The 109,198-nt window shown below is 36.6% G+C and overlaps 8 protein-coding genes, 2 long non-coding RNA genes and 1 pseudogene across 11 annotated transcripts in view; 4 read left to right on the top strand and 7 right to left on the bottom strand.

Moving 5' to 3' along the window:
• Positions 1–16,747: 16,747 nt before the first annotated feature.
• Positions 16,748–18,064, bottom strand: LOC137709129 (uncharacterized). The gene is made up of 2 exons (XM_068448254.1): positions 17,592–18,064; positions 16,748–17,039 (listed from the first exon to the last, which is right to left on the bottom strand). The coding sequence occupies exons 1-2, from the start codon at positions 18,062–18,064 to the stop codon at positions 16,748–16,750; spliced, it is 765 nt and encodes a 254-aa protein (XP_068304355.1).
• Positions 18,065–24,396: 6,332 nt separating this feature from the next.
• Positions 24,397–26,826, top strand: LOC137707553 (uncharacterized). The gene is made up of 3 exons (XR_011064715.1): positions 24,397–24,718; positions 24,800–24,896; positions 25,475–26,826. It is a non-coding gene; the product is annotated as an uncharacterized lncRNA (long non-coding RNA).
• Positions 26,827–29,006: 2,180 nt separating this feature from the next.
• LOC137709130 (probable E3 ubiquitin-protein ligase XBOS36) lies at positions 29,007–29,732 on the top strand. Its single transcript, XM_068448255.1, has one exon. It carries the CDS (start codon positions 29,007–29,009, stop codon positions 29,730–29,732), a length of 726 nt encoding a protein of 241 aa, XP_068304356.1.
• A 2,389-nt stretch (positions 29,733–32,121) lies between these two features.
• Positions 32,122–33,762, top strand: LOC137709131 (ankyrin repeat-containing protein NPR4-like). The gene is made up of 2 exons (XM_068448256.1): positions 32,122–32,571; positions 33,154–33,762. Exons 1-2 carry the CDS (start codon positions 32,122–32,124, stop codon positions 33,760–33,762), a joined length of 1,059 nt encoding a protein of 352 aa, XP_068304357.1.
• Positions 33,763–34,043: 281 nt separating this feature from the next.
• On the bottom strand, positions 34,044–74,298 carry LOC137707554 (uncharacterized). The gene is made up of 2 exons (XR_011064716.1): positions 73,944–74,298; positions 34,044–34,473 (listed from the first exon to the last, which is right to left on the bottom strand). It is a non-coding gene; the product is annotated as an uncharacterized lncRNA (long non-coding RNA).
• On the bottom strand, positions 34,482–36,255 carry LOC137707551 (uncharacterized). 2 transcript variants are annotated; one of them, XM_068446443.1, is made up of 4 exons: positions 36,030–36,252; positions 35,845–35,944; positions 34,775–35,158; positions 34,482–34,685 (listed from the first exon to the last, which is right to left on the bottom strand). In XM_068446443.1, the coding sequence occupies exons 1-4, from the start codon at positions 36,128–36,130 to the stop codon at positions 34,662–34,664; spliced, it is 609 nt and encodes a 202-aa protein (XP_068302544.1). In that variant the 5' UTR covers positions 36,131–36,252; the 3' UTR covers positions 34,482–34,661. The 2 variants fall into 2 exon arrangements, with proteins under 2 accessions (XP_068302544.1, XP_068302543.1); XM_068446442.1 differs by having other exon boundaries at positions 34,482–35,158; positions 36,030–36,255.
• Positions 46,792–56,899, bottom strand: LOC137707636 (glucose-1-phosphate adenylyltransferase small subunit, chloroplastic/amyloplastic-like; annotated as a pseudogene).
• A 4,374-nt stretch (positions 74,299–78,672) lies between the features above and the next one.
• LOC137709132 (uncharacterized) lies at positions 78,673–85,508 on the top strand. Its single transcript, XM_068448257.1, has 7 exons — positions 78,673–78,934; positions 82,284–82,763; positions 83,156–83,305; positions 83,387–83,488; positions 83,696–83,776; positions 83,887–84,314; positions 84,900–85,508. Exons 1-7 carry the CDS (start codon positions 78,673–78,675, stop codon positions 85,506–85,508), a joined length of 2,112 nt encoding a protein of 703 aa, XP_068304358.1.
• A 335-nt stretch (positions 85,509–85,843) lies between these two features.
• Positions 85,844–87,848, bottom strand: LOC137709373 (uncharacterized). The gene is made up of 4 exons (XM_068448465.1): positions 87,681–87,848; positions 87,496–87,595; positions 86,496–86,879; positions 85,844–86,197 (listed from the first exon to the last, which is right to left on the bottom strand). Exons 1-4 carry the CDS (start codon positions 87,779–87,781, stop codon positions 86,069–86,071), a joined length of 714 nt encoding a protein of 237 aa, XP_068304566.1. The 5' UTR covers positions 87,782–87,848; the 3' UTR covers positions 85,844–86,068.
• A 5,109-nt stretch (positions 87,849–92,957) lies between these two features.
• Positions 92,958–94,406, bottom strand: LOC137749248 (uncharacterized). Its single transcript, XM_068489351.1, has one exon. The coding sequence runs from the start codon at positions 94,234–94,236 to the stop codon at positions 93,181–93,183; it is 1,056 nt and encodes a 351-aa protein (XP_068345452.1). The 5' UTR covers positions 94,237–94,406; the 3' UTR covers positions 92,958–93,180.
• Positions 94,407–107,058: 12,652 nt separating this feature from the next.
• Positions 107,059–109,198, bottom strand: part of LOC137709133 (uncharacterized membrane protein At3g27390) — a 3,400-nt gene continuing 1,260 nt past the window's right edge. Inside the window, exons 5-10 of the mRNA XM_068448258.1 lie at positions 108,836–109,124; positions 108,599–108,705; positions 108,280–108,445; positions 107,993–108,188; positions 107,658–107,898; positions 107,059–107,480 (exon numbers count right to left, since the gene is read on the bottom strand). Of these exons, the coding sequence (XP_068304359.1) occupies positions 107,231–107,480; positions 107,658–107,898; positions 107,993–108,188; positions 108,280–108,445; positions 108,599–108,705; positions 108,836–109,124 (1,249 nt within the window). The 3' untranslated portion in view covers positions 107,059–107,230. The remainder of the gene's footprint in view (positions 107,481–107,657; positions 107,899–107,992; positions 108,189–108,279; positions 108,446–108,598; positions 108,706–108,835; positions 109,125–109,198) is intronic.

The raw sequence follows: 109,198 nt of genomic DNA on the forward strand, positions 1-109,198 counted from the left end.
TCAAATCTTGTTTCAAGTGGCAAATGAGTAGAACAGGCCAAATTCTCTGACAAATCAAGTGTAGAATTAATGGCACACCTCGTGATATATGCTTGATACTTGAATATTGGCTTGAGAAATTTTTTCCATATTTTCTTATTCCAAAAAATTAATGGCACACCACGTTTGAACTGATAAATATATTTTGGCCAACCTAGCTTCCTCCGTCCATTGGAGCCAACAAAGAGTACTTCGCTGTGGTGCGGTGATGAGATATGAAAGTACAGTGCTATTTAATACGTATTTTACGATCATACATACATATTTTTATTTTTTCATACAATTTCAAGGAGTAATTAAATTATACTTTTTTTTCCCCCAAAAAGCGAAAGAATTGTACACTTTTTCAAAGCAACATACAAACGTCACATATTATTTATTGATAAAATGAAAATAAGTTAGAATAGGAAATATTCAAATTTAATATAATGGCTGATGTTTTGACATAATCTCTTAAAAATTAAGACAGATGAGGTTTTGTTGAAATTGGAAGCAGCTTAGCTAGTCTGAATTCCAGGTGGTTTCAAAATTTGGATGAACTTTTTGCTAAAATTTCATATATGTAACCCTAATTTGCTAGAATCTCTTGACCATTGATCTTGTTGAACTTTTTCCACTTCAACAAATTTAACACCAGTGAATAAGAAAATCAAAAGTAATTTTACATGACTTTCCTTGGATTAATCTATCGAAACTAGTGTAAAATGAGTCAATTCATCCACCCTTTTTTCATGGTTTGGGCTACAATTAAATTCTGGAACATGTTTGTTCAATGTCGTAACTTTTGATACTTGAATATTGACTCAAAGCATTTTCTTTTCACTTTCTTATCCTGAAAAATTAACAGCAATATTGGTTCTTAAACCCTAGCCATATCCACATTATACCAACACCCCTCCAATTTTCCACACAGAGAAAATAAAAGTGGCAAGAATATAATAATCAATCCACTTGAAAAATTGCAAGAATAAGTAGGAGATCATGGAATAGCATTTCCAGACCTTAATTTTCTTAATTTCCTGCACATATAATCTGAATACAATTTTACATTATTATATATGCCTCCCACCATTCATCATCCTCCAAATACCTGCCCTACCAAAGGCTACCCAGTATAACAGCACTAAACGGGTGACACCAACAATTAAAAAAGTTCAATTTACAAATTATCAAATGAATATTAGAGTACCCTTATATATGAAGTAATGCTACGGCCATAATTTACAATTTTACTACCATTTTCTGTTTTTTTTTTTTTTTGTTCTTTTTTCTATAAGCTAGTTTCCCTTACTCAATCTTATATGCATGAAGAAACAGGCAGAAGTCAGAAGATGTTGAGTTACTAGTTTGAGTTGAATAATAAGGACTGCTATTATCACTGTCTATGCTGCCGTTGCCATCTCTGACGTGATCGCTCTCTGATTCTGGCGGTCCTGGCTTGAAAATAAGTAGTCCGTGCTAGGCCTAGGCACGGGACGGGCTGGGCCTAATTTTGAAGGAACAAGAGCTTAAACGAAACAGGCTGGGCCGGGCCGGGTCCATGGTTCCCTTTTTTTTTTCTTTTTTTTTTTTTGTTTGGGAAAAAACAATTATTGTTTTGTTTAATTTGCTCCAGCAAGTTGCTCATCATATTGTTTGCTTAATTTGCTGTTTATCATTTTGTTTGCTCTCTACCTATATCACTATCGACATATTTGGAAAAAAAGAGAGGTAGAGGATGTGCTGATTACTGATTTACTATAGCCGAATCTTAGTAATATATTAGATAAAGAAAAAGATATATCCACTTGGTGAATCTGGTAGAACACATTCTTGAATGGTTGAAATCATCATTCATTAGCCAAGCTAGGTTTGTGATGACATAAGCAATACGATCATACCATCTTAAAAAAATCTGTTAACACTAAACTATGATAGTAAGTTGAAACAATATTGCAACAATTGCACATTTGCACATATTGTAGCAATATTGTAGTAATTGCACAGATTCTATGATTCTACCACGGCACTACCAACGTCCAAAATAACAACATATCCAAATTCCGAGAGTCCAAAATAACAATATTACATGACATTGTCCAAAATAACAATATTACATGACATAACAAGCTTCGACCTCGCCTTGCAAGAGAGAGAAAGCCCTATACTATTTTGCGTATTAAAACACTGGATGAAACCCACACACTAAAATCTGACTATGAGCAAATAAAATCAACCAGGTTCACTATCCCACCTATGGCAAGCTTACTTGATTGGAATTGGGTTAGTGAAGAATAGAATGAATTTGGTTGTTTAGATATGGGATAAACTACCCCCAGGTCATATTTGGTTTTGATACACATTACACACAGAATATGTTACGCATTGGAATGATACACATTACACACACATAAGACACACTATATAGCAGAACATCTTCCTCAACCAATAACAGAACATCTTCCATATAATAGAACATCTTCCTCAACCAATTATATATACAAGTATCAAAGTATCCTTTCCTCAAGAAAAAGAGGACTGCAACAATATGAGTATGCAAAACTTCGCAAATCTACGGGTAAAATTTCAAAATAAGTGCTTGAAAATTAGAGAGACAGACAAAAACTCCATAACTCCACGAAATTTCCAAAAACAGGGGACAACCCTTTTGACAAAACTGAATTTTGGGGTTTTTCTTGTTCACCTCAGATATCAATACTTGAAAGAATAACCCTACTAACTATTAAGATGCGCATACAATTCAATCAAAACTCAAACCAATATATCATATATATCAAATATTTCCAAGTAATCAGCTAGATAATCAAACCCAAATAAAAAAAACTAAAAATATAGAGAATACTGAGAGGAAAAAAGAAATAGGAGAAAAAATATCACCTTTCTTGGCCAGCAGTGTCCCAAATCTGAGCCTTGATGAGCTTGGAATCAATGGTCAAAGTCTTGGTGGCAAACTCGACGCCGATGGTAGAATTGGACTCCAAATTAAACTCGTTCTTGGTGAACCTAGAAAACAGGTTCGACTTTCCCACCCCAGAAAGTCTTGGTTACGCAGATGGTAGCCTTGACGCCAATGGTAAACAGTAGTCATCGAGGGAGTAGAGGCTCGAGGGAGTGACGGTGGAGACTGGAGAGGTGGGGCGTGGGAGTGAGAGAGTGAGTAGCAGGGTGCGTGTGCTTGTCTGTGTTTGTGGCTGGCCAGAGTCGTGTTGGAGAAGGTGGATGGAGGAGTGGCGTCGCGGATTCGAGAAAGCTGAGAGGGTTGGGGACTGGGGAGTGTTGGAGAGATCGAGATTCGAGAGTTAATGAGATTGATTCACTGAAGTCTGAAACTGATTTGGATTTTGGAAACCTAGGTTACAAATTAACGGTTCAGATTGAATGATAGGTTATCATTCAATCTCCACCGTTGATTATAATTAGAAACGGTCCGGGGCCTCGTTTTTCTAAGGTTTAGGAACTTGCCCGCCCCGTTTGTTCCCAAAAAAAAAAAGGACCCGGTCCGTACTCGCCCCGTACCTACACTAGCCGCCCCTGCCCGCGATTCCTCTACTCGTTTGCCCACCCCTAGCCCGTGCCCTGTCCCAAAAGCCAATTGTGCCCATCCTAGAAAGCTTGCACCGGTTCCATGTTCTCCAGCACGATCTGATTCCCCGTGAATTTCCACTACTAATTCTTGACATGAATCAACATAATCCCATCTATGCTGATCCACATTTCGGGGTCTTTTGAGCTGGACGTTGAACTCTCCACGACAATGTCATGCTCTTTTCTATTCTCATCAAACATCACTCTTGTGGCAAACACTTTTTCTTTTTTCTAGTATAAAAGTGCCTCCACAAGGGCTAGTTTGGATTTTGTTCCCTTGTATACCTTTTTCTTTTCTTCCTTTGTCTTTTTCCGCCCCTTCTCTTTGCCTTTGGCATAAAAACTGTAAGAGCTTTCAATTATATCATCTAGTTTAGCATATGACTGAAGGGCTTGAATTACGTCTTCATGCTTCAGGACCTCCTTTTCAAACATTAGAGCTGTTCGAAAGTGCTTGAAAGACAAAGGTACAAACCTTAGTAAGACGATAGCCATATCATCATCTTTGTATGTTTCTTTGACCTTCTGAAGATTGGCTATACAATTCTGGAACCTGCAATATCACCTCCCTCTTCCAATCAAAGCCCAAATAGTTCATCCTTGAAAAATAGTTTATTGGACACGGTTTACCCATATAAATATTCTCCAACTTGTCACATGCTTCCTTAGTAGTCATCTTTTCTGTGATGTGGGACCTAACTAATCTTATGAGATGGATCTCGATGGAGGTCTTGGCCTTTTTAAGAACCTTGGTCCAAGCAATGGTCGTAGACTTCTCACCAATGAGTGCATCAACCAAATCATGCTCTATCAATACATTCTTCATCATCCTTTGCCAGTCCGTGAAGTCATCTTTGCCATCAAAAGGTTTTAGGTCCTAGGTACGCGGTCGCCTTTCATTTTGACATTACAAAACACGTTGAACCAAGCTCTCGAGTACCAATTGTCATAAATTTGACTCCCTCTGGATCTTGCTCTTTGATATATCCAACAATTGACTAAACTTAGCAAATTAAAGAATAACTAGAAACATACAAGATTTATACTAGTTCAGAAGAACTTTTGCATATGGCCAGCTGTGATTTTCCTGGGTAGAGAAATCACGACTTCTTTGATTAATAATAGAGTTACAATGCAAAACCCTAAAACTAATTCCTCTTTGTCTCTCTCGACTGTCTCTGGCTTTTCTCTTTTAATTCCCTAGCCTTGTCGCACCATGCCTATGTAAGGATTAAGTTTCCTATTCTATATGGAATAAGAAAGTAAACTTTCTTTCCTATTCCAATTAGGCTTTTAGGATTCCTAATCCATTTGTACGAGGAAACTTTGATTATTTCCTAGTTGTTGCAGGAGAAGAATCGGTCCACCCTTAATTTCCCTAATACAATCCTAAACAAAATATCTTTGACGAGCCAATTCCTAAAAAGATGCAAGTTTTTTTTGAAATTGAAGAGAACACGGGACTAGGATATGGCATCATATTGGAACAATTTAGCAAAATGCTGAATTTTTCCACAAAGAGCTTACCTTTATTACACATCCCTCAGACTATCTGTGATATCAACATCAAGCATTTTGGATGGAGGTAAATACCGAGGTTGGGTGTAGATTGGGGATGAACGATCATAAAAGCTACAGTATGAAGTTCGAAATTAGGCAGGAATATTAAATTGAGATCAAACTGGTAGCATAACATATCAATTGGCCTAACAAAACAGGAATACAAACAAGTTGAAGAATAAAAGGTACATGAAATCTGGGATTGGTTTTTTTTTTTTTTTTTTTTTTTGAAGAAAACTAACGAGAAATCCAAAAAAACTTTAATTTTAATGAAAAATGACAAATAAAGGTGTAGTGAATAGTACTAGGGAAAGGTAAAAATGTGGTTTTTTATTAAAAATGAACAGTACCAAGAATGTTTCGTTAAAACTCCATTTTTTTTGTTATCCCCAAGTTTGCATTGTAGAAAGCCTCAATGGTACCAAATATCAAAATTGCAATTCAACTCGTGAATGAAAATTAATCATCAATCTGAAATCCATGGATTGAACAATTATAAGACCAGAGTAATCATAATTAGGGCTTCCTCTTAGCCTTAGCTAAGAGTTTAGAACCCCATGAACAAAGAATTCATAGTATAAAATAAGACAGGAAAGGAAATTTGCAAAGGAAATTTGCAAATTTGCATAAAATAAAACAGGAAAAGAGAAACCAAATTGCTGATGCTCTCCCACTGCCCTGTACCATGCCAGAAGAAGTACTTCTCTGTTGCTCATATCTTCCCTTTAATATTTGTGCCTCCCGTCCAAGTTTGCTAAAAAATAGGAGTTCCAATCAAATCGATTTGAGATTCTTTCCTAAGATATCTCCACCGCCTCATGTAATCACCTTGTCCATTTTTTTTAATTCTTTCTTCTTTCCTTTCAATATCAATTGTACATTGCACTATCTCACTTAAAAGCCATTGACTGGAATTTGGTATTGGGCAAGTACATTTCTTGTCCATCATTTCTCAAATGGCTTAATTGGATTATTAGTCCGTTGTGACAACGTAGTTGGAAGATAGCCATTGTGGTTAAAAAAATTAGAATTTACGCCCCTGTGGTAAAGTCTGTTAGGATTTAGACCCAAAATTAAAAATTTCATCATCTCCGTTAATTGTTATCACATGAGTCTCACATATGAGACTAAAAAGATAAAGTTAGCCTCACTTGTAGCCCCACATGCTAACAATTAATGAAGAGTTCCGTTTTATCCTAATATGTGCAGCTCGCATGCTAATAATTAACAGATGGCCAAATTTTTTTCATGATCCCTGTGTTGACACGCCACTTTCGATGTGAACGTCATGGTGAAAAAGCTTTTAATTAAAACCTCGTGGTGGACCTTGTTAGCAATTAAGATCCAAATCCAAATTTCCGTTAGTCTTTTGTTAAATAAACATACGTGACTATCACATGAAGGGTCAAATTCGTCATTTCAATCCAAATTACATATTATTCAATGGACATCTAGTATAATTTAGGGTTTAACTAAAATTAGATTTTACAGAGAAATAAAAAAAAAAGAAACTTGAACGTGAAGACTGAAACTAAACCTGTAAAACAACGTCAATGGTTAAGAGAAGAGGTGAAGGTGAAGTCGCGCCTAATTTCTTAGGTATGATTTAATTTCGGTTAGAAATCCTAATACTTCTAATATACTGTATTTTTTTTTTCCAATGCCAACATGTCTTTGATCATGAGTTAGAGTCTTAGTCTTACTTGAATTTTCATTCTTGTATCAATTTGTACCAATTTGAATGAATACATGCCTTTCAATTTTGTCTTTAATTGGTAATGTGGTTTCATGCAGGCCCTGGTCGGCCAGTACACAACCTTTCAATTTTTTTCTTAATCTTCTTTGAATTTTAATTCTTTAACTTTCTTATGCTCTTGAAGTCAGATAATGTATACTCTCCCAGAAAAATAAGGACAAGGCCAGGTCAACCAGGTCCCATGCCAAATTTGTGAAGTAAAAAATAATCAAAAAAATTATAGAGGTGATACATGAATTTTTTGGCAAAAAATATAAAATTACCTTAGAGGCACAACAGGATTCCTACGCACATGCAACGGATAATAACGGCTCAATCAAGTAAGAATCAAAGGTGATCAAAATGATATTTATTCAAATCCCTACTCATCAAATCCTTATTCAAAAGGTAACTCCCAATTTCCTATTTAATTTAGGATTAATTGCCATGTTAATTGAAAGATATTATTTCACATAATATGTTGCAATTATTCACCCAATTACACCATATATGGCCGGTCACTATTCTCCACATAAGGTCGGCCACTCCCCTATAAATAGCTTTATTATCCCACAAAAAAGCGAATTCATTTGCTATCCACAAACTCCTATACACATTCTTTTTAGAATTCTAACTTTGGCATTAGAGATTCTTCGGCCAAAGCCCTCCTCCCTAGGCTTAAACCCAATTTGCGCAAGCCTAGCCCAACCGCAGTCAACATGGGTCAAGTTGACCCGGATCCGTGCTCGCACTCTCATGACTTAGATCCGTGACTCCTTGCACCCATACAAGCCTCTTTTTTGCTATTTCAAACCATTTTTTGACATTTCGGACCCGTTTCGGACCCATTGTTGGTGTTTTTTTTTTTTTTTTTTTTTTGTTTTTTTTGTTTTTATGCAGATTTGGCTCATTGAAGCTCAAAATTTTGCATCTAGATTCTACACCACTTAAAGAGACACACACAGTCCAAGCTCTTCCACCTCAAATGGCGAAAAACACTTGTCTCAACAAGTCAAAGAGTTAACAAGCGCCCTCACGCCGCAAACGACCTTGGTTAATCAGCCCTTGCAGCGTACCCCAGATGAGGTGTCCCGATGTAGGACAAGGGCAGACGACGAACCTTTCCAGCAGCATCCTGGTAAACAGCTCATCGACCAGCCACAAACTAAGCGCTCTGGCAGTGTATACTCCCCAACTGGACCCCCGAGATAGCGTATACTCTCCTCTTATCGTGTAGAGGAATGTGAGCTCTCGGTTAGTCCACAAACGAGCATACATTCATGGTTGGGGCCACACTCCGATAATTAACATGAGCAACCTTCCAGGTGAAGTGTTCATTCGCGACTAGGCCCGCAAGGAGCATCATCCACATCATATCGGAGTAGGCAACACGACAGACGAAGAGAAGCAGTCACTCAATCGACTCAAGTTCAACCGGCAGCCTGTGAATAACCCGCTTGCTTGCTAGGAACGTACCACATGCACCGCAATCGCAGCATAGACGAGCCAAGCACATAGAAAAGTAGTCTAGACCAGCATGTCACGACTGAGGGCAACTGAAAGCTCCGCTACCCCAACAAAGGCAAATTCAGGAAAAAGTAGAGAGGCTCCTGACAGAACGATTGAGCGACTTCGAGTGCAACGAAGCCACTGATGAGGCGCTTTGAAGAGACATGACCAACATAAATATGTCACCATTCACGGAAGGTATCGAAAACCCAAACAAGTAATAGCAACCCTTTAGCTTCCCTTTAGCACCATAATTAACATTGTTGTAATAAGCCCCATTAGATAGGGAACACTTACCTTGCACACCCATCCTGGGGAAACACCCACCTTACCGCAGCCATCAAAATTCGATGTCACCAAACATGATTGATTTCTTGGGAATGTCCTCAGCCTCTACATATCCCCATCTTCCTTTTTCACGCGACAAAAATCACCTATTTTGAACTAATCATGATTGCTACTTCCAAGTATCTCAAAACAGCAAACACTCAATTCACCCTCAAGCCCTAATTTCCTACTGCACGTGTAACTTAGCTCCAGTTAGAGGAAAGAAAAATTCAAGAAACCACCTAAATGCAATATTAATTGAAGTAATTGGGCAGAACCTTAACCCTAAAAAGTTTCCTTTTTCCCCCTTTTCCCCTTGCCGACTCTCATCATTTCTCGTTATTGTATTTTAACCGGAGGCCTAATGGCCATTGAAGTCCAACGATTGTCATATTTAATGGTATTCTGGAGTAGGATTGAGGCATGTTGGCAAAAAAAGTCAATTGTTGGTCAAAGTGGCACCTCTAGGATTATGAAACCCTTCTTGGTCTACAAACATTGGATTTCCATTGTGCAAGTTCCATTAAGTCGGTCGTACATCTCACGACAGGCACCATAAGTTTCACCAATATTTTTTCCATTGCAGTCGGAGGTTTAGTGGAAGGGCTTGTTTCTCAATCAAAACAAAAAACAAAAGGGCGGGCTTGTTTCGAAAATCGTTGAGATACTTGGTATGTTAGTAACAATTTCATTTATTGTAAATTTGAATTCAAATCAATTATTCCAAGGCAGTTTATGTCCTAAACATTGGGTTTTAAATGTCAACTTAGGAATCAAACGCATATATCAAATGACGATTGTCCATGTCCACTCACTTGCATTTCTAAAGCTCATGTGCGAAGAGGTAAATAAAAATTGGGATATGCAACAAATGAGTTTTTGCTCTGTGCGTTCGGCAATCTTCCTTGCTGTTAGGAAGGGGAATGTGGAGCTTATTACTCATATATGTAAAGAAAATCCTGAATTTATGTGGGCAACAAATGATATGACAAGGAGCATATTTGACTTTGCCATCGAATGTCGTCAAGAAAAGATTTATAACCTTATATATGGGATATCTACGAAAGATTTGATGGCAATTCTTGATTGCAATAATAATAAGAAGCTACATATGGCTGGGTTGTTGTCCCCATCTGCACAACTTAATCGTATTCCATGTGCAGCATTGCAGATGCAGCGTGAACTGCAATGGTACAAGGTTAGAATTTCTCACTCGACATAATTCTTCTGACAATATAAACTGAAAAAATCAAATTAAGTCTTCGGGAGGTTCTCGATTTGTTTTTCCTTTTTGAAATAATCATCCAAATCCAGTATATATCAACTATTAGTCTGCTAAATAGTTTTTTATTGTTTATTCAAACATTATTGGGGGAGGGAAGAATTGGACTCGGAACCTAGGGTGCATGCTCTACTAAGTTACAAGTCCCTTTGTCCACTTACCAGGTTTCAATCTTAGTTTGTTTTCCTAAAAAGTTTCTCGTATTATTGTAAGTAGATGGTCAACCTAACAGAAGTTGTAAAATTAACACAACCTTCAAGCCTTAATGCTTAAAATTTTAAAATTGAAGCATCGTGACCAATTTTGAATACCATGTCCAAATCATGGAATGTAAAATGTAGTTAATCCTAATATAATAAAGATTACAGAAAATTATATTTTATACTCTCATATGTCAGTACTTGTTTGTTCAATGCGAATGAGAATCCTGTTCGGATCCTCTTTGTGAGAATCCCGGGGATCCTCCAATCATGTCCGTTCATCGTACATCATGTTGTCAGAAATCATTGTAAATTTTTTAATTCAAAATTAAATATAAACAATATCTGACGAAAACTGGCCGGTGTACGATGAACATACGTGATTAAGGGATCCAGAGAGGATCCTCATTCGTTCAATGCAATGTAGGAAGTAGAGGCGATTGTACCTCCTAAGGCTGTTGAGAGTCTGAACAGGAGTGATCGTTTGACACCAAGGGAACTATTCACAAAGAATCATAGTGAATTGCTAAATGAGGGTGGAAAATGGATGAAAGAGACGGCAACTTCTTAGACAGTTGTAGGTGCCCTTATTATTACCATCATGTTTGGTTCAGTAATCATAGTTCTTGGGGGAAATGGAGATACCGGCTTTCCCGTATTCATCAATGAAAAATTGTTTATATTGTTTATAGTTTCAGATGTTATATCACTCTTTTCTTCAACAACAACAACGTTAACATTTCTCGGAATTCTCACATCACGTTATGCAGAAGACGATTTCTTGAAGTCCTTACCCACAAAGATGATAATTGGTCTTGCTACTCTTTTTTTGGCTATTGCAACCATGATGATTTTTGTTTTCTGCTGCCGTTCTAATTATAGTTCATAGACAGTCTTGGATTGTGATTTTGGTCATACTTCTATCAAGTGTTCCAGTCACTTTATTTGCTTGGATGCAATTCCCGCTCCTCGTTAGAATTATGGTTTCTAGTTACGGAAAAGGAATATATTAACAGGAATGTGGGACCTTGGTTGTAAATGTACTTCAGTATGTTATATTTCTTACTATATCTGTTTATGTGGGATCCTAAAATCAGTGTTTAAAAAATCGGCCTAAGTGACCACCTAGGTGATGGGCGGCAGAGCTTCGACCCGATTTAGACCAAAACGTTCAGTTAGGCGGGGAGGACTTAGGCGGCCGCCTAGGCGCTCGCTAGGCGCCTAAGGCTGGCTATGCATCAGTCTAGGCAATTTGAATCTCACTGCAAATCCCAAACTTGCTACAACTTTCGCAACAGATCTACAACTTCCGATCTCGTACATAGCAGCAGAGCCCCGACAAATTCTTGCAGCTCGTCTCTGTGAAGATGAGGGAAGAGAGAGTGCGAAGAGATAGAGAAAGAAAGATTACCGGTGAATTTCTGCAACTTGTCTCTGTGAAGATGAGGGAAGATAGAGTGCAAAAAGAGACTGAGAGAGAGACAATTAAACATTTCAATATATGGTCTGTTCTACAGCTCATCTGTGAAGATGAGGGAAGAGAGAGTGCGAAGAGAGAAAGAGAGAGACTGAAACATTTCAATATGTGATGGTGAGGACTGGGATCTCAAATCCAAGGAAAAGCTGATGGTTTTAATTATCAAAACCATGGACAGTGATGGTTTTAATTATGAAAACCACCCAAGGTGGTGGACGAGTGATGTGAAAAAGGTGAGGTGCTAATGGTTTTAATAATGAAGACCACCCACTACGTGGGTTTTTTATATTTTTAAAAGTTTGGGATATGTATTTTATATATATATATATATATATATATATATATATGTATGTATGTTATATAAATTATAAATTATTTAGATAATATTTTGTTTTTTTTTTTCCCAGGCAAGCATATTATATATGTACAAAAAACATTCACATATGTATGTTCTTCTATAAGAAATAAAATATTAGTTAATAATTATTTACATTTGATATAGTAAATTTAATTAATTCATAAAATATATAAGAAATTTACCTAAATCCGCCTAGGCACCCGCCTAGATCCCGCCTAGACGCTAGGTATCAGCCCGCCACCTGACTAGCGCCTAGCGTTTTTTAGAACCTTGCCTAAAATTCGACGTGTAATTGGTTCGATGGATTGTTATTGTAAAGGTACTACAATAATAGTTAATAATTATTTACATTTGATATAGTAAATTTAATTAATTCATAAAATATATAAGAAATTTACCTAAATCTGCCTAGGCACCCGCCTAGATCCCGCCTAGACGATAGGTATCAGCCCGCCACCTGACTAGCGCCTAGCGTTTTCTAGAACCTTGCCTAAAATTAGACGTGTAATTGGTTCGATGGATTGTTATTGCAAAGGTACTACATCATTATCTTTGAGTAACATGTTAATTTAATTATTTCGGTAAATCGTATATTTTGTGCATATGTAATTATTCCAAATGAAATATGGTTTAGGTTGAAGTCTTCAACTCCTTGCAAGGAATTCGTTTTAGTGTAGGTCTTTTCTTTAGGACTCGTTTGATAAAATACATCGAATAAGTAGTATTCATATTTGATTCATGAATATTCTAGACTATAAACTAGTCTCTTCTTTAGATTAACTTGGGGAAAGACCCCAATTTTTAGAGGCTTCTCTCGTGATATACGTTAAGAATTTAATCATTGGGAAATGAATAAAGATAAAAATAGAAAATAATCTGTGTAAATAGTTTGTCATTTAGTATTACGGTCAAGTGGTATTTTTGTTCACTTGTAAGTGAGATTTTAGGTTCAATTATCGGCAGAGTGAATTTGAACCACATTCTTGCGTATATAGGTAAAAGACAGCATGATCCAAGTATAATACCATTAGGATTGGTAAAAGCACAACCCATCAAGCAAGATGTCCATCGTGCAAAGATCCACTGTCGACTATAGTACTATTGACTCTAAAAACTATCTAGCCTACATGACATGCAGGCCGAGTAACTAATAAGCTAACTACGTCATTCGGTTGAATGCGAGGTGTGCCAACTAATCGGACAAGTTCAACCGAGGGAGTAAAAATGAATGTTGGTGTGGTGTTGGACGCAATACTGACTTCTGCATCTTGCGATTGTGGTCGAGGAAAGAACTTGTCTCGGCTTCTGGGTTCTAGAGCCTGAAGACAAGACTGTTAGTTCTACGAAGTTCACGAATCTTTGACGTCGGGTTCGGTCTCAGTAATTATATTTGTGCAAATAGAAGTACACCGAACCAGTATCAGACTGTATAGACACAAATACTCAAAAGAGATAAGTGTCTTGATTGTAAACGTGGTTCGGTCGTCTGAATGCCGAGCTCTAAAATGTACTAGCGAGTATCCAATCATAAAATAAACTTAGCTTTCTATGTGCCAAGCCTGGTAACACCTCACTTCGCCGAGAAGGCTGATGAGATAATCGCTTCCAACAAGGTCTCACAAATCCTTGTTAACCGAAACTTGGATAAATAACCAGTCGGTCTCGAAGCAGTGCTCTTTATCCAAACTAGGTGCTCCTCGGTCGGCTGATTCTACAGCTCCAATGCTATTTATTCAAACTGAAGATATCACCAGTTGCCTCCATAATGCTATTTATCCAAACTGAAGATGTGTTGGCAAAAAAAAAGAAAATAAAAATCTCAAGGTCTTTGAGATGTTGTTTGCCCGGGCAATTGTGTGTTGATTTTGGTGGGACCTTTCACATTGCGTGCCGCTTTGTATTTATAGAGCTAAGGTACTTGCTTGGCGCGGCCTGGATGACAAACAAAACATTTCAATTGCACCGGAATACTCTAGAATGGAATATTCTGAGAAATAAAATATGATAAATTACATTTTACCTTCTCAGATTTGAGTGCAATTGCAACCTTATACATCTTTAAAACATTTCAATTTCATACCTTAATTATCATTTAATTGCAATTTCATACATCCGTTAGCCAAATGTTGACGTGGAAAATATAAGGCCTACATGTTTTTTATGAGGTGGAAATTAAAAATAATTAAAATTTTAAAAATCAATTTAAAAATCAAACAAAATTAATACAAAATTAAAAATTGCAAATCTAACTGCCATTCTTGGCTCGGCTTCGATAACGTAATTCCGGGAGGAGTTGGTAGTTGGACACTGGATCACTTTGGACCTGGAGAACCTGTGATGTTGGGTCGGGGCTTGGTGAACCGACTGGGAACTACGAGATGGAAGGCGAAAAAGCAGTCTCAAGCAGGGAACTACGAGATGGAAGGCGAAAAAGGCTTGGCTTTGTTTCACAGAAAAAGGACTTGCAAAATGAATCTCTTTATCATAAAAAGATTTGTTGTTCTTAAACCTGTTTCAACTTAATTGTTATTTGAACAAGTAAAATTTATGTCTTGGTCCGAGTAGGGATAGTATTTCTCTATCTCATCTTCCATTTCAGTGGGCTACCCTCTCTCTCCTCACAGCGATCGCGATCTTCTCATCTTTTCTCGCTCTCTCTCCAAGGGGAGCGCGACTTCAATTCCACCATGTGCGCACATACGTAAGACGATGTCGATGGAAGGGTATATGAGTTTACAAAGACCATCGACAGAGAAGGTAGGGAATGAAGTTGCGGTGTGATCGACGAAAACCGAAGATCTGAGTTTTTTCGGAGAACCGTCAGTGTACAAACTAGGTGAATCGTGCAAGTGAAGAAGACGATGAATTTTTTTGTCAAGACTTCAAAAGATTCCAATTCCGAGAGCGAAGTGAAACCTGAAGAGACAACTCTACTGAGGTTAGAAGCAACGCGGACCCCGACAAGAGCACCGTCGCTCTCAACACTCTCACCACCATCAAGAATTTGATGAAAGTGAAGCATATAACTTTCCCCAAATTAAAATTCCTGTGAATTTCGTGGGCGGATGACGGGAATGGAGAACCCTTTACCCTGAAAATTCAGAGGGATCCAAGGCGATGAGACATGCCTAGTTGTTTCCAATCAGGGATTTGACCCCATTTCTTCATTTGGGTTCTGTTTAGAAGACTATTTTCTTATGTGTAGGCTATTCCTAAGCAAAGATAGAGAGAAAGAAAAGCTGTTTCAAACCTCTACGCATTGTCAAAGAGCAAGATTCAGACCCTATCCATGGAGCAGGTCATTCTGCAAGAGCAGGTCAAAGTGGGTGAATGTCATTGCCATCTCTCTCCGTGGAGAAAAAGGTGGTGGGCCCTTGTAATTTTTAATTTTGTTTTATTTTTAAATGGGTAAATTACATAATACCTTCTTAGGTTTGAGGTCTATTATAACCCCATACAACATCTTTAAAACATTTCACTTTCATACCTCATATACTACTTTATTTCAAAATAATACCTCCGTTAGATTTTCCATCTATTGGTCTGTTAAATGCTAACATGGCATTAGTGGACCTCGTTACACGTTAGCCTACTCCCTCCAAAACTTGCACACGTGTATATCCATTTGCCACGTCATGCCAACTCAGCAAAGAGTGCCACGTGGCCAAAATTTCAAATTTCAAAATTTTCCCCTCAATTTTCTTTATGGGTTTTGGACGCTAAATTATGAACATTTGCATCAGATGCAATCCAAAATGCAGAAATGCATATTCCCACATAATTGAACCTAGTAATCAATGAATAGGCAAAAATGTATTCCAATATCCAAATAGGCAACTAAAGTAGCAATATATTCACTTTCGGTAACCAAATAACAAGCATGTTCCATATATTGGCAACCAAAGCTAACATATAGGGGTTCAACTGGAAATAACAATAAAAAAACCCTAACAAGCTAGCATGTTCTCAAAAGGATATCCAGCCAATAGCAAAATAACAGTTCCTAATAAGCTACAAATCCAATTGGGAGCAAAATAACAGTTCCTAGCTAACCAAAAAAACGGTTCCTAGCTGCTGCCAACATTCACAAAAAATTCCAGCCATTAGCAAAAAATTCCAACATAAAAAAACCCAGTTTGTTTTTGTAAGGTAACACTTTTCACTTTCTTGGTTGCCTTGTCTTTCTCTTCTTCATTCCTCCATCTGTTTGAACCTCTGAATTACCTCATCCAACTGTGCTTTATGCCTACATCCAATGTTCAGTACAACAATATCCAAATCAACAATAATATAGGCCACAAGTTATCATTAAAGAATATCCACATCTAATGCATACAAAAGAATCCCTAAGTTATCACAATATAGGCCACAAATTCATTTACAAACCCTAACTAAATAAAACAAGTGAAACAGTGTTTACCTTAGGTTTCTTTCCCCTCGTCCTTAGTACACCACCTGGATTATTAGATGCTCCATGTGCAGAACTTGATGCCTAAAACAAATTAAAGATTTCAGGATTAATGAAGTGTTAAATCAACTTAGAAATCATTTACCTTTGTACAAGGTTATATGTCACCTCTTGTCTTATAGGAAGATGCCTGTGATGAGTCCTGGTATTGTGGCCCTCTTTGTTACATATTCCACATTTGATGGTCCCTTGGCCTTTTCTTGAGAGCTATTGTGGCTGTGGAATATCTCCACTTCTGTTAGTGGCCTCATTTTGTGAAGGATTAGCTTCTTTCTCATTTTCTGCAGCCTCTTTGTTTCTCTTCTTCTTAAGTCTTCCATGTTGTCTAGTATATAGAGGAGGTTGGATAAGTGGATTTTCAGTGACCTTCCACATTGACATCCCATTCATTGGCTGGATCAAGTGTCCATATGTTTCCAAGTATATGACATTGGAATAACAAACATCCACATAGTATTCTAGCTTATCCTTCTTGTAATTAATGACTGTAATGGCATGGCTGCATAGAAGACCAATGAGGTCAAATCCCCAACATGAACATGTACGTTCAGTCAAGTCAACAACAAATTAGTCACCTCCTTCAGCATCCACTTGTAATTTAGTCCCTCCAGACTATTGAGCAATGCATTGACCACTCTTTATTTTTGCAACCTCCAACTTCTTCTTAATCTTGGGGCACAAATCTCCAGGTTGTCTTAGCACAATGTCTCTTCTTATTTGAATCATTCTCATCAACATGGTATGAATGATTTGAAACATGGTTACAATTGGTTTCAACCTTGCCTTCACTATCACGACATTGAAACTTTCACACAAGTTGTTGAGCAACATTTCACACTTGGTATGCATTTGAAAATGAGACTTACTCTAGTGAATGGCATGTCTTTTCATGAGCCAATCATATGCATCTTCACTCAACAATCTAAGCTCCTTCATGGCTTTTCTAAAGTGTGGAATTGTAGTGGTTTTGGCAACAACCTATAAAGCATCCTTCAATGCCTTACCCTTAAACTGTTCTTTATAGTTTGTGTACAAATGCCGTAAATAAAACCTGTGGTGATAATCGGGAAGAATCGCCAAGAATGCAGGAATTAAACCCTTCTGCTTGTCACTAATGAATGTCCAACGATGTTGATTTATAATCCCAATATCCTCGACCAGAATCTCCAAGAACCAAATCCAGGAATTTTTGTTCTTCATCTCGACAACTGCATAAGCTATCACCCAAGTTTTATCATTGGGATCTATCCCCACAGCAACCAATAATTGACCCCCTTGCTGAGACTTCAAATGATAACTATCTAAACCAATCAAAGCTCTGCAGCCATGCTTGAAACCTTCCTTGCATGCACCCAAACACACATACATCATTTGAAACCTTAATTCATCCAACTTTATCTTCACAGTGCTCCCCGGATTTGTCTTTTTAATTTCCTCGACAAAATCCCACAATCTTGAGTATTGCTCAGCATGCTTACCCTCTATAATCTTCATAGCAGCAACTATAGCCCTATAAGCTTTCATCTTAGAGCAACCGTGTTTCCATTAAGCTTCAATGGTGTCCATAAAAGACTCAACAGGTTATGTTGGATTAAGTTGGATCTTTTCCAAGTACTACGCAGTAAGCCAAAACTGTTTCATATTCCTATTCATCCATAATCAACCACATGTGTGGTGATCTAAAAAATCTTCTTTATTTGAATGTTGTTTGAATTGCACATCTTCCCATACTTGACAAGCCACGAACAACCTTCTTTGCACGTTGCATCAACCTTGAACTTCTCATTTCGTGGAAAATATACATCCTCATACCCATTTATCATAGAGTGCATAACTACTGCGTTTTTGAACTGTGCGGCATCCCTAAATATCAACCCTAAGGACAAGTGTGGGTTCTTCATGTCAATTTTCTCATTAAACTCGGGATAGTGCTCATTGTTGCTTGGACCACTGTCTTCATCTTCATGCACACTGTGAAGGCCATCCGAATTGTAATCCGGCTCACCAATAAGATCTACATCAATCTCTTCTTCAAATTCTTCCTTTTGTTGCCAAGATCCCTTCCCAAATTGTAGGTTATTTTGTTCCCTAATGCTAGCCAACATTGCATCCTCCTGTGCATCCACATGATCATCTACAAACTTCATAAACTATAAGTGATCTTCATCAGCAAGAAATTCTTCTTCTATGAAGTCACTGTCATTATCATCTTCTTCTTCCGCTCATTCATCACCTACATCAGCCACTCTTTCATCCTCCACCCTTTCATTAGCCACTCATTCACCCACTACTCCATCACCAACTACTTTATCACCCTTTTCATCAAACACTTCTTCAATAACTTGAGTCACACATTGGGAAGACACACTACATTCACCACCAGGGCCACTAACTAGATATTCTATGACTAGCTTGGCCTTTCCTCTATTCACTTACACTGGCCTTTCCTCTATCAAATGGCACTGGTCATCCTTATCACCATCATGTTCTTCAATAATCACCTTACTCTGAGTAACCGATTCAAATGAATTCATAAACTTCATTTTTGAGAGACACATTCTTCAGGTGTTATCTTCTCAATATACATATCAATAAGAGTGTGGTTTGGCACAAATTTACACATGTTGAGAACATCCAAATCTGTCATCAAAGGCTTCAATCCATTTCGAATTTCCATCCCTGGATCCTATATTGGTAACTCATGAAGACATTCCCATATCCCAATTCCTCAACCATATTATCAACATTAAGCAATGACATGAAATCTTTGTCATAGTAGTCAAAGAAATCCACCTTCCCTCCAACATAGAAGTCTTCACTTAGTTGTCCACCGTGATACATTTAGATTGTGAATAGTTCATTGTTCCTTGAAATTACAGAATAAAAAACCCTATTATAAACTAATGAAACCCCAATTTCTGCATAAAAAATTCCTATTTTAAAGTGATGAAACCTAAAATTCAAGACCCAGGACCACAAAACAATTCACAGATAAAGACACACCACAAATGACAATGTGTTGTCCCAGATAAAGGCATAGCTAAAGGCATAGATAAAGTCATAAATAAAGCATCATACACACAAGGCACATATAAAGGTATAAACAAAACACTGCCAAACATACATAACCCACAAGCTTTTTTCCAACATGATTAAACAAAGACAAAAGTCCTCCATTAACCGACAACACCAAACAATTTTTAGTTCCCCACCATTTTCGAACAAAGCAATTTAAAATTAGGAAATATAGATCCAAAATTACAAAGTACATACAATTTTAGATCCCCAACATTTTCGAACACTTCAACCATTTTCGAACAATCCAAGCATTATCGAACAACACAAAATAAAGGAACCAAAAAGCACTAATTGTATGTTGGGAATGGATTTAACGGATCCTCCCTCATTTCCCAGGTCATTTTCAGCCTTCGACTTCGAATCCTTCACTTCGAAACACTTGCTTATCGTTGCAATCGGGAGTTGGTTTTAGGTTGTGGATTGTGGGTTGCGGGTCACGGGCTAAGGGTTGTTATGGGTAGTGGGTACAACGCCGATAGAAAATCGACAGGTAGAGAGTGATGAAAGTAGGGGTTTAGGACAGGGTTTCGCGACGGAAGTAGGGTTTCATTATCGGGGCTAGGGTTACCAGATCTTCATCCTTCTCGATTCTAGGTTTGGGAATGGTGGTGTGCTCGATGATAATGGGGTTGTGTTGGTTACTGGGATGGGAATAGTGGGTTAGAGATTCAAGAAACTTTTTAATTTTAAATTTTCCATGTTGTCAGTCCACGTGGCTCCAAGTGGACTATAAAATTCCACGTGTGCAAGTTTTGGAGGGAGTGGGCTAACGTGTAACGGGGTCCATTAATGCTACGTTAGCATTTAATGAACCAATGGATGGAAAATCTAACGGAGGTTTTATTTTGAAATAAAATGGTACGAGATGTATGAAGGTGAAATGTTTTAAAGATGTTGTATGAGGTTATAATAGACCTCAAACATGAGGGGGTATTATGTAATTTACCCTTTTTAAATTGATTTTTAAAAATTTAATTATTTTTGTTTTTCACGTCATCAAAACATGTATGCCTTAGTCATGTCATCATTTAATGGTTAAATTGACAGTTTGATTAACGGATGTATGAAATTGCAAAAAAATGATAATTGAAGTATGAAATTGAAATGTTTTAAAGATATTGTGTCTAAATTTGAGAGGATAAGATGTAATTTATCCAATAAAATGATAACCACATGTGAATCTGGACGACAAATGGGGACTCTGCATGCTAATCCCATTTTATTCCAACTTTGACTTATCATTTATCCCATTATTGAATTGGTTGGAATATCACACACGGTTCTATTCACTTCCCAAAACAATCACCTTGCCTTTCTCAATGCCCGTATGCCCTACACGTTGCAGATGCCTATCTAATTTGCTACTGGAGTTCATCCCCTTTGCAAGTTACCTATGCATGCATGAAGACCATGCATCCTAACAATTATGATTAACCCCCATGCTGCTCCAATCCAATGACAAGAATCCCAAGCCCATTTGAACCGCACCACTTGCTTGGAGATATAATTTGCATCCTATTATCACGTTTAAATCCTTTATCCAAAGGATAATAATGAATAATAAATAAAAGCATTCTGGCATGCGTGATCTTAGGCCTGGTTAGATCTTGGCATCACAAATGTGATTGCATTCGAACACCTCTTGATATTTTACTCATGTGATGATCTAGAACTCTGCTCATTCAAAGGTTTTGATTACTTGGGTCGATAGTGTACTTTTAGGTCCAAACAAATTACCAACTGTGATTCTTCTGTCCCACCAAACTACACACTAATTAAACTAATTAGCAAAGTAAAACCATCTTTAGTCTTTAATATCCAAAGCCCGAAAAATGTTGCCCTCCCTTTGTGAACCAAATACAGAAAGAATATAACCCATTTGCTATCAAAATTTTATACAAATATGTACCAACTAAACCAATTATCGAGAGAATTTAGCCGATGCTAGCATCCAATACTTGATTCACCAATCAATTTAGATGTTTTGCTCTCAATCCTAAAGCATCCGATATCATTGGAGCCCATCACCAATGATGCACATCACACCATAAACCAAAAGGGAGGCAAAGTAAATGACCAAAAAAATTAATTAAATTAAAATCCCACAAAACCAAAGGAAGAGGCGTGGAGCCTCTCCTCATCTAGAGACTGCAAAATCCAAATTCATCACATATATTTTGCTTCTCACGCATAATAGAATTCTGGCTCTTTGGAATATCTTCACACGAAGAATATGCAACAAATCTACTTAGTTTTAACTTCGAACTCACAGTTGAATTTAAAAGATATTGAATAGAAGGGCAATCAGAAGATCAGAGTAACATGTTGGATTCATCATTTTTGAGAAGAGATAAACCTTTCATTTAAGCTAACACATCAATTACACTTCACTGGATAAGGAGTACGTTATAAGAACAGACAGAAAGAAAACAAAAAGAAAGAACACAGAACAAATATAACTATTATACCAAAAAGCCCAAAATATGTTAATCAACAATTAAGTAATAATTCAATTATCAACAACCACATCAATTGGTTTGTAAATTTATTAAAAAAAAAAAATTTAATCTCCCTATTATTATAATTCCATCATTTTTCATGTACTTCTCACTTTTCCCTAAAAATTCCTGACAATTCCAAATCCAACCGAAAAATACCAGTAACTCCGTCCAAAAGATACCAAAATCATTGGAATGGAATCGGTTTCCATATCTCATTGATCGGTAAATCCCAGAAAGATACCGAAATCTTTATTTTCCTTTAGCAAAGAGCAAAGAGCAAAGAACAAAGAACCCACCAGCAAAAGGTGCCAAAAAATAAAGGAAAGGCAAGTCATATCTTGTTGGATAAAGCGAAAAGGGGAAAAAAATAATAATGAAAAACGATTTGAAACTTTGAATTTTAACAGTAGTGATGTCGTCATTTTGTGCCGGTGGTCAAACGAGTGTCTATATTTACACGTTTTTGGAAGTTACCTTTTGGTCCCTTATCCTAATCTAATCCGGACCCTTTATCTCGATTTCTCTTCTGCCTCACGCTGCTACGTGGCAAACACCAACTCCCATTCTCTATTTTCAAAAAACCCACTAGCAAAAGGCGCCAAAAAATAACGGAAAGGCAAGTCATATCTTGTCGGTTAAAGAGAAAATGGTAAAAAAATAATAATGAAAAACGATTTGAAACTTTGAATTTTAACAGTAGTGATGTCGTCATTTTGTGCTGGTGGTCAAACGAGTGTCTATATTTACACGTTTTTGGAAGTTACATTTTGGTTCCTTATCCTAATCTAATCCGGACCCTTTATCTCGATTTCTTTTCTGTCTCACACTACTACGTGGCAAACACCAACTCCCATTCTCTTTTTTCAAAGAACCCACTAGCAAAAGGCGCCAAAAAATAACGGAAAGGCAAGTCATATCTTGTCGGTTAAAGCGAAAATGGTAAAAAAATAATAATGAAAAACGATTTGAAACTTTGAATTTTAACAGTAGTGATGTCGTCATTTTGTGCTGGTAGTCAAACGAGTGTCTATATTTACACGTTTTTGGAAGTTACATTTTGGTTCCTTATCCTAATCTAATATGGACCCTTTATCTCGATTTCTCTTCTGCCTCATGCTGCTACGTGGCAAACACCAACTCCCATTCTCTCTTTTCCCGATCTCGCAATCTCTCTCACTCTCGCAGTCTCTCTGTCACTCTCTATCTTAAAGACACACATTATTCTCAGTCAACCCAACAGCCAACAGTGCTAGAGTCCAAGTCATCAATTGCTTAGTCTTTAAGGGGGCGTTTGTTTGCCCTCACTAACTTGGACTGGACTGGACTGGACTAGCTATTAGTCCAATACTGTGTTTGTTCCATGCTGGACTAACATTAATGAGACTAAAGGGGACTAGCATGGACAAAACCCTTCACTAAGAGGTCTTAGTGAGACTCCCCAATAACCATGGGACTAGCTAAGACTATCCTCTATTTCTCGCCCTTGTCATGCTCAACGACCACTCCTGACAGACTCCTCGTCATCGCTGATCACCTAGATCAATCATTAACTTCCCGACTCTCTTTCAGATCCATTTCACAACCAACTTTCATATAAAATATACCAAATTGAAGCTGTGAGTGACAAGATTACGATTTTACTTGAATCGAGGCCAAAATGTGGTCGAATGTGGCCGGAAAATAGCCTGGAAGTCTCAGCCTGTTTGGGCTTCTTCAAATCCATGACAAATTCGAGCATACAAAGCTAAGATCTCGGTCTAGGGATGGTGATGAATTTTTTGGCGGTGCTAACTTCATCCAATTTAATGAGGGTTGGCCAAAAAACACATCGGGAAACCTGCAACTCGTCGGGAAAATTGGAGCCGTGAGGTTCCGTTCAACGCATAGCTAGAGAGGGAGGGAGGACAGAGAAATAGAGACTGGAATCAATGAGGAGTTTGACCAGGAATGAGAAAGAGACATGAATTGAGAGGTCTGAGAGGAAAAAACGAGGGAGAGGGTGGGACGATGAGAGAAGAGGAAAAGAGTGGGACGGAAATGGTAGGAAAAGATGGAGAAAAAGATAAGATCATAATAAAATATTAATAATTTATATATTAAATAAAATAATATTAGAATTTGTTGTTATCCAGTTTCTTAGTCCAATACTGCACCAAACGCTTCACTAAGTTAGTCCAGTTTAGTCTAGTCTAAGCCAGTCCAGCTTAGTCCTTGAAGCTAATCCAGTCCGAGATAGTCCGGCGCAACAAACGCCCCCTAAGTTTTCTATTGTAACTAATCCAAAGATAGCTTAATTAGTTACATTAGTTGTTAACTAAATATTATTAGCTGCTGTGTATAAATACTCCAAATGTAACCAGTTTCATTTAATGAAAATACATTTCTTATATATCTCACCCTCCCTTAACTCTGTCCCTCTCATCCGTGCCCTCCCTCTCTGCAAACCCTCACCTCCCTCACCATCATACCACATAACAACAACTAAACACCATCACCCCTGCGAACTAAGATTCGAAGAAAGAACACCCCAAACCTTATCTTCCTTTCGCCGGTACTGTTCATCATCTTCTCCATCGAGTTTCGTGATTTTCCAACATTGGTAAGTTTCTAAAAACCCTTGGGATGTGTTTTAGGGTTAGATCGAAGCTTTTTTTAAGTTGTGTATACATTTCAATCGCAGAAAATAGCTCGGGGGAGCTTTTCCAAATTTTCCAGCTAGCACCGCCCCTTTCGAGGAATGTTCCGGTCAAACCATTGCGAGTTGGCCGGCGTATGAGGTATCAATCTCTTTGTCTCGTCGAGAACTACAACTTTCATTTTTGTTTCACTTGATTTCGTCGAGTAATGAATAAGTTATGAGCGTTTGAAAGTAGCCCAGAAACCAGCCAAAGAGTGGCCTGAAAACCACCCTCAACCCAGGCCTTTGGGCCGGGTTACCCAACCAATTAACCCCAAAACCCAGCAGCCCAACCAAGGCCTTTGGGCCGAGAAACTAGGGCCCTTAGCCCGCTAAACTCTTAACCCGACCAAAAAGGGCTTCGACCCATGAGCTTTAAACCCAACCCAAAACCCTTGGAATCTGAACCTTTTGAATTGAGACCTTTGGGCTGTTCACCTAGGGCCTTCGGCCCAATTCACCCAATACCCTTTAAACCCTAAAACCTATTGGACCCAAGCCCCTTAGGCCCAGACCCGTTGACTTTGACCCGATCAACTGTCAGCGTTGACTTTTTCGAGTTTCACCTGGAACCCCTCATAGGCTAATTTCGACGTCCTGAATCCGTTTTTGACATTCATTTTTCCAAATTAAATCATTTGAGTAGAGTTTTATTAATTGTATACTTTATGTGCTTAGGGGCAATTATCTGTGGCGTTTTCATCTTTACTAGTTTGCGTGTCTCTTCGGCATCAAAGTATCTGTGAGTAGACCCTTTCTAAAAATTCATGTTTTAACAGTAGTAATGCATACATGAAAAGCATGATTTACTGATTACGTTTTATGAGACAACATGCTTATTGAGGTTATTTTGAATTATTACTATTTTTCCTATAACTCGTGTTCTTTATAAAAGATTTGATGGATGACGATATAATATTTAGAACATGTTTTGAACACCTCTTTATAATATAGATGATGAACGACTTTATACTATGAAGTTGCTTTTCAAATATCTGTATGTTCAATGGTTTTGTTCTTACCTAGTAATTCCTTTCAATCTGTAAGTAGTAATTAGACTACTTTACTTTGATAGCTAATTTTTTATTTGTTTAAATAATTTATATATGAGATTTGCTACGGACACTCGCTCACAAGTCTCTACCGACTCGCTAGCCACGTAAGGATTGTCTTAGAATGTGTTGTGGTGTATGGGTCCGGAAAAAAATAACACAAGATCTGAAACTTGTGTACTTCAAGTGGAAATGGGAAATTAATGACAAAAAATTAGGAAGAAGAATTTGAGCAATTTGAACTCAAAATTTCTGTATTTTTCAATTCCAATTTCTACCTTAACCAGCATTTTCTAATTTTCCATCAAGCACGCAAAACAAATCATACTCAAAGACTATATTGAATCTTCATAGGCAGAGCACCCATATTTCTCCCGCTCCAAATGGGGTTTTGAGATGGGTTTGGCAGTGAAGCCTGCCGTAGATGATTTGGCGGTGAAACTGTGAAGAAGATGGAAGAGAGAGGTGTACGTGGCTAGAGAGTCCAGGGAGACTGGCTTTGTATACAAGAGTCAAAATAGGAACAAGAACCCATAGAATTCCATAAACCTAACCCCTCACGTGCGAAATTATAGAAGATTCCCTTTAAGATCAAACAATTCCATCGAATTGAGTATGATTGTATGTGTGATAGCATCTACTATACCAGAAATATCAATGAACCCGATTATTGAAATTGCTCAGGATACCCTTTTTTAGCTTCTAGAATCTATTTCTTAGTTCAAGATCCCTCTTACTAACTGGAATCAAAGAATTTGTAGATCTGTTCCACCCAAAATTGGAATGGGCTAGGGTTATGAACTTATAATCTATATATTAGAATTAAAAAGTAGTAATTTAATTGGTATAACCCACGGTTTCATTTTATACGTATTATAAAGTCTCACAAATTCTAGTCCTCCTACATATGTGTGTATATGTGATATGCTCCACCGGAATCACAGGTTGAACGTGGCACAAGGTGTGGGTGACCATGGCATCGGCAGGTGTGTCTCTGCTTGCCAAAACAATCATTTATTATTTCTTTATCTAATTAAATAATCGTCTATATCTTTTTAAGAAAATGTTATGATATATTTTTGGGACACTTTGGATGCGATTCTTAATTATCAATATTCTTTGACTGAAATCTTGTTGGTTTTCAATTTTTGATCAAAATCTCTAAAATTAATGTGATATCGTATTTCTATGTAGGTTACTATATTTTTTAAATTAAAAATTAAAATTTATAGTTTGTATTAATGAGATTTTAAATTAAAAAAACCCATAATTTGTGGATTAAAATTATTAAAATATAAATTATACTATCCAATAGATTGTGTGTGTGTGTGTGTGTGTGTGTATGTATGTATGTAAACATGGGTACATTCATCAAAAATTAACAAAAAAAAATTATTGTACCAAAATATGGGTACATTCTTCAAAACCACACCAAAAAAATAATAGATATTAGGCTGAATAACATTAGTAAATTTCTTTGATTAAAATTGACATGGATACATTCTCAAATCAAGAAAAAGAATGTACCCATATAAGTTTAAAAATGGATTAGAAAAAATTTGAACAGATTTTATATAAAAAAGGGTACATTTCACTACAACAAATTGGTATATTTAAGAATAGGTACATTTTAAGATTAAAAAATTGAAAAATTACATGAATGGGTACATATAAGATTAAAAAATTGGAAACCTTTTCATAAAAAATTAAGGGGTACAAACTTATTCTAATTTTTTATTTATTTTGGAAATGATTTGAATTGAAAATTAGTTAGAAGTTTAATAAATGTGTGAGTACTAAAATCCTAAATAAATTATTAATTTTTATTTTAAAAATTATGTAAATGATATGAAAATTCATTATTACATTAATGCTAGGGACCTCGATCAAAATCTGAAAACTAATAAGGTTTCAATCAAAGAACATTAGTAACTTAAGAACTGGATACTAATTTTTTCTATATTTTTATACCATAATTGTACAATTGTGTATGGTTTAAAATATCGATATACAAATTTATACAAATATCAATAAATATATCGATATCAGTATAAGTTACCTTAAACGAAGCTCAAAACGTGAAAATTTAAGATGGCACTTTATGGAATGTCATATCAAACTACAATACATATATTGATAAAAAAAAAAAATTAAATACTAATACTATATATCATTTCAATCTTTTGGGATATGTACAAAACATGCACACAATGTGCACAACAATATGACCAAAATAGGATTTTCTTAATACTTAAAATGACCAAATTCCCTCATATATAAATGGGTTATTTCGATCAATAGGTCTCTCTCTTGTTTCTCCCTCCGGCAGTGTTGGCGGTCCAATCGCCCCCAGCTTTACTTTTGCCACCGTGCTACCGTACGGTTTCCATCACCCCCTCACCTACCTCCAATCTTGTTTGCCCTCTTTGCGGTCGCGGCTTCCTGGAAGAGATGGAAACCCTTAATCCTAACCCTTAACCCCACCGCAATCCTTTCTTCTCTTTTCCCTCATCTGACGCTCTTTGCCTCCAGCAGATGTCCCCTCCTATTCTGTGCCTGCGCGCAAGAATCTCTCAGAATAATCCACTCTTATTTCATTTTTTTTCCTACTATTTTTGATTTGGGTAACCCTTGATTTTAATGGGTAGAGTTGAAGGCAGCTGGGAATAAATTAAGTTGATAAAATGTCATGATTAGTGAATAAGTGTTTGTTCACTTTGTTTGTTCATCAACTTCAAGCAGATTAATTAAGTCATAACCAATAAGTAATTTTCATTGCTGACACGACATGCACATGATATGATCACAAATCTGAGCTCAACCTCAAAAACCAGAGCTCACTGCCCTTTCTTAGAAATCAATAAAATGATGCTTATGCGCTCTGAGGTCATTTCATAGTTTGTCATTTTCTGTGCATGTTCTGTGCATAATGCAAGCATGGTACTAAGTATGTGCATATTATGTGCATGGTAAAAGATAAAACTTTCCTTAACTATACCTTTCATTAAAGATAACTAAGTCATTTTCTTAACTAAGTCATATAATTCCATATAACTTCATTAAAAAGTTAAATAATAAGGAACCCTTAACATTATCTTCCATCGTTTCTATGATTGAAGTTTAACTACAGAATAGTTCATGCATCAAACTAAACTAGTATGGGGAAATTAACAATAACAAACACGATAAATTTGACAGTATTTGAATATAGTCGGTGTAAACCTTTCTTTGAGGCTGTGCAAGCTGGCCGTTGGGAAACTGCAAAGGACTTTTACATCCAACATCCGGAGGCAGTAAGAGTAAGACATCCATCTTCTGGGAAGACAGCTCTTCACATTGCAGTTGAAGCTGGGCATGTGGATATTGTCAGAGAATTGGTGTCGTTGACAGGATTTGATTATAGTCGGTGTAAACCTTTCTTTGAGGCTGTGCAAGCTGGTCGTTGGGAAACTGCAAGGGACTTTCACATCCAACATCCGGAGGCAGTAAGAGTAAGACATCCATTCTCCGGGAAGACAGCTCTTCACATTGCAGTTGAGGCTGGGCATGTGGATATTGTCAGAGAATTGGTGTCGTTGATGGAAGAGGACGATTTGGAAATAAAATCAACAGGGGATGATTACACAGCTCTTGCTATTGCTGCAATTGAAGGGATTACCGAAATGGCTGAATGCATGGTAACAAGGAACAAAAAATTACTCAGCATTTCCGATGCTTTCAACGACATTCCACTTGTGCATGCTTGTGTGTACGGTCATTGGCATGTGGCTCGATATCTCTACTCCGTCACTCCACTTGAAGATTTAATGCCAGACAAAGGACCTCATGGCGCTACAATAATCTCCAATTGTTTTCTATCCAAAGAATTTGGTAAAAGTTATTAAATATGAGTACTAACATGCTGTTGAGGACTACAAAAATGAAAATTAAGGGTTATTTTAATAATGATTTCAGTTGTTTAGTAAACTACTTCCAAATTTCCAAAAAAAAAAAAAAAAATTGAAATTCGAAGTTTGAAAACCGAAAAAATAGCTTTCAGTTTTTTCTTTTTATTTTAATTTTTTTAATGAAACCTGAAAATTAAAAGTATTTATCAAACAAGTTTTTGGTTTTCAAATTAAAATCGTGATTACAAAACTAGCTACAGTTTACTCTTTTTCCCATAGCTACAAATTATTATAGCAAACTAATTATTTTTGAAAAATTCTTAATGTTTAAAATAAACAGATATCTCATGGGATTTAATTAACCGTTGCCCAAAATTGGCCTTTACTTCGAACGACGGAGGGGCGTCCCCCTTAGAAATTTTGGCTCGTATGGCTTCTTCATTCCGGAGTGGAGTGGAGCTCAATTTCTGGCAACAACGGATTTATGACAGTTAGTGTACAACATACTCCCTTCGCTTTCTATTAATTATTTGCTTTCACTTTTATGACATATTTTCTTGTCTTGATAGGCATAGACATACAACCTCCTCGTCGCATCAACCATATTTCTGTAACTGTTCAAAATGAAGAAAATTCCCAAGCTAATAACGGAAGGAGGTCAATTCGCTCAGGTTTGCCATCCCCTTCCTCTCCCATCATTAACAAGTTAGGAAGTGTTGCATAAAAGGTACGATCTAATTTGGGTTATCCACTTCGAATTCCTGATTAACTTTAACCAAGGGAATACATGATATTTATCTTTACTTGTATGTAGAAGGTCTCAATTATAACTCACATAGATGACAAGTTCAACACTAAATTAGTATCACTAATACCTCCCTACCTTGCTAAATTTGAGAGATTATTAGGAGAGTTTTCTTCATTTGTGGAGATTATTGGGAGCATAAGTGCATGTTTGGTAATGAGAAATACAAAATGCGTTTGTGTTAGTTTTTAAGAATAGACCCATAAAATGAATAACATAAAATACAATATTAGCCTAGATTGTGTAAAACATTAAAGTTATTTTTCATGTGAAATTTAATAACATAATAAATTTATAGCACTTACTGACTCGAGAAGATGATTGCACGATTTGGATTCACCATGCCACAATCATCTTTCGAAAATATTGATCGCACATACGACTTTACCAGGTTATGATCCCATTCGTAGTGATCTCTTAATACGAATATACCAAGTCAACATCCCATGCACCTCAGTGCTACATGATACATAAATCTTCATGCATAGTCATCGCACAATATGGATTTACCAGGTATGATGTCATGTATTTCAATGCTACATGGTGCACACTTACTATCACCCAACCTTGTGACACTATGTTATCGACCCTCTAGCTCTCAATTCACAAACAACTGAAACATGCATAGATATCTCATTTCACTACAAAAAAATATATGGCCACTGTGCACAAAAAGTAATTTGGAACCAACGTATGTGCCATATATCTATAGTAACAGTGCAGCAACTAAACTATTATATGTGCCCTCTATGGGTGTGCCCTTTGATGAGAGGCACAATATGGCTATTTGTGCTCAAATAGTTAAGCACAAATAGGTTATTTGTGCTCAAAGAGTTAAGCATAAATAGGCAACCTATTTGTGCCTTAATTTTGACAACCATGCCAGATGACAGAACTATACGCACAGCTTTCAAATCGTGACCAATAGGTTTTATTTTTAAAAAAAATGTAAAAATTTGAAATAAAACAAAAAATTCAAAATTTTCATAAAATCAAGACGGCACCAATAGCTTCTGTAAAGGCACAAAAGCCTGTTTGTCACACATTATATACTATTTAACAGATCCTATTTTTAGAGACAAAAGTTTTTGTGTCTTATGTTCTGTCAAAAAGTTATCAAGCCGAAGTATACATGTCTCACTTCTCATAGTTTCCGTGGCCGAGACAATGTACTATCAAAAAATGAGAACTTAAATGTGTGAGGTCTAATTACTGTCATATTTAGTGGTATCCTAGGATAGGGCTTGAAGCATGTTGGTTAAAAAGTCAACTGTTGGTCAAACTGGCCCCTCTAGGGTTATGAAACCCTTCTTGGTCTACAAACATTGGATTTCCATTATGCAAGTTCCATTAGGTCGGTCGTACATCTAACAACATGCTCCATGAGTTTCACCAACATTTTTTCCTTTGCAGTCGGAGGTTTAGTGGAACAGCTTGTTTCTCATTCAAAAAAGCAGAAGGAAGGGCTTGTTTCGAAAATCGTTGAGATACTTGGTATGCTAGTAACAATTTCATTTGTCGTAAATTGGAATTCAAATCAATTATTCAAAGCAGTTTCAGTTCTAAATATTTAGGTTTTAAATGTCGAACTCAGGAACCAAGCGCATATATGAAATGAAGATTGTCCACGTCAACTCACTTGCATTTTTAAAGCTCGTGTGCGAAGAGATAAATAAAGATTTGGAAATGCATCAAATGAGTTATGCCAATGCGAATTGTGCAATCTTCGAAGCTGTTAGGAATGGGAATGTGGAGTTTATTACTCATATATGTAAAGCAAATCCTGAACTTCTGTGGCGAATAAATAACGACGTAAGGAACATATTTCACTTTGCCGTCGAATGTCGTCAAGAAAAGATTTATAACCTTCTATATGGGATCTCGGCGAAAAAGCGGGTGATACTGCGTGTCGATGGCGAAAATAATAACAAGCTACATATGGCTGGGCTGTTGTCCCCATCTGCACAAGCACAACTTAATCGTATTCCAGGGGCAGCATTGCAAATGCAACATGAACTGCAATGGTACAAGGTTAGGATTTCTCACTCTACATAATTCTTAATTACGTTGCCTATATGACATATAAACTGAAAGAATCAAATTAAGTATTCGGGAGGTTCTGAATTTGTTTTCCCTTTTTGTAATAATCACCCAAATCAGCATAAACTATTAGGGACTGGGGGAGGGAGGGAAGAATTGGACTCGACACTTCGGGAAAATGTTCTTAACCAACTAAATTACAAGTCCCCTTATCCACTTCCTAGGTGTCAATCTTAGTTTGTTATCCTAAACCCTTTCTTACATTAAAGGTGCTGCATTTTGAAAGAGAGTTATTTGCTTTTTTGATTTATTGTAAGCAGATGTTCAACCTAACACAAGTTGTAAATTTAACACAATCTTAAAGCCTTAATGCGTAAAATGTTAAAATTGAACATCGTGACCAATTGTAGGTGCTCTCATATGTCAGTACAAATGTTAAAATTAACACAACCTAACACATGTTACCAACCTTGGAATGTAAAATGTACCTAGTTAATCCTAATATAATAAAGATTATAGAAAATTATATTTTATGCTCTCATAAGTCAGTACTTCTTGTTCAATGCAATGCAGGAAGTAGAGACTATTGTACCTCCTAAGTATCTTGAGTGGAGGAACGATGATGAAAGTTTGACACCAAGGGAACTATTCACAAAGAGTCACAGTGGATTGCTAAAGGAGGGAGAAAAATGGATGAAAGAGACAGCAACTTCTTGCACTGTTGTAGGTGCTCTTATTATTACCATCATGTTTGCTGCAATAATCACAATTCCTGGAGGAAACAAAGATACCGGCTTTCCCGCATTCATCGATGAAAAATTGTTTATGTTATTTATGATTTCAGATGCTATATCACTCTTTTCTTCCACAACTGCTACGCTAACGTTTCTCGGAATTCTCACGTCACGTTACGCAGAAGATGATTTCCTAAAGTCCTTACCCACACAGATGATAATTGGTCTTGCCACTCTTTTCTTCGCTATTGCAACCATGATGATTGCGTTTTCTGCTGCCCTTCTAATTATAGTTCGTGGACATTCTTGGATTGTGATTCCAACCATACTTCTTTCAAGTGTTCCAGTCACTTTATTTGCTTGGATGCAATTCCCCCTCCTAGTTAGAATTACCATTTCTACTTACGGGAAAGGCATATTTAATAGGAATGTGGAACGTTGGTTGTAAAGCTATTTCATTCTTTTATATTTCTTATTGTATCTGTTTATGTGGGATCCTAAAATTAGAGGTGTAACTGATTTGATGGATTATATATTAAGGAATAAATTGGTGGTTTATGAGGGACCTTTCACTTACAAGTGAAGAGAAACACCACTAGACCGTATTACTAAATGAAGTCTTTGTTTTTGTGTGTTGACTGATTCGTTTTTGTTGTTTGATGAATGATATGATTGTAGTTACTACATTACAGGTTCGAATAAGAACCCCACAAGGCACCCAACAGGATGAGCACATGAACAACTCATTCAGATTATCGCATCATCTTTAAGACAATAGACCAGTTCACTAATGAAACCAAGAAAGAAAGGAAACGAAAAGCCATAAGTAAATTTAAATTGTAGCAAAAGCTATTTCATTACCTTCATGGCCAGTTCACAAACTGGGAATCCAGATGAAGTAGTTTTACGTCTAAGCACTATGATGTTGAACATAGATATATCAATCACAGTAAGAACTGAAAGTTTTTTCAACCTGATGCACCCAACGATAGATCTTGTCCCAACCTCTAATGTTACAGACAGTAGAGGTTTAACCATATAATGCACACCATGGCTCCCGACCGTCTTTTGATTCTCTTGTTGGATTCCATGTGATCTTGTCTCTTGAAAAGGAAAGGTTCAAAGTGCCTGCTAAAAGTTCTCCAATCTCATAAAGTATCTGAAAAAGAAACCATCTAGAGTTAGACAATATACGTACACTCGGGAAACAGACAGATTGATAGAGAACTAAAGGGAAGAGAAAGAAACAAGGCTAAGCGACTTACTTTCAGCAGTGGAACATGGAGAAACTGAGCATACACTATTTTTCCCATTCATCTCTTGAGCAAATCGTAGAAATACAAATTACTATCCTATCATGGCCTCCAAACCCTACTTGAATTCAACCATATGTCACAACAATTCTAGGTAAACTGAATGTTGACAGTTGCATTAGATAAAGTAATAAAAAAGCTGTATACCTGAAACTCTTCTTTATCAGAAATGTGTTGACCTATTTGCCTGATAAGAACATATGTTGGCAACTTCAAAATACGGACAAACTGAAGAAAGCAAGCCAAATGTTCATGATGAATCTGCAAGGATGGCGGTGGCTTCTGGGTTTTGGTTGCCATAGCCTTGCTTATGGCTGTTTCTGAACCAATCTCTATACCATAAAGTGAACATTTGCTTTCAAATTTTGTTGCAGATTTACTTTCCCCCTTTAGCTTGGATGACTCTAGGAAAAACGGGGCAACGACTGTAGAAACTGAGGATGAATTCCGCCCTGCTAATTGTGCTAGAACTTCATTAATACCGCAGGCTAGTATTGGCGGTTCATAGTATTCCATAAGCAGCACAGACACCTGAAAAATACAAAATTGAAGAGAAATTTTTTATAAAGTTCCCCTAATTTGTTATCTTCAAGATATGTTAGAAGATAAATACAATAGTTATTCACTCTGTCCTAGTAACTCAAGCCCAACAGCAATAAATCGACAAACTTCAACACAATATCAAAGCTGTTGGCTCACATCCTAACAACTAAAGCATTTCAGAGCAGTGGTAGATCAATAAACTTTATGAAAAACAGAAAACTGCATAAAAAAAATAATGTGGAACCTTCCACTGTTATCGTCACAGCATGAGTTCTGAAACACAAAGGAACAAAACTTTTACAAAGTAATTTAATGGGTTTCTACCACTATGGGCATAGAAACCAAATCTACAAGCATTCTTTGAAAAACGCCTGCAATCAAGTCCCTTTAGACCTTACAGATCACTCACAATTTCATAAAACCGAGTCGATTTTATACCCCACATGGTTTTGAAAAACTAACATCATTTTCAATTTCAATCACACACTATCTAAACCCCAAATTGTCACAAATTTCACCTTTCACCATAAAAACTAGAACACGTTCCATTAGAAAATACACGACCCATTTCTCAACACCCAAATCCCACATAGAATCTAATCTATACTAATACAAACCCGTTTCTGGGTCCTAAACAATTCCATGAGAGACAGAGGGAGAGAGAGAAGGGGAACCTCATATTGGCCCTGGGGATCGAGGAAGTGGCGAAGGATTCCAGAAGTTTTGCAATTTTGGATTCCATAGAGCTCCAAAGAAAGCTCGAAACTTTCTTCTCTGCAACAAATTGGCGCATCGAAATCAATCGATATAATATGAATTTGATCTCAAACTTAAAAGGGTTGATAGGAAGAGATCTTACACAGTATAATTGCTTGGACTTGGGCGGAAAGCAGCTGAGATGGCTTCGCCGAAGCCCTCTGAGTCTCTCAGCAGAAACACTACCTTCGAACCAACCTTCATTTTCTTCCTGCTCTTCCTTCTAACCAATAGGAGTGCCACTTATTTTTTTTCTTTTTTTCTCTATTTTAATTTTTTGGTTTTTTTTTGTTTTTTTATTGTTCCAAAAATGCCATGGCTTTAGGTCGGTTTTGCACGTACAATGAAAACCGCCGTCTAAACTATCAATCCGAATGCTGAGGGAATGGTTCATGAGCTTCTTACACCATATGATCGTCACCTTCCCGCCAAAATGTCGCAATATTTGCAAGGTAGACGCAAGTCACCGTGCTTTGTGCGGTTTTCGTTGTCACAGGGTCGTCTGTGATCTTCTCTGCAAATGGTGGAGGGTCATATAATGATTGACCTCGTATTGATCGACTCAAAGACTGCATCTTTGCAAATGTAGATGCTTTCTCGAAACAATAATGCTAGAGTCGCGAAATTTGTTCACCAAAACCGACATATACTTCCTATAGGAGTTGATGATCTGAAAAAATTATAATAATATTGCGAATTGAGGATGAGAAAGAGATGTGTAATGTTTAAGGTTTGATCAGTAGTAATTTAATAATCAAATATTTCTTGTCACCTCCATTTTCATTTGCTACACCAACAAATATGTAAAATTGTTGGGTTAGCAATCATTGAATAGGTTAGGTAAAAAGTTTCACATTGAATTTTTTTTTTTTTTTTTTTTTTTTTTTCAATTGTGGATCTTGAAACCTAATGCTAATGAGAATGAAAGGGGATTGGATATTTGGAACTTACAACTTAACCTCTTGGGATCTTTGGGATTCTTGGTGCCTTTGGATATGGCCTATTGACATGGATGGAGATTGATGAGAAACTGGTTTGACAGAGAGGGGAGAGAGAGGGGTTGGTGAAGAGAGTGACGAGGAAGATGCCTAGAAACTTTGAACTTTAGTTGCAAGAAAAAGATATGGTGCAACTCTGTCCGAGTAGAGTGCAGTACTGCTGGAAAGAGCAGACCCATGACTGCCATCAATAGCAATCCAGAGTTCACTCCAGAAGTTGCCTGAGAATATAGAAACTTTGAACTTTAGTTGCGAGAAAAAGATATGGAAGATCGAATAAAATAAAATAAAACCAAATAAACAAAGCGCTCTTTTTTACAGACGAAATGTACCTTGTTGAACACTTGCTCCCTCTGTGAATGCACAAGTCCACTAGCAAAGAATGCGCATCCAAGCACGAGCAACATGTTCAATAGGATTGAGCCTAGTAAGGATTGTTGAACAACACGAATCATGCCTCTTTTCAGAGCGTAAATTGATATTATCAATTCTGTTGTGTTTCCGAAGGTGGCATTTAAAAGACCTCCAACTGCATAATTAAGGCATAATTGGAGTTATGGATAACATTTTTGGATCAACAAATGAATACTAATTGTAAAGTTAGTGTAACTGCTTTCAAATTTTAGGGTTAAATGTGAAAGGAAGCATGTGATGCGGGTGAAGTACTGGCTGGATGAAGATAATTTTAGAATGCTCAAACCAAACTTAAAAGCTTTATGAAGATTTATGGAATCTTGCATTGATCAGTGACTCAAACTGGAAGCTTTATGAAGACTTTTTGGAAATAGAAAAAACGGATATTTGCATTTACAACATGCTTACCCGTTAATATGGACGTCCGTCTCATGTGCACGCGGATTAAACCCTAACAAATGTTGTTTTGTAATACATCAAGTTAACTGGATAGTTGTAAACAAAGAATACAAAGAGAACGCAGAAATCTTACTCTGTTGCATATCCTAATCGATCAGACCCAACCCTGAAACGCGTTAAAAAAAATCAAACAAACTAAGCATATATACAATCGTGTCATGATCCGAGAGATTCACACGCAGAAAAAGATAGTGAAAACTCACATGATGCCTGTTAATTTATCAACCACGATTGCTAAAGGGCCAAAAGGCATGAGCAAATTAATTTTGGCAGAGAAAACTACAATCCTGATGCTATCGACCACACTATTCTTCATGACATGGGGACTGTTCGAGCGAAGATTTCTCCAAAGAGGGCTCCTTGGCACTCAACACAGCTTCCCAAGGGATTGACACTTGTGATGTGTAGTCGGGCTCTTGCTTGCTGATGTACTGCAAGAAGAGAACAAAGTTAGTTTTGAAAGGTGCCTTTGTGGGGTCTTAGGTTTAGGCCTTGAGACTCGCAATCAAAACTAAGTATTAGGCGTGCACCCCTAATATAGCAGATGTAGAACAAGAGCGTGTTTAGTCGATTACTTGCACCCCAAGTTACTCGGACTTCTTGTTATCAAATGATTGTCGTGGATGAGTTTAGTCCACATTAAGTTCTTTTTCTTGCCTTGTGACCAAGGACTTTTAGTTTATAATCTTGTACGTTCGAATGAAGGAAGTCCAGATCCCCTTAAGCCATTTACTTGGTTTTTAAATGAAAGCATATCCATTAAACTAACCAGATCCAGGTGCGAATCAGGTTCTTAAAGTAAGAAAACTGATGGGTATGATTTGGATACATGTTGGAGAATACATTAAGCAGTAGATCTATTAACTTAGAAAACAAACAAAGAGCTTTGATTAAGATTTGACATCGTCAGGCAAAGTTGAACCTCTTGCGATCACTTCTCTTTGAGTTTACAGGGGTTTGTATGCTAAAAATGGATGGATAGTAAACAAGTTTACACAAGGAAATCGATATGCCACTAGGGGTGATAACAGAGCTTTAAACTAGACAAAAGATGTCTTTTGTGGGGAATGATCCTGAAAATGACTGATATATGGGCTGATTACAACTTTTAGATGCAAATCTCTGGCTTGAGCAGAGTTTGTATGTTTGTTTGTTTGATTGGTTGAGTGTCCTTGTCTCTAAGGCATCTTCCTCCTTTTATAGACGAATTAGCCCGACTGTTGTGTCTTTGCATTTTCCTGAAAGCAACTTGGAGGGTAGTGAGTCATCAACTTTTTACTTGTATTGCCACTGAAAAGTGCTTTTTGGCTGATTGTGAGTTAGTCTCCATCACTTGGCATTTAATGCATAGGTATTTGGCCTATATATTAATGGGGAGACGCTAATTTGTCTCTAGGCTTGGTGCTGGGCTTCGGGCAAGTCTTCTTTTAGTTGGCATCTTTGGGCTTCTTCTCACTTGCAGCCTAATATTCAAATATTAATTCAAACAGGGACAATAGTCATTTGCACCACCAGAATATAGAGCCCTGGGGGGAACCTCGTCCAATGAATGTATCTCGCCCCCAACTAGGCTCTGATCCTCGAACTCAAACACTGAGTTGGACTGTGTTGATCCCATCTGTGGAGCTGAAATCTTTGTTACCAAAGATTATCACTGCTACCAAAAGAAAATGCCTTTGATACCATATACAGCTAAAGAATTTAAAGCTGACCTCAGTATGGGAATTTATTTTTATTGTGGCTGAATCGTTGTTCCTGCTATTGTTGTCGTTGTTGTTGCTGTTGTAATGGTTATCAGAATCCATGAGGTGGAAGTAAAAACTCTATGCCAACAAGTCAACAAGAATTCCATCTCCAAACACGCGCATCACTGCTTCATCACATTCTCCACAATCAACACACATACATATAATAATAGAAATCAATGTGAGATCCAATGACAAAAAATAAAACGTGAGATCCAAAAGTTTTATGCCTATACACACACATAATACACATAACATCTATGCATATACTCTCTATCTCTTTTTAATAAAGACCATATCGCAGACCTGGGCGTAAGCAAGTTCATTAGTACAGCGTGCTCCACTTCTGCACCCAAATTCGACTTCGAATACCCATCTTCATTCTTTACTCTAGATTAAAATATCCCTTGAATCAAAATAAATCCCATATGATTTTTTTGTCAAGAACATGAATTCTTTACCTGTTTCTAACAAAAACCTAATGAAATTTTGGAAAAAAATCCCCAACAAACAAAACAAGAACCAAAATAATAGAAAGTAAAGAACTAACCTTGTGGTATAATGGAATTGCATATATATATATATATATATATATATATATATATGCGTATTTATATATAGATTCTCCAATGTGAACCCTAAAAAATCAGACCCAAAAGAACATGCATGAATATGTTAGTAACAGAAATGTAAATTTTGTCTAGAAGAGTTCTGGGATTCCTTCCAAAGTAAACAAAAAGAATGGAAGGCAGAAGATAAAAACAAAGGAGGTAGCTATTAAGTGCAAATTTGCAAATAGATGGTTTTGATAGAGAGAAAATTAAACAGGTTTGACAGATATTGATACGTGAAATGTGATCCAAAGCCATCCGAGGGAAACCGCCATTTTCTCCCCAGCAAATATCAGTATCTCTCCTTTCCTATTTTCAGACATGGAAATGCAATGATTTCTTTCTTTCCTTTCTTTTATTTTTCTTTCAATTCAATCACTTTAATTTATTCCGTTTTCATAGCAGGAAAAACGTTGCACCCTTGACACCGACCAATCCCGCCACTCTCAAATTGCCATATTGAGCAGTTTTATTTTATAATTTCTATCAATATACAACGATATCTTACATTAATAGCTAAATTTTTTGGCAGACCCACATAATTAAGCAACCATAATAATTTTGTATCGATCATCTCATTATTCTTAAAAGTCGAACACATACATTTAACTCACATATGTAAAGAAATACTACTAAAATGTAATACTATTGACCAAAAATTATATATATATATATATATATATATATATAAAGTCTTATATATAATCTTACCGAGAAAAGGTTTAATGTCACATCCCTACCCGGGCACCCACCACATCCCGGACTCGACTCCGCTGTAGCACGATATTGTCCGCTTTGGGCCCCGACCACGCCCTCACGATTTTGTTTCTGGGAAGTCGAGCAGAACTTCCCAGTGGGTTACCCATCCTGGGAATGCTCTGGCCCATTTCCCTCTTAACTTCGGAGTTCCTACGGAATCCAAAGCCAGTGAGCTCCCAAAAGGCCTCGTGCTAGGTAGAGATGAAAACATACATATAAGGCTTACAGGATCCACTCCCCTGGACAATGTGGGATGTTACATTTAATCTGTCTTTTATAAAAGATTTAATTAAATGCATAAATCACAATGGTCAGTTACATAGACACAAGGCATGATTTTGGGAAAGTCAGCAACAATGTTTTAAAAAACACCCCCGAGGTGCGCCTAGGCAGCTTTAGAGGTAGAGTAGAGGTGAAAATGCCTCAGCCTAGTGCGAATAGGCGAAAACTCATCTAGATGTGGTCAAGGCACATCTTAGGGCGTCCTTTCTCTTCTTCGTGCCACACCACCAAGTGAGCAGCACTGCCACTACCCAGTAAAGAGGGAAAGTGAGAGTCATGGAGAATTTATTAAGGGAAATAGAGTAGGTTGGGGATATAGGCAAACCATATAAATGTTGTAAAATGAGTGGATATGAATGAAAGAGAGAGATATAAGAGGGTAAGCAAGAGTGAGGGAGAGTGAACCGAGGGAAAGAGTGGGTAGGGGTGTATGTATGAATGAGAGAGAGAAGAGGGAAAGTGAGAGTAAGGGTAGTGTACTAAGAGAGAGAGTGGGTAGAGAATGTATGTAGACCATATTAATGCTGTAAATGAGTGGATATTAACAAGGGAAAGAGATTATTTGCTACTATCTTTTTTGTTATTGTTTTTCAATGTATGTGGACCATATTTGAAGAATGATTTCTTTTTCTTTTTTTGTATGTATGTGGGTTAAACTTGTTTATCACTTGTGCATTTTTGAATGACAATGGATATCTGTTTACAAAGTATTATATTTATATATACATACATATATATATATATATATATATATATATAATTATATATAATATATTAAAAAATTAGGTCTCATAAGGTTTCATCTCAAGACTTTCGCCTAAGCAGAGCTATCCATGAAACGCCTCACCTACGCCATCGCCTTTTAAAGCATTGGTCAAGAGTTACCTTGCATTTGGAGGGTGAGTAAAAATGTAGACAAATATTTGTCTCGAAATTATGATGCAAGTGCTTAAAAACATTTAACCATGCACTCGAGTTCTTTCAATCGATTCTCCTCTTCCCTAATTTGTATGTAAAAGAAAATAATAAAATAACAATCAAATATCACATCATTCAAAATTTTTACTTAAACATCTTTTAAACAATCCAATGTTTCATTTTTTTCAGAGCCTCCAAAAACAATATTTTTTTTTAGGGTGAAATTAATATAATTATCCAATTTAGGGAAAAGTTTAAAATGGTGTTAATCTTTTAAAATATTCCAAAAAATTATCTAACATTTTAAAAATTGAACATATATTAGGTCATAGTGTTAAGTGGGAAACTTGACAAGTATTAGAGCGAGATTTTTTCTTGACGTCATTTATAAAGCTCTAACTCCCCAAATTGATTCCTTTAAACTAGACAAAGTGAGCATTTAATTTGGCTAAAAGGGCTCAAATTGAGAATTCATAACTCTAAAATGTGAAAAATTAATTATCTTCAATCTTTGTCCATATCATTACTTAACATTGATGACATCATCACTTAACAGTAATGATGTTGTCACTTTGTGCCAGTGACCAAACGAGTGTCTATATTTACAGATGTTAGATAGTTATTTGAAATATTTTAAAAGGTTGAGACTAATTTGAAATCACACTAGAGGCCCTTATGATGCAAATGGTCGTAACCGGAGGCATTCCATCATCTCTTATGTTAGACCCCACCCCCAATTATTTTGCAAATTTCATAATTTCCCCCAAAAGGTTTTTGGAAGTTACTTTTTGGTCCCTTATCCTAATCTAATATGGACCCTTTATCTCGACTTCTCTTCTCCCCCAGGCTGCTACGTTGCAAACACCAACTCCCATTCTCTTTCTCTTTTCACGATCTCCCTGTCTCTCTCATTCTCGCAGTCTCTCTGTCACTCTCTATCTCACTTTCCCTTAACACTCCCTGTAACATCCCACATCGTCCAGGGGAGTGGATCATCTAAGCCTTATATGTATATTCCCATCTCTACCTAGCACGTGGCCTTTTGGGAGCTCACTGGCTTCGGATTCCGTCGGAACTCCGAAGTTAAGCGAGTAGCGAGCGAGAGTAATCCCATGATGGGTGACCCACTAGGAAGTTCTCGTGTAAGTTCCCAGAAACAAAACCATGAACGTGTGGTAGGGGCCCAAAGTGGGCAATATTGTGCTACGGTGGAGTCGCGCCCGAGATGTGGTGGGGGCCCGGGCCAGGATGTGACACTCTCCCTCTCATCCGTGCTCTCCCTCTCTGCAAACCTTCACTCCCTCACCGTCATACTACATAACAACAACTAAACACCATCACCATCACCCCTATGAACTTAAATTCGAAGAAAGAACACCCCAAACCCTTATCTTCCTTTCGGCCGGTACTGTTCATCGTATTCTCCGTCGAGTTTCGTGATTTTCCAACATTGGTAAGCTTCTAAAAACCCTTGGGATGTGTTTTAGGGTTAGATCGAAGCTTGTTTTAAGTTATGTATACATTTGAATCGTAGAAAATAGCTCGGGGAAGATTTTCTAAATTTTTCGACAAGCACCACCCCTTTCGAGGCATTTTCTAGCCAAAACATTGTGAGTGGGACAGCGTGTAAGGTATCAATCTCTTTTTCTCATCGAGAACTACAACTTTCATTTTTTTTCACTTGATTTCGTTGAGTAACGAATAAGTTATGAGCGTTTGAAAGTAGCCCAGAAACCGGCCAAAGTGTGGACTAAAAACCACCCTCAACCCAGGCCTTTGGGCTGGGTTACCCAGCCAATTAACCCCAAAACCCAGCAGCCCAACCAAGGCCTTTGGGTCGAGAAACCTAGGGCCCTTGGCCCGCTAAACTCTTAACCCAAAACCAAAAAGGGCTTTGGTCCATGAGATTTAAACCCAACCCAAAATCCTTAGAATTTAAACCCTTTGGATTGAGACCTTTAGGCTATTCGCCTAGGGTCTTCGGCCCAATTAACCCAATACCCTTTAAACCCTAAAACCTATTGGACCCAAACCCTTTAGGCCCAGACCCGTTGACTTTGAACCGGTCAACGGTCAGCGTTGACTTTTTGGAGTTTCGTCTAGAACCCCTCATAGGCTAATTTCAACGTCTTGAATCCGTTTTTGACGTCCATTTTTCCAAATTAAATCATTTTAGTAGAGTTTTATTAATTGTACCTTTTATGTGCTTAGGGGCAATTATCTGTGGCGTTACCATTTTCGCTAGTTTGCGTGGCTCTTCGGCGACGAAGTATCTGTGAGTGAACCCTTTCTAAAAATGCATGTTTTAACAGTAGTAATGCATACATGAAAAGCATGATTTACTGATTACATTTTATGAGACAACATGCTTATTGAGGCTATTTTGAATTATTACTATTTTTCCTATAACTCGTGTTCTTTATAGAATATCTGATGGATGACGATATAATATTTAGAATACCTCTTTATAGTATAGATGATGGATGAATTTATACTATGAAGTTGTACTTACCTAGTGGTCCCTATTCCGCTACGGGGTGAGTGATATATTCCGTCATGGGCGAGGTTACAGTGTTGGCATAGGGCTTGAAGAAATAATCTCTAGCTACGAGCTGAGAGACATGGAGTTGGCACAGGGCCTGATGATGATTTTCCTCTAGCGTTGGCACAAGGACAGGGAGCTAGCATAGGGCCTGGAGTGTGATTGGACATTCACTAGCGATTACTATAAACGAGATATGTTTTGACACATTGCATGGCATGCTAGGGTTTCGAAAAACCTATTTTATTTATCATGCTATATGTGTTTTCATAAAACCTGGGGGTTAGTATGTTGATAACTGTTTTATTATATCTATATCAACTTGGTCCACTCATGTTTGTTTTACGCCCCTTTCAGGACTAGAATCAAGGCGTACAATCTTGGCGTCAAAGCACTTCCGCATCGGCATCTTCGAGTCCTCTCGGTGAAGGACCCATCCCTTGTTTCATTTAATTTTATATTCTTTTTTTAGTGTTCTAGTTGGTTGTACGCTATGAACACGTTCCTCAATTGCATATTAATTACTTTTAAAGTTATAAGTCTTATTTAATTCTTGTTCTCAGCATTTGCATTCAATAAATGGCTTTCGTCGCCCTCAAGTGTCAGCTAGCACATGCCTATCCTGGTGTTCGCAGAATATCAGGATCAGGGCATGTCATCTTAAATATGCTTATGGTTATATTCGTAGTAAGTTACACAAAGGAATCATACTTCATTTTCTATAGTGGTTTTCAGTGGTTTTCAATATGCTCTTCCAATTGTGTTAAGTGGAGTAAAATTAGTCCCATATATGGATTATGGGAATGGTACAACTCAACAACCTTGGTAGAGGCACGGATAAGTGCATAACCAATGATCTCTTCCATTAAACGGAAGTAGATTCTGCAGGGTTGACGTAAGATCCCACTTCGCCCGGGGGAGAGAAGGTGATATGCCATATATGTACATGCCCACCTCCCTATAGTGAAACGCGTTTTGGGTGGAAACTCAAGAACAAATCCGTGAGGGTGTGGTCCAAAGCGAACAATATCTTACTATGCGGACTAGGATGTGACAATTTGGTATCAGAGTCAATCCTCGGTCAGAAGTGTGCCAACGAGGTCGTCGGGCCCCTAAGGGGGTAGATTGTAAGATCACACATCGCCCGTGGGAGAGGAGGTGATGTGCCTTATATGTACATACCTACCTCCCTATAGTGAGATGTGTTTTGGGTGGAAACCCAAGAACAAATTCGTGAAGGCGTGGCCCAAAACAAACAATATCTTACTATGCGGATTGTGATGTGACAGTTAATGTTCGAGAAAACTGTTCTTTATTCTTGTCAGCCAAGGAGCTTCAGTCATCAAGGATTTCCTTTCGTACATCACATTAGGACCTTTTCACTTCTTGTGTACAAGGCGGACCATGAGGATAGCCGAAGTAGGCGCCCGCTTGTCCACACTTCGGAGGGCCCTTAAATTTTTAGTTAAAATAATTATATGTATAATTTCTTACAATTCAAGCTCAATAAAAATATCAAAAAATAAAATAAAATCATAGACAATTGAAATAGAAATGGTTGAAAAATTAGATTATGTAAACTTAATTAGTACATTTGCATCTAATAATCGACATGTATAATATTGAAGTAATGTTTGTATATATTTTTTATATTAATTTTAATGATAGTTGATGTAGAAATAATTTTTTTTATTTATTTATGTATTTAGCAAATTTTTTTAATACATATCAATGTACAGAGGATCGAGGATAAAAAAACACTTAAGACCTCACTTCGAAAACTCGTCTAGGGCCGCCAAATTCTCAAGGCTGCTAGTGTAGTTTTGTGGAAGGGGTGTATCAATGTCATAATCTTGAACCATGTTAGCGTTTCAGATATCAACTCTGTGAACATGGTGAGATGTGAGGTGAACAATTTGCAAAAAACTTTATTTGAGAGAGAAGTAGAGCATCTACAGAGCAAATTCCTGAGGTCTCTTCCTCAGTAACTACATCGTAGTACCGTGAAATGTACATTACATGAACATAAGACAGAACGGCTCAAAGTACTTGCTAAGTTGCTAGAGCTGCATCTCAGCCCAGTAACTCGAAAGAACCTTCGCTCTCGGCATTAAACGAGTGGAAAATAAGGAGGCGGCTAGATTACTGTTCCACTATGAATCAAGGCATCCTTGATCACTGTGACAATCCCGCTCTTTATGAAATATCCATCTGTTTCTCTTGCTGCTTCTTGCACATTGTCACTATTGACGATCTGCAATTCATACTCGTTGATGGTCAGTTTCACAAAGAATAAAAATGTAAAATGTTTTGAGTGATCGGCTAAGAAGAATAAAAAACTGTAAAAATCATATTAACATGATACAATCCTTACCTTAACATTCTCTCCAATACGCGCATTCCATTATAGCTCTCCTAATGTGGGAATTGCCAATACCAATTGGAACGCTGCCCTTCGCAGCTAGGAACCTCCTGTCAGCATCAGTCTGGGACAGTTACAACAATTGCAACAATATAATCTATCCAACCCATAGAAACGTCAAATGAACAATGACAGTATTTCTAAGGAAAGTCCATTCATCTCTATAAGAGCAGCTCCAGCGAGAGGAGTTGCTGGAGGGACAAGCTGAGGAACAGTGGGTTATTGCCCGAGGGAGGAAGTCCAGCGAGAGTAGGCCCAAGCAAGCGGGGCATGGATTCGTGCTAGCTCGAGCGCCCCATGGCCATCTGACATGGGCTGACGTCAAGGAGACGTCAGCCGCACTTTTTTTATTTTTTCTATCAGGCGCGTGGACTTCAAGCTCGCGTGGGCACGCGTAATCCGACATAAAATCAGAAATTGAGGCCCGCGGCGCACTCAAAAATCTTACCGTTGGGGAGCCACGTGGCTTCCCCACGGCCGTTAGATTACAACGGATATAATTTTGGACTGCTGGATTTCCAACGGTTAAAAAAAAAAAAAAAAACTTCATTTAATACCAACGGTTAGATCTGAGATCAACGGTCCACAGTATTAGACTTTAAAAATAAAAAAGAAAAAGAAAAAATAGTTAAAAAATCAGAAATGTTACCGTTGTGCCATGTGGCACAATCTGGAGTGTTGGAATTCAAATTGGTTTAAATCCAATGGTATAGATTAATTAGGTGAATAAAAAATTTAAAAAAAATGTAAAAAATTATTAAAAATCCGAAAAAAAAATTTGAAAAATAAAAAAAAACAATGATTTTACTTTTATATAAATACCTTCTCATTATCTTCTACCTTACACCACAATTTTATGTCTTCTCAAAGTTTCATTCCAATTTCATATATTGTCAAGTTTGAATCAAATTTCATAGTTTTATATATTTACTTTTCTATAAATTCAACATATATTGTCAAGTTTGAATTAGATTTCATACTTTTATATATTTACATTTCTATAAATCTAATTTCATATATTGTCAAGTTTCAATCCAATTTCATACTTTCTTAAATACCTATCTTTCTCTCAAAGTTTCAATCCAAATTTTTTCCAAGCAAATGACTAATGATGTAGGTACGAATTGGACGCTTATTGAAGATGTTACGTTGTGTACTAGTTGGGTTGAAGTTACTTATGATCCGATTTCGGGTAATGAGATGTAGTTGAGAGAAATGTGGGGTCTTATTCATACCAATTATCTTGAGAAAATTGCTGAGAAAAGAACCAAAGATTCTTTGTCCAGTTGTTGGAGACTACTGACCACCGCCTCCAAAATGATACATTTTGATCATTTTCTATCCCCATAAGCGACTTGCCATGCACTTGGACAGTTTTTCCAAGTCCAGTGCATACAGTCAATGCTTCCAATCATCCTTGGAAAACCTCGCATCTCCTCTTTCTTCAGAAGCCTTTGCAAGTCCATCTCAGTAGGGTTCTGGAGGTACTCTGCGGTGTAGATAGATTTGATTGCCGAGCAAACCTCATCAGGGACTCAAGAATGGTTGATTTTTCCATCTTCGCTATCTTGTCTACTTGGTCTGCAAATGCTCCATATGCAAGCATCCGCAAGGCAGCAGTAATTTTTTGCTCAGGCAGTAGACCCATAGCACCAAAAGCATCCGGCTTTTGTACAAAGTAAGAATCATGGTTGCAAATAACGCCCATGATTTTTTTGAACAAATGACGTTCCATTCTAAAACGATGTCTAAAGTACGTATCAGGGAATGCACTTTTACGGACAAAATAATCATCCAAGAGATCCTGACCTCGTCGCTGCCTGCTTCTATCAATGTTTATAGAGCGGCTAGGCCTGCAGATCTGAGCCACAGCTTGGATGACTCGACGGGAATGTGAGGCTCTTGCCATTCTTGATTCGTCAGCTCTCCGTTTACGCTCCTCATCCTCTTCCTTCTCATTTTGGGCCGCATGGCGTTTGAACATTCCTTCTGATTGGTTAACCAATTCTTCCTCTCGTTGATCGATTTCCCACATCATCCTTGACGAAGAAGAAGACATTGTAAGAAGGAAGCAAAAACTATGAATAATGATAGACATTTAGGTGAATAAGGAAGCAGAAACTATGAATAATGATAGAGATCTTGAGAAAATTGGTGTGAGATTTATGAGGATGGATGGTGGATTATATGGAGGATTTAGAAAGGATTAGGTTGTAGATAATGTCACGTGGCATGTTGTCATTCGTTAAAAATCTGGTGGAAATCTATCCTCAAAGATTGTAAACAGATTGTGACACGTGGCGCGATGTGATTGGTTAAAAATCTTATCAGAAATCCATCAACAATAATTGTCTTTTCGCATAATGACACGTGGCGCAACGAGAACGATTAAAAATCTTATCGGAAATCCATCACCAATAATTGTTTTTTCGGATAATGACACGTAGCGCAACGAGAACGATTAAAAATCTTATCCTAAATTACTAATAAAATTATTTTGAATTATTTTATAAATAAAAAAAATACTAATATTTTATTGCTATTGTCTTTTCAGATAATGACATGTGGCGCAACAAAAACGATTAAAAATCTTATCCGAAATTACAAATAAAATTATTTTGTATTATTTTATAAATAAAACTTAATATTTTATTGCCAATTGCCAGGGGTATTGAGTGCAGGGGTGAAGATGCAAAAGACGATTACTGTTCATTAAGGACAGTTACTGTTCACTAGATGAATAGCATAGTGAATTGGACAATTGACTATGCTGGAACTGCTCTAAAACAAAAAGGTGTTTATACAGTCATGTCTTGACTTCAGATAAAAAGCAGCAAGTGCTCAATCTACAGCAGGTTTTACCTCATAGTAGTCAGCTCTCATGAGTAATGTGTCTTCAATGACAGCACCCTTTGCTATGCAAGACTGAAGCCCAACGACTGAATGGTGAATTTTACAGTTCTGCATTTATGTAAAAGATAAGGTTGGATTAAATGAGTAGGACCGCAGTAGGTTTTACCGATCCCTGTTTCTTGCAACAATAGCACATATATGCAAGTTTTTCTGAAACTGAACATGGGACTAGTATATGACACCATAATGGAACAATTTGGCAAAATGCTGAATTTTTCTAGAAAGAACTTACCTTTATTACACATCCCTCGCCAATAACACTATATGTGACATCAGCATCAAGCATTTTGGGATAGAGGTGAATACCGAGGTTGGGTGTAGATTGGGGATGAACAATAAAAAAAGCTACGATATAAAGTTCAAAATTAGGCCGGAATACTGAATCCACATCAAACTGATAGCATAACATACGAATTGGCCAAACAAAACAGGAATACAAACAAGTTATAGAAAAAAAAAAGTACCTGAAATCTGGAACTGGTTTTTTGGTTATCCCCAAGTTTGCATTGTAGAAAGTTGAAAGCCTCAATGGTACCAATATCTTCCCAGTGGCCATCATACAACTAAGCTTGAACCTGTAGGCATTAATAACTAGTATTCCGGGGGGCTGAATATCCGAATGAAGGGTAGTGGGGGACAGAAAGTATGGAACTAGGAAATATTTAGCAGATCATATAAAATCAATTTAGGACACTATCTTTTTCAGTACAAAGGGGTTTGTTTAATTTCGAATGAAAGATATTTGCAATTATGTAATACCAACAATTATTCCAATCTTTTCCACCTCTTTTGATTGATCTTTCTTAGAAATTACAGAATAAACTATATGAATGAAAACTTACCCTTAAACTGATGGAAGTTGCACTTGGAATAACTTCACTCCCGAAATTATTTGCACCAGGAAACTTGTCTCAAAGTAGATCTAACATGACATTTTTGTTCACAACAGATATACCCATGCTCGCAATTTAAGGCATTTCTTTAGCTCTCTCATCATCAAGACCCAGGATAGTAGTATCAACCTATATAACAAAAACAGAAACAACAACATTTTGCATCACTAATCAATCACACACCTAAACCCACAAGCAATCGAAGTTCACAATGAAACGAATATGTAATGCACTAAATAATGTAAAACAACCTGCAGGTGGATTGTTCACCTTCATAGCTTTGAGTTGCTCCCCTTTAGGTTTCTCAGCAAACTTCATCAAACCAAATGCGGTAGCACACTTCTCATCCATAGGCAGAGCAGCCATAGTGATGTCTGCATGCACCTGAATAAATCTCTCATAGTCCATCCTATACAAGTGGTCCCTAGCAAGAACCAAAAACTCCAACACATTGTGCTCCTCAAACAACCACAAGTACTGCCTCACGGCATCAACGGTACCCTATAAACCACCAAAACCAAATATCCAAACTAAAAAACCAATCGAAACCCAATTTCCAACACAACCCCACAATTTGTAAACAAGCTTTTAATCACCTTAAATCAATTGGGATTCTCAGGGCTCTGCTGGGCAGCAAGAACCTCAACAAAGCCTTCATTTTTGTAGCCACCCATGTTACTAGCATAAGCACGAGAAAGATGGCGATTGAGCGAATCGGAATTGAACTAGGTCAGCACATAAATCTTGGACACGTTACTGTTGAGGCAATTACTGACTGGGATATCGATCAGCCTGTAGTTTGCTCCCAATGGAATAGCAGGCTTCACACACTTCTTGGTCAATGGGTAAAGCCTCGTCCCAACTCCCCTGTTAAAGTTGTTAGGATTTTCTTAGCCACTAGGGTTAGACTTCCTTGTTTTCAGGTCTACTTACGTAGTTGTTAATAATTGATGTTTTTAAGGAACAAGTATTGTTGCATGTTTAGTTTAAAGTCTAGTTAAATACCACGATTCTAGGTGCTGTAAAATCATGGGCTGTTGCATTTCCATTCCATTACTTTGCAAGGTTTTAAGAAGCCATTGCTATCTTTGAATTCAATAAGAAATTCTCCCTGCAAAGCAAGTGCGTATCAAACTCCCTTTTACTCAGTCTCTTGAAGATTTTCTGGTTCTAACATATGGTATCAGAGCCCCACCACGGGGCATAATCAAAAGTCTTAAAGTAAACACGATGAGAAGGGGTAACAATATGGCTGGTGAAAGCAATTTTGTGCACCCAGCCATTCCTAAGTTCGATGGGCACTATGATTATTGGAGCATGCTCATGGAGAATTTTTTGGGATCCAAAGAATACTAGGGTTTGGTGGAAACTGGGATCCCTGCAACTGCAGCAGGGGTGGATCCTACAGAGGTACAGAAGAAGACAATTGAGGATCACAGGCTAAATGATCTGAAGGCGAAAAACTATCTGTTTCAAGCCATTGATCGATCAATATTGGAGACAATCTTGAAGAAGGATACAACGTAGGATATTTGGGACTCCTTGAAGCAGAAATATCAAGGCATGGCCCAAGTTAAACGTGCACAGCTGCAAGTTCTTTGCAAAGAGTTTGAGGTGCTTCACATGAAGGTGGGAGAGTCGGTGAATGATTACTTTGCACCAACTTTCACCATTGCCAACAAGATGAAAATTCACGGAGAACAGATGGGTGATATGGTGGTCATTAAGAAGATCTTAAGGTCCATGACTCCAAAATTTGATTACATTGTGTACTTCATTGAGGTGTAAAATGATATTGACAGTTTGTCCATATACAAACTTCAAAGCAGTTTGCTAGTTCATGAACAAACGAATAAGTAGGCATATGGTGGATGAACAAGCACTGCAAGTCACGAATAAAGCTCAGCCAGGAGGATGAAGTGGGGGTCATGGCTCTTATCAAGGAAGAGGAAGAGGACGAGGCCGATTTGTGTTTAAAAAATTCACAGTTAAGTGTTACAATTGTCATGGGCTTGGCCATTTTCAATAGAAGTGCCCTAAAAAGGAAATGCAGGCAAACTTTGCTGAGACAAGTGAAGAAATACTGCTCATGGCTTATGTGGATGACAACAAAGCTAGAAGTGATTGCGTATGGTTCCTGGATTTAGGGTGCAATAACCATATGTGTAGCAAGAAAGAGATTTTCTATGATCTTAATGAAAGCTTCAAGGATTCAGTCAAACTGGGAAATGATGTAAGCTTGAAAGTACAGGGAAATGGCAAAATTCGAATGGAGATAGATAAGACCATGCACGTGATTACTGAGGTGTTCTATGTGCCAGACTTGAAGAACAACCTACTGAGCATTGGGCAACTACAAGAGAAGGGTCTTGCAGTTCTCATGCAACACGGAACTTGCAAGATCTTTCGTCCTAAGAGGGGTTTAATCATGGAAACCGCCATGTCACACAATAGAACGTTCATTATCATTGCTCGATGTCAGTCAAAGGAACAAAGGTGCCTTGTCTCCCTTATCACAGACCAATCCCAACTTTGGCATTGTCGATATGGGCACCTAAGCTGGAATGGTCTCAAAGTTCTTTAACAAAAGAAGATGGTGGAGGGTATGCCACAATTCATAGCCCTTCTTAAAGTTTGTGAAGATTTCTTGGTGGGGAAACAATGAAGGGACTCAATCCCAAAGGAAAGCACATGGAGGGCATATGGAATTCTTCAGTTAGTACATGCCGATATTTGCGGGCCAATAAATCCAACATCAAATAGCAAAAAGCAGTATCTCATCACCTTTATAGATGACTTCAGTCGATAGACTTGGGTGTATTTTTTGGTGGAAAAGTCTGAAGCTTTTGTTGTTTTTTAAAACTACAAAGCTAGGGTTGAAAAAGAAACAGGAGCATACATAAGGGCCTTTTGCACTGATCGTGGAGGTGATTTTACATCATAAGAATTCACTAATTTTTGTGGTGTGAATAGGATTCGAAGACAATTGACAGCTGTATACACTCCTTAGCAAAATGGAGTTGCCGAGAGGAAGAATCAAACAATTATGAACATGGTTCAAAGCATGCTTTTTGGAAAGCACATTCCAAAAATTTTTAGCATGAAGCAGTTAACTGGACTGTGCATATTCTTAATAGAAGCCCCACACTTGTCGTGAGAAGCAAGAGACCAGAAGAGGCATGGAATGGAGTCAAATCATCAGTGAGTCATTTTAGAGTTTTTGGATGTATCTCTCACGTCCATATACCTGATAACAGAAGAATAAAGCTTGACAACAAGAGTCTGAAATGCATATTCTTTAGGGTGATTGACGAGTTGAAAGCTTACAGATTATTTGACCCGATTTCTTAAAAAATAATTGTGAGCTGAGATGTTGTTTTTGAATAAGATCAAAGTTGGGATTGGGAGGCTTGTTATAAGAAAGCCATTGTGGCTAACCTTGAGTGAGAAACAGATGAAGGAGAGGGTACAAAAGTTAGTGACAATGAGGAGGAATCGGAAGCTAGCAGCACTGAAGAAACGGATCATGGTGTTGCCCAAGAAGAATCGTCCCATGACGAGACTGATGAAAACTCACCTCATGAGGCATGGACATGAAGACCACTAACATGGATGAGAGACTATGAGAGTGGGCAAGGTCTTTCTGAGGAAGAAGACTTAAACATTGCTTACTTGGCTTTGTTCACTGACAGTGATACTATATTCTATGAAGATGCAGTAAAGAATAAGAAATGGAGGCAAGCCATGAACTCAGAGATCGAGGCAATAGAAAGAAATGATACGTGTGAGCTTACAAAGTTACCACTTGGCAACAAAGTTATTAGGGTGAAGTGGGTTTACAAGACAAAACTCAATGAGAATGGAGAAGTAGATAAGTACAAGGCGTGACTCGTTGCAAAAGGGTACAGTCAAAAGTATGGAGTAAACTACGCTGAGGTATTTGCACCTATGGCTAGGCTAGACACCATTCGAGTTGTGATTTTGCTTGCTGCTTAGAAAGGTTGGATGATCTATCAATTAGACGTCAAGTCTGCTGTTTTATATGGAGAGATAAATGAAGAAGTTTTTGTGACTCAAACTCCTGGCTATGAGAAAACGGGACATGAACACAAAGTGTACAAGCCTAAGAAAGCCTTGTACGGTCTTAAACAAGCTCCTCGAGCTTGGTACAGCCGTATAGAGACTTATTTTGCCAATGAAGGTTTCAAGAAGTGTCCATATGAACATACTTTGTTCATCAAAACAGTGGATAGAGGTAAAGTTTTGATTGTTTGTCTTTATGTTGATGATCTCATATTTATTGGAAATGATGAAGTTATGTTCAAAGATTTCAAACAGTCCATGATGATTGAATTTGATATGACTGATCTCAGAAAGATGAAGTATTTTCTTCATATTGAGGTGTTGCAAAGGCCAGATGGTGTTTTCATTGGGCAATGAAAATGTGCATAGGAGGTGCTTGACAGGTTCAATATGGATCAATGCAATCTGGTGAATAATCTAGTAGTTCCTTGGTTTAAACTCATGAAGGACGAACATGGAGTAAGGGTAGACAGTACACTCTACAAACAAATTGTAGGAAGCTTTATGTATCTAACTGCTACATGTCCTGATATTACATTTATAGTTAGTTTGATCAGTAGGTACATAGAACCTCCTACTAAGATGCATCTACAGGCGGCAAAAAGAGTATTAAGGTATGTGAAGGGAACTATTGGCTTCGGGGTGTTTTACAAGAAGGAAGGAAATCAGGAGCTTCTGGGTTACACAGATAGTGATTACGCAGGTGGTCAGGATAATAGAAAGAGCACTTCGGGATATGTCTTTCTGATGAGTTCAGGTGCTGTGTCCTAGTCTTCGAAGAAACAGCCAATGGTCACTTTTTCCACCACTGAGGTTGAGTTTATTTATGTAGCATCTAGTGCTTGTCAAATTGTCTGGTTAAGGAGAATTTTAAAGGAACTTTGTCATGATCAATACAAATCTACAATGTTATATTGTGACAACGTATCAACTATCAAACTCTCAAAGAATCCAGTCTTGCATGGTCGTAGCAAACACATTGATGTTCGCTTTCACTTTCTTCGTGATCTTATGAAGGAGGAAATTGTGGAGTTGGTTCAGTGTTCAACACAGGAGCAAGTCGCAGATATTCTTACAAAGCCTTTGAAGCTTGATGTTTTCTTGAAGCTGTGAGGTTTGCCGGGTGTTTGTTCTTATCCAACAATAAATTGAATGACAATGGCATTCAGTTTAAGGGAGGATGTTAAAGTTGTTAGGATTTTCTTGGCCACTAGGGTTAGACTTCCTTGTTTTCAGGTCTACTTACGTAGTTGTTAATAATTCCTGTTTTTAAGGAACAAGTATTGTTGCATGTTTAGTTTAAAGTCTAGTCAAATACCAAGAGTCCAGGTGTTGTAAAATAGTGGGTTGTTGCATTTCCATTCAGTTACTCTACAAGGCTTTAAGAAGCCATTAAATTCTCCCTGCAAAACAAGTGCGTATCAAACTCCCTTTTACTCAGTCTCTTGTAGATTTTTTGGTTCTAAGATCCCCCACCCAGGATAATCCCCAACACACTCTACAAATTAGCACAAACAAAATTCCCAAAATTTCAATCCAAACAAGAACACATTATGCGAATGCATAGAAACAAAAGCACCAAATACGATCGGGAGGGAGAGAAATGAAACACTTAACTAGCTCGCATTAGGATCAAGACATGTTTGGGAGTTCTTGGAATCGGAAACAGCCTTCAGAGAGACAACCAGCAGCGGGACTCTATGGGTGAGGCATTTCCTCATACAAATGCTAAGGGTGGGGATTTTGGTTCCGTAGAGATGAGAGCCGCTAAAGGAGAGGCGGCTGGTGTTTTCGGTCTGCTTCAAGTTCGGCAACACCGACATTCACTTCGTGAGCACTCCGCTCACTGCCATTGAAGAGAACGCAATGTAACAAGAAATTTTGAGAGAGGGAAAATTTTTAGTTGTGATAAGAATATGGGTGGTATACCACATGTTTTTATGTAAGTGGTGAGAAATTTTATTTTTTAAGTTATTAATTTTTTAACACACATATCTCATCATTTATATAGCAACACGTAGTATACCGTTCCGTGTGACAGTGTTTCAGACAGTTGCAGAGGGAGACAGTGGAGTGTTTGGGACCGGCAGCTGAGATTTGATGATATTTCGGGATGCGGTTGCCCTTCACATTTTAGGGTTAATTACGCAACCCAACGGCAAATCTGAGAGGATGGCAGAAAGGGTATTGTGGACTTTTTATAACATGTTAATCGTAGTTATTTGACGGAAGGAAAGGAGCACCAAAAAATCTGCAGAAATCGCGAGTATTTAAACAAGTGGACGTCATTAAACGTCAGTTATCCGTGGATGCATCAATGGAAGAGTGACATGTGGCATTTTGGGTTTTGGCCTAAAATTTTGTGTCACATGTCACCACTTTTGTTAACCACCGTCTACTTTTTGTTAACCACCATCTAATGTATCTTTGTTGACAATATTTGCTAGGAGTTGTGATTGGTTGGTAGCATATATTAATTTACGGTGATGGATATTGAAGATATACCGTGTTTGATATGGTATAAATATTTGATCCATGTTAACTAAATAGGTTTACTTTTGATTATATAATATGTTGTATGTTTTGAGATTGACTTACACTTGGTGTCTTTGCTGTGGTAAATATTTCATATCAATAATCCGTTATGATGAAACAAAGTTATACACATGAAAATGCGTTATTAGTAACTGAGGAAAGTGGCGGTCTCGTCTTGCTAGCTTGGAGAGAGGAAGTCTCGAAACCGCATCTTCTAGCCAAATAGGGAGCGATCACTCAATAACGAACACTAGCATGTGCGAAACAATATTTTCTCTTAGAGACGTTATATTCACACCCTTCAAATTACTTCCCCCATATCCTTTTAATTTTTTAATATTTTTTTATCAAGTACTATTGGTGTGTAGAATATCAAAAAATATTAAATAAAAGTAAAAAAGTATGAGGAAGTCATTTGAGGATATATGAATATAATCTCTCATTCTCTTATCACTATAAAGAGTTGTTGGAATTCCAAAAAGGGGTGTGTGGATCCACACACCCCTTTTTATTTCTCACACATCTCTTGTTAATTTATGTTATTTGATATTCTTCCATTCATCTGATTTGACACATCCCTTTTTACTTCTCACACACCTCTTGTTAATTTATGTTATTTGATATTCTTCAATTCATCTGATTCGACAACCGAAACTTAGAAGAGTGTGTGAAAAGTAAAAAGAAGTGTGTGAATATCATATCCCTTCCAAAAATAATCATTTTCCACTCCTCTTCATAGTCAAAAAAAAAAAAAAAAAAAAAAAAAAAGAACACAAAAATTATATATATATATATATATATATATATATGAACACAAAAATTACTATTTTGAAGCTCTGATCATGGGCGGAGCTACTATGAGCTTAGGAGGGGCAGATACCCCCACTCAGATTTTTGTTTTTTTTTTTTTTTGATTATAAATAATTATACAATTTTGCATCACAACGACCACCCTAATTAAACTACAATTGAAAAAATGGGTAGACAATTAAAATAATGAGGATGTCTCATTCACACAAATCTCTGGGTTCGTTCTGGCTCTAATAGTGATAGAATTTTTTTATTACTATATGTTCACAAGTATCCATTTTGACATACAGATAACAAAGGAAAAGAAATATGGAGAGAATATTCGATCACCAAACCAATGAGTGGGGAAAGGGGCGGATCTATGATGGCAAGGGTGACTGGGGATTGACAAGTTGGGGGAAAAAAATGAAATACTACCATTGGCTAAGTTCCAAATTGTTATGACACCAACAATTCGTATAGTCATGAGTAATATATAAATATTGTTTTACAAAGTGCAAGTTGTTGCTTTGCAGTTTGCAGTGGACATGTCACATATTTACTTCCCAGCCATTTTACCGACATCTAAACGTAGATATTCTTGTATTACCAACTTTTCTATTTTTTTTTATCACCAAGACAATTTTCATTACAATAAAAAATTAGTACTAGGTCCAAAAAGAACCGAATAAACAACTATAGAGAAAATAAAAGCCCAAGCAAAATGAGAGCAACAATCCAAGATAGAATGGGAGACCCACACAAGCTTAGGCTTGAAGGCCGCAGAAAACAAAGAATCAAAAACCCAATCAACACCAGCAAAGACCATCGATGCTGTCACATCCTCGGAGGAAGCCAAACTCCTAACTGAGAAAGACACTAGATTCAAGTTCTGTTCACGAACCTCTACAAATATATACAAACAAAGTAACATATGGGAAAAAGGTTAGCATGCCGCTATCACATCCTTGGAGGAAGCCGAACTCCAAACCGAAAAAGACACTAGATCCAAGTCCCCTTCACGAACTCCTACAAATATATACAAACAAAGTAACATATGGGAAAAAGGTGAGGTTAAGGGGTATGTAAAATACCCAACGACCTCGATGGGAATTCGACATGCTGGTTGGGGGAGGGGAAGTGAGGGAATGAAGTGAATCTGATATCTAGTTTCTGAACAGAGCTCGCCGATCCGAGCACATGGGGGATGGGGATGCAATATCACAACTAGGGAGGAGGGGGAAGGGAAATTAAAAGACAGAAAGCAGTAAAACCAGGCGAAAAATGCTGGATGAAGGACATGAATCCCAGGATAGTTGAGACTCGGCTCAAGGAAAACTGAGATTAAACTCAAGGGAGAATCGAGAATTAAAAAGGAAGGGAGAAAACTGGAAAAGAAGGTGAAGGAAGAGAAGAAAGGAAGCAGGGAGGGTGAAGGAGAGATGAGAGAGGAGGAAAAGAAGGAGCGAGCAAATGAGAGAAAACCTGAGAAAACTCTGGAGGAAATGATGAATAGATTTTATATTATATATTTAACTCTATTCTTAGTTTATTTTGGTTATTATTTTGGAAGAATTTTGATACTTTGAGTTATATTTTCAATATAGGACTTTCGACTTCCTATGGAGCAAAACATAATCAAATGGATGAATTTTGGAGTAGTTCTAATTGAAGGACGTTCATGAGTCACTTAGCTTGATCGTGTCAAAATATCAGATTTTTCCACCAAATGGTTATTTTCTGGCGATAGAATAAAGGAGCAGTGCGCGGTGCTGGAAAAGTGACGTTTTGAGCTTAATTGCAAGTTTTAGAGCCCAAGACGACCTATTTTGGATTCGGCCCCTCATGGAGATGTGTTCAGAACGTAAGTTTTGGAGCACAAGCTGTCATGGGCCGGATTTGGAGGATACTTGAGGTTAAAAAGTGGCTAGACAGTTCCCTTATAGATTCTCCTAGCTTAATTAGGACTTTATTTTATAGTATAGTATATTTTATTATTATTTGGTTTCCTAGTTGGAACAAAAGACTTTATTAGGCATTATGCGATAGCTGATGAGAGGGATATAAGGTTTGGCCGCCCCTAGTCTTTTTCTACTCTATTCTTTTATACGAGTTTGGAGATAGGAAATTGGCTAGGGTTCTTGAAGATTTTCAGACTTATACTTTAAGGTATTTTCAATCATTTTCTTCATAATAATATATTCTATTATTTTAATTATGAATATGCGTAACTAATTTGTTCTGTTTTGCTAGGGCAGCGCCTTGAGCCTTAGCATGAATATGTAATTTTTATTTGATTGCTTATGATTGATTGCATGCATGCTTTGAATTATTGATCATTGTGCTTAAACTATCTAATTGTTTTAATGCTTGATCACGATTAGGATCCTTGAGAAGTAATTTGATGCAATTTTAGTTGGAAGGTTCCTGAAATTGACGCTGACTTCTTGTTGTTTGATAATTGTAATTTCACTTGAGATGAACACCATGTCTTAAGGGTTGCATGGTTTTTCAAATGGTTTTCACAAAACATAATAAGTCTCTCATGTTTATATTTGATTCGAAAGTCCGAACGCATTGCATGTTAGATATACGTTTTATGTTGGAGGTTTCAAGTAGAATATATATTAAGAAAATCTAACCTTCAAAGTAGCATGTGTAGATCATAAGTAATTGGTAAAAATACATAGGATTGCTAGGTGATAGTTGAACCCTAGTGCTTTTATAAATTGGTATTTAAAAACTCTTTTCTTTTATCGTTTTAATTTTGGTTGAATTTATTACTTGGTTTTTAATTAAATTTTTTTTTTTAATATTACTCAAATTCAAAATCTCCTTTCTCAATTTTTAGTTTTAGTAGTTAATTAGGAAGTGTTTTTACATAAATTGTTTAAATAGTCATTGTGGAGAACGACCTTGCATGAACATCTATACTACAACATCCTTGTACTCTTGCAAGTATTTGTGTGATTTTAACCTTCTTTCCGTAGGTTAAACTCAGGGGAGAACCGAGAATTAAAAAGAAAAGGAGAAAACTGGAAAAAAAAAGGTGAAGGAAGAGGAGAATGGAAGCAGGGAGGGTGAAGAAGAGATGACAAATGAGAGGGAAGGAAAAGAGGGAGCGAGCAAATGAGAGAAAACCTGAGAAAACTCTAGAGGAAACAGAGAAGAGAGAAGAGAGAGGAAAAGAAGAAAGGAAGGGTGGATGCCTTTGGCACCCAAGCCAAAGGCTAGGGCTGGTGGCAAAAGAAGCTTAAATTGTCTTTAAGAGGAGAAAATGGAAGACTTTTGTATAACTTTTCCACTCAAATTGCAAAAACAGGTATATCATTTAAGTCCCTATACAGTCCTTGTATGTGAGTACATATACCAAGTATCTGGTGAGTCTTTATACTTTAGGGACTCACTTTCCGATTCATTTTGTCCTTGTATTTGTTTTATACTCATTTTATATGGTCGTTATCCCTATTTAGAGACTCCACTAGAGATACTCAAAATTAAAAAAATGGTTTGCCTCCTTCCAAGCACATAAACCAAGCAGTCTCAAACCTTCAGCCTCTAGCATAAGATAATATGATAAAAATTATAAAATTTTATCCAACATTCCTTGTGCATGGCTTTGTTATTTTTTTGCAAACGATTTTATTTACTTAATCTGAATTTCAGCACAAAATAGTCGATAATGTATATCCTGCCATAGAAATAAAGACAGGGCCAGGTCAACCAGATCCCATGCCAAATCATCCGACTGTAGCTTAACAGCCAAATCCTAAATTATGTTACTTTTGTGTTAAAACTGGTCAATGTATAGGGGTGGAAAAAATTCCCGAAATTTCCGAACCGAACCGAAAAAATCCCGATCCCAAACCAAAAATTTCCCAAACCGAAATTCCCGAACTTTTTGGGATGCTATCCCGAATCGATCCCAAAATTTCGGTATGGGATTCGGGATTGGCTTCTCGATATTTTGGGAATCCCATACCGAACCGAAAATATATAATATTAATTATTATATATATATATATATATTTATACATATATATTATTCTTTTATAATTGATGCTAGTAGTTTCTAATTCATGCTCTGCAACCTGGAATGCCCTTGATATTCATGTGGATTTTATTATTGCTGCTGCTATGGCTGATAATTTCAGAAGGCTTGATTCTTTTGTCTCTCAATAGATTGCAAAAAGGGTTTAATTAATTTGAATTTTGATTCTGATAAAAACAGTCAGGCATGCCAGTGTTCAATTAAATGGTAGTGTGAATGAAATGAAATTCCTAGTTCATGAATGTGTTCTTGAATTATATATTTGAAGAACAATTCATAATTTCATATTTCAAATTGGGTTTCCCGATTTGTCCCAAAATCCCGAAAATATTTCGGGATTTCCGAAATTTGGGATTCCCGAAAATTTGGTTTAGGATTGGTCTTCAAATTCCCGTCCCGAAAAATTTCGATTTGGGATTCGGGATACTAGTTTCGGTATGGTATCCCATACCGAACCACCCCTATCAATGTATATGAAGTTATGAACTAATGAGTCCACGATCGACCAACCCATTATTGTAACCAACAAATGTGAAAAACATTCACATTAACAAGACTAGCCTTCATGCGCGTACTCACGCTCATGTAGAAGATATTTTTTGAATCACGGTGTGCTATGCGCGACTGACACATTTTAAATGTATGTAGTGTAAATTGACAAAAGGAAAGTCAAATATTTGAAGTAAATGAATAATCTTAGATCATGCTAAAAGAAAGCCCTCATAAACCAATTAAAACAGCTGAATTCACATAATAAAATCGGTCTATATAGAATTTACATTATAAATAGAGAAAATAATATTTAATAAACAATTGATTGAATCACATTATTGCTAGCACATTGTGAGACTAAGCACACCCCTTCCCCATTAGTGTAGATAATATCGTTTGTTAATAAAAAAAAATCATTTGGCAACTAATTTAATCACATTATTATCCGCGAAAGACCTTTTTTATAACCGGCATTACACGCCTCTTAAGATGTTTTGAACGTGTTTAAAAATAGAGAAATTGAATCACATATTGCTAGCCTATTGTGAGATACTAATTAAAAAAAAAAAAAACACAGTACAAAAAAAGTGATTATCAAAAAAAGCACTATTAAAATGATGAAAATGCCCCTGCCTTATTTGATGCATTATTTTGGGATGCTTTTGAAGTTTTTTATTTTGGGGCATTTTTGTCCAAATTTTTTGTTGAAGCTTGGTGACACCAAAATCACTATTCACATTTTCCATTGGCTTTATATATAGATTAGCCTTCATGCACGCGCTCACGCGTGTGCAAAAGGTATTTTTGGAATCACGGCGTGCTACTTGCGACTTACACGTTTTAAATGTATTTATATGCATAAATTGACAAAAGGAAAGTCAAATATTTGAAGTAAATGAATAATTTAGATCATGCTACAAGAAACCCCTCATAAACCAATTAAAGCAGCTGAATTCACATAATAAAATCAGTCATAGAGAAAATAATATTTAATAAACAATTGATTGAATCACATTATTACTAGCCCATTATGTGGCTAAGCCCACCCCATCCCACTTAGTGTAGATAATATCGTTTGTTTAAAAAAATAATCATTTAACAATTAATTTAATCAAATTATTATCCGCGTGCAAAATAAGTTTTTTATAGCCGACATTACATGCCTTTTAAGATATTTTGAACGTGTTTAAAAATAGAGAAAATAATATTTAATAAACAACTGATTGAATCATATTATTACTAGCTCATTGTGAGACTAAGCCCAACCCCTTCCTCTTAGTGTAGATAATATTGTTTGTTAAAAAAAAAAAAAATCATTTGATAACTTATTTAATCACATTATTATCCACGTGTGAATGACATTTTTTATAACCGGCATTACATGCCTCTTAAAATGTTTTGAATGTGTTTAAAAATAGAGAAATTGAATCATATTATTACTAGTCTATTGTGAGGCAAAAAAAAAAACTGTACCAAAAAATTAATTATTAAAAAAATATTTTGTTGAAGCTTGGTGACACTAAAAGTACCATTCACCTTTTGTGTTGGTTTTATGTATAAGATATGGTGAGGATGATTTGTACTACTAGGGCTCCATACATCATACGCCACATAATTAAGCAACATTTGACGTCCACTAAATGAAAGGTTGTCGGTATGAATTGTTTTGGGCCTAGCCAACCCAAACCTACGGGCCAGGCGGGGTTTTATTTTGGTCGGGCCGTTTGTTTGACACATATGCGTTAGCCAATAAAATGCTGAGTGTAGATCAAACTTTAAATATATTTCTTTGAATAAATCAAAGCCTAATGAAAATTGTCTCATGGTCTGACTAGTTGTACAAGTTTTTATCATTTACATGTCTGACAGTAGGTTTGGGAGATTGAAGAACAAGATTCTTGGGATGAAGATTAGCTTTTATCTCACATTTTACTTGGAGTGCAACTGCAAAATCTTCATAATCAAATGCACAAGCAGGACTAGCTCGTTGATCCCATCATAATAGTAACAAAGAAGAAGAAGAATCACAAAAGAAGAAGAAAGAAATGAAAACTTGAGTAGAATAAATCGCTCGTATTTCTTAGTAACCGTTTGTTTTCAACTTAATGAATAGTACAAGAGTACCCTTGTACAACAAGATTAACTCTTAAGCTAATCACTCATTGAAAGACATGTTGAAATGACACCTGATAATGTATGGCTAATAGTCTTCAATCATAGAGAAGCTCGCGTAATGCAGTGAATCAGTGTTGAGATGAGATCCGCCAAATCTAGAGGGAAATGCAGTGATAGGCGTGCGAGGTTGGAGGATTGATTCAAAGTTGTGGGGGAGTATGAGCGAAAAGCTCCAAATCATGGCCGAAATGCCCCAAATCAGAGGTGTAAATTAAACCTTGAACAATGAGCATTTTTACACCATTTGTAAATGTGGGTTGCTTCGCCGTTCCCTAACATGAATCGGGGCCATCGCAGGTGTGCAGAGTATATATTACTATATATATTAATAAAACTATAAGATATCTACAATGTATTGAAAAAGTTATACTCATATATGATTCAAGTGCAAAGTCATATTTGACATTTGATATAGCTATAAATGTGGGATCCTCACCACATAAGATACAAAAATTATATTTGTCTTTAAATTTGACTAGACTCCTTCCGATTTACAAGAGTTAAAAGTTAAAAGTCAAATTTGATTTCATGTGCATTGTATATAAAATAACTTGCACAACCACATTTGGAGTCAAATATGACTTCATAACTTCTAACCTTTAAGTTTTAGATTGAAGATACAATTTATTCATCCTTAATTGACTCTTGGGGATGACAAGTTCTGTACTAAATCCTTACTGATCTTAGTTTAAATAAGTCGTTACATAAAAAAGACTTTCTGTACTAAATCCTTACTGATCTTAGTTTAAATAAGTTGTTACATAAAAAAGACTAACTCTATGGGTCAACTTTCAACTAAGAATATATGACATAAGTAAATATACTTGAGTCTTAATCTCTTGATCACTCTCCGATGTGATACTAAGAGTAGAGGTTAAAACACTAAAAGCATATCTATTTATTCTTCATTCTTAATATCAAATCTAAAAATAAGTAACCATGCGTTCCTTGATCACTGATTACCGAGATAATATTTTTAAACAAACAGACAAATAGACTGCCAGGAACCCCAAGAATACTAAATGACAATCGTGAGGGCTCTGGACTCAAGTCACCTCCCCTTTCTTTCTTTCCTGGCTTTCTGAGCGTGGCTATTGCCCCCTTTTTCTTTTTATTCTTTTGTATTGGTTACATTTGATTACTCCTTTCGAAGTTTAGGTAGGTTTGCTTATTAAATCCTCTTCAGTTAATAACAAGGCTTTGCCCAACTTTGCATTAATGTTAGGAATATGATACCAATATTCAAGCGGAAGTTGCGTGTCCAGTTGATCCTTAATATGATTCCAGGAAAAGCAGCCCATGCACCTCTTCATTTCTAAGTAGCTTCCCACTTTCCCCCATTTTCTTCTTATTAGATCCTTTGTTTTATTTGCTTACTTACTAGAGTTTAATAACTAGCTAGCTGCAGTTTGTTGGCTTCCATTCCTTTCAATCCGTAAGTAGTAAGTATACTACATTCAGTAGACTACATTAATTTCATGGCACGAGGTGTTTGGGAGACCTTGGCACACGGTGTTTCGGCGGCCATGTCACGCGTGTTACATCCATCAGGTGTGTCTGCCTCTCCTTGCCAAAAGAACAGGAAAAAAAAAAAAAAAATCCTTTCCTATTTCATTATCTAATTAAATAATCGTCTATACCTTTTTCTTAAGAAAATGCTAGGATATTATGTTTTCATACCATATTTTTGTGTCATCTAGTATTTAAAATATCCATATAGATAGAAACATTGAATACAAATTTATGAAAATATCAATATCGGTTGTCTTCAATGAAAATGTTAAAAATTTGCTAAAAAATGTGAGAATTTAAAATAATACTTTAAGAAATGTCATACAAACCACAATATATGTATTAATAAAAAAAAAGTAATGATTAAATACTACATAACATGTCCATCTTTTGCGCAGATAAGAGATTAGATTCAAGGAATCCTTATTCAACAAATTTGTTTTGTTTTTTTTTTTTTACTGAATCTTATCCCACTAATGTACAATTCAAATAGTCTAATCTTCACATAATACATAACTTAATTCAAACGAAAACAATATCAACAGAAAAATCCATTCCAACACATTTAATCACTTTTGTCAAACGATATATTTGTTACATTTGATGTTAGATTATGAAGTCGATGGGGTTTGAACTCTCGCCATAGTGCAAGGGTAACACTCATCTCCACCTCCATCCGTAGATGTGCGCAATTTTAGTTCCATGTAGAAATATAAATCCTTGAATTAATTTGATACAATGTACAAATCTAACTCCTTGAATTAATTTGGCGATTTTGGTTCTGATTTTGTCCCATTTAGTTTCAGTTCACTCCCATTTTCGTTTATTCCGTCAAATAAACATTAAACTACAGGGTAGTATGGACATTTTATTTTTGACACAACTCTTTGCCTCCAACTTGCCTGCTAAAACAATCTCAATTCCATTTTTTATAACTCTAATTTAAACCCCATTTGTCTCTCTTACGGATTTGTGTGGAGCTATAGCTGCAACCGTTGACAAAAGCAAATAATGGGTTGTGTTTCAAATCTAATTCAATCCACTCAATGAATCCAATGACTGCAACTACACCTTTTTTGATATGTACGAAAATAGAGTGAACTGAAACTAAATAAGACAAAAAATGGCAATTTCAGGAGCATAGTGAGACAAAACCAGTTTCAAGAGGTAAAGTAAAACTAAATGGTAGTTTCAAGGGGGGAAATCAATTAATAAGCAAATAATTTATTGTTACATATAGTACTAGCTTTTAGAGATTAGGTGACTCTTTTTCCAATGTTACATCTTCAAAATTGGCATGCTCCGCTGCTAATATTGTTTTTTGTATCCATATAACTTTCATTAAGGATATCTAAGTCATTTTCTTATACACCTTTATTAAGTAATAATCTTCCTATACTTAGAAAATTGGTTTTGATAACATTATTACTATATCGAGATTTTACTGTAAATGAGCCTCCTGCAATCATATTGGGATCACTTTTCCCTTGCACAATCACACGCACGTAATCAATCATGAGCATTGTAGTAAAATGCAAATTATCTCAAGGACATATAATGTCTAATTTTACCATAAATTTGATATATTTGTAACCATATTCATATTCATATTCATGTGCATTTAGCATTATTTTTTATTGTTTGAAGGCTTTTTAGCCAAAATGGTCTCGGAGATTTACATAACTCCTCATTTTAGTTCCTGAGCTTTGAAATTGACGGAATTGGTCCCTGAATTTATCCACAAACAATCATTTTAGTCATTTCATGAAAAATCTCCATAAAATAAGAATAAAATGACAAAAATATCCTCAAATTTTGTCAAATCATTTTGGCCTATTGTTTATTAAATTGAGAGTATTTTTTTGTTATTTTGATCCTTATTTAACATGATTTTTCACCGAATGACCAAAATGATTGATGGTGAACAATTTCAGGGACCCGTTTCCGTTGATTTCTAATCTTAGGAACCAAAGTTTGCAAATCTCAGGGATTATTTTGATTAAAAAGCCTTGTTTGAACATATTGAAACAGTGTATTTAATTAATGGCATGAATGATTTCTTGGTTTTCTTTGTGATTAAATTTCAGTGCTCTATTTTCCTAACACTTTGGAGTGTTAATCACAATGATCCCATATAATTTTTCTAGTTGTCATATAATTTCATACAACTTCATTAAAAAGATAAATAGCAAGGAACGCATAAACATTATCTTCCATGGTTTCTAAGATTGAAGTTTTTAACTAAGCATAAAACTTAACAAGTATGAGGAAATTAATAATAATAAACAAAATAAATTTTGACAGGACTTGAATATAGTCAGTACAAACCTTTCTTTGAGGCTGTGCAAGCTGGTCGTTGGGAAACTGCAAGGGACTTTCACATCCAACATCCGGAGGTAGTAAGAGTAAGAAATCCATTTTCTGGGAAGACAGCTCTTCACATTGCAGTTGATGCTGGGCATGTGGATATTGTGAAAGAATTGGTGTCGTTGATGCAAGAGGACGACTTGGAAATAAAAGCAACACAGGGTGGTCGGACAGCTCTTGCTATTGCTGCAAGTAAAGGGATTCCCGAAATGGCTGAATGCATGGTAACAAAGAACAAAAAATTACTCAGCATTCCCAATTCAAACAACGAGCTTCCAATTGTGGAAGCTTATTTCCATGGTCATTGGCATATGGCTCGATATCTCTACTCCGTCACTCCACTTGAAGAATTAATGCCAGACAAAGGACCTCATGGCCCTGCAATAATCTCCAATTGTTTTACATCCAAAGAATTTGGTAAAAGTTTTTAAATATGAGTATTAACATGATGTTGAGGACTACAAAAATAAAAATTAAGGGTTCGTTTGATAATCATTTCAGTTGTTTAGTAAACTACTTCCAATTTTCCAAAGAAAAAAAAATTGAAAAAAAATGAAAACTAAAATTAAAATTTTGAAAACTAAAAAAAAAGTAGCGTTCAATTTTTTTATTTTTTTATTTTTGAAACTTGAAACCTAAATATAGTTATCAAACGAGTTTTTGGTTTTCAAATTAAAAACGTGATTACAAAAACTGAAAACGAAATGGGTATCAATTCGCAACTTAAAAAAATAAATAGCTTATTCTAGCTATAGCTTACTCTTTTTTCCAATAGCTACAAATTACTATAGCAAACTAATTATTTTTGAAAAAATCGTAACGTGAAAAATAAACAGATATCTCATGGGATTTAATTCAACGTTGCCCAAAATTGGCCGTTACTCGGGCCTACTCAACGGTGACCCCTTTAGAAATTTTGGCTAGGGAGGCTTCTTCATTCCCGAGCGGAGCGGTGCTCAAATTCTGGCAACAATGGGTTTATGACTGTTAGTGTACCATATACTCCCTTCTCTTTCTATTAATTATTTTCTTTCACTTTTATATGACATATTTTCTTGTCTTGATAGGTCTATACGTACAACCTCCTCCTCGCATCAATCATATCTGTGTAACTGTTCAAAATGAAGAAAATCCCCAAGCTAATAACGGAAGGAGTTTAATTCGCTCAGGTTTGTTATCCCCTTCCTCTCCCATCATTAACAAGTTAAAAATGTTGTATAAATGGTACGATCTAATTTGGGTTATCCACCTTACAAGGTTAGAGGTTTAAGAAAAAAAAGAAAAAATCTTTTACTCCCCCACTACCACCTTACAATGGTCATCGCAAATAGCATCCATACCGCCATGTCTCCACTACCAGGCATCATTGCCACCAGATCCTACACCTATCATCACTAGTATCTCCCATCACCACACCATCACCGGGCCACCACGACCACAACCACCTCCACCATCACTGCCTTCACCAATTCTACTACCTCATAATCACCATTTCCACCACCATTATTGTTAACCACACCCTCGCCCATGTTACCATCATCTTCGTCACTATGGATGCAAATTTTGTGCAATTGAATTAACAAAATTCCACATACAAATCAAGGTACATCATTAATCTAATTGACAAACACCCAAAAAAGGAGGGAATGTATCCACCAAAGGGCCTCCGATGCCTAAGTCAAAGAAGTATTTTGAGAGAAACTATAAACTTGAGAGAGTTCTGAGACGTAAGTGGCGATTACCATTTTCCCTGTTTGACTTGGTTATTTATATACATGAATCCTAGTAGGCAACCAGGAGGAAGGTTGTAGTCCATAATAGACAAATCCTAATCCTACCTAAAATTAGACTCCAAGAATATTTATAATTTGGGAGATAAGCATTGGTTGAATTCTCACAAATTCCTTACTTATAAAATTCAGGGTTTGCATAGAGAATTCACACAATAAAACCCGAGTATGAAATTTTTCCCATATTCTTCTTCCTTCCTCGACCTGGCAGCACTTGGGCTGCCGGCGAATTTATCATGTCATGATTACCCATTTGGACTTTATAGCACTTACTGACTAGAGAAGATGATTGCATGATTCGGATTCACCCACAATCATCTTTCGAAAATATTGATAGCACATGCGACTTTACCAGGTTATGATCCCATCTATCAATAGTAACAGTGCAGCAATTAAACTATTATACGTGCCCTTTATGGGTGTGCTCCATAAGTTTCACCAACATTTTTTCCATTGCAGTGGGAGGTTTAGTGGAACGGCTAGTTTCCCCTTCAGAAAAACAAAAGGAAGGGCTTGTTTCGAAAATCGTTGAGATATTTGGTATGCTGGTAATAATTTCATTTGTTGTAAATTTGAATTCAAATCAATTATCTAAAGCAGTTATGTCCTAAACATTTGAATTTTAAATGTCAACTAAGGAATCAAACACATATATGAAATGAAGCTCACTTGCATTTTTAAAGCTCATATGCGAAGAGATAAATAAAGATTTGGATATGCAACAAATGAGTTATCCCACTGTGCGTTTGGCAATCTTCCAAGCTGTTAGTAAGGGGAACGTGGAGTTTATTACTCATATATGCAAAGCAAATCCTGAACTTCTGTGGTCAACAAATGACAATTCAAGGGACATATTTGACTTTTCCATCGAATGTCGTCAAGAAAAGATTTATAACCTTATATATGGGATCTCTGCAAAGGACTGGGTGGAAAATATTGCCGATAAAGATTATAATAACAAGCTACATATAGCTGGGTTGTTGTCCCCATCTGCACAAGCACAACTTTATCGTATTCCAGGGGCAGCATTGCAAATGCAGCGTGAACTACAATGATACAAGGTTAGGATTTCTCACTCGACATAATCCTTGATTACTTTGCCCATATGACATATAAACTGAAAGAATCAAATTAAGTGTTCGGGAGGTTCTGAATTTGTTTTCCCTTTTTGTAATAATCATCCAAATCCAGCATCAACTATTAGGTACTCGGGGAGGGAGGGAAGAATTGGGCTTGACACTTTGGAAAAATGCTCTTAACCAACTGAATTACAAGTCTCTTTATCCACTTACTAGGTGTCAATCTTAGTTTGTTTTCCTAAAAAGTTTCTTGCACTAAAGGTGCTGCATTTTGAAAGAGAGTTATTTGCTTTTTCGATTTATTGTAAGCAGATGTTCAACCTAACACAAATTGTAAAATTAACACAATCTTAAAGCCTTAATGCATAAAATGTTACAATTGAACATCGTGACCAATTGTAGGTGCTCTCATATGTCAGTACAAATGTTAAAATTAACACAACCTAACACAAGTTACAAATCTTGAAATGTAAAATGTAGGTAGTTAATCCTAATATAATAAAGATTATAGAAAATTATATTTTATGCTGTCTTGTGTCAGTACTTTTTGTTCAATGCAATGCAGGAAGTAGAGACTATTGTACCTCCTAAGTTTCTTGAGTTTAGGAACAAAGATGAACGTTTGACACCAAGGGAACTTTTCACAAAGAATCACAGTGGATTACTAAAGGAGGGAGAAAAATGGATGAAAGAGACAGCAACTTCTTACACTGTTGTAGGTGCTCTTATTATTACCATCATGTTTGCTGCAGTAATCACAATTCCTGGAGGAAACAAAGATACCGGCTTTCCCGCATTCATCGATGAAAAATTGTTTATGTTATTTATGATTTCAGATGCTATATCACTCTTTTCTTCCACGACTGCAATGTTGACGTTTCTCAGAATTCTCACGTCACGTTATGCAGAAGAAGATTTTCTTAAGTCCTTACCTACAAAGATGATAATTGGTCTTGCTACTCTTTTTTTTGCTATCGCAACCATGATGATTGCGTTTTCTGCAGCCCTTCTAATTATAGTTCGTCGACAGTCCTGGATTGTGATTCCGACCATATTGCTTTCAAGTGTTCCAGTCACTTTATTTGCTTGGATGCAATTCCCCCTCCTAGTTAGAATTACCATTTCTACTTGCGGAAAAGGAATATTTAATAGGAATGTGACACGTTGGTTGTAAAGGTGTTTCATTATTTTATATTTCTTATCGTATAGATCTGTTTATGTGGGATCCTAAAATGAGAGGTGTAATTGATTCAATGGATTATACATTAAGGAATAAATTGGTGGTTTATGTGGGACCTCTCACTTACAAATGAAGAGGAACACTACTAGATCGTATTTAGTTACTAAATGATATCTTGTTTTTGTGCATTGACTGATTCGTTTTTATTGTTTGATGAATGATTTGATTGTAGTTACTACATTACAGGTTCGAATAAGAACCACACAAGGCACCCAACAGGATGAGCACATGAACTAATCATTCAGATTATCCCATCATCTTTAAGACAATAGACCAGTTCACTAATGAAACCAATAAAGAAAGGAAACGAAAGCCATAAGTAAATTTAAATTGTAGCAAAAGCTATTTCATTATCTTCATGGCCAGTTCACACACGGGGAATCCAGATGTAGCTTTACGTCCAAGCACTATGATGTTGAACATAGATATACCAATCACAGTAAGAACTGAAAGCTTTTTCATCCTGATGCACCCGACGATAGATCTTGTCCCAACCTCTAATGTCATAGACAGTAGAGGTTTAACAACATAATGCACGCCATGGCTCCCGACCGTCTTTTGATTTTCTTGTTGGATTCCATGTGATCTTGTCTCTTGAAAAGGAAAGGTTCAAAGTGCTTGCTAAAACTTCTCCAATCTCATAGTATCTGAAAAAGAAACCATCTAGAGTTAAACAATATACGTATACTTGGGAAACAGACAGATTCATAGAGAACTAAAAGGAAGAGAAAGAAACAAGGCCAAACGACTGACTTTCAGCAGTGGAACATGGAGAAACTGAGCATAAACTATTTTTCCCATTCATCTCTCAAGCAAATCGTAGAAATACAAATTACTATCCTATCATGCCTCCAAACCCAATTTGAATTCAATCATATGTCACAACAATTCAAGGCAAACTGAATGTTGACAGTTGCATTAGATAAAGTAATAAAAAAGACTGTATACCTGAAACTCTTCTTTATCAGAAATGCGTTGACCTCTTTGCCCGATAAGAACATATGTTGGCAACTTCAAAACACGGACCAACTGAAGAAAGCAAGCCAAAGGTTCATGATGAATCTGCAAGGATGGCGGTGGCTTCTGGGTTTTGGTTGCCATAGCCTTGCTTATGGCTGTTTCTGAACCAATCTCTATACCATAAAGTGAACATTTGCTTTCAAATTTTGTTGCAGATTTACTTTCCCCCTTTAGCTTGGATGACTCTAGGAAAAACGGGGCAACGACTGTAGGAACTGAGGATGAATTCCGCCCTGCTAATTGTGCTAGAACTTCATTAATAGCGCAGGCTAGTATTGGCGGTTCATAGTATTCCATAAGCAGCATAGACACCTGAAAAATACAAAATTGAAGAGAAAATTTTTATAACGTTCCCCTAATCTGTTATCTTCAAGAGATGTTAGAAGACAAATACAATAGTTATTTACTCACACTTTACATAACACCGAGTCGATTCCAATCACACACAATCTAAACCCCAAATTGTCACAAATTTCACTTTGACCATAAAAACTAGAACGCATTCCATTAGAAAATACACGACCCATTTCTCAACACCCAAATTCCACATAGAATCTAATCTATACGAGACAGAATCTATACGAATACAAACCCGTTTCTGGGTCCTAAACAATTCCATGAGAGATAAGAGGAAGAGAGAGAAGGGGAACCTCATATTGGCCCAGGGGAACGAGGAAGCGGCGAAGGATTCCAGAAGCTATGAATTGGGTTGGGTCGGTTAGAAAGCCCAAAAAAATAATTCCCGGGTTGCAATATTACAAACCCGTTGTCAGAGCTAATATTACACGGGTTGCTGTATTACAAGCCGGCCGAACCCGAATTGATATATCATTCAAAGAGTCAACCCATTTTACGCAATTTAGTCAACATGGAATGCCGCCACCTTTCATTTAGAGAAAACTAATGAAAAAGATTTGAAAATTTTGAGATTTAACGATAAGGACAAAATAAAGGGTAAAGTGAATAGTACCAAATTTGACTTTTTAGTGTAAAAATGTGGTTTTTTGTTAAAGTAAATATTACTGCGGGATTTTCGTTAAAACTCTCTCCATTCAATTCACAACTTGACTTCATCCTTAAAAAATTACAAACCCGTTGTCAGTGCTTCCATTATCTTTCGTAGTTCGATTAATTGATTATCTGGGCAAATCGGTCTCATTATCTCTGTTGCCACCATCCAAAGGGTCAAATTTAGATAATCTCACTCTTTCTTGAGATTAATCTCAGTTTTCCTTCAGCCGAGTCTCAACTATCTTAGGCTTCATGCCTTTTATCCGGCGTTTTACGCCTGTTTTTACTGTCTTTTAATTTCCCTCACTCTCTCCTCAGCTGTGATACTTTATCTCCATCCTACCATGTGCTCAGTTTCTGATCTAAAATTGGATATCAGGTCCACTTCCCTCCCTCACTTCCCCTCCCTCAACCAGCATGCCGAATCTACATCGAGACCAAATGTTAGGTATTTTACTCTCTTAGCCTCACCTTCTTCCCATATGTTACTTTCTTTGTATATATCACTTCGTTTCCAGCACTGATAGTGAGAGAAATTTTTATTACGATTTGTTTACAAATATCCATTTTGGCATATACATAACAAAGGAAAAGAAAAAAGTATGGAGAGAATATTTTATCACCAAACCAATGAGTGGGGGAAAGGGGCGGACGCATTCGACGGCAGAAAAAAAAAATTATTACGACGGAATTCGTACATCATGTGTTTTTATGTAAGTGGTAGAAACTTTTATTTTTTAAGGTATTAACTTTTTAACACACATGTCTCATAATTTTTATAATGACATTTAGTGTACCACCTCGTATGCCGGTTACACTGAAAAATCTTCCCGATCACAGGGGTGACCTGGGATTGACAAGTTGGGGGAAAATGACATACTACCATTGGCTAAATTCCAAATTGTTCTGACACCCACAATTCGTATAGACATCGGTAACATATAAATATTGTTTTACAAAGTGCAAGTTGTTGCTTCGCAGTTTGCAGTGGATATGTTTACTTCCCAGCCATTTTACCGACATCTAAACGTAGATATTCTTGCATTACCAACTTTTCCATCCGCCATTTCAGTTTTATGGGTATATATACTAAGTATTCGGTGAGTTCTTAAATTTTAGGGACTTCTTTTTTGACCTATTGAAAATTCATTTTATCTCTATATTTGTTTTATACTTATTTGATCAGTGCTTGTTCCTATTTAAAGACTTTACTGGAAATGCCCTCAGAGCTTCAGAAGTTCAAAATTAAAAAAATGGATTTGCCTCCTTCCAAACACACAAACTAAACAGCCTCCAGCAAAATATAATATGACAGATTATAAAATTTTATTCGACATTCCCTGTGCATCGTTTTGTTATTTTCTGCAAACGATTTATTTATGTAATCTGAATTTCAACAGAAAACAGTCAAATAATGTATATCCTTCCAGAGAAATAAGGACAAAGGCCAGGTCAACCAGATCCAGTGCCAAATCAAACGACTGTAGCTCAACCAAGAAATGTGAGTCCACGATCGACCACCCCATTACTGTAAGTCTGTAACCAAGAAATGTGAAGAAAAAAAATTTACATTAACAATATAGGGTGAGGATAATTTGTACTACTAGGGCTCCATGCATCATACACCAGATATTTAAGCAACATTTGATGTCCACCACATTAAAGGTTGTTGGGCTGAAAATTTTCAGCCTAGCCAACCCAAACCTACAGGCTGGGCCGGGTTTTATTTTGGTCAGACCGTCCGTTTGACACGTATGCTCGAGTCAATACAATGTTAGGTGTAGATCAAACTTTAAATATATTTCTTTAAATAAATCAAAACCTACTGAAAATTGTCTTATGGTTTACTAGTTATATAATATGCCATTCCTCATGTGGTGCCTCCAAACTTCAATTTCATGTTCAATTCATGAAAAAAAAAAAAAAAACTAGTTTTTTATCATTAACGTGTTTGACAGTAGATTTGGGAGCTTGAAGAACATGATTTCTTGGGATGAAGATTAGCTTTTATCTCACGTTTTACTTGAAGTGCAGACTCGCTTGTTAATACCATCATAACAATAACAAAGAAGAAGAAGAATCGCAAAAAAGAAGAAAGAAATGAAAACTTAGAGAAGAATAAATTGCTTGTATTTCTTAGTAACCGATTTGTTTTCAACTTAATGAATAGTACAACAGTACCCTTGTGCAACAAGATTAACTCTTAAGGTAATCACTCATTCACTAATTAAACACATGTTGAAATGACACCTGATAATGTATGACTAATAGTCTTCAATCAGAGAGAAGATCGCGTAATGCAGCAAATCAGTGTTGAGATGAGATCCATCAAATCTAGGGGGAAATGCGGTGATAGGCGTGCAAGGTTGGAGGATTGATTCAAAGTTGTGGGGGAGTACGAGCGAAAAGCTCAAGATCATGGCCGAAATGCCCCAAATCAGAGGTGTAAATTAAACCTTGGACCGTGAGCATATTTACACCATTCGTAAAATGTGAATCAAGGCCATTGCAGGTGTGGAGAATATATATTACTACATATATTAATAAAACTATAAGATATCTCCAATGTACTGGAAGAGTTATATTCTTATATTCATACATGATTCAAGTGCAAGGTAATATTTAACATTTGATATAGCTCTAAATGTGGGATCCTCACCACATAAGATACAAAAATTATATTTTGTCTCTAAATTTGACTAGACTCCTTCCAATTTACAAGAGTTAAAAGTTAAAAGTCAAATTTGACTTCATATGCACTATCTATAAAATAACTTGCACCACCACATTTAGAGTCAAATATGACTTCATAACTTTTAACCTTGAAATCTTAGATTGGAGACACAATTTAGTGGTATTCGTTTTCACTTGACTCTTGTGGATGACAAATTCAGTACTAAATCATTTACTAATCTTAGTTTAAATAAGTCATTGTTACATAAAAATAAGACTAACTAACTCTATGGGTTAATTTTCAACTACGAATATATGACATAAGTAAAAAATACTAGAGTCTTAATCTCTTGGTCACTTCCGTATGTGATACAAAAATAAATAACCATGCGCTCCTTGATCACTAGTTACTGAAATAATATTTTAAACAAACAGACAAATAGATTGCCAGTAACCCCAAAATTACTAAAGGATAATCGTGAGGTCTCTGGGCTGAAGTCACCTCCTTGTTCTTTCTTTCCTGACTTTGTAAAGCGTGATATTGCCCCCTTTTTTTATTCTTTTGTATTGGTTACATTTGATTACTCCTCCGACCTTTAGGTGGGTTTGCTTATTAAATCCTCTTCAGTAAATAACAAGGCTTTGCCCAACTTTGCATGTACGTAGGAATATGATACCAATATTAAGTAGAGGTTGCGTGTCCAGTTAATCCTTAATATTCCAGGAAAAGCAGCCCACCTCTTCATTTTTAAGTAGCTTCCCACTCTCCTCCAATTTTCTTCTTATTAGTTTCATTGCTTATTTGCATACTTACTAGAATTTAATAACTAACTAGCTGCCGCTTGTTGGCTCCCATTCCTTTCAATCCGTAAGTAGTAATTTAACGACTTTAATTTCATTGCTAAGTTTTTGTTTGTTTAGATAATATATATGATATATGATATGATATGCTCCACTGAATCACAGGTTGAACATGGCACAAGGTGTTTGGGAGAACATGCCACAAGGTGTTTGGGAGCCATGGTTACATCCATCAGTGCCCAATACAAGCACAAGGCCACAAGGTGTTTGGGAGCCATGGTTACACCCATCAGTGCCGAATACAAGCACAGGGCCACAAGGTGTTTGGGAGCCATGGTTACACCCATCAGTGCCCAATACAAGCATAGGGCCTCAAGGTGTTTGGGAGCCATCATTACACCCATCAGTGCCCAACACAAGCACAGGGCCACAAGGTGTGTCTCTCCTTGCCAAAAGAACAGGAAAAAAATAATAATCATTTCCTATTTCATTATCTAATTAAATAATCATCTGTACTTTTTTCTTAAGAAAATGCTATGATACTATATTGGATAATGATAGGGAAATTAATTTTTTTAATTAAATTTACAAATTAAATGATATGTCATTAATAGGAAATAAGTATGTTAATCAATACTTAAGTAATAATGCAATCATCAATATCTACTCGTTTGGTTTACAAATTTGATCTTCGTAGCTGTACTCTGCTATATTTTTAGACCACGTTGGTGTATCATCTACTGTATTTGAAATATTGATATCGATGAAATATCGATATACAAATTTATAAAAATATCGATAGATATATCGATATGCAAATTTATAAAAATACCGAAAGATATATCGATACTCAAGGACACTGTGGCTTTCATAGTAGAGTTGACATTAATGGGTATGAAGAATATAGTGGTATTGAGTACTGCTCAGCTGGATGTTCTGAGGAATACAACGTTACAGAGTGAACTTCTGAAATAAAATATTGGGGTTTTTAGCCAATGGACTTATGGCACGTTTACATAACCGTAATAAAAATAGGAGGATTAAATTGAGGAGGAGTTGGAATGAGGAGAAGTCAAAATCGAATTCCTGTTGAAGCAGTATACTTAGTCCTAGTTTGGTACTGAGGTGATTCTAAAAAAATTGGCTATCAAAAAAAGCTGGGAACTTTTTTATGTTTAGTAAACATTTAGCTTCAGTTTTTTGGTGAAAAAAAAAGCCAAAAACACAAAGCTGCAAAACCAAGCTTTGAAAAATCAGTTTTTTTTCATATTTATTTTACATAAAAGTTTATCAAACACTATAATACTGCTTTTTTTTTTCTTTCAAAAGCACGTTTACAAAAATGTCACATCCCAGCTCGGGCCCCCACCACATCCCTGACTCGACTCCACCGTAGCACGATATTGTCCGCTTTGGGCCCTGACCACACCCTCACGGTTTTGTTTCTGGGAACTCATATGAGAACTTCCCAGTGGGTCACCCATCCTGGGATTGCTCTCGCACGAACTTGCTTAACTTCGAAGTTCCTACGGAACCCGAAGCGAGTGAGTTCCCAAAAGGCCTCGTGCTAGGTAGAGATGAGAATATACATATAAGGCTTACAGGATTCACTTCCCTGAGCGATGTGGGATGTTACAAAAAAAGTTTACCAAATACTATGCTGCTTTATTTCACAGCTGCTTATTCTCACAGCACAACAGAAGTAGTTTTTTTTTTTTTTCAAAGCACAACAATACCAAACCAACCCTTAAATGTTCTGGAATCGGAATAGAAATGACACTAATTCCATAAAGATGTTTACTAATTTAGCAAAATCGGAATATAAACCAGTATGATTACTAAAATGCCCTTGTCCCAAATCAAATATTTTATATACTTTTTTTAATAAAATTTGATACAATATATAATAGTAAGGAAAAAAATTGCTTTTTTATTTCATAAACACACTAAAATGCTTTTTTTTATTTATTTATTTTTATCAATTTAAGTATTTACTTTAATATTTAAATTTTCTCGTTCAAATTGTAGTTCCTTCTCTTCGGCATATGCATGGAGTTGTGCATAATGTAAATGAGGGCATAATAGGAAGAAAAAATGCATTCCTGATTCCCTCACCCTCCTAGAATTCAAATACCTCATCTGTCCAGGGAATCCCACTCCTCCAATTTCATGAATTGCATTCATTGTTTCGGGTGGGGTCCACCACACAATTGATTTCCCAGTATTTAATAAACAACGGAGTAATCTGTAATCGGAATTCAATTCCGTTTTTTTATTCTCATTACCCTTATGTAAACGTGCTCTTAATCATTATGCCATTAGTATCTTTAGTTCGCAATGACATTCTTGTAGTCAAACTAGAAAATTTTAAAATGATACTCTAAAAAATATCATATCAAACCACAATACATGTATTAACAAAAAATTAATAATTAGATACTATATAACATTATAACATGTTCATTAAAATATTATATAACATAGAGTCAGTATGCTTGAAAATTAAAAAAATAAAAAATAAAAAAACTACCGCCTTGCTTACCGTCTAGGCTACCTAGACCACCTAGAGAACGTCTAGGTGGGCACCTAACTCCTACCCTATTTGGTCCAAATAGCTTTGGCACTTCATTGCCTAGCACTTAGGCGTTGCCTAGGCCAATTTTTAGAATACTGTCTATTAACATTAGCGTACCAACTTTCGATATACTGAAGTTCGGTATTGCCGAATAGTTTGGTTAGAATAATATTACCAAAACATTTTGGTTCGGCACAATACCGTGTCATTACTGATTCACACAAATTTGGCACAAAATCAGTATTTTACGGTTGGCACAACAATTTGGCAAAAAAGTCCATCCCTAATAGAAAGCTCTAATTTAGGGTGTATGAGACCATAAATTTTTGGGCCCACAACATACGGCACTCAAGGTGGTTGGAATGTCCAGAAAGTCCTCAGAATGAGATCGGAGTTACATGGGTATTCCAAATCGGATTATCACAGGTCAGAGTAGTCTGGCACGACTCCGTTAGCTCTAAGCCCATTAAAGATATTGCTTGTCTCTCAATGACAATATCATGGGGTAAAGTAAGACTAAATAACAGTTTCAGGAGGCAAATCAATTAGTAACCTAATAATTTATTGTTACATATATGTACCAGCTTTCAGAGATTAGGTCACTCTTTTTCTAATGTTACATCTTCAAAATTGGTATGTTCCACTACTAATGTGATTTTTTGTACTATCCACATAACTTTCGTTAAGAATAAGAAGTAATTGTTTTAATACACCTTTATTAAGTAATAACCTTCCTATACTTATAAAATTGGTTTGGTCATAACATTCTTACTATATAGAGATTTTACTGTAAATGAGCCTCCTCCATTCGTATCGGGATCGCTTTTCCCTCGCACAATCACACATACGTCAATTCATGAGCATTGTAGTAATATGCAAATTATCTCAAGGACATATAATGTCTAATTTTACCGTAAATTTCATATATTTGTAACCATATTCATATTCATGTGCATCAACCATTGTTTTCTTTGTGATGAAATACAGCAGTGCTCTATTTTCCCAACACTTTGGAGTGTTAATTACAATGATCCCATATAATTTTTTATTTATCATATAATTTCATATAACTTCATTAAAAAGTTAAATAACAAGGAACCCATAACATTATCTTCCATCGTTTCTAAGACTGAAGTTTAACTATTTCATGCATAAAACTAAAGAAATAAGGGGAAATTAACAATAACAAAACAAGATAAATTTGACAGGATTTGAATACAGTCAGTATAAACTTTTCTTTGAGGCTGTGCGAGCTGGTGATTGGGAAACTGCAAAGGAGTTTCACATCCAACATCCCGAGGCAGTAAGAGCAAGGATTCCATTTTCTGGTAAGACAGCTCTTCACATTGCAGTTGATGCTGGGCATGTGGATATTGTGAAAGAATTGGTGTCGTTGATGGAAGTGGAAGACCTGGAAATAAATTCAACAGTCGGTGATTGGACAGCTCTTGCTATTGCTGCAATCAAAGGGATTACCGAAATGGCTGAATGCATGGTAACAAAGAACAAAAAATTACTCAGCATTCCTGATGTTTTCAACGTGCTTCCAGTTGTGAACGCTTATATTTATAATCATTGGCATATGGCTCGATATCTCTACTCCGTCACTCCAGTTGAAGATTTAATGCCAGACAAAGGACCTCATGGCGCTACAATAATCTCCCACAGCTTTTCATCCAAAGAATTTGGTAAGAATTTAAAATATGAGTAATGACACGCTGTTGAGGACTACAAAAATGAAATTAAGGGTTGGTTTGATAATCATTTCAGTTGTTTGGTATACCACTTTCAAATTTCTTAAAATTAAAATAAAATAAAATAAAATAAAAAAAGTAGCTTTAAGTTTTTTTTTCTTTTTTTTTTTTTTTTTAAATTGAAAATTAAAAGTATTTATCAAACAGGTTTTTGGTTTTCAAATTAAAAATGTGATTACAAAAACTGAAAATGAAATAATTATCAATTCGTGACCTAAAAGATAAATAGCTTACTCTGACTATAGCTGACTCCTTTTTTCCATAACTACAATTTACTCTAGCAAACTAATTATTTTTCGAAAATTTGTAACTTTAAAAATAAACAGATATCTCATGGGATTTAATTCAGTGTTGTCCAAAATTGGCCATTACTTTTGGCAAGAGAAATTTGACCCCTTTAGAAGCTTTGGCTAATCAGGCTTCTTCATTCCCGAGCGGAGCGGAGCTCAATTTCTGGCAGCAATGGGTTTATGACCGTTAGTGTACCACATACTCCCTTCTCGTTCTATTAATTATTTGCTTTCACTTTTATATGACATATTTGCTTGTCTTGATAGGCATAGTCATACAACCTCCTCCTCGCGTCGATCATATTTCTGTAACTGTTCAAAATGAAGAAAATTCCCATGCTAATAACGAAAGGAGTTTAATTCGCTCAGGTTTGTTATCCCCTTCCTCTCCCACGATTTGAAAGTCCAACGACTACTATATTTAGTTGGTTGAAAAGTCAACTGTTAGTCAAAGTGGCTCCTCTGAAACCCTTCTTGGTCTACACACATTGGATTTCCATTATGCAAGTTCCATTAGGTTGGTCGTACATATGACAACATGCTCATAAGTTTCACCAACATTTTTTTCCATTGCAGTCGAAGGTTTAGTGGAAGGGCTTGTTTCTCAATCAAAACAACAAAAGGAAGGGCTTGTATTGAAAATCGTTGAGATACTTGGTATGCTTGTCGTAATTTCATTTGTTCTAAATTTAAATTTGAATTCAAATCAATCATTCCAAAGTATGTAGTTTATGTCCTAAACATTTGGGTTTTAAATGTCAACTCAGGAATCAAACGCATATATGAAATGAAGATTGTCCATGTCCGCTCACTTGCATTTTTAAAGCTCATGTGCGAAGAGATAAAAGACTTCGACATGCAACAAATGAATTCTTCCCCTGTGGGTCCATCAATCTTCAGTGCTGTTAGTGAAGGAAATGTGGAGTTTATTACTCATATATGTAAAGCAAATCCTGAACTTGTGTGGTCAACAAATCACATGTCAAGGGGCATATTTGACCTTGCCATCGAATATCGTCAAGAAAAGATTTATAACGTTTTATATGGGTTCTCTGCGAAAGACTGGATCTTAAATCTTGTCGATCACAGTGATAATAACAAGCTACATATGGCTGGGTTGTTGTCCCCACCTGCACAACTTAATCGTATTCCAGGTGCAGCATTGCAGATGCAGCGTGAACTACAATGGTACAAGGTTAGGATTTCTCACTCGACATAATTCTTGATTACTTTGCCTATATGCCATATAAACTGAAAGAATCAAATTAAGTGTTCGGGAGGTTCTGGATTTGCTTTCCCTTTTTGTAATAATCATCCAAATCCAGCATCAACTATTAGGTACTGGGGTACGGAGGGAAGAATTGGACTGGATACTTCAGGAAAATGCTCTTAACCAACTGATTTACAAGTCTCCTTATCCACTTACTAGGTGTCGATCTTAGTTTGTTTTCCTAAAAAGTTTCTTGCATTAAAGGATCTGCATTTTGAAAGAGTTAGTTATTTCCTTTTTCGATTTATTGTGAGCAGATATTAAACATAACACAAGTTGTAAAATTAACACAATCTTAAAGCTTTAATGCGTAAAATGTTAAAATTGAACATCGTGACCAATTGTAGGTGCTCTCATTTGTCAGTACAAATGTTAAAGTTAACACAACCTAACACAAGTTACAAATCTTGAAATGTAAAATGTAGGTAGTTAATCCTAATATAATAAAGATACTAGAAAATTGTATTTTATGCTCTCATATGTCAGTACCTGTTGTTCAATGCAATGCAGGAAGTAGAGACTATTGTACCTCCTACGTCTCGTGAGTATAGGAACAGAGATGAACGTTTGACACCAAGGGAACTATTTACAAAGAATCACAGTGCATTACTAAGGGAGGGAGAAAAATGGATGAAAGAGGCAGCAACTTCTTACACTGTTGTAGGTGCTCTTATTATTACCATCATGTTTGCGGCAGTAATCACAATTCCGGGAGGAAGTGGAGATACCGGCTTTCCCATATTCATCAGTGAAAAATTGTTTATGTTGTTTATAGTTTCAGATGCTATATCACTATTTTCTTCCACGACTGCAACATTAATGTTTCTCGGAATTCTCACATCGCGTTTCGCAGAAGACGATTTCCTGAAGTCCTTACCCACAAAGATGGTAATTGGTCTTGCCACTCTTTTCTTGGCTATTGCAACCATGATGATTGCGTTTTCTGCTGCCCTTCTAATTATAGTTCGTGGACAGTCCTGGATTGTGATTCCAACCATACTTCTTTCAAGTGTTCCAGTCACTTTATTTGCTTGGATGCAATTCCCCCTCCTAGTTAAAATTACCGTTTCTACTTACGGAAAAGGAATATTTAATAGGAATGTAGAACGTTGGTTATAAAGGTATTTCATTATTTTATATTTCTTATTGTATCTATTTATGTGGGATCCAAAAATTCAAGGTGTAATTGATTCGATGGATTATATATTAAGACCTCTCACTTACAAGTGAAGAGAAATATCACTAGACTGTATTACTAAATGACGTCTTGTTTTTGTGTATTGACTGATTCGTTTTTATTGTATGATGAATGATTTGATTGTAGTTACTACGTACATTACAGGTTCGAATAAGAACCACACAAGGCACCTAACAGGATGAGCACATGAAGTAATCATTCAGATTATCCCATCATATTTAAGACAATAAACCAGCTCACTAATGAAACCAACAAAGAAAGGAAATGAAAAGCCATAAGTACATTTAAATTGTAGCAAAAGCCATTTCATTATCTTCATGGCCAGTTCACAAACTGGGATCCAGATGAAGTAGTTTTACGTCTAAGCACTATGATGTTGAACATAGATCTATCAATCACAGTAAGAACTGAAAGTTTTTTCAACCTGATGCACCCGACGATAGATCTTGTCTCAACCTCTGATGTCAGAGACAGTAGAGGTTTAACCATATAATGCACGCCATGGCTCCCCATCGTCTTTTGATTTTCTTGTTGGATTCCATGTGATCTTGTCTCTTGAAAAGGAAAGGTTCAAAGTGCTTGCTAAAACTTCTCCAATCTCATAAAGTTTCTGAAAAAGAAACCATCTAGAGTTAGACAATATACACACACTCGGGAAACAGACAGATTCATAGAGAACTAAAAGGAAGAGAAAGAAACAAGGCTAACTGACTTTCAGCAGTGGAACATGGAGAAACTGAGCATACACTAATTTTCCCATTCATCTCTCAAGCAAATCATAGAAATACAAATTACTATCCTATCATGGCCTCCAAACCCAACTTGAATTCAATCATATGTCACAACAATTCTAGGTAAACTGAATGTTGACCGTTGCATTAGATAAAGTAATAAAAAAGACTGTATACCTGAAACTCTTCTTTACCAGAAATGCGTTGACCTGTTTGCCCGATAAGAACATATGTCCGCAACTTCAAAACACGGACCAACTGAAGAAAGCAAGCCAAAGGTTCATGATGAATCTGCAAGGATGGCGATGGCTTCTGGGTTTTGGTTGCCATAGCCTTGCTTATGTCTGTTTCTGAACCAATCTCTATACCATAAAGTGAACATTTGCTTTCAAATTTTGTTGCAGATTTACTTTCCCCCTTTAGCTTGGATGACTCTAGGAAAAACGGGGCAATGACTGTAGGAACTGAGGATGAATTCTGCCCTGCTAATTGTGCTAGAACTTCATTAATAGCACAGGCTAGTATTGGCGGTTCATAGCATTCCATAAGCAGCACAGACACCTGAAAAATACAAAATTGAAGAGAAATTTTTTATAAAGTTCCCCTAATCTGTTATCTTCAAGATATGTTAGAAGATAAATACAATAGTTATTCACTCTGTCCTAGTAACTCAAGCCGTTGGAAATAGTAATAAACTGACAAACTTCAACACAATATCAAAGTTGTTGGCTCACACCCTAACAACTAAAGCATTTCAGAGCAGTGGTAGATCGATAAACTTTATGAAAAACAGAAAACTGCATAAAAAAATAATGTGGAACCTTCCACTGTTTTCATCACAGCATGAGTTCTGAAACACAAAGGAACAAAACTTTTACAAAGTAATTTAATGGGTTTCTACCACTATGGGCATAGAAACCAAATCTACAAGCATTCTTTGAAAAACGCCTGCAATCAAGTCACTTTAGATCTATACCCCAAATTGTCACAAATTTCACTTTCACCATAAAAACTAGAACACATTCCATTAGAGAATACACGACCCATTTCTCAACACCCAAATCCCACATAGAATCTAATCTATACGAGGCAGAATCTATACGAATACAAACCCGTTTATGGGTACTAAACAATTCCATGAGAGAGAGAGAGAGAGAGAGAGAGAGAGAAGGGGAACCTCATATTGGCCCTGGGGATCGAGGAAGTGGCGAAGGATTCCAGAAGCTGTGCAATTTTGGATTCCATAGCGCTCCACTGAAAGCTCAAAACTTTCTTCTCTGCGACAAATTGGCGCACTGAAATCAATCGATATAATAGGAATTTGATCTCAAACTTAAAAGGGTTGATAGGAAGAGATCTTACACAGTAGAATTGCTTGGATTTGGGCGGAAAGCAGCTGAGATGGCTTCGCCGAAGCCCTCTGAGTCTCTCAGCAGAAACACTACCTTCGGACCAACCTTCATTTTCTTTCTGCTGTTTCTTTTAACCAATGCCCGGAGGTGCGCGCACTTGCAATATATAGGAGATCGAGTGCCGCTTTTTTTTTTCTTTTCATTTTTCTCATTTTTGGTTTGTTTCTTTGTTTTGTTTTGTTATTTTTTCTTACTTTTTTGTAATTTTCAACATTTAATACATCAAATTTTTGTCGTTCCAAAGTCATACCTAAAGTGTTAATTTTGGGACAATTTTATACATCTGTTAATCAAACTGTTAAGTCTGTCGTTAACTGATGATGTGATGCCTATGTCAACAATGACTGAGCGTCACGTGTCATTAAAATTATTAAAATAATTAATTAAATAAAAGCATTTATTAAAAATAAAAAACAACGACAAGAAGGAAAAAACCCAAAACCCTTTGCAAATCAAAACAACAAAATATTCCGATCAAATCATCCCCAAACCCAATCTTTCAATTCAATCCCCCACTCTCAAACCCTAAAGTTCAGTTCTTTGAGATCAAAAGGAAAACCCCAATTGAATTACTTTCAAAGCTTCAGTAAAATTCAAATTGAAAGACGATGTTGAACTCAAACCACCACCAACCCGCGTCTCCCTCTGACGCATGATGCTCTGCGAGCCGTTGGTCTGGGTATAGGAGGCAACGGCGGAGCAGCTGGAGGAGCGCCAAAGTGACTAGGTTTATTGAATCGCGGCCGTCCCCTTCAATCTCGGTCGTTCCCTTTTTCCCTTCTCCCGAGGTCTCCTTTCAAATTTAGATCTCCTCCACTCCATTTCAAAACTGCTTCCCAAAATCTCAACTTCTCTCTTCTCACTTTCCCATCAGATCCACATTTTCTCAGGAAACAAACACCTCGAGTCCTGCCTCCTTCTCCTTCAACAATGTCGAGGTTCATCGAACTCCTCTCGCCTCTGCTTATCGTTTTCCTCCTAGTCCAATTCACCATCGTCGTCTCTTCTTCCTCTCCGCCAGAACCCTCGTCGACTCCATCGCCGCAACCCGGCGCCGATTCAACTTCACCACCATCTTCATTCCCGATTTCTCTCCCTCCATCTCCATCTCCGTCGGCGAGGGTTCGGCCGTCCTCGAGCTACTTGCCGGCGACGATGAGGCGCTGCTGGTCCGAGGGGATGCCCTCCTTGGCTTGGATCTTGTCCTTGACATTGTCGATGGTGTCGGAGGACTCTCTCTCTCTCTTAATTTCTTGAAAGATTTGATGATTGAATGTGTATGTGGTTTCAGTAAGCTCTTACCACAGTGGAAGATCCAAGCTTTTGCACTGATTTCTTCATCTCAGCCAGAGCAAAATCTTGGGTTTTTCATCCAAGCCCAGTGAAGCAAGAGCAAAGAGGAGAGCAGAGAGAGAGGGAGAATAGAGGGAGAAAGTGTGCGGGGGTAGGGTTTTTTTTGTTTTTTTAATAAATACTTTTATTTAATTATTTATGTTAATATTTTTAATGACAAGTGACATTTATCTAAAAATCACATAGGCGCCACGTTATCAGTTAACGGTAGACTTAATAGTTTGACTAACGAATGTATGAGACTGTCCCAAAATTAACACTTTAGGTATGACTCTGGGACGAAAAAAACTTGATGTACTAAATGTTGAAAACCACGAAACATAAGGATAGGAAACAGAGATCAACCCCTTTTTTTTTTTTTTTTTTTTTTTTTTTTTGTGTGTGTGTGTGTGGAGTGTAAATAATAAAATCTTACCTAAAAAAATCAATGGCATTTGTTTTTTCTTCTTTCTAGGATAAGGTTTATGACTTGCCTTTGATTATTCGTTTTCTATTTGAAACTAAAAATTTGTTACTTAATTTTTTAAGAGTAGTGATAAACCCACCTCACTGTCTTATTTTCCCACCCACCTGTTAATAAAAAAATTTAATACCTAATTTACTCTCTTGTAAAATGACATCTAAGACCAAAGAAAAGAAAAACCCCTGCTCTCTAGGTTGGCAGGTTCGTTCTTCCCCATCTTCTAGAACAACACACCGCTCTAAATCTTCAAAAAATCAAGTCCCCAGTACCTTTGGCCATTTTTATTTGATCTGTTTGTTTTTTGTTGTCAGTACCAGCAAACAACCTTGAAAACTAGGATAAAGACTTGTCTGTCCACAATCCACAATCTACATACCGATTGTTGTGAGATGAGCATATGAAGTGGAACATAATGTTCTCGCGGCAGGTGGCGTGCTGGAGGATGGAGAAGAAGTCGAGAAATGTGTAAAATGTATTGTATAGATGCGATCCTCGTTGTGCATCTTGATCAATTGAATCGTGTTTTTGTAGATTTTCTTTTACTCAATAAAAATAAAAAGAATTTTAATATAAAAGGTTATTTTAGGAATAATAGTTGGTTGGAAGATAACATTTCAAGTTTTTAACTTTTTGTGGTGGGTGGGATTATAATGTGGGTGGGGAAATAAGACACTGAGGTGGGTCTAGTAGGACTCTTCTTGAAAGTCACAGAACCCAATTTAATTCGATAGTAGATAGAGTAGACGAAAAGAAGACCAATTGAGATAGAATTCAACTTTTAAAGAGTTAAGTGACGACTTTTTAATTTTAGAAAGTACAGTACGATTTGAATCTTGTTTTAGGTGGCAAATGAGTAGAACAGACCAATATCTCTAACAAATCAAGTGTAGAATTAATGGCACACCGCATGATATGTGCTTGATACTTGAATATTGGCTTGAGAAATTTTCTCCATCTTTTCTTATTCTAAAATTTAATGGCACACCACGTTTGAACTAATAAATATATTTCGGCCAACCTAGCTTCCTCTGTCTATCGGAGCCAACAAAGAGTATTTCGCGGTGGTGCGGTGATGAGATATGAAAGTACAGTGCGATTCAATACTTGTTTTATGATCATACATACGTATTTTTATTTTTTTCATACAATCTTAACGAGTAGTTAAAGTATGCCTTTTTTTCCCAAAAAGTGAAAGTACTATACACTTTTTCAATGTAACATACAAACATCACATATTATTTATTGATAAAATGAAAAGGCTTTTTAGCCAAAATGGTCCCTTAGATTTGCATAACACATAACTTTGGTCCTTGAGATTGAAAATTAATAGGAAATGGTCCTTGAGATTGTCCACCATCCATTATTTTGGTCACTCCGTAAAGTGGTCACGGAGCTCATACCGGAAATTGAGATTTTTGGCCGGAAGTTTAGGCAATTTTCAAAGCTTCGTAACTCAATCGTTTCTTAACCAAATTCAACATATATATATATATGTATATATCAAAATGAAGATAGGAAAGTGTAGAACAAGATTATACCTATTTGGAAGCCCAATAATTGTTGGAGATGGCCGGAAAATAGCTTGAAAGGTGACTGGTCCACGGGAAAACTGGAAAACTCGCCGAAAACTAGGTAAATTTTAAACGTTCATAACGTCTTCAATACTCAATGAAATCAAGTGATTCAAAAACAAAAATCATACTTCCTGACGAGACAAAGAGAATGGTACATTTCTCGATGGCTAAGGTGTCATATCCCGGTTCAAGCCCCCACCACATCCTCGGCTCAACTCCACCGTAGCACGATATCGTGCTAGGTAGAGATGAAAATATACATATAAGGATTATAGGATCCTCACCCCTGGGTGATGTGGGATGTTACAATCCACCCCCCTTAGGGGCCCGACATCCTCATCGGCACACTCGCACCGAACGGCATAGTGGCTCTTATACCAAATTGTCACATCCCGGCCCGGGCCCCCACCATATCCTGGGTTTGACTCTACCGTAGCACGATATTGTTCACTTTGGGCCCTGACCACGCCCTCACGGTTTTGTTTCTAGGAACTCACACAAGAACTTCCTAGTGGGTCACCCATCCTGGGATTGCTCTCGCGCAAACTCACTTAACTTCGGAGTTCCGATGGAACCCAAAGCCAGTGAGCTCCCGAAGGGCCTCGTGCTAGGTAGAGATGAGAATATACATCTAAGGCTTACAGGATCCTCACCCCTGGGCGATGTGGGATGTTACATAAGGTACCATTCTCTTTGTCTCGTCGGGAGGTATGATTTTCGTTTTTGAATCACTTGATTTTGTTGAGTATTGAAGAAGTTGTGAACGTTTAAAGTTTACCCAGTTTTTGGCGAGTTTCCCAGTTTTCCCTCAGACCAGTCACCTTTCAGGCTATTTTCTAGCCATCTCCGGCAACTAATGGGCTTCCAAATAGGTATAATCTTGTTCTACACTTTCCTATCTTCATTTTGATATATTATGGGCTGAATTTGGTTAAAAAACGATTGAGTTACAAAGCTTTGCCCAAACTTCTGGCCAAAAATCCCAGTTTCCGGTGTGAGCTCCAAGACCGCTTAACAGAGTTTTTTAACGGAAGAACCAAAATAATGGATGACGGGCAATCTCAGGGACCATTTCTATTGATTTTCAATCTTAAGGACCAAGGTTATGTATTATGCAAATCTCAGAAATCATTTTGGCTAAAAAGCCAAATGAAAATAAGTTAGATTAATAAATATTCAAATTTAATATAATGGCCGATGTTTTGGCATACATCTCTTAAAAGTTAAGACAGATGAGGTTTTGTTGAAATTGGAAGCAGCTTAGCTAGTCTGAATCCCAGGTGGTGTCAAAATTTGGATGAACTTTTCGCTAAAATTTCATATATAACCCTAATTTGCTAGAATATTCTCTTGACCATTGATCTTGTTGAACTTTTTCCACTTCAACCAATTTAACAGCAGTAAATAAGAAAATCAAAAGTAATTTTACATGACTTGCCTTGGATTAATCTATCGAAACAAGTGTAAAATGAACCAATTCATCCACCCCTTTTTCATGGTTTGGGCTACAATTAAACTCTCAAACATGTCAGTTCAATGTTGTAACGTTTGATACTTGAATATTGACTCGAGGCATTTTCTTTTCTTTTCACTTTCTTATCCTGAAAAATTAACAGCAATGTCAGTCTTTAAACCCTAGCCTTATCCACATTATACCAACACCCATCCAATTTTCCACACACAGAAAATAAAAATGGCAAGAATATAATAATCAATCTACTTGAAAAATTACAAGAAGAAGTAGGAGATCATGGAATAGCATTTCTAGACCTTAATTTTCTTAATTTCCTGCATATATAATATGAATACAATTTTACATTATTATATATGCCTCCCACCATTCATCATCCTCCAAATACCTTCCCTACCAAAGGCTGCCCAGTATCCTATAACAGCACTAAACGGGTGACACCAACAATTAAAAAAATTCAGTTTACAAATTATCAAATGAATATTAGAGTACCTTTTTATATGAAGTAATGCTACGACCATAATTTACAATTTTACAACCATTTTCTGTTTTTTTTTTTTTTTTTTTTTTTTCTATAAGCTAGTTTCCCTCACTCAATCTTATATGCATGAAGAAACAGGCAGAAGTCGGAAGATGTTGAGTTACTAGTCTGAGTTGAATAATAAGGACTGCTATTATCACTGTCTATGCCGCCTTTGCCATCTCTGTCGTGATCGCTCTCTGATTCCGGCGGCCCTGGCTTGAAAATAAACAGCCCATGCCCAGTCCCGGGGCTGCTGAAAAGCCAATCGTGCACGTCCCAGAAAACTTGCACCGGTTGCATGTTCACCTGCACGGTCTGATTCCCTCTGAATTTCCACTGCAAATTCTTGACATGAATCAACACAATCCCGTCTATGCTGATCCATATTTCAGGGTCTTTCGAGCCCGATGTTGAGCTCTCCACGACAATGTCATGCTCTTTTCTATTCTCATCAAACTTCACTCTTGTGGCAAAACTTTTCTTGGCAAACACGTTTTCTTTTTTGTAGTATAAAAGTGCCTCCACAAGGGCTGGTCTGGATTTTGTTCTCTTGTATGCCTTTTTCTTCATGTCTCCCAATAACAACACAATCTCCTCATCGCAAACAAGAGCAACATAAAAGTCAGAACAAGGTTCTGGGCCGCCGCCAAATTTTGCAGAACGAAGATCCCAATAAACCTCCACTTGATTCCCTTCGACCTCGAATGACTTATACCCTTTTTTGCTCCAAAAATGCCATGGCTTTAGGTCGATTTTGCACGTATAATGAAAACCGCCGTCTAAGCTATCAATCCGAATGCTGAGGGAATGGTTCATGAGGTTCTTACACCATATGATCGTCACCTTCCGCCAAAATGTCGCAATATTTGCAAGGTAGACGCAAGTCACCGTGCTTTGTGCGGTTTTCGTTGTCACAGGGTCTTCTGTGATCTTCTCTGCAAATGGTGGAGGCTCATGTAACGATTGACCTCGTATTGATCGACTCAAAGACTGCATCTTTGCAAATGTAGTCAAAACAATAATGCTAGAGTCGCGAAATTTGTTCACCAAAACCGATGTATACTTCCGATAGGAGTTGATGATCGGAAAAAAATATAATAATATCGCAGGTTGAATAAGCATGGGGATTGAGGATGAGAAAGAGATGTGTAATGTTTAAGGTTTGATCGGTAGCAATTTAATAATCAAATATTTATTGCCACCTCCATTTTCATGTGCTACACCAACAAATATGTAAAATTGTTGGGTTAGCAATCATTGAATAGGTTAGGTAAAAGTTTCACATTGATTTTTTTTTTTTTCTTTTTCAATTGTGGATCTTGAAATCTAATGCTAATGAGAATGAAAAGGGATTGGATATTTGGAACTTACAACTTAACCTCTTGGGATCTTTGGGATTCTTGGTGCCCTTGGATATGGCCTATTGACATGGATGGAGATTGAGGAGAAACTGGTTTGTCAGAGAGAAGAGAGAGAGAGAGAGGGGTTGGTGAAGAGAGAGAAAGAGAGAAATGGAAGAGGCAGTTTGTTTTGGGGAGAAAAAAACTCTCCATTTTAAAGGCTATAATCTAAGAGGTTGCCGAAACAGAAGGGTTAGTTAACAAAACAAGATCTTTTACTATTTCTATTTACAGCTTCCTCCTTATCAATTTGCTTTCTGTTTTTTGGTTTAGCTTTGGAGGAAACTAAGAAAAGTAAATTAAATCCGTCTATGGTACATAGTAAAAATTAAATAAGGTATCGGTACAATTTAAATTGAACGTTAAATTGCAATGCATTGGTAGAAAATAATATTGTCTATGTAATATGGTGCGGGTTCAATCCTTCCAACTGTCCTTCCCTTTCTTTTGTCAACTGATAGATTTTGTTAAATTAGATATTAGATTAGTCATATCATCAAGCAAGGGCTCAACATCTTTCCACCACTGTGGTAAATGACCACTTGCACTCTCCTTCCCCTTAACAACTAACTATTAATCCACTAATCCGCACCAAATGAAAAACCATTCACCTGTTATCCTTTAATATACTTGAATGTGAAAGCTTATCCATTCCAATCTGATCATAGAGAGCAGCAAAAAAAACTAATCATATCTATGTTCGTTATAGGCCAAACTCGTTGGAGTCCAACCCAAGAAAATAATCTAAAAAGGAGAGAATGTCAATGTTGGTGTAGAAAAATTCGAGTCTTCCAATTCTCTACCAACAACTAATCTACCATCAATTAATGAGAGAGCAGAAGGATTTACCTGCAAAAGACACTTGGACACTCACTAATCTTGTAATCTATCAATGAGAGAGTGGAGGGATGTGTCTTTTGCAGGTACATCCCTCCACTCTCTCATTGATGAATTACAAGATTAGTTGTCGAAACAGTTAGAAGGGTTGGAGGTCTGGGTAAAGGTGGAGGCTCAATTACACGAATTGGAAGACTCGAACTCCAATGGACTCCTTGAATGTGCCCCCTAGCCAAAATATAGAGGGAAGCTGAAGATTTTATCTCCAATCATACGGGCATCTCCAATGCAAAAAATGCAAAATTGAGGATGTAAACAGATTGATAAGTGCATTATTTGTTATTATTTCATATCATTTATCTTTATGTTTTGTTAATTAACGAATTGGTCCTAAAAGAACCTTATTACTTTCTTTTCCTTAATTTCAGCCAATTTGCACACTTAGAATGTTTTTGGTGATAATTCGACTTTCCAGAGGAGTTTTGATGCAAAGCCAATTGGAGAAGGAAGTTAAGAGGCTGAAGATCGTTATGTTCGAATTTCATAATTTTCCACTGAGCCATTCATCCAATTTCACAAATCCATCCCACAAAAGTTGTTTTCCTGTTAGAAATGTGCAGCTGTAGGAGAAAGATGATTTGAAGGCATTCCTTCCTAGTGGTGTGCGATATATGCCTGGAAAGATAACAAATAAAGCTACGTTTATCATATTTTTACAGAATTTTCTAGAAGAGAAATCGACCTCAAACTTGGCGTGCAATTCAGATGACGTGTTTTCCAAGCCACGAAGGATTCTTTCCTAGTTTCTCTCATTGATTATTTAGGAATTTGTTTTCTTTTAGGATAGTTTCTACTAGACTTTTTAAGGTTTTACTAGAATAAATATAGTGCCCTAGGCTATCTCAAAAAGTGAACTTAGTACACAAAAATTTGTCCAAAGTGAAGGAGGGAAGCTTAGTGTGCATTTACCATTCTTTTGCGGGTTTTATCTTCTTCCATGACTTCTTTTGTGATTTTTATTATGATTATGTGTAACTAAACTACTTTTCTAAGGTTTTTGATGAAACCATGACATGATTATTCCTGAAGTATCTTGTTGACTATTATTCGATTACATGCCATATTTAATTCTTAATCTTTGTGTTTAATTTATTCTAGTTTCGAATGTTCTTGTGACTGGCCATCATTGTGAACTTGTTTTAGATAATTAGATAAATCTAAGAGGATGACTAATTGATAATTAGATAAATCTAAGAGGATGACCAATCAATTAAACTTATTGGAACTAAGATTAGGAAGAGTAGATAAACTAGTGAGGATGACCAATATCAAACTAGTCCTACTTGGTTGACATGATTCTTCAATGCTTAATGGGTTTTTATATGTTTAACTGTATGCCTAATCAATATAGTTGTCACGAATAGACACACGAGTTGATGTCTGACCACGGATTAATTCATATATTAGAATGAACAACCTTAAATATTTGGCAGGGTAATTGGATAGTAATCAGCTTGAAGAAAAGGGAATAGGATTGTTATCGGTGGATTCATGACCTTAGGCTTTCATCTTATTAATTTGTTTAAACCTTCATTCGTTGTGTGTTTTTGTTAATTATATTCCTCATTTGATATTAAGTTGGAGTTTTAATTATTTTTAGCAATCAATTAATCAATCATTTGTTTCCTAATTAAGTTAAGTTTCGCGTAATCAGCTAGTTAAATTGGTATTAAAAGCAATCCCTATATGATCGACCTCGTATTTGCATATATTGCTACAATTGATTCATGCGCTTGCAAATTAAATTTAGTTTAAATTAATCTATTATTTAGGTTAGTTTAAATACACATCACGGGTCCTTTGCATCTCCGATTGCATAATTTTTATAATAACTGAGGAAGTATAATAGCTTAGCATACACCTCATGCCATGTCAGCTAGAGTTAGTTACAAGTTAGTTGGTTAAGAAAGAGAGTGTAGAGTCATCAATTGTGAGCAGCTATATATAATAATGCAATCGAGAATCTTTTAGATTGATGTAATTCAGAAAGACTATTCAGTTTCTTCCTCTCTCTACTTCTCTCTTCATTTCTCTCTTCGCTGATTTTCTGTATTTTCTGACTTTCTTCTGCTAAATTCATCTGAAGACTCCTGAATGTTAAGATGGTATCGAGCCAATGATTTTGCTGTGAGGACTAAGGGTTGCTACGTCTCGGTGGATTTGTTGATATTTTTCTTGTTGCTCCATCAATGGCGATTTTCTTTGTGTTGGGGGCTGACAGTGGCAGATTCAGGTGAAATTGTTCTCATTTTCTTGACCTAATTTCTAGGTATCTCTGTGATTATTGGTAGTTGTTGGAAAGTTGTGAGAAAATATGTCTGTTTGGAGACACGAAGCCATTTCTTGATTTTTGATTTGTAGTGGGCACAAAGCCATTGTTGATTACTTCGTTGTAGATTGTTGAGGGCACGAAGCCATTCCTTGATTCTTGTAGTTTGTTGTGGGCATGAAGCCGTTTCTTGATTAAGTTTGATTCAGTTTCGTAATTCTGGTTTCTTGGTTGATCTTTTACTGTGGTTGAAGGTATTGAATTGGGTATTTGTTTACTTGATTGAATTGAACTTCTGTGTGAAGAATCTTTGCTATTTTACAAAGTGTACACATAATGTCATCATCATCTGTGAAAGTAGAGAGCCTTTTAGGCATGTTGACAATCAAGTTGAATGATAAAAATTTTGCGAAGTGGGTGTTTCAATTTACTTATGTTCTCAAAGGTTATAAACTGTTTGGCCATTTTGATGGTTCTATTCCATGTCCACCAAAGTATGTAGTGAGTGTGGATCAAGGGGTCACTAATGCAGTTTCTGATGCATTCTTGGGATGGGAGTCTGTGGATCTTGCTCTTCTAAGTTTGTTAATTGCTACTTTGCCGGATGAGTCAATTGAGTATGTGTTAGGGTCTAGAACTGCAAATGAAGCTTGGATCAATTTGCAAGATCGATATACATCTGTTTCTAAAGCTCGGGTTAATACCCTTAAGACAAAATTTCAGACCATGCAAAAAAGAGCAAGTTCGATTGATCATTATTTGTTTCGTCTTAGAAATATTAAAGATCAGTTAATAGCAGCTGGAGAAGTAGTGAGTGATAATGATTTCATTGTTGCAACATTGTCTAGTTTACCAAGAGAATATTCTGTTATAAAAACTGTTATTTTTACAAGAGATACACCTATGACACTAATAGAGTTTAGGGAGCAGCTATTGTGTGCAGAAAGAGAAGCTGATTCCGTTATTCATAATTTGTCTCCAAATAATGCTGGATTGTATATGCAAGGGCATACTGGGTCAAGTTCTTATTCTCTAATGCATCAAAGGTCTTCTAGTAACTCTGATAATGTCCCTTGCATCACTGGAGGTACTTTGACACCAATACCAAGTGCAAGTTCTATTTTTGGAGGACATTATAGTGCAGGAGAATCATCCTCCAATGCTGCACAGATGCCATATCCTGTTCCATAGTCTCAAGCACATTATAGTTCAGGAATATCATCTTTAAATGCTACACAGATACCATATTCTTTTCCACAGTCTCAACCTCCAATATATATACCTTTTCCACTGTCTCAAACTTTAGTGATGTTTCCTTCTTCTTATCCTTTTCCACTGTCTCAAGATTCAGTGTATCATGAGGGTGCAAATGCTTATGGTTTTGTGGGGACAACAAATACTCCAAGACAGTTTAATAATAATGGTTCTCGACCTCAATATGGCTCTAAGACTAATGGGAATGGTACTTCCAGATCTCAAAATTATGGAAACAATAGAGGTGGTAATTCTGAGGGCAAATCAAATGGAGGAAGCTGGCAATCTTGGACTGGTTATATTGAGACAAAGTCTAATATAGTGCCTGAGTGTCAGATTTGTTTCAAAATAGGGCATATATCACCTAGTTGCTGGAGAAAATCTACCCAACCAAGCTTAGTAGGACAAGTCCTGGAATGTCAAATTTGTGGCAAGAAAGGGCACAGTGCATTAAATTGTTATCACAGAAATAATTTTGCTTACCAAGGGACACCACTTGTTTCTACTCTCACAGCAATGCAAGCCCAAGCTCTACCAACAGTCTTGCCCAATGATTCTTGGATTATAGATACAAGAGCTTCACATCACATGACTGCAAACGCTGAGTCTTTGTAACAAGTTACTTCATATACGAGAAATGACAAGATTACAATTGGCAATGGTGAAGGTTTGCCGATCAAACATATTGGTTCTACACATTTAAATACACTGCCTTACTCTTTGATCTTGAGAAATGTGTTACATGTACCAACTATAGTTGTGAATTTACTTTCTATCAAACAACTGTGCAAAGACAATTTATGTTGGTTCATATGTGATGATGTAAATTTCTATGTGCAGGACAAGGTAACCAAAGCTATCATCTACCAAGGAAGGAGTGAGGATGGTGAGTTGTTTCGGATTCCATTAAAGCTGTTTCCAAGGTGTTTGTCTCCATCAACTCAGAAGCCAGTAGCATTACTTGGACATAAAGTGAAGTCTATAGGTTGACATTAAAGGCTTGGCCATCCTAACAATGAAGTGCTTTCAGAGATGATGAAACAATCAGATATAACTACTACAATGGATGTCAATAAGCATGTATGTTCATTCTGTATTTCTGGTAAAATGTCGAGGCAGGTGTTTCCAGATAGGACAAATACATGTATTTTTCCATTTCAGAAGGTTCACTCAGATCTCTGGGGTCCTTCCTCAACTAGGTCTATAAAAGGATATAGATACTATGTTAGTTTTGTTGATGAGTTTACAAGGCATGTATGGATATTTCCCTTAGTCAATAAATCAGAAGCTTTTGGTGTATTTTAGAAAATTTTCAGCTTTGTCCATAATCAGTTTAATGTAACAATCAAATGTTTGCAAACTGATGGAGGTGGAGAATTCATGAGTAAACAGTTTGATGATTTTTTGAAACTTAAAGGTGTATTTCATAAGATTTCATGTCCATACACTCTTCAACAGAATGGGATAGTTGAAAGGAAGCACAGATATATCATAAATACTACAATTACTTTAATGACCACTGCCAATTTGTCTCAGAACTTGTGGTTTCATGCATGTGCACATTCTATATTTCTCATAAATTAAATGCCAAGTAAAACATTAGGGATGAAGTCACCTTATCAGTTGATGTTTGTTACAAAGCCTCATTTACAAGATCTTAAGGTATTTGGAACAGCAATGTATCCTTATATTAGGCCCTATAATGAGAACAAATTGCAAACAAGGGTTGTTCAATGTGTGTTTGTTGGTTATGCAGAAAGTTATAAGGAAGTACTATGTTTTCATATGCAGTCTCAGAAACTGATTATATCTAGGCATGTTATACATGATGAGAGTGTATTTCCTTACAAATTCACGGGTTATCATACCAAGTATCCATTTCACGGTGAATTTCAAAGAGATAGTTCTGTGAATAGTCTAATTATTGTTACATTTCAAGTGCAGCCTAGCTCTGGTCAATTAGATGGCAGAAATGTGACACAGAATAAGTAAGTGTGAGTTCTACACATTCAACAAGTGCAGATGCTAATGAGACCAGTGCAAATACAATTGGGATACGCAACAACATTTCAACAACAACATCTTCATAGTCGCCTGAAACAATTCACTCATCTCCTCAACACACAGCTTTGATGTTACTTGTCCACAATTCTGCACAATTAGAGGTAATTCTTCCTTTAATTTCATCTGAAGTACCTGAGCATATTCAATCCAATCCTGTTGTTTCAATGATGCAAACTCAGTTACAAGCAGGGACTATTTCAAGAAAAGACTTTTTAGCCTTTATAGCTAGCTTTCCTCAGTTGTCAACATTACAAATTAATGAACAAGATCCCTATTATACTAGAGGGTTCTCATTTATGGCTCAAATTAGTGATCTTGCAGAACCAACAACATTTCGAAGTGCAGCAACAAATGTCAATTGGCAATGAGCAATGCAAGAAATGTTTGATGTATTGAAAGGCTAAGGCACATGGAAGCTAGTCCCTCCACCTACACACAGAGCTATCATTGGTAGTAAATGGGTTTACAAGCTGAAAAATAATCTTGATGGTTCTATTTCAAGGTATAAGGTAGATTAGTGGCTCAAGGGTATAATCAGGAACATGGTTTAGATTATTTTGAGACATTCGGTCATGTGGTGAGACATACAACAATCAGGTTAATCATTTCTCTTTCAGCCCAATTTAAATGGGAATTAAGACAGTTGGATGTCAGGAATGCATTCTTGCATGGTGAACTAGAGGAAGAGGTTTATATGAAGCAGCCACAAGGTTTTGTGGATTCTATACATCCTGATTATGTATGCAAGTTGGTGAAATCTTTCTATGGCTTGAAACAAGCCGCAAGAGCCTGGAATGCCAAATTTACAGGATATCTACCTACAATGGGGTTCCAAATGTCTCAATCTGATACAAGTTTGTTTGTGAAACATGCTGGAATTGAAATTGTTGTCTTATTGCCATATGTGGATGACATTATTCTCATTGGGTCCAACAAGGATAAAGTTCAGGCTATAATTCAGGAACTTAGTGATGTGTTTGAATTGAAAAATATGGGAAGATTGGCCTATTTTTTGGGATTACAGGTTGAGTATAAAGAAATTGGAGATATCTTCATAAACCAGTCTAAGTATGCAAGAGATTTGCTTCACAAAGATGGAATGGATAGGTGCAAGCCTATTGCAACTCCATGTAAGCCTCATACTCAACTTCTAGCCACTAAAGGTAAGCCTTTGGCTGATCCAATTGCATATAGGAGTCTAGTTGGTGCTCTGTAATACTTAACTTTCACTAGACCAGATCTGTCATATGATGTGAGTGTGGCTTGTCAGTACATGAATAATCCTACTGATATACATTTTGATCTAGTCAAAAGGATCTTTAGGTATATTCAAGGTACTGTGCAGTGTGGTGTTACATATTCAGCATCACAGGATACCTCCTTAACTACTTTCTCCAATTCTGATTAGGCTGCCAATCCAAATACAAGGAGATCTGTTATTGGGTTTGTCGTTTTCATGGGTCCAAATCCTATATCATGGCAGTCTAAGAAGCAAGCCTCGATGTCACGAAGTTCTACGGAGGCCGAATATAAAGCATTAGCATATTGTGCAGCTGATATTGTGTGGATAAGATTGTTGTTAAAGGATTTGCATCAGTTTATTTCTGAGCCACCATTGCTGCACTGTGACAACCTATTTGCTCTAGCTCTTTGTTCAAACCCTGTGTTTCATACACGAATTAAACATTTGGACATGGATTTTCATTTTGTTCATGAAAAAGTTCAGCGGAAGGATTTACAAGTTCAGTATATGCCAACTGAACGCCAGATTGCATATATCTTGACAAAGGGACTGCATGGACCTGCATTTGTTCGTCATTGTTGCAATCTCAGACTAGGTTACCCTAGCTGAGATCTGGGGGGGATAATAACTGAGGATGTATAATAGCTTAGCATACACCTCATGCCATGTCAACTATAGTTAGTTACAAGTTGGTTAAGAAAGAGAGTGTTGAGTCATCAATTGTGAGCAGCTATATATAGCTATCCATGTGTAAAATAATCTTTTAGATTGATGTAATTCAGAAAGACTATTCAGTTTCTTCCTCTCTTTACTTCTCTCTTTATTTCTCTCTTCGCTGCCTTTCTGTATTTTCTGACTTTCTTTTGCTAAATTCATCTGAAGACTCATGAATGTTAAGATTTTAGAGTATTCTATGTAAACGTTGCTCCTGTGGTAAGTTGCAAAATGAAATTTTGTTGCTGTTATATTATTGCTAACTAATGGCTGGCGGCAGGTCCCACTGAAGTTCTTTGAATATTTTAATACTAGCATTTGCCTACACACTTTGTGTGTATGAACACATTTTTTAAGAAAATGATAAGGAGAGAGAGAGTGAGAGAGAACGTGGGGGAAGTGGGAGGTTTTTGTTTTTGGCTTTTTTTTTCTTTTTTTTTTTTGTAAATGTTAGAGGTATTTTAACATCATATGTAGATGAGAATTCAATAAAAAACAGTAAAATTTGGACATGTGAAATTACACTATTGCCCATAAATTTTTTTTGTGTGATAGAAGACTAAGTTGTCTTTTCACCATCTTTTGGTTGACAAAGAGGGTTTCATTAATTAGTAGAGATGATTAAAAAGAAATAGATCTTTAAAATGATAATGCTATAAAAACTAAATTTATAGACAAAATTTTGAAAATTAAAAACATGAAAGTTAATGATTTTATTACTTAAGCGTTGTTAAACGTGCTCATTCTTATTGGTAACACATCATTTAATTACAATTTTGACTCTAAATTTAATCTCCCTAACAGTACCTTATTTAAAAACATGAGTGGATGGTAGAAGTTGGTTCGAAAAAACTGAACCCAAGCTGAAAAAACCGAATTGAATGTATTATACTCCTAAAATCGAAAAGCCTCTTGGAGCTCCTGAATCTAGGGTAAGGAATGACAATGAGCTCCTAACGTTACTTACTAAAATTTAACAATAAATATTCCTTATGGCTCAGAATTATTACTACTCCCTAAGGGTTGGTTTGGTATTGCAGTGCTTTGAAAAAAAAAAACTGCTTCTGATGTGCTGGGAGAATAAGCAGTTGTGAAATAAAGTAGCGGAATGTTTGGTAAACTTTTTTTGTAAAAAAAAAATATATATATATATATATATATATATATATAATTTATTTTTAAAAGAAAAAGATTTATAAACTTTATCTTAAACATATAATCCAATGTTTAACAAGAAATCATAATCCAACATTTATTTAACAAGAAATCATAATCCAACATTTATAATGTCTATTTACTATACAACTATTACTCTTTATCTTTTCTTTTATTATGGAATCATAATTTTTTATTCTATATTCTTCTCCAAGGTTTGGTTCTCCTCTTTTGCAAAACCTGTATTTTCTTTCCTCTTCCGCCGCCCACTCCCTCTCTCTGTCTTTCTCTGCCATATCCTAAGGAAGGCTGGGTCGCCGACAAATTCCACTCCTTTATCGAAGACCACCACCGCAGCAACACCAATTGCAATCCTTTGAACACAATCCGTGCTCTCTCGAATGAGATTTGGGAGAAGTCGTGGGAGAGTTCCCTTCGTGTTAAAAGTTTCGTCGACAACATTATTGCCCACAACTACCACCACTTGGTTGTCTTCCACTCGCCGCCCTTGTTTTGGAGCTTTCAACATGTCTTCAGCTTCTTCTGGGTCCAACCCAAATGGCCATTCATCTTCACTCGTGGAAGATGGATGAACTCCGATTTCAGGACTTGTCGTTGGTGTTAGCGGCGAAGGCATTGAGGCTTTCCCTTTGAGATTTTGGGTGTCAAGCAGAAGGGTGCAAATCTAGCATTCTTTATGTAACCAGATTTTGACAAAGCCCAGAAATGTGACGAATCTTCTGCTGCTCCTATCCCAGAAATCCGAAGAAGCTCAGAGTCAGAAAGGACGGAAAAGAGACTAGGGGTGGGCACGGTCCGATTTGATTCAGTTTCTCTCTCAAACTGGAACCAAACTGGCTATTCTTGACAGTTCTAGTGCGGTTCAGTTCTACCTAAAATAATCATTAAAACCCTGTGGTTCGGCGTGTTAACGGTTCCGGTTCGGTTTCATCGGTTTCCGGTTTCAAATCGATTTCTTACAAATCCTTCCCTTCAAGATCAAACCCATTTTTTCAACCAAAAATCAATGAGGAGAAGGAGAGAGAATGGGTGTGGAGTCGACAATGAAAGAAACGGGAAGAAGAGGATGAGAAGACAAGGACGATAAGACGAAAAAGACTAGAAGATGAAGCTAAGTGTGGAGCAAGAAAAGAAAGGAACGGGAGAGGACGAGAAGACAAAGGCTGGGTGTGAATTCGAGAATTGATGAATAAGAGAGAGAAGGTTGAAGGTGAGAGTCTGAGAGAGGAATGTGCAGTTCACCTTGAGTGTGGAGCAATAATGAGAAATGAAGATTGAGAGCTAGGGTATTTTATGTAATTGTATGGATTGGGCTTTTGAATTAATAAGATGAGTGTAATAGAAATGATTTGGGCTTAAGAAAAACAAGATAGACTTGGACTTGGCAAAGTAGTGGGTAAATAAGATTGGGCCTAATATGCAATAAAACCCATATAAATATATCCTCAATGTTCGGTTCGGTTTGAACTGATTTTCCAAAGCCTAAAATCGAGCCGAAACCGATTCAAAATAGTTCGGTCCGGCTCTCAATCAAAGGTTGATCGATTTTGGTCAACACGATTTTTTTCACTCGATTCGATTCGGTTTCCCGATTTTCCGATTTTTATGCTCACCCCTAAAAAAGACGTGGCGGAGTCAACGATGAAATCGACGAGTATAATGTATAATTTATTTAATTGCTAAAGGCCATTTTGGGTAAAATTTCATTAAAAGCCTCAGCACCTCTTGCGAAATTGACTTGCACAAAAGCTGGACAAGCAAAAAAAACTAATTTTTCAAAACTGGGTTTTGCAGCTTTATGTTTTTAGCTTTTTTTTTACCCAAAAAAAAGCTGAAGTTAAATGTTTACAAAACATAAAAAAGCTCCTAGCTTTCTTTTACTGAAAATATGACTTTAGCCCTTGATATTTAATTTTCTTCACATAAAACCCGTCATAAGTTTTTTACTCAAATAAAACCCATTAACTAGATTCCACATCAGCAAATTCATTAATTATATTTGACTTTACACATTTAAAAAATTTCAATGCCCAAAACACCCCTATTTAAATGTTTGATGTACACAATTAGTTCCATATTGATTGTAAGAGAGAATTAATGATTTTACAAAAATAATAAATAATAAATTTATTGCCTAATATATAATAACAACAAAACATGCCTAATATATGTAATAATACATGCTTAGTTAAGTCAACAAATTATCTTTTTACATATAAAGGTAGGAAAATTATTTCACGCACATATATATAACACAAAAAAAAAAAAAAAAAAAAAAAAAAAAAAAAAAAAAAAAAAAAAAAACACACCTGGTATACGTAATAATTTACCTACATAATAAAGCAAACCCAATATATGCAAAATAATGTACCTACGTAAAAAAAAATATTATTATTTTATTCAATACTATTTTACCTATTCTTTTGTACACATAAATTTACATATATATAGATTAATTAGTATAATATATTTGATCATATATGTAGTACTGTGCATATAAATATATATATATATATATATATATATATATATATATATATATATATATATATTTGAACGTATAGTAGTACTGTATATATAGGTAAACTATATATATATATATATTGAGCTTATGGTAGTACTATATACATTTGAACGTATATGTGTGTGTGTGTGTGTTAGAGGTAATAATATGCAATAAATTATTTATTCATTGTAATTAAGGTGAGTAATAATATTTATTGATTTATTTTGAATATTGTGGTACAAGTTGTAAATATTTTGTATTAATAGGTCAATTACTTTCCTACATGACAATCACCTTTAAATTTGGGTTTTATTTGAACGTTTATAATTAGGTGGATTTTTATATAGGAAATAAGAATTGCAACGGTCTATATGTAAAGAGCCCTTTTTTTTATATCCACTTTTTTCAAATGCATCTCAGTACCAAACTAGGGCTAAATTAGAATATGGTTGTAAGTTAAAATTTCCTAGCGAGCTCCTAAACTAACTTTCCGTTTTTAGCTTTTTAGCTAAAATTTAACTCGAAATAGAGTCATTAGACATGCCAAGCTTCCATTTCTATGGAAGGGTAGTTTGAAAAAGAACTCATTCATACTACACTCCCATTATCCCATATGACCCGTTGTCGTGTGTATCGTTCCGGCTTCTGTCCATAGTTTCACCATCTCTTGTGTCCTTGCTTCCAATGACGCTACTGGCACCCTTACCGGGGTTTAAGATTCCTCCTATACGGCTGTCTGAAGCAGCAGCCTGAACCGCTTCTATATACAGCACTTTCACCAAATTCTTGAACCGCCGTCTGAAAGTTGGTATCCTCGACATAGATGCTACAAGCCCCTGCAATCTGATACGAAAAGAGCTTGTCAAAGTTTTATTTGCTTTTGAGGTAGCGTACAACTAAAGAAAACAAGCACCAACTTGATCATGTGCACGAGAATGATCAACGTTAATGACATGATGATCTGAATATCTAACACAATCGAGGCTAGAGCAATTTACATAATGAAATGAATGTGCGCACCTCCTAAATATGGCTTGCAACTGCGCCCGTCTGACATGGTCTCCGGATGGAAACTCTGTATCGTCCCACTCCTCGGGTGTTTCATTTCTGGATTTCATAAACACGTTTCTGAGACTCATTTCCTCATTCGCTTCCAATTGGAGATTCTTTAGTTGCTCTTTCATGACCAACAAAGGTCCGATGAACCACTCAAACACTTTGTCCCTCGGTCCATTTGCCTTCGTCAACTCTACATCATCAGCTATGGGATTCAAATTAGAATTAACTATGATTAAGCTCATGGTAACACATATCAATTAAGCAAAGAGTAAAAAGATCTAAGTCAGATAACATACATATGACCAACCCAGACGAGTTCGACTTCGCTGATGCAAGAAGACATTCCATCACAGACCAAGCAGGTAGTTTGATCCCCAACTTCTTACAATTTCCTTTTAGAAGGCATTCTTCTATGTCCTTAACATCTATCAGACCGTCACGGAGGAGTATCCGGCCGTTAATCTCACAGGATTTAAACAGCCAGCCCCACACCTTTGACAATAACAAAAATATTTTGTCACATAAAAATGACAGATACACTCGAGTCCATGTTGATTATATTTGTATTTTGGCAACTCCTTACGTGGATTGGTTTATAACGTTGAATTGCCTGCTTCCATGTTCTTGATCGTTGTGAGACAAGTTTTGATTTATATGAGCCTTCACCACCATTCTCCAAATCATTTTTCTCGTTGTTACCATACTTTTTCCCCTCCGGGCGAGAACTCATATTTCTACGGTATATTGGCCTAGCTGTCACAGGGATGTCTCATGATCAAATTAAAAGACTTTAAGCTGTAATGGCCTAATGGAAAGTAAAATTCCCTATTTTTGGACAAAACATTTCACTAGGGCAATCATTCATATAAAGTCTACAAGAAGGACGGGGATCCCTGACGTACCTTGGAAAGCAAGACCCTACCCTCAAATAGAGTAGTTCGTTCACGTATTCATCAAACAGTGAAACCACAGAAATTATGAAAGCAAGTCCAAGGTGGATCGAGTCTTCCTGAAAAATCACACATCATATTAAGGAAACCTTCTTTCCTACGAAAAATGAACCTATCCACATACTAAGAAGTTCCAATAGTATGCCCAAACACAACAAAATTATCATAAGAGGCAACTAATTGGCCTACCTGATAAGCAATAGCACCACTATATAGTCCCAAAAAGAAGCTAGAGATGAAAGAAGCTACCACGGCTCCCACAACTGCCAAAGGCCATAGGATAATGGCAAGACCAGCAAATGGTACACATACTGTTTCCAAGAATGGTCCTTCTCTGCCTATCAAGTCTTCAAATAATCTCTTCCATCCTCTGAACAACATGTACGGGCTTTTCCATATCGCAACCATTGTAATCAAGGGCACATCCACCGGCACTCCAATCAGACTCACCAGCAAAGAAGCTGGCAATTTCAATAACCTACCAAGTGAAACCAAAATTTTTCAAAAAATCCATCTATGTAATTTCTTTTACCAAGTAATTGACGAGTTTCA

The sequence above is a fragment of the Pyrus communis genome, chromosome 11 (genome assembly GCF_963583255.1).
Source record: "Pyrus communis chromosome 11, drPyrComm1.1, whole genome shotgun sequence".
NCBI lineage: Eukaryota > Viridiplantae > Streptophyta > Magnoliopsida > Rosales > Rosaceae > Pyrus > Pyrus communis.

What these genes read in the sequence shown, in the direction of transcription:
- LOC137709129 (XM_068448254.1), bottom strand. Translation starts at nt 18,064, where the DNA reads ATGAAAGCTTATAGGGCTATAGTTGCTGCTATGAAGATTATAGAGGGT. An exon ending in CTTCCCGATTATCACCACAG is followed by an intron (nt 17,040 to 17,591) that starts GTTTTATTTACG and finishes TCTTCTATGCAG; the next exon opens with CCATGCCATTACAGTCATTA.
- LOC137709130 (XM_068448255.1), top strand. Translation starts at nt 29,007, where the DNA reads ATGGGGAAATTAACAATAACAAACACGATAAATTTGACAGTATTTGAA.
- LOC137709131 (XM_068448256.1), top strand. Translation starts at nt 32,122, where the DNA reads ATGTCGAACTCAGGAACCAAGCGCATATATGAAATGAAGATTGTCCAC. An exon ending in ATGAACTGCAATGGTACAAG is followed by an intron (nt 32,572 to 33,153) that starts GTTAGGATTTCT and finishes AATGCAATGCAG; the next exon opens with GAAGTAGAGACTATTGTACC.
- LOC137707551 (XM_068446442.1), bottom strand. Translation starts at nt 36,130, where the DNA reads ATGAAGGTTGGTTCGAAGGTAGTGTTTCTGCTGAGAGACTCAGAGGGC. An exon ending in AGTCCAAGCAATTATACTGT is followed by an intron (nt 35,945 to 36,029) that starts GTAAGATCTCTT and finishes AATTTGTTGCAG; the next exon opens with AGAAGAAAGTTTCGAGCTTT. An exon ending in ATCCCCAGGGCCAATATGAG is followed by an intron (nt 35,159 to 35,844) that starts GTTCCCCTTCTC and finishes TGTATTTTTCAG; the next exon opens with GTGTCTGTGCTGCTTATGGA.
- LOC137709132 (XM_068448257.1), top strand. Translation starts at nt 78,673, where the DNA reads ATGGCACAAGGTGTTTGGGAGAACATGCCACAAGGTGTTTGGGAGCCA. An exon ending in CTTTTCATCCAAAGAATTTG is followed by an intron (nt 82,764 to 83,155) that starts GTAAGAATTTAA and finishes AAAAATAAACAG; the next exon opens with ATATCTCATGGGATTTAATT. An exon ending in AAGGAGTTTAATTCGCTCAG is followed by an intron (nt 83,489 to 83,695) that starts GTTTGTTATCCC and finishes TTTCCATTGCAG; the next exon opens with TCGAAGGTTTAGTGGAAGGG.
- LOC137709373 (XM_068448465.1), bottom strand. Translation starts at nt 87,781, where the DNA reads ATGAAGGTTGGTCCGAAGGTAGTGTTTCTGCTGAGAGACTCAGAGGGC. An exon ending in ATCCCCAGGGCCAATATGAG is followed by an intron (nt 86,880 to 87,495) that starts GTTCCCCTTCTC and finishes TGTATTTTTCAG; the next exon opens with GTGTCTGTGCTGCTTATGGA. An exon ending in CTGGTAAAGAAGAGTTTCAG is followed by an intron (nt 86,198 to 86,495) that starts GTATACAGTCTT and finishes TTTCTTTTTCAG; the next exon opens with AAACTTTATGAGATTGGAGA.
- LOC137749248 (XM_068489351.1), bottom strand. Translation starts at nt 94,236, where the DNA reads ATGCTTATTCAACCTGCGATATTATTATATTTTTTTCCGATCATCAAC.